At 43.6% G+C, this 122,889-nt stretch overlaps 1 protein-coding gene and 2 long non-coding RNA genes across 7 annotated transcripts; 2 read left to right on the top strand and 1 right to left on the bottom strand.

Annotated features, from left to right (window-relative positions):
* The first annotated feature begins 21,164 nt into the window (after positions 1-21,164).
* Positions 21,165-110,177, top strand: MGLL (monoglyceride lipase). Of its 5 annotated transcripts, XR_006282626.1 has the most exons (9): positions 21,498-22,208; positions 22,757-22,895; positions 50,616-50,722; positions 86,129-86,265; positions 88,329-88,439; positions 94,990-95,079; positions 103,707-103,922; positions 105,761-106,021; positions 106,220-110,177. XR_006282626.1 is itself a non-coding variant. In XM_038409024.2 (8 exons), exons 2-8 carry the CDS (start codon positions 22,771-22,773, stop codon positions 105,884-105,886), a joined length of 912 nt encoding a protein of 303 aa, XP_038264952.1. In that variant the 5' UTR covers positions 21,165-21,353; positions 22,757-22,770; the 3' UTR covers positions 105,887-110,177. The 5 variants fall into 5 exon arrangements, 4 of the variants coding, with proteins under 4 accessions (XP_038264952.1, XP_038264950.1, XP_043374413.1 ...); XM_038409024.2 differs by lacking the exon at positions 21,498-22,208 and adding an exon at positions 21,165-21,353 and having other exon boundaries at positions 105,761-110,177; XM_038409022.1 differs by having other exon boundaries at positions 21,407-22,208; positions 105,761-110,177.
* On the bottom strand, positions 49,576-52,491 carry LOC119858440. The gene is made up of 2 exons (XR_005293894.2): positions 51,645-52,491; positions 49,576-50,786 (listed from the first exon to the last, which is right to left on the bottom strand). It is a non-coding gene; the product is annotated as an uncharacterized LOC119858440 (long non-coding RNA).
* LOC122460963 lies at positions 54,458-55,203 on the top strand. Its single transcript, XR_006282627.1, has 2 exons — positions 54,458-54,848; positions 55,155-55,203. It is a non-coding gene; the product is annotated as an uncharacterized LOC122460963 (long non-coding RNA).
* Positions 110,178-122,889: the final 12,712 nt, after the last annotated feature.

The following is a 122,889-nucleotide window of genomic DNA, read 5'->3' as shown; positions in this document are numbered from 1 at the left end:
CTATTAAATGGAACAACTTATAGTATCTTGGTGGTTAACACAGACTGCTTATGTAATAAATTGTATTTATTTGAAATAATATTGCTGACATAATAATAATAATAATCATGTTTCACTTCTGGGTGCATTTCTTGGGCTAATTTGGATAATGAGCCTGTTTCATAAAAACACTAACTGAGGCTTTTAAAACAAATTTATTTTTGTCATTAATGTAATTCTGAATATTTCTGTTGCAATTAATTGAAATTAATCAAGGGGCCTGACTCATCACTAAATACTCTAGTTTTATGCCAGTGTAACTCCTCTGAAATCAGTAAAAAGAAAAAGAATACTTGTGGCACCTTAGAGACTAACAAATTTATTGAGCATAAGCTTTCGTGAGCTACAGCTCACTTCATCGGATGCATTTGGTGGAAAATACAGTGGGGAGATTTATATACACACACAGAGAACATGAAATAATGGGTTTTATCATACACACTGTAAGGAGAGTGATCACTTAAGATGAGCCATCAGCAGCAGCGGGGCGGGAAAGGAGGAAAACCTTTCATGGTGACAAGCAAGGTAGGCCATTTTCAGCAGTTAACAAGAACATCTGAGGAACAGTGGGGGTGGGGTGGGGGGGGAGAAATAACATGGGGAAATAGTTTTACTTTGTGTAATGACTCATCCATTCCCAGTCTCTATTCAAGCCTAAATTAATTGTATCCAGTTTGCAAATTAATTCTAATTCAGCAATCTCTCGTTGGAGTCTGTTTTTGAAGTTTTTTTGTTGAAGGATAGCCACCCTCAGGTCTGTAATCGAGTGACCGGAGAGACTGAAGTGTTCTCCGACTGGTTTTTGAATGTTATAATTCTTGACGTCTGATTTGTGTCCATTTATTCTTTTATGTAGAGACTGTCCAGTTTGACCAATGTACATGGCAGAGGGGCATTGCTGGCACATGATGGCATATATCACATTGGTAGATGCGCAGGTGAAAGAGCCTCTGATAGTGTGGCTGATGTGATTAGGCCCTATGATGGTGTCCCTTGAATAGATATGTGGACAGAGTTGGCAACGGGCTTTGTTGCAAGGATAGGTTCCTGGGTTAATGGTTCTGTTGTGTGGTGTGTGGTTGCTGGTGAGTATTTGCTTCAGGTTGGGGGGCTGTCTGTAAGCAAGGACTGTCCTGTCTCCCAAGATCTGTGAGGGTGATGGGTCGTCCTTCAGGATAGGTTGTAGATCCTTGATGATGCCTCACAGTATACCAACATTTTTATGGCTGACTTAGAACAACGCTTCCTCAGCTCTCGTCCCCTAATGCCCCTACTCTACTTGCGCTACATTGATGACATCTTTATCATCTGGACCCATGGAAAAGAAGCCCTTGAGGTATTCCACCATGATTTCAACAATTTCCATCCCACCATCAACCTCAGCCTGGACCAGTCCACACAAGAGATCCACTTCCTGGACACTACGGTGCTAATACACAATGGTCACATAAACACCACCCTATATCGGAAACCTACTGACCGCTATTCCTACCTACATGCCTCCAGCTTTCATCCAGATCATATCACACGATCTATTGTCTACAGCCAACCTCTACGATATAACCGCATTTGCTCCAACCCCTCAGACAGAGACAAACACGTACAAGATCTCTATCATGCATTCTTACAACTACAATATCCACCTGCTGAAGTGAAGAAACAGATTGACAGAGCCAGAAGAGTACCCAGAAGTCACCTACTACAGGACAGGCCTAACAAAGAAAATAACAGAACGCCACTAGCCATCACCTTCAGCCCCAACTAAACCTCTCCAACGCATCATCAAGGATCTACAACCTATCCTGAAGGACGACCCATCACTCTCACAGATCTTGGGAGGCAGGCCAGTCCTTGCTTACAGACAGCTCCCCAACCTGAAGCAAATACTCATCAGCAACCAAACACCACATAACAGAACCACTAACCCAGGAACCTATTCTTGCAACAAAGCCCGTTGCCAACTCTGTCCACATATCTATTCAGGGGACACCATCATAGGGCCTAATCACATCAGCCACACTATCAGAGGCTCGTTCACCTGCGCATCTACCAATGTGATATATGCCATAATGTGCCAGCAATGCCCCTCCGCCATGTACATTGGTCAAACTGGACAGTCTCTACGTAAAAGAATAAATGGACACAAATCAGACGTCAAGAATTATAACATTCAAAAACCAGTCGGAGAACACTTCAGTCTCTCCGGTCACTCGATTACAGACCTGAGGGTGGCTATCCTTCAACAAAAAAACTTCAAAAACAGACTCCAACGAGAGACTGCTGAATTGGAATTAATTTGCAAACTGGATACAATTAATTTAGGCTTGAATAGAGACTGGGAATGGATGAGTCATTACACAAAGTAAAAACTATTTCCCATGTTATTTCTCCCCCCCACCCCACCTCCCACTGTTCCTCAGATGTTCTTGTTAACTGCTGGAAATGGCCTACCTTGCTTGTCACCATGAAAGGTTTTCCTCCTTTCCCACCCTCAAACCGCTGCTGCTGATGGCTCATCTTAAGTGATCACTCTCCTTACAGTGTGTATGATAAAACCCATTCTTTCATGTTCTCTGTGTATGTATATAAATCTCCCCACTGTATTTTCCACCAAATGCATCCGATGAAGTGAGCTGTAGCTCACGAAAGCTTATGCTCAAATAAATTTGTTAGTCTCTAACGTGCCACAAGTACTCTTTTTCTTTTTGCCAATACAGACTAACACAGCTGCTACTCTGAAATCTGAAATCAGTAGTGTTTTACCTATGTAAAACTGGAGTAACACAGTGGTGAATCAGGCCCAAGATGTTTCTGCTGAAATTAAAGCTCTTCTTCAGTGTAAACCAACCCCATCTTCCTCTTCTTCATGCAATTGAGTCATAATCCTTCCTTTATGAGATCATTATCTGTTGCCATGGTGATTATAAGTATAATATGACTGACTAAGGAGTGGGAGAGGACTAACGTTTTTACTTAACTTCAGCAAATTAGTAATAGGAAAAGGAAAAAACACTTTTGATAATAGGACAAATAAGTGATTCTTTTAACATTTTTAAAATATAAAGGCCATTACTGGGAGGTGCAGAGGTTAGTGTATTGTTTGTGACAAAGACTGATATATACATAGAAAGGCAGATGTACAGATAAATATTATAAAGGAGTAGAAACCCCGGTGGGTTTGGGGTTATGGTGTGGAGTTTTCCATCGCACTGTCTATGCAGTACATACTAACTTCCATGTAACTGGCATGAACAGAGGATTTTCTTTCTGATCATTGCTCATTAGTTTATACCACGCTGTATGGATCAGATCCTGCCCTCCTTTTTTAAGAAAAACACACATTGACTTCCAGGGAGTACATTTTTCTGAGTAAAGAGAGTAGGACTGGATTCAATATAGTTACAGTTCATCCATGATTAAAAGCCTATTTTGAGTGTAGCTTATTTACTATATATGCAAGTTTTCCATAGATATTGCTTTTCTCTGTGTCATGGTTAGCGACAGATAGATACACAAGCAACTGTGAGTTTTAATTGGTTTTTGTAGCGGTTTTTCGGTCACTTTTTATACCTGCTTCAGAAAATACAGCATGGTTTAATTTCCTTTCCAATCCAGCGTCATGACCATCTGATCACTTTCTTTTACTGCCACCATTCAAACATTCAGACCTACATGCTACTTTAACCTTCTCTTCACTCATTACCAATCCTGTCATTGCTCAGTGGTTTTGTTCTGGCTTGTGCTGAGCTGACAAGTTCGTAATTTCATACAGGTGTTTCATTAAACTGGTTCACAAAGTTCTAGTCTAAAATTATAAGGCCCTAGGCTTCACTCCACCACTGTGAATGGCTCCCTAGCCTGTCCATTCCACTCTACAAATCCCACAGAAAACTACACAGTAGTTCCTTGGGACTCCAGATCTGTGGGTTGGGGTGGACTACATGTAGGTTCCATGTTAGTGAACATGAGTCTAGAACAGGAGTGGGCAAACTTTTTGGCCTGAGGGCCACATGTGGGTATGGAAATTGTATGGTGGGACATGAATGCTCACAAAATTGGGCGTTGGGGTGCAGGAGGGGGTGAGGGCTCCAGCTGGGGGTGCGGGCTCTGGGGTGGGGCCAGAAATGAGGAGTTCAGGGGGCAGGAGGGGACTCCGGGCTGGGGTAGTGGGTTGGGTGTGTGGGGAGGGTAGGGACTCCAGCTGGGCATGCGGGCTCTGGGGTGGGGCAGGGGATGAGGGGTTGGGGGTGTAGGAGGGCTGGGACTGAGGGGTTCAGAGGGTTGGAGAGGGATCAGGGCTGGGGGTTGGGGCATGGGAGAAGGTCAGGGATGCAGGCTCCATGCAGTGCTTACCTCAAGCAGCTCCTGGAAGCAGCAGCGTGTCCCCTCTCTGGCTCCTATGTGGAGGCATGGCCAGGTGGCTCTGCATGCAGCCCTGTCCACATGTGCTGCCCCTGCAGTTCCCACTGGCCATGGTTCCTGGCCAATGGGAGCTGCAGGTGCGGCACTTGGGGCGGGGGCAATGTGCAGAGCCCCCTGGTTGCCCCTACACATAGGAGCCGGAACGCGTAGGACCCTCTGCTTTCGGGAGCTGTGTGGAGCCACAGCACATGTGAGCGGGGCAAGCCCCAGAACCCACTCCCCAGCAGGAGCTCAAGGGCCAGATTAAAACGTCTGAAGGGCCGAATGTGGCCCCCGGACCGTATTTTGCCCACCCTTGGTCTAGAAGGCCTAAGGAGGTCTAGAGGGAGTCTAAATTGGTGCAGCATACACACTGAAGGGGCTGTCCAGACTCTCTCCACATGTGGCCCAGGGTGACTGAATATTTCCTCTCTTCTAGGTCTCAGTCCTTTTCTCTAAGACAAGGGGCACGCTACTGCTTCCCCTGGGGAATCATCTGCAGCACTATGGCCCCAATTCAGCAAGGTGCCTAACTTTAAGCAGGTGGGTAATCCAATTGAAGACAATGGACTGCCCACATGCTTATAGTGAATACGTGTTTAAGTACATTATTGAACCAGGGCCTGTGTGCACAAGCATAGTAGCTGATTGTTGTACCGAATGCCAGCTGAACAGAGAAGGAGCAAGTCAATGCTATACACTTACAATTTGAGAACACTAGAGGGTAGCAGGAGGAATGAGTCCGGAAGGGTATTATCTATTTTTATCACCAAGAGCCTAGTTGTAGACCAGGACCCCATTACGCTAGATGTTATACAACACAGATTATTAGTATTAAATATTTGTATTCCTGTAGAGACAAGACTATTTTGGTGAAGATATATTTTAGAGAGAAAGATTACTTAAACGGAGAAGTCCAGTTCAATCCTGTATCTGTTCTCCATTTCAGTCAAAATACAGTATGATAAACCCATTGTTTCATGTTCTCTGTGTGTGTATATAAATCTCTCCTCTGTTTTTCCACCAAATGCATCCGATGAAGTGAGCTGTAGCTCACGAAAGCTTATGCTCTAATAAATTTGTTAGTCTCTAAGGTGCCACAAGTACTCCTTTTCTTTTTGCGAATACAGACTAACACGGCTGCTACTCTGAAACCAGTCAAAATACAAATACTGTTTTTTTTCTAAGATAAGTGTTGACCTATACTGTAGACCAAGGGCAATTCTGAACCTGCCAGTGTCTACCAGTCCAGAGAGCGAGACCCCTAAATCCCTCTAAATTGAAATCTCTTTCTAGCTCTGTCAACTTGATTCCCGGGTTGCCTTGCAGCTAATGTGGCATGCCAGCCACCCGCTGCTTTTTCATTTAAATAAATGAGAAAGTTGTGGCTAAATTAGCACCCCAGTGGTAGTAATAAGGACAGACACAGCAGCTGCCCCTAAGTATGCAAATTGCAGTTTTGCACTTTAGGGCTTGATGTTGTTTCATTTGTAGGTTCTTTCTGTCTTTTACATGAAAAGGAGCCTCCATCACATTAAAGTGGCTTTAAAAAAACTAAAACAACCCATGTACCTGTCATGTTTAGTAGTTCTTCTGGGGTTTCCTTTCTGAGCATTGCGGATAAGTGGTTATTACTGAGTAATATGTGCTGGCTGAGGCTTATAGGCAAAACCTCCATTGACTTCCACAAATATATAGTTGAGTAAGTAGGGCAGGACTAAACCTTTTGTACATAAAGAAAAAAGAAAGGAGTACTTGTGGCACCTTAGAGACTAACAAATTTATTTGAGCATAAGCTTTCGTGAGCTAGAGCTCACTTCATCGGATGAAGTGAGCTGTAGCTCACGAAAGCTTATGCTCAAATAAATTTGTTAGGCTCTAAGGTGCCACAAGTACTCCTTTTCTTTTTGCGAATACAGACTAACACGGCTGCTACTCTGAAACCTGTACATAAAGAAAAGTTTCCCTCTTACTTGTCCCTCAGCCTGTTTCATGCAAGGATGCCACAATCCAGCATCTCAGCATCATGGTTCTTTCTCTGGAAATGACTTGGAATAGCTCAAAGAAGAACTGTGATGTCAGTGAACTAATCAGACAGCAGGAAGAGGCTGATTAGACAGGACAGAACATCTCTTTATATCAGCTGAGGTGGGAAAGGAAATGCAAAGAAGTTTACAGCGTGAGGTTAATGAGTTTTACAGAAATGCATTTCTGTACATCATGTTTAGTGCTTTTACTATATGAAAGATTAATATAGATGCAATTTAATTACACATATGGGGCCAAATTAAGGATACCACAAGCAGAACTATACTGAAAGTGGGGAGAGGAGGTACACAGTCTGAAGCAGCAGGAGCTGGAGGCATTATAACTCCAAGAGTGTATTGACTAACTAGCAGCCACTTAGACTGTGTCTACACAGCAAACAAAAACCCACCACTGGCCCATGCCAGCCAATTCAGGCTTCAGCTCCACAGGATCCTAGAGCCCAGGCTCAGGCCCAAACCCAGAAGTCTACACAGCAATAAACCAGCCCCACAGCCTGAGATCCACGAGCCTGAGTAAGCTGGCACAGACCAGTTGTGGGTTTTCCTTTGCTGTGGAGACACCTTAAATGGCCCCTGGTACACTCTTGGAAGAGGAGTACCAGGAGCTTCCTCCAGCCCCACCTTCAGTTGATTGCTCTGGAGTTGTGTTGTGATGAAACAGAGGATTATGACCACAAGTCATAAAGGAACAAAGAGTAGTTGTATAGATAAGGTACAGTTAGGAGACTTGACGCCAATTTGTCCTGGGTGTAATTCAGTTGATTCCAGTGGAAATATACTGGGGAAGAATTTGGCCCTGGGTTCTGATCCTGGCTCTGCCTCAGCTTCCTCTGTGACCTTGGGCAAGCCTCTCACATCTCTGGGCCTCTGTTCCTCATCTGTAAAATGGGGATAATTATACTTTCCTACATTGCAGGGATTAATTAGTATTCAAAGTGCTGTGAGATCCTTACGTGGAAGATGCTAAAAAGGGTCTCCTGTATTCTGAAGTTCTGCAGCTACAGCTCTGCCACAAAATCCACATCCTGCTGCAGATTTGAGCAACAGACTCTAAGCTTTCATTTTAAACAATACATTTCAAAATTTTGTTGTTTTGAAGGAAAACTACCAAACGTGTACCAAATTGCTGTCTCATCTTTCTCAGTCTGCAAACAGACTGGCTTGGAACAATAGCTCTATGATGTGTGAATTTCCTTAACTGTAGTGATGTGTTAACTCTGAAACTTAATGATGACTTAATTGTCAATATTATTTACTGTTTCACTGCTGATCATTTTGGCAGCAATATCTAGCTAATTCGGGCTTAACCGTAGTTGTTGATACGAGAACAGGGGGAACTGGGGAAATGTTTGTGTCATGATCTGCTGTGGTGGGGAATTAGGACAGCACATACCATCCCCAAAATTTCAAGTCCCTTCCACCATTGTCCACAAGGAGGAAGAGAAGAAATGCAGCCACTCTCCAGTGTGAAAGTCCCAACTGCATCCTGGGGTGCCATATGTTCTCAGGTGCCAAAAACTCCAAGTAGCTGCCAAAATCTCTGGCTTTGTTCCAACATACAACTGTGTATTGTCCATACAAAAATTTACAGCAGACTGAAAATCTGAGGCAATGTAAAATACATTTAAATATCATAAAAATGAACAGCACAAGGGATACTGCAATGCATTCATTATTAATACTCATATTTAAAATTAATAAAAGCTAACTTTACCTGAAAGTGCCACAGAATTTCCAGTTTTCTGCAGAATTTAGGCCCAGAGAACCTCAGAAACCAGGAGACCTTGCTCCAGAAACTGGGTCCAGCTTGCCACAATGTACACAGGACCTGTATAAAAGTGTATTATGATACTAATTATTCAAGTAAGACATAACCAACAGAAGCAAATGAATTACTGATTTCAAAAAAAACAAAAATCATGTTTTTATACATATGTTCCTAGTAATACTAAAGAACACCTCCAAATATATATATAGCACACAGAATAGTTTCTCAATAAAAAGCTTTTAAAATGTGTTGCACTGCATCCAGAATTGTAATGAGCACTTCATCTAGCCATCATGTCACTGCTGCCTTCAAAGATCAAAAAAGAAGGGGCTTGCCATACATAAATGGGTGATGTTCCAGTATTTCAGCAGAAGTTGGTTTTAAAAAAGGTTCTCTTTGGGAGATGCAGGATGGCCCTCAGGCATATTGAGATTTGGCATATGGTCACAGACTGTTCAGCTCAAACTCCTTGAGAGGAAAAAAAAAATCATTTTACAAGGAATTAAACAAACCAAACCAGGAAGATAGTGTTAAAACTTTGGGCTATCTGCACAAGTGTGCCTTCATATTATACTAAGGCATGCTGGGCATCCTCAGAGTATTTTCAAAAGTCTTAAATCCTGCAAACACTTACTGCTGGGCATAGTGCTTACTACTAGGAGTATAATAATAGTGTTTGCAGGATCTAGCTCTTCAATAAAAAGCCTGGGTTGTCTACAGATGTTCAACACACAGTGTCAGGATTTTTTTCGTAGAAAGTCTAGGCTGCAGGTAGCATTATTTCATAGGCAGGGCCTCATGTACACAGTGATCACAGAATGTTCCATGGAATTTGGCCTGTTACCAAATTGCTGTGGAATTCCCTGTTTTGGCCCTGGACTCTGCCATGTTGCTGCAACCAGCTGCCCAACATTTTGCTCTTTCTGCCTGCCAGGATCTGGCTGCAGCATGCAGTTTCTCTGCCATTTGCCTCAAGCAGCACATCCTCAGCATTGGCAACACCAAGCTGTCAAAAAATCATTATGAGTTAGGCCCCCTAAAATCATGAGGCTGGCTAAAAATTCATGAGATTTAAAAAAAAATGATCTGCCTTCTGGTTTCCAAGCTTTTACGGTGCACTGGGGTGACTCTTTTCAAGCTTTTCTCTGAAACTGTGAGGGCTGGAAACTTTACTTTTTAAAAAAAAAACAGAGATACTTTCCTACTTAAATAATTCCGGGAGTTGTGGTTTCAAGAAGAACACCAACTATCACAAGACTTGCAATGTCAAGAGTTGGGATTCTCTTTCATTGTACTCTCCTGCCCTGTTGCCTATAATTAGGGGAGACAGAAAGGGGGACAGCAGCTCTCCTGGCTCATCAGGGCCATCCTTCCCTACCTTTGAAGGTGTGTGCTGGCTGGGGGGAACGTGGCAGCCAGGGGCTGAGTACATGAGTCGCAGGCCCCAAGCAGAAATCTCTCCCGCCAGGATGCAAACTGTGTGGTGGACACGGAGTTCTGAGTGGGGCTCTGGCGGGGGGTGGGGATGTTGACTCAGACAGACATCACTGCATTGGTTATATTCGAGTCACATCTCAGACATGAGCCCCACAGCCAGAAAACTTAGGTTCTCATATAATTACATGACTCCAGGAGCTGGGGCCCTAGGCATGGGTTTATGATGCCTATAGCTTAATCTGGCCTGGAAAATATGTGTGTTGCGAAGGACCCTCCACACACTTTGCAGCCCAGGGAAGACTTAGCTCTGCCCAGTGCCTGCAGCTCATAGGCTCAGACCCTGGCTGCTGCCACCCTCCTTCTGGTGCCCTGCTCCATCCCCCCAACCCTGGCAGCCTGGAAAGGATGGAGCTTTATTCAGCTGCCACATACACCTGCTAGCAGCTGGGTGCTGTCTCTACAAGAACCCTAAACATCCAACTTATAGGAAATAACCTTCCCCCTTTCCCTAGATTTGCCTAAAAATGTTACTGCGCCTCTAGAGTGGATTCAGCAAATCAGCAAATGAACTAGAATGTCATTAGGATTCTGTGACTTTCTGCGACCTCCTCAACTTCTGGAGGGGCCAGTGTGGCTGATCCCAGAGCTGCCCAAGCAGCTGGCACCAGTGGCTCAGGTGGCCCCAGGAACAGCCACACCAGCCGCTGCTCTGGCAGCCCCAGGCAGCAGTCCTCGGTCGGCTGGCTGGCTGGAGCAGCTGCGTTCCGTGGATCCTGGCAACTGGTGCCACTGGCCCTGGGAGCCCCCACCCCTGCAACAGCACCCCTCCCCCCCCAACACACCCCGCAGCAACCCTCCCTGGCAAGATTTAATCAGAGGTATTATTAGTAGAAGTCATGAACAGATCAGGGGCCATGAATTTTTGTTTATTGTCCCATGACCTGTCCATGACTTTTATTAAAATTACCTATGAGTAAATGATAGCCTTAATTTCATTGCCATAGAATGGCGAGTTTCCTGCCCCAGAATTGATGGGTATCTATTGCAGAATTTAGGTTCATTGTGTCTTGGAGTACAAGGGGTCCTATCCATGGAACTCCAGGATGAATCCACATAGAGGCCAAGTCTATAACAGGGTTCAAAAAAGAACTAGATAAGTTAATGGAGGATAGGTCCATCAATGGCTATTAGCCTGGGATGGGCAGGGATGGTGTCTCTAGCCTCTGTTTGCTAGAAGCTGGGAATGGGCGACAGGGGATGGATCACTTGGTGATTACCTGTTCTGTTCATTTCCTCTGAGGCACCAGGCATTGGCCACTGTTGAAAGACAGGATATTGGGCTAGATGGACCATTGGTCTGACCCAGTATGGCTGCTCTTATGATGTGTGCCACCCCTGCAGCAACCACAGAGTCCAAATCACTTACAAAACTACCTATGCCTTTGCTAGAAGAGTAATCAGAGAATACATCCAAGATCTGATATTCATCACTGGCATTTTTTGACCTCACACATACTGTAACAGTAGCTGTTGTTACTGGCAAATAATTAACAAATCAGCTCATTAAAGGATGGCAATAGAGGCCTAGAGAGGTTTAATATCTGTCTTACTTGAAAGCCCATCTACAAGGCAGAATGATAAGATTTCTGGTAACACAACTGTATATTGTTTTACAACTGAGTAGAAGTCAGTCCCGATACTGGGAATGTATTGGGCTCTTGAGAGATGCTATAGCTTGTATTTGACTTCAACATTCCTTGGTTAAAATTCCCTTTCTCAAAGGAGATCTCCAGATTAATTATCACTTGTACTAAGGCACTGTTGAAAGAATGTCAATGAATACATTTCCCAGTACTACAAATCACCCAGTAAATTATAATGAATCCAGAACATTTTTGACACTGTATAAATAAGAATGAATAATTTGGGGCCAATACTGCAAATACTCACTACTGAGTTCAGTGCTTACTACCAAAAGTAGTTTCACTTAAATCCATGGGACAAGGGTACAGTCGGCCTCCAGACCCTACCACAATATAAAATTATTAAATAATAATAACCTCACTAGAAAGCAATGTATCTAGTAGGAAATGTTTGCTGGAGCAGGCCCTATACCATCAAAGCATCATATCTGAAGTTCCCTGGTTGTTCTCTACCATGAAGCTTACTTTTCCTTTCACACCCCAGTTTCACACTGGTGTAACTCCTTTGTCTTCAGCTGCATCACTCCTGATTTACATTGATGTAAATAGGAGTAGACTCACGCCCACAGTTAAATCACTAATGCAGCTGTTTTGCTGAACCAGTGTCCTGGCTGGGAATGTATCCAGTCAGCTGTGGATAACAAAACCCAGTAACAGAGATGTTAAAGATTTCATTCATTTATTTTTTAATGTTGCAGAGTTACTTTTCCTACAAAATCTGTTATGCAGATGTTAGGAAGTAATTATTGCACATAAATCAAAGAAAAGTCACATCTTTCACAGCCATATATTGGTATGTGTAAGTGGATTAAGCAAAGAAACCAAATATGAATGTGAGAAAACCTATAGAGACGTCTGATCATATTCCCATTGCTGGAATTTACACCCGTTTTTATATGTAAGAAATAACACATGGCAAGTTATCCAGCTATACTGGATACTAGTGATCCATAAATATGTGATAAGGACCAATGCCATAAACAAATTGTCTTTTTTACACAAACAAATATGGCTGGTACTTGGACTCACAATTCTTTGGCTAGATATAAGAAGAGCTAAATTTAACCCCGGCATAAATGAGTGCAACTTCCATCCACACCAAAGGGAGTTTCATCCAGTTAGACTAGGAATTAATGTGGTGGATAGTGACAAAAATTATTATTATTACAGCATGTATGTATGCCGTTCATGCTGAAGGATCTCAAAGCACATTAGAAACCAAATGGACTAGATCATTTACATATTTATGGATAAATGGAACTACTCACAGGAGTGGAGTTCTTCATGGTTCCCTGATTTGGCTCTGCTTATAGGAGTTATTTCACTATTACTATTATTATTACGACTGAAATGAATCGAGCCCTGGGATGGAAGGTAGCAGCTGTTTAACAGCATGCAGTAACAAACCCCAAAAGATCAGCACGGAAAGTGAAACTATAGGAAGAATTAGAGGCAGCTGTGGCAGGGTGCATTCTCCAGAGCACCCCCACATAGCGTGGAGTAGCACTGCAGGCACCTCATCCCCAGTTCATCCTAATCAGGTGTGAAAGCAAGGTGGTACAGGCCGGTATGGCATACCAGTAATGTCGTTGCGCTTTAATGTCGTTGCCCCTTCCCCCCCCCGGCCGCTGCTGCCAGAGCCCCAGGCCCTTTAAATCCCCGCTGGAGCCCCAGGTGGCACAGGCCAGGCAGTGTAGATGGGCTGGCCAGGGGACCCTGACCCATCCCTTCCGCCCGAGGCCCCGCCCCTTCTGGGGCGGGGACAGAGCTGGCCCCGTACCATTAAGAGCTTAATTTTACTTTCACCCCTGCTTCTAATATAGTGGTTCTCAATCTTTCCAGCCTACTATACCCCTTTCAGGAGTCTGATTCGTCTTGTGTACCCCAAATTTCACTTCACTTAAAAGCTTCAGCTTCAGCCCTGCGCAGCCGGGCTCAGGTTTTGACATTCTGCCCTAGGCCCCAGTGAGTGTAACACCTGCCCTGGTGACCCCACTAAAACGAGCTCGCCCACAGTTTGAGAACTGCTGATATAGTATATAGAGCAGGGTAAACAAGTCATTGTCTGTTGGAAATTTTAGTTTATACTGGCTTTGCTAGTGCTTTTTTACATGGCCTATTGTAAAACTGGGCAAATATCTAGATGAGTTGATGTACCCCCTAAAGACCTCTGCATACCCCAGGGGTACACATACCCCTGGTTGAGAACCACTCTCCTAATAAATCCCACAGTCAAGTACTTAAAACAACATTCCCCTTCTGCGGGGGACAGGACAGAGGATGACTAATTTACTGATTCTTTACAAACAGTTTTTGTTGGTCCTCTTGGGGTCCCACAGTCCTCTTTCATAGAGCTATATTTTGCCACTCCCTGGAAAAGGGATCAGTAAAAACCCCCTCTGTGGGTTTGTGACCTCCCCACATTCCTCGTCCATGGGGCTGTGCTCTGTTTCAGGCCAGCTTCTCCCAGCTGGCCCCTTTGAATCACACTCATCCAGTTCCACCTGAACTGTCAACAAAGTCTTTCGTACAAACAGAACACAAAACAAAACCTTCCTAACAAAGTCCTTTCCACCCAGGCATTTCTGGTGGGGTGCAGTCTTCCAGCCTTCCTACATGGCTTGGAGACTAGGTCTCACCCCCCAATCCTTTCTCCCTTGGGCTGGGATGGATCAGGAGACAAGCAGTCCTTTCCCTTCTACTGTCTTTTTGTTGTGAGCAAAGAGGGCAAGAGGCAGCATATATGGGAGAGGTAAGCCTTGCCCCATCTTTCACTACAAGGCTCCTGGTCCCAGATCTTTAAAGGAACAGTAATGTGGGTTTTCCCGCAAATACTCATTATTTCCCTAGGACCACTTCCTCTCTCCCAGTATCTGCCTCTGCCATTTCCTAGGCCCTCGTGTACATCAGAACTCCCAAACAGGGCCATGCCATGGAACAGGGATTGGCTGACCCCTAATCCCCATTACCTTTAAGGGGACAGACCACCCTGTTACATCATTCAGACTGTATTTTGGCCAGGACACTGTAGCTAACATCTCTACGCTTCCGAAGAGTGCCATGAGTGCGACGGGGTCACAACATTCATGGTATGTATGATCTGAAAGATGCAGTCTCGTTTTGTTGTGCCTAACACAGATAAAATGAGAATATGTTACTCTGTGGGTGAAATTTACTCCAGGACATGGAACACTGTGATACAGTGAACCAGTCACTGGACTGGTAGCCAGGAGACTTGATTCTGTTCCCAGCTTGCTTCTGACATTAGGAAGTCACTTGCTCTGTGCCTCAGTTTCCCCCTTTATAAAATAACAATGATGACATATCTTCTTTTTCAAAGCACTTTGACATCCACTGATAACAGCTATGTAAGAGCTAAATATTTTAATAAGGCCGTATACAATACTGAAGCCTACTTCACATGTATCGCAGAAGCACAAGGGAGGGAGGTCCAAGCCTCTCTTGTGATGACTTTCAGTCATTCATAAAATAAATTCTGTATCAATAATTATGATCCTATAAAATACCGTGTCAGTGTTTATAGACCTATAAAAGGCAATTCCACAGAATCCGCCTTTCAACACTTAAAAATTACAACCCAGCAAAGATGCATAACATTTCAAGTACAAATTACAGTATAAAACAACATGGGTGCCACTTCGAGAACTGCTATGAAAGCACCAGGCTTGGGTCCATTCGAGAAGCAATAGCATCATTTGTCCAAAAAAAAAAAAAAGAAGAAGCAGAAGCAGCTTTAACATTTGGGTTGCTAAGGCAGAAACAAACACCACAGACACATTTTTGCCCTTATGGGGATTCATCAAGGTTGTGCTGTACAGCTGTTGTCTTAGTAAAAGAAAGTATCGGCCCCTGACGAGAAGAAACTGAAACATAATTATGTTTATGATGAGCTGAGAAACATGCAAGGAAAAATTGGAATGCAAAACATGATGGATGATGCTTTGTCAATTGGCAAAGCAGCAAGAGAACCAAGCCGCACAATAGCACCTCTTCTTCAGTCAGTGCTTCCAGTTTGGCTACCAAAATAAAGCACCACTCCATCTGCCACAGAAGTACCATGTCTTTTTGTTGTATTATTTAGTCCTGACACAATTATGCCACGTTTGTAAAGTGGATTATGTAGCCATCATCAGTAAAATGAGAAAAAAATAGATAGGAACTTTTGAAATACAAGGCTGTACCAAGAGATACAAGAGAATTTATCATCATGAATTTATCATCATATGCTTATTTTTATGTATTTTAAAGTTCAAAGATTAGAACTTTTTCCTTTAAGGTATCTTTCGATAACATACGGTGCAGTGAAAAACTCCTCTTTGTACTGTTAGGACTGACATGTTATCAATGTACTAATATGGCTAAATGAAACCACACCACAGTAACACAGGAAATACTGTCCCAGAACAGATCTGTTAAGCTGGCTATACTAATAATGGCGGGGACAGGATTTCCCTTCAAGTGCTTCAGTAGTAACATGGCAATTCACTCTCACAATGTGAGTGAATCATGCTGGACAAACAGGCTAATTATATAACAGGAAGCTTCTGTTTAGAAACAAATATTGGTAACGACGACGAAAAGGGAAATACTGAAAAAGCATATGACAAAGAAAGGCTGTTAAAATATAGTCTTCAAAATACCCATATGTGCCATGGATAAAGAGAAGCTATTACTGTGCCTCTAGTGCCCAAGTACTGCAGTATTTACCTCCTGCAACCTCTGAGTGTAACAATCCCTGTTTGTCTACATGGAGCAATTGATCGGCTATAAGTATTCCACAATAGCTACTCTGGAATACCTCCCTGTGTGGCTACTATTCCAGAATAAAAGTGACTATTCCAAGATAATTACTCCTTCCACAAATCATTTTTATTCTGGAACAGAGTGTCCACATAGGACAGTGATTCTAGAATCACTAAATGATATGGGAATAGTTATTCTGGAATAGCTGGTCAATTTCTGTCAGGGAACCAGGGCTTTGGGGTGAGTTTTAGCCTTTAGCTTTGAATTGTCTATCTTTGAAGGGTGTGTGCTTCATGTTTTCTGTATGCGCAATCAATGCCTCTGAGTCTCAGTAGGAATATTCGTCTGTGGGTTTTAACATTGATTGCTTCTTTCATTAAAACAGCCAGTTCTCAAATTAGAACAATAAGTGGGGGGGAGGGTCACCTTTTAAACATGAATGAAAAAGACTGAAACATATTCAAACAGTGTATTTTTAAACACAAGATTTTGTTTAACTATGTGTATTTGGGGAGACTTAGGGCCAGATCCTGCTCTCCTTAGAATCATAGAATCATAGAATCATAGAATATCAGGGTTGGAAGGGACCCCAGAAGGTCATCTAGTCCAACCCCCTGCTCAAAGCAGGACCAAGTCCCAGTTAAATCATCCCAGCCAGGGCTTTGTCAAGCCTGACCTTAAAAACCTCTAAGGAAGGAGATTCTACCACCTCCCTAGGTAACGCATTCCAGTGTTTCACCACCCTCTTAGTGAAAAAGTTTTTCCTAATATCCAATCTAAACCTCCCCCATTGCAACTTGAGACCATTACTCCTCGTTCTGTCATCTGCTACCATTGAGAACAGTCTAGAGCCATCCTCTTTGAAACCCCCTTTCAGGTAGTTGAAAGCAGCTATCAAATCCCCCCTCATTCTTCTCTTCTGCAGACTCCTTATTCATATAAGTAGTCCTGTTTGAAGTTAGAGGCTATGTCTACATTACAAACACTATAGGAGCAGCACTGCAGCTATGCTGCTGTAGTGCTTGTAGTGTAGACATTGACAGAAGGGGTTTTGCTATCAATAAAGTTAAACAAACTCTCCAAGAGGCGGCAGCTAAATTGACGGAATTATTCTTCCTGCAACCTAGCTGCGTCACAACAGGGGTGAGGTCAACTTAACCAATGCTGAGAATGCAAATTTTTTCACAGCTCTCAGCAACATAGCTAGGTTGAGCTACTTTTTAAGTATAGACCAAGCCAGACTTTTGTTACTGGCTTCAATGAGAGCAGGATCGGACCATTGGCAAAAAGAATCCTTCTCTCCTGCAAATAAGTAGGGACTCTTACAAACATTAATCATTTTCTTTCACATAATGAGATTACTTTGCACTCATATCCAGGGTCTTAAAGTGCTTTAAAGATTAAGTATTATTATTCCCATTGGAACACAGACAGAGAAACAGAGAAAGTGACTTGCCTAAATTCAGGCAGCAAGTCAATGGAAGAGCCTGGAAATAGGTTTTCTCAGTCTCAGGTCTTTGCTCTAAACCCTCCTTCTAAAGTAAAATTAACTTTGAATTGGTGCATGGGCCCAAAGGACAGCAGGCCAATGCAGAGCTAGTCTTTCAGGCCATCATTAAGCATGAACTTGATCAACAGGGAGATAATAATTTATTTATTTTTTCTCAACCCAGTGTGTATGGCACCAACCCTATGTTTTTAATGAATATGTCAAGGAGTTAATATAAATATTTTAGGATCAAAGAAAAGCAGCTCATTCCAACCCCCTTGCCCCTCTCTGTACATGTCTTTCTTACCCTGTAATACCAAGAGGCAAGCTAAAGGAGAAAGCACAAAAGAAGTAAAGCCCGGTGACTAAACTCTGGATAGGGAGGAATAAAGAATTGGCCAGAGTGGCAAAACTAAAACAATTATTGCAAATTGATTGCAGTTGCTACTTTGTCTTCTTTGCTTTTCTCTTGCATTTTAATTTTTCTTCATCATCTTCTTGTTCCCCCTGTGCTCTCTTGACTTACATTTTCTGTTGCTCTTTCCATCTGCTCTCTGTGTATTGTAACCTATGGCATATCTCATCTTTATAGTTAATTCTTTCATACCCAGATATTTCTTAGTTATGTTCTAATTCTGCTTCCCAAGATCCAATTTTCATCAATCATCATCAGTGAAGCTGGATGTTTTATGATCCTATTCAGCAGAATTGCAAATGGTTTAGCAAAATCTCCAATTAAATCCACTTCTCAAATCAGACTACTCTTTTGCAATTAACGAGGCTGTACAGTCAACTGGAACAGAAGGATCTTATAAAATCTCTTTACCTGCGCATGTTAAAAGGAAATAATCCATTAAAGAGTCATTATGTGACTGGAAGCCTAATGGCAAAGAGAAACTTATGTCCATCTCTGCTCCAGTGTCACTTTCCCTGCCCTCCATGCGTCCCTTCCTCCATCATCCTTCTCTCCCTCCTGCTAATGTCTTTCAGACCTTCCATCCCCTCTCCTCCATTATCCATTCCTCATTTATATGTGATTTTTTTCTCTTTCCAGTGCTGGATTCTTTTTCTGTCATTTGCCCTATTTTAGGACAAATCTATCTCTGTGTTCTCACATATGTAAAACTGGAGTCAATGGGACTGCTTACTTCCTGATAGCAAGCAGGGTTTGGCTCTTCTTACACTAAACAACTTTTCTGGATGCACCTCGTAAATCAGAGCTGTTATCAAGTTAGTGTAAAGATATAAACGAGCCTAATTCTGTTTTTATTAGGAATTTAATTGCTCTTAAAATATATTTCCAAATTATGCCTTGCTCCCTAGACTAGAGAAAGCAAACGATGTTACCATCTGGTAATCACTGCACTCTCACAGCTCCCTTTGTTTTCTCGCTGGAGACTAGCCTGCAATAATTGCTGAGCTGGACCCTTACATGTTGTGCTGATCTCAAACAGGTGGATCCCTCACTCCAATCCATCCAATTTTCCCAGGAATAATTGTCTTATTTAGGACTCAGAAGTCATGAGGAATATCAGACAGACAGTCAGATGCTTCTTTTAATTTCTACAGTTACATCACAAGACAAAAGGTGTGTCTGCACATTCCTTGCATATCCAGAGTTCCCAGTGAAGTAGTGGGAATTTGGGAGCATGCAGGGAATGTAGAATTGGGCCCATAGTGCTGTTGAACTAAATGTCAACTGATCAGATGGTAGCTGTATATATAATAATAATTTACACTTAATGCAACTTGTAACCCAAAGGATCACAAAGTGTTTTATATACATAAGCTTGGTTCACCCACCAGTGAAGTGGAATGCAACAGCTGCTTAACAACACACAGCAACACTTGTAGAGTAGTTGAGCTAAGAAATCATACGCTATTTGAACATACTGTTCTCCAGGCTCTGAGAAGGCCCCCGCCTAACCTGGAATCCTGAATCCTGCTCATTATAAATGTCCCTGGATGGATTTCCATACATTAGCATTTCTGGAATTATATAATTTTGCCTTTGCTGTTTGTAATGAACAAACTCCTTGAAGGGGTTTAATATAAATGACAATAAGATAAAAATGTGCTTTTGATTTCCTCTTTAATATGTATATGTTTTGGCTGAGAAATTGCTGTACTAGTTGTACTGGTCATATTTTTCTTTCCTTTCCTCAGCCTTTGTTCCCAGTTTCGGATTTATTTGGGCATGTTGCCTAGTTTTGAAAACGTATTTTTTATAGCTGCTTTTTCTTAAAATGCCAGGAAGCTCTTGGACATCCTTAGGCATCTGGAAATTAAAGATTAAATGATGAAGCATAAAAGGCCTGAGTCTGCACTCTTGAGGTAGGCAATACACAAAGTACTGGATAAATGCTAAGTAGGGAGTTTTGCTAGCATTAGAACTGAAGGATCAAGCTCTTAAATTCAGTACCTGGACATTTGCCTTTAAACCCAGGAGATGATTTTCACTCACAAGAAATTAGTTTTGACAGTTTCCCTAAACATTTGTTATGTACCATAAAGCAGGTTATAATTACAGATAAGCCAACCAGGTGATGTTGGGATACTGATCTGAACTCTGGGCAATATTCAGGCTTTTGGGTTTGGACTGAGTGGCTCTGAAAGTGTTGGGAGCATTGGGCCCCAAATGGCAGAAATCTCACAAGAGCAGCTGCATAGCTGAACCAGCACAACAAACTGGGCTGCTTCTAGTTTGGGATCAGACTAGAACCAGAACCACGGGGGTGGGATCAAAGCGGGGGAAATTTAAAAGGGCATTAGATTCATTCTCTCATTTCTCTCCAGATTGTAGCTCTTTCAAGTTTCCAGTGCACCTGACGTCTGTCTGCCTGTCCAAGCCAAACCCAAAAAGAAAAGGAGGACTTGTGGCACCTTAGAGACTAACAAATTTATCTGAGCATGAGCTTTCGTGAGCTCCGGCTCACTTCATCGGATGCCTCGGATGCCAAACCCATAGCTCTGGTATTAGAGCCCCCATTTCTAGCTTCGGAGCCCGATTCCCGGCTAGCAGTAATGGAGGACCTGGCTCACTGCTCTGAAAAGCTTCCCACGGGATTTGCTCCTGGGCCAGTTGATGCTACGATGCGCTTATTCTGAAGAGGGAGACCTTAGAGATTCGCGCCACGGTGCCACCTGAGACGAGGGAGGCGAGCAGCCCACCGTGCGTGGGGATCGCCCCTTGCAGGGGGTTTCCCCTCAATGAGGTTCGTTATTATTCATTTATTATTGACTGAACGCCCCGCTGGAGGAGACACCGGCTGCCCTGGCGTCTGGATCAACGACACGGCTCAGAGCCCCGCTTGCTGGATCTCCTCGGGGAGATCCTGAGTTCAGTGGCTGGGTCGGGGTCTCCGTTAGGACCCTGTGGCCTGGCTGCTGCCGGTCCCTGCCTGGCCACACGTGCAGCGGGCAGAGCGACCTGCCCGGCGCCAGGAGCCTCGCCGTGCCCAGCCGGCTCCTGCTGCTGCTGCTCCACCCTCCTCCCGGAGCTGGCCCCCGTGCGCCTGCCCTCCTGGGCCGCTGCCAGCCGGGCTTTTCTCGGCACTGCCGCTCGGCTCCCCTCTCGCTCTCGGATTCACTCGCCCGCGGAACCGGCGCGGATGCAGCGGGGCGCCGGCGCGGAGCCCGCCCGCTGCGGCCGAGGCCACTGACTCCACGGGCTGCTGCGAGCACGCCGCGCCTCTCAGCCACGGGTAACGACCCTTCCCACCGCTCCCTCGCCCTCCACGTGGCGGGAGCCCGGGGCGGGGGGGAGTGCAACGCACCCTGGCGGCGTCGGAAGCCAGGGGTGTCTGTTGCATTTGAAACCAGGGCTCCTTGATGCGTGTGAAACCCAGGGGGATTTTGGGATGATTTTATTTTTCGCTTGGCTCTCGTTGGCATTTGGGCAGATTACATGTCTCTCGAGTTCTTCCTCTGCCCGGTCTCGCTACTAGAGAGAGGCAGCTGGGGAAGTTGTGTTGTTTTCACTGGAGATGACTTTGCAGCAGGGAGCTGAATGGAGAGCCCCACTTTCTTCTTCCCCACGCCCCATGCCCCTTCACAGCAAGTGACAGGAAGGAAGTAAAGTTTGCAAGCAACCTTCAGCAACAGTAACTTTCTGCACAAGTCTCCCAGTGCCACACAGCTGCCTGTGCTCAAGGTGCCTTTGATGTGTGTGCAGCAGCTTCTGGAAAGTGGACTGCAGCCTTCCCTTCCCCATCACCTCCCCTCCCACCACCACCTCAGCCCACACATGCGATTTGTTTAAGAAAAGTGATGAAATGAACAAGAAGTGATGAATTACAGGCGAATTTCCCTAAAAAGAGATTGGAACGAGGAGCTTGGGGGAGCGGATCGCAGCCAGCACAGAAGCTTGCAAGGGGAAGAGATCTCTGTTGCCCTTTTTTTGCAACAGAAAGGAACTGATCTGGGGCTGGGGGCGCTGAATGTTTGGCTGGGTGTTAATGTATCTTAGCGGCGTTATGCAAAAGGCTCTATATGCTTGTATTTGACTTGCAATGCCGGCGTCTCTCTGGGATGCAAACCCTTGCACAGGATGAAAACAGGTTTGCTGCGAATCCTCCTATATGTTTTCCTTTTCAGATGTCAGAAAAGAGCATAATAACCACACAGTGCCATCAGGCACCTCATTACTGCGCACCCTTCGCCGTTCCTTGGAGATGTTAAGAGAGATGAATCTTTTATGCAGCTGTCTCCTTGTATTCATAGTGGGGCTTTACAATTTGCACTTGATTGCCGCTCAATATGCTTTTTAAAAGCCGTTTCCAAAAACGATGTAAAATAAACACAGATGGGAGAAGGGGAAAAAAGCAGTAAGGAAGCAGTGTGGTTGGGTTGTTATCTCCCCTCTCTCTCCTAATGGGATCATTTGCTCTAAAAAAAAAAAAAAGTGGGTCTTCAGTCTCAGAGCAGTTGCAAGAAGCAGATGAGATTGAGGACCGTTTGGTGCATCTTTGGTGTGGTGGGAGAAACATTTCCATCAGTGTCAGTTGCCTTATTGACTTCTTTGAATGTGTGTACTTAGTAAACCCTTCTGCCAATATCTCTCCTGCTCCCCTTTAAAGTATGTCCTGTTTCTTCCAACACCTTATAGGTCAGTCTTCTAGAATGCCCGAGGAAAATTCCCCAAGACGGAGTCCTCAGAATATCCCTTATCAGGACCTTCCTCATATGGTCAATACAGATGGACAATATCTTTTCTGCAGATATTGGAAACCAGCCACAACTCCAAGGTGAGCACTTTCAAATGATGCATTTGTTCTCAATAAATAAGACTCCATTAATGTAACTTAATTATTATTTATAGATTATACAGCATCATAGGTGTTCATGGTGCTTTACAGAACCAATAAAAAGGCATATCCCTGCCCCAGAGCGCTTCCAATGTAAAGATTAAATCCTATAACTCCTTAGTAACCAAAGCAGGCTTTAACTACTTGCATAAATGAGGACTACTTACTTGAGTAATGTTTTGCAAGATTTGTACTTACTTTCATTTCATGCTCAGTTGAACAGGGTGACATTTCAGTCGCCTTGGAAATATCATCCATATGATGCATTACAGCAATAGTAGATATTTTTAAACAGATATCACCAATTTTCAGAGCTGTGTGAAATACACAAGCTTTCGTTGCCCAGCCTTTGTCATTATTTTTAGTGTTAATAAATCAAACATTAGAGGTCTGATTCAGCTGTAACAGTGGTGCTATAAATCCCAGTGCAATGACAGGTTTTTACACACTATATGTAATTTACTTCTCACTAAATTTATAGTTGGAAAATTACTTGGATGGATCTTCCACTTTAAATTGGCTATGGTTTCAAAGCTGAACTCAGTGATGGAACGTGGACAAATAATCAGATAAAAAAATTTAAGTAATCTCTCATAATCCTTTACTGTAATGGCTTCTGAGTTAGGTTATGTGCTTTTAAAAACATGAATATGGTAGTGTGGTAGAAAATTGCCTGTGTATTTCTCTACTTATTTATGATCTCACTTCTGCCTGCCAGTCACAGTTACAAGATGCTGGCTTCATGTGTATGAATGCTAGCACTAACTATACACATAACTACATATGAAAATGCATCTGTTCTCCTATTCTTTGTTTTTTCTGCAGTCAAACAGGATAAGCTCTGTTTATTTTTACCTTGCAGGGATAAACATTTGTGGGAAATGGCTGCCCAAGGAATAGTGGGAAGTTAAACTTTTCTGCCCCAGCTGTCCAACTCCTTTGTCACATTTCTGTTTCAGGATCAAACAGTGGGTCTTGCTGAGTAGTAGAAATGTGGCTGAGGTTACCTAGCCTTCTGCTTCAGCTCCCATAACCATTACCAAGCCAGACAGGAGTTATGTGGATGACACAAGTACTCCTGAAGTGCACATGTGGGAAAACCCAGTTTGCTGTCCTTGAAGCAACATCCACTGTTATCCTGTCACCGAACAGGTGAACTTTTGGGGCCTGACCCAAAGCCCATTAAAATCAGTCCCATTGATGTCAACAGTTTTAGGATCAGGCTATAACACAACTGTCTTAGCTTATAATCACAATCACCTGGTCCAGGCAGCAACTCAAGCAGTTATTTCTAACCCCAATGTGTCTTCCAAAAACCAGGAGGAAACTTTTTGGTATTGGTTTGTATATAGTTATGGCACCAGCCTCAAGATTTCCTCTATGGAACAAATTCAGTAGCAAAACAAGCTTCTTCTGTGAAACCAGCCTGTCACCTATTATAATGCTAATTAATCATTAACTGCCCACAGTGTTCATCACTCAGTTGTGGAACTGCATTCTCTTTTCATGTTTAATTTCTTAGAAAATTAGTGGGGAGCAGATGAGTCTTTGATCAAGAAATGAAAGGATGATGAAGTAGAAGTTAAAACTTGGTGTTTAATTCATCACACTAGCTCATCTTTTCAGGGCTCTGCACACCAAGCAGTTAATTGAGAGTGAGGTTGCCCTAGTTTTGTGACAACAAAGTAAACAGGATCAGTGCTGCTCATTTACAAGTGGCTCTTAAGTGTGTGTGTGGGGAGGGGGGTGTTTATTTTTAGCTTTGCTTTGTGTGTATGAGAGAGAGAGAGAGTGTGTAAGTAACTGAATAACAATTTAGTACCTAGATCCTACTGTCATGAATGCTCTTGAAATGTTTAGATCGAAAGAACAGAAAATACATTTATCTCTCTCTTCAGAAGTATCGAAGAGTTTTTCTTTTTTATATGCAGAAGCTCAGTCACTTTCATCCAACTTTAAACATTCAATGAAAATGAGATCAGGAGACCATAGGGAAGGTTTACAGGCCCGTTATGAATGCATTCTGTTTCAAATATTGATGAGGGCAACTATTGCAATTATTATTTTAGCTACAATAAATGCAGTGTTATTCAACTGCTGACTTGCTTTGGGAACCTTAATATTAACATGTGCTGCTGTAATGCTCAAACAGGTCCTTTCATTGATCAAATCCCAGCTTTAGATAGCTGCAGGTGTCCAAAGGTTAGCATTGTCTTGGGTTCCACTGGTAGAGAATGTATTACCCTTGGCCCCTTCCCAGGGGAAAGAAACAGGAAAATTTGCCAAAGGTAAAATAAAATAAAATCCATTGACCTGGGGCCATGCTCTAAATATGGCTACATACCCCTGAGAACAGGGCCAGGTGACAGCTATTACTCCTTCCAAAGTGCCCATCTTTTACTCCTAGGAAATAGGCATGTTAAGGTGGATAACAGCCGCACTGGACTAAAGGGCTACAGCTTTGTGTCAAATGATTTGTCAGGAAAATGGGGCATTTATAGGATCTCTTGCTTAGTGGATAGAAATATATAAGGTCTGGTCCTGTATGGTGCTGAGCATCCACAGATCCCCTTGGCCCATACTTGTGCATAGGGAATCTTTGGTACAAATGAACATAGGGAACCACAAAGGCCAAGGATATAGAGAGTGACCCCCATCTCCACTGAGAGCTCCTCAGCCAGGCTCTCTGGCTGTTGTTTTGTTGAGAAGAAAGATTTAGGGAGTTACCTCATATGAAGCAAAGGCACTCTGATGTCACAGTGATGGGTATGGGATAGATAGATTATATAAAAATAGGGCTAGGGAAGGGAGGTGGTGGTCTTTTCCTCTCACTCCTTTAGGGTGGGATGTTATTCCCAGTGTGGGAGCCTTGGAGTGGGTGTTTTGTTCTGCTCAGCTCTCTTTGCAGACAACAAGGCAGGTGCATTTGGGTAACACCTGTAAGTTGTTCAACTTGTTGAACCTGTTTTATTGTAAATGAAGCTTTGCATTGAAACTGTAATTCAGAGGCCAAATTAACACCTAAGGAAATGGGGGGGAAAGGGTAGGGACATGCTAGTGTGGAACCCAATGACTGACTCGTTCATCATAGTGATACAATAGGCATATCTTGTATAGCATGACAACGGTTAACTCTTTCGCATCAGGTGCTAACCAACGCATTGAAAGCTATAACTGCACTGTGGCAGAGCACGTTCAGGACAGTTCAGCAGTGTTTGGAGTATCAGCTAGTCATTAATACCAGGACAGATTCACTTCTGCCTACATGCAGGACATCATGCAACTAAGGGAATCCTACCTTAGGCCTTGTCTACACTATGGGCTAAGTTGGCTGCGATCGTTGCAGCGAGCATCGATTTAGCAGGTCTGGTGAAGACGCAATAAGTCAACAGGAGAGCACTCTCCCGTCGATTTAATTAATCCATCTCAACGAGAGACAGAAGCTGTGTCAATGGGAGAGCGTCTCCCGTAGACATAGCGCAGCATAGACACCGTAATTTACGTAGCTTAAGTAGCGTAACTCAGATTGACTTACATCACTAGTGTAGACAAGGCCTTAGTTAAAAAGTAGTGCTTACAGTAAAAAAAACCATAGCATTGTTAAGTCCCCGACTGGCTGTTTGACTAGAAATGAAGGCAAAGAGTTAAGAAACCCATGTTCTGTTCCCAGCATTCACGGATGTGTGGGCTTGAGCTAGTCCTATAAGCTGACACTTTCAAAAGCATCCACAGCAGAGGTGGGCAACCGCAGCCACTGGGAGCTGCGGGGGCTGTGCCTGCGGACAGTCAACGTCAGTAAAATGTCTTGCGGCCCACAACCAGATTACCCTGATGGGCCGCATGCGGTCCATGGGCTGCAGTTTGCCCACCACTGAGCCACAGATTTTGGACGCCATCATGTTTGTGTGTACAAACTTGAGACAATTTGGGCTTTCAGAGTGCCTGTAGTTCCCATTGACTTCAGATGGAGGAAAGGGTGCTCAGCACGTCTAAAAAAATCAACTCCTGTGCTTGTCAGGTCAGGCACCCCAAGCCTGAGACACCCTAAGTTAGAGGACACTTTTGAAAATGTGGATCTTGTACTTCTCAATGCCTCAGGCTGGGTCTACATTTAAACAGCTGTAGCTGCACCGCTGTTGTGTTTCAACATAAACTCTCATTACATGGGAGAGGTTCCTCTGTCACTGTAGGTAATCCAGCTCCCTGAGAGGCAGAAGCTAGGTCGATGGAAGAATTCTTCTGTCGACTTAGTGCTGCCTGCACCCGGGGTTAGGTCAGCTTAACTATCTAACTCAGAGTATGCATTTTTCACACCCCGCAGTGATGTAGCTAGATCCACTTAACTTTTTAGTGTAGACCTGGCCTCAGCTTCCACATCAGTAGAATGGAAATAATAATCTGTCTAGCTATCTAGTTGTTTATATGGCCCGCATGAAGCTTATCCATCTTTGTGAAGTGCCTTCCGATCTACAGCTGAAAAGAGTTAAATTACTATTAAAAATAACATTTTAAAAATACAACAAAACTATTTTTGCATTTACTGTTTCTAGAGCCTTTATCCTTTGTAAAATCCCTTTAATTCTTTCCAGTTTAACAGCACCAAAGGACCAATCCAATGTTAAAAATAAATCCCTCTCCCTCTTGGGCCTTGCCCCTGTGGTGTCGAAATCCAAGCAGGTTTTATTTTGAATGGAGCCTTAAATCATTACATATTGCTTGCTGATTTTGGCAGTTCATTACCAGAATTTCTATAGCATGTCCAGAGAAACAGCACAGCTCACAGCAAGGCCAAGTAATACAGTTTAATGAAACTTTCAGGCACTTACAAAATGAATAAATAAGCAACTAACCAGAGCAAAAAAAAAAAAAAAAGGAAGAATGTGACAGGATGCATAGACCCAAGGGTGGATAAAAATCAATTATTTTTTTTTAAATCAGATTTTTTTTTATTTAAATCAGATTTTTTTTTGATAAAATGCTTTTTGAGGCAAAAACCTATCTAAAGATAAAGATACATTATAGCTCAAAGATATCTCAACATGGAATAGGGATTATAAATTCTAATTCTATAGTATGAGACAATATATTCATGTACATTTAAGAAAAGTTTTGTAAATGAGTTCCAATAGTTCATGGATTAGGCACCCAATTTTATGGGGTTCCAGGGACTTCTGTATAGATTATTTAGGTTAATCTTTCTATCTACCCACTGGGACTCAGTGCTCAGTCTAGAAGATACCATCAGAGATGCTTAGTTTTGTAGTTCTCAAACTGGATTTGTGTCTCCAGAGATAACATGTTTGTTAACAGCAAAAATGGTTGTGGTTTTTTTTTTAAAGTTTGTTTTTAACTAAAATAGTTAAATGAAATATTTAAAAAAAAACAATTTTAACAAAAAGAAACCTGATTTTAAAAAACTTGAATGTTTAAATTCAAAAATTCATGTGCTTGTTTTGTTAAAATATTATATGTTTTCTGTTGAAGAAAAAAATCCAGAATACACAACGTTGTTGTTTTAGTTAAATAAAACCATTTAAATGTCTGTCTGGTGATGTTCTCCTCCTAATATAGCATGGCAAGAAAATCCTCCAAATATTAATGATTAACCTGTTGAACTGGAGATAGTTCACCTCCCAATGACTTCATAAATATCTGCTTCAATTACCTTTGGTCAATGAAATAACCAAACAATCATTCATTTTCTGATATAGCTGTAAAACTAAGTTTTCAAAATAAATCACTTTAAAAATGTATAGTGTGTACCTTCTAAAAATGAAACCTACATCTATCTCAGAGTTGCGAAGAATATGTATTAAGGTTATAACAACCAACAAAAATGCAGGAGCTGGGGGGGGAGAGGGGACTGTGTAGGGCCCCAGGCCTCCGTGGGGTACGGGGCTGGCCACTTCCTGTGGGAAGTTGAGTGACCTAGCACAGGCTGCTCCGCTCCCCTGGCTCCCAAGTTTCAGGGGGGAGGGGAACCGTCCCCCAGCACTCGCCGGTGGTGCAGCTGGGAGCCAGGGGAGTGGAGCAGGCTGGGGCCAGGTCGCTCCACTTCCCACAGGAAGTGGCCAGCCCCCCCAACCCCTCCACGGAGGCCTGGGGCCAGCCCCCCCGCTCCCACTCTTGGAGGCCTGGGGCCCCATACAGCCCCCCTGGGGGGCTGTATAGAGCACCAAAATAGCTAGGGACGGCCCTGGCGGTAAACTGCAGCTTATTTCGACGATGTAGTCATATATAGCCCAGACCTCCACCATGTTACTCCAGCACTGCAGTAGATTTCCTGATCACCAACCCGGTTAAGAGCAAATCTGGAAATAAAATAACCAGGTATCTGGGCTGTATGGTGGGAGGCGGACATATACACACACTTGTGGACAGGGTGCAGGCTTTGACCAACTACTCGATACCCAAGCCTAAAAAGCAAGTTAGACAATTTTCAGGGTTGACTGGATACTCCAGATGCTTTGTCCCTAATTTTGCCACCATTGCAGCCTCACATACATCCGTGACAAGCGACAAGAAACCACAGAAAGTGCAGTGGTCAGAAAATTGTGATGCAACCTTTAAAATGTTGAAAGAAAGGTGTCATGATGCCGCGCTCTTCAACCCAGACTTCTCGAAGGAAGAATCATGAGAATCATGCATTGGAACCTCTACAACCGTACCAGTTCCAGGTGCCTCATCGGCCAGGCAAAGCTATAGTAATGCCAGTTTCTTTTCTTGGAGCACGGACGCTACAATGAACAAGGAAGGCAAACCCACCCCAGAAGGCAACACACCTGTGTCGTTTTTGGGGGGAGGGTATGTGACAGGGTGCATCGCCATGCTAATGAGGCAGGCGCCAGAAAGGCTGGAGGGTTGCGGGGGCAGTAGTCCTGCCTCTCCAGCCCTGTCAATCATTTACTGTAGAGAGCAGACCTTTAAAAAGGAGGAGACTGCAGTCATCTAGGCTGGGGAGAGATCTCCTTGAGCAGGCAATGGGTGGAGCGACACCTGAAGCCACAGGGGGAGCTCCCATCCAGGAGATCGCCACCCAGAGCCCTTCAGGGAATGCCGCAAACTCCCAGAGTACAGTCTGTGACAGGGAGCCTAATTCACCGACTGGGCCAGAAGGGCTCCTAGAAAACCTCTACGCAGACAGTTCTGAAGTCAGAAGGTACTGCTGACCTTTTCCCCTTTGAGGAAGAAGTTATTCTCTGGTGTGTTAGAATATTTATTTTCCTTTTGATCCCCCACTGGAAGGGACATAAGAAGGCCCGCAAAGGCGGGGTCCCCCTTGCTAAGACTAAAAAGCAGGGCCTCAATGTAAGCCACTCAGTGTAACTAACTAGGCATGGCCAGGGTCTCCCACATCTGGGAGAAAAACCTAAGGGGCCTCGTGTACAAACAGATTCCTCATTTTTACAATGGCAGAGTTTGTTCTTAGAAGTCGGGTAACAACCAACTAGGCACCTTTGTTTTGTCCTTTGCTTCTTAAAGGAGGTGGTGGACCTGACTGCTAAAGATGTCCAAACAGGTCACTTTTCAAAGAAGCTAATTCCCGTCATTCACTTTGGGGAAGGGTTTTGTTTCTACAGATGGGGTGGGAGAAACTTTACTAAGCTAAATGACAGGTTTCAGAGTAGCAGCCGTGTTAGTCTGTATTCGCAAAAAGAAAAGGAGTACATGTGGCACCTTAGAGACTAACAAATTTATTTGAGCATAAGCTTTCATGAGCTACAGCTCACTTCATCGGATGCATTCATGAAGTGAATCCGATGAAGTGAGCTGTAGCTCACGAAAGCTTATGCTCAAATAAATTTGTTAGTCTCTAAGGTGCCACAAGTCCTCCTTTTCTTTTTACTAAGCTAAAGTATGTGAGGGCCAAATTCATCCCTGGTGTAAGCTGACGGATGTCAATACAGTTACACCTGAGATGAACTCAGCTCACTTTACTTTACATCCGTGGTTTTCAGCCTGTGGTCTGTGGACCTCTTGGGTTCTGCAGACTATAGCAAAGATTTCCAATGAGGTCCACACCTCCATTTGAAATTTGTATGGGCCCACAAATGAAAAACAGCTGAAAACCACTGTCATACATCATATGCAGCACGCAGAGGAAGTAACATATTTTTGCTTAAAGATTAACCACTGTCAAATCAATACTCAGCGCTTTATGTACTATAAAAAGAAAAGGTGAACTTGTGATACCTTAAAAACTAACAAATTTATTTAAGCATAAGCTTTCATGAGCTACAGCTCACTTCATTGGATGCATCCGATAAAGTGAGCTGTAGCTCACGAAGCTTATGCTTAAATAAATTTGTTAGTCTCTAAGGTGCCACAAGTACTCCTTTTCTTTTTGCGAATACAGACTAACACGGCTGCTACTCTGAAACCTGTCATTATGTACTATAGTGTGTTGTTGCCTGAATTTCTAAACACTTCCCTCTTCTATATCTCAATCATTTATGTTTCTCCTTAATGCTAATGCTTTCTTTGCACTGTGGTGAATTATCTTAACTGGAAATGGAACATCCTTTTATGGTTATTTTTTCTTTTTTCATTTCCAAGGGAAAAAAACAAACCAGCTTCAAATATGAAGGATCCTTTGACAGCCAGAAGGGCTGCTTCTGTTCTTGCTGTTTCCAACAGCCTTCATTAGTAGGATGATTTTTTTACCAGTTACCACAAGAATATTCCACATAAACAAATCTGTCTTTGTTTTGCAATGGGACCCAAGAAAAAAGGCAAACAAGCTGCTTCATGAATAGCAGCTATTATTATCCTGCCTGTGTCTTTGGGACACCTGCACCAGTAGGGTCAATTTCTGAGCCCAGGTGTGCAACACTCTTGAATGCAAAATGAAAGCAGTGTACCACTGTGGATACCTGTATGAGAGCAGGAGCTGATTTTAGGAGCGTCCCATGATGAATCCCATAGATATGGGATTCCAAGCTGGCCCTTAGGCAATTGAAATGAAAGCAGAATTATTTGAGCTATCCAGGTGCCTCCAGCCTGACACATTCTTGAACTCGTGCTCCCCAGCCATGTGAAGATTGATAGGGGAGGAAGGATGAGAAGGGAAGAAGGATGATTGTGTAGTTGATTTGCAGGACATGGAGTCAGGAGACTTGAGTTCTGTTCCTGGTTCTGTCACTGATTTAGGTTAAATCTTTCTCCCCACACTCATGCAAATAGTGCATTTCAAATTACAGGGATTACTAGTGTGGGAGTAGACTTTGACTCTGAGGGTATGTCTACACTGCAAAAAAAAAAAAAAAAGGTGTGTTCTTAACTTGGGCTGAACTAGTAGTGAAGACATGGTTACTCGGGTTATTAGCTTGAGTTCAAGCTTAAGCTTATAGCAGCCAGGGGTTGATCTCAAGCTGCATAGCCAAACTGCTGTGTCTTCACTGCTATTTTAGCATGGCATTAGCATTTTAGCCTAATTTAAGACTACATTTTTTTTGCCATGTAGAACATATCCGTAAGCCTTATCTACATGCTAAAGTTGCAGTGCTTTAACTATACCATATGCAAATGGCACAATCCCCCCCATCCCGCCCCCACTGTGGACACAGTTACACCAGTATGAATGTGTTTATACTATCATAGCTTATTCCTGTACAGGAAAGGTAATAAGGCACCTTTATACCAGGATAACTGCATCCACATTAGGGCTTGTAATGATATAACTATATCAGTTAAAAAAAAATCACATACTCCCAAGTGACACAGTTATAATGATACAAAAACTGCTCTAGAGCGGGCCTTGCTGTGCGACCACACAGTCCCTTAGCACCTGATCCTACATTCCCTTACTGGTGCAGGGCATCCCAATGAAATCAATAGAACTGTTATTATTATTGTTGTTAGAAGTTGCTGGTATTGCTCACAAAAATGACATTTATTTTATTATGACCCTTCTAGACCAAGTAGTCCCATACGTCACGAGTACTCCCACTGAAACCAAAGAGACGCCTTACTTAATGTAAGTCTGAGGAACCAGGCTTTTAGCTGTTCAGGCAGGGACTTGTCTTCATACATATTTGTACAACACCTAGCATAGTGATTGAGGTCTCTGGACACTACCATAAAAAAAAGATGATGAAGGAACAAAGCCTCAGAAGCTGAAAAGACAAAACAGTCAACATACAAATAACGCGGTCAAAACAGTGATTGGCTGTGTCTTAACACGGTGTTTGATATTGGGGCTAACTTCTGGGGCTAATTTTTTGCAAGGACCTTTCATGATCAATGGTTTGCAGGACTGGGCCCTTACTCTCTCCGCACCTTAGTTTCCTCATCTATAAAATAGATGTAATAAGCCTTAGTGGTGTTGTAAGATTAAATTAATTATTTGTAAAGTGAGCTGATGTCCTTAGATGGAAGGATTGCACCCTCAGCAAGTTTGCAGATGACACTAAACTGGGAGGCATGGTAGATACGCTGGAGGGTAGGGTTAGGATACAGAAGGACCTAGACAAATTAGAGGATTTGGCCAAAAGAAATCTGATGAGGTTCAACAAGGACAAGTGCAGAGTCCTGCACTTAGAATGGAAGAATCCCATGCACTGCTACAGACTAGGGACAGAGTGGCTAGGCAGCGGTTCTGCAGAAAAGGACCTAGGGGTTACAGTGGTCGAGAAGCTGGATATGAGTCAACAGTGTGTCCTTGTTGCCAAGAAGGCTAATGGCATTTTGGGCTGTATAAGTAGGAGCAGTGCCAGCAGATCAAGGGACGTGATCGTTCCCCTCTATTCGGCATTGGTGAGGCCTCATCTGGAGTACTGTGTCCAGTTTTGGGCCCCACACTACAAGAAGCATGTGGAAAAATTGGAAGGAGTCCAGCGGAGGGCAACAAAAATGATTAGGGGGCTGGAGCACATGATTTAGGAGGAGAGGCTGCGGGAACTGGGATTATTTAGTCTGCAGAAAAGAAGAAGGAGGGGGATTTGATAGCTGCTTTCAACTACCTGAAAGGGGGTTCCAAAGGGGATGGATCTAGACTGTTCTCAGTGGTACCAGACGACAGAACAAGGAGTAATGGTCTCAAGTTGTAGTGGGGAAGGTTTAGGGTTGGATATTAGGAAAAACTTTTTCACTAGGAGGGAAACTTTTCACTGGAATAGGTTACCTAGGGAGGTGGTGGAATCTCCTTCCTTAAAGGTTTTTAAGGTCAGGCTTGACAAAGCCCTGGCTGGGATGATTTAGTTGGGGATTGGTCCTGCTTTGAGCAGGAGGTTGGACTAGAGGACCTTCTGAGGTCCCATCCAACTCTGATATTCTATGATTCTATGAAGGTTCTGTAGAAGAAGGGAAAAATATTACTCAGCGTTCCCTGAAGGTGTCCTGTTCCTGATGTCCTGGGGAGATTCTTGAAGTCTGCCCAGTGATTCAAGGTGTGTACTCTACCTTTCAACTAGGGGCCTGTCTACATTTGCAGCAATGCAGCTGCACCGCTGTAGCGCTTAGTGAAGATGCTATCTATGTCAATGGGAGAGCTCCTGTCTGCAAAGTTAATCCACCTCCCCAGGAGGTGGTAGCTGTCAAAATGACAGGAGGAATCCTCCCATCGAGCTGTCTACACCAGAAGTTAGGTCAGTATAACTGCATTGCTCATGGGGTGTGGAAATTCCTAACCCTGAGCAACATAGTTATACCGACATAAGTTAGTACTGTAGACGAAGCCGAGGAATAAGTTGCCCAGGTAGTGATCAGATAAGGGAAGAAGAACAAGAAGGTCGACAGAATTTTAAGGACTTCAGACACTCATAAGGAATAAATCAATATAGTAATTGTGTACTCTATTATTGTGTATAGATTGTACCAGCCAGATAGATAAAGAGAAGGTACAGTAAACAAACAACACAGTTTACAAGGAAGAAAGAGTAGTATTCTCTTTTCAGGAAACTCACTGACCTGAGCTGAACAAGAGGCTATTGTGTATTATCTCCCTCTTTCCTATTCAGGCTTGAGGCTAAGTGGATGGAAAAGACTGTCCTATCTGAGAATAGAAAGAAGATTTAATTTGTGGTGTCTGTCAGCGTTCTGCAGCTATACAGATGGGTCTTTTTTTAACATTTTTACCTTTGTTATTCAATGCCACTACAGTGAGGTTTCAAACTCACCTGTCAAACTCCGCAGATCTGGGGTGGCTTAATTTGCTGGGCTGAAGGAGTGAGAAGTGATGAGGAAGCAGTAAGTAATTAAGCTCCTCTAGAGATAACATCTAGCTGATTTAGTGGTGAAGCTGTCCTTTTTTTTTTTTTAATCTGACACGAAAGCTATTTTAAAATATTTGGAATATTAAAACACTGTAGTATTATGAGCTTCATTTATAATCTCATTTCATTAAAGGGATATTCCGTAGGTCAACATTTAAACTATCCTTCAGGCTGACTATAAGGGATTTTAGCAAGGGACACCATAAACTTAAAAATACCTTCTATTGTAAACAAGTACATTTCCCTTTTTACATTACTAACACCACCGTAGGTTATCAAAACAGAAAGACGTATAAAAATACATTTTGCCATTCGCTGTGGCCCAGTGGACAAGGCATTGGACTGCAACTCAGATGACCTAGAGTGAAATCCTGCTGCCATTGAAGCCAATAGCAACACTCCCATTGACTTTAGTGGGGCCAGGATTTCATCTCTAGATTTTATTTCCAGCTCTGCCACTGCTCTGCTGTATGACCATGGGCAAGGCATTTCGCTTCTTGTACTTCAGTTTATCCAGCTTTGAAATAGGAATAACAGACTTGCCTCTTTTGAAAAGCACTCAGAGTTCTATGGATGAAAAGCACCATATGGGAGTTAGCTATTATTATTTATGTTAGTTGTTTACTGGTTGCATTCTTCCAGACAGGGCAACGGAAATCAATGAAGAGTTTCACTTTTGTTTATCTCCAGTTTCATCTTCAGGTTCTTGCTGCAGTGGTTAGGGAATGTTTGTTTGTTTAAAAACTGCAGTTTCTGCTTTTACTGCTTCCCACCTTTTGGAGTTTGCATCACCACTTTGGGATACAAACTCACTGTTACATCAGGAAGGAGAAAGAAAAGGAGTACTTGTGGCACTTTAGAGACTAACAAATTTATTTGAGCATAAGCTTTCGTGAGCTACAGCTCACTTCATCAGATGCATTTGGTGGAAAATACAGAGGGGAGATTGATATACACACACAGAGAACATGAAACAATGGATTTTATCATACACACTGTAAGGAGAGTGATCACTTAAGATAAGCCATCACCAGCAGCAGGGGGGGAAAGGAGGAAAACCTTTCATGGTGACAAGCAGGTAGGCTATTTCCAGCAGCTAACAAGAATATCTGAGGAACAGTGGGGGGGAGAAATACCATGGGGAAATAGTTTTACTTTGTGTAATGACTCATCCATTCCCAGTCTCTATTCAAGCCTAAGTTAATTGTAGCCAGTTTGCAAATTAATTCCAATTCAGCAGTCTCTCATTGGAGTCTGTTTTTGAAGTTTTTTTTAAGAAGGATAGCCACCCTCAGGTCTGTAATCGAGTGACCGGAGAGATTGAAGTGTTCTCCAACTGGTTTTTGAATGTTATAATTCTTGACGTCTGATTTGTGTCCATTTATTCTTTTACGTAGAGACTGTCCAGTTTGACCAATGTACATGGCAGAGGGGCATTGCTGGCCCATGATGGCATATATCACATTGGTATCACTCTCCTTACAGCGTGTATGATAAAACCCATTGTTTCATGTTCTCTGTGTGTGTATATCAATCTCCCCTCTGTATTTTCCACCAAATGCATCTGATGAAGTGAGCTGTAGCTCACGAAAGCTTATGCTCAAATAAATTTGTTAATCTCTAAGGTGCCACAAGTACTCCTTTTCTTTTTGCAAATACAGACTAACACGGCTGCTACTCTGAAACCTATCACGAAGGAGAGTCATGGCACACAGAGTAGTGATGTCATACAAAAACAGCATCACATTGTAATGCAACATTAAGACTTCATAACATTTTGCCAGCCCCAAATCATTTTCAGACAGAGAAAAGTGTGCTGCTTGCCAGGCATGGCTTGGACAGTTCGCCACCATTGTAGGCGGAAATGGCAATCCTTTGGCTCTTCCAAACCTGGAGTGAGGCACACTCTCCCGTGCTATCTCACATACTAACTATGACATCTTGACAGGTTTCAGAGTAGCAGCCGTGTTAGTCTGTATTCGCAAAAAGAAAAGGAGTACTTGTGGCACCTTAGAGACTAACAAATTTATTAGAGCATAAGCTTTCGTGAGCTACAGCTCACTTCATCGGATGCATCTCACGAAAGCTTATGCTCTAATAAATTTGTTAGTCTCTAAGGTTCCACAAGTACTCCTTTTCTTTTTATGACATCTTGGTTTGCTGGTAGTCCAAATGAATACTGCTTCCTTTCAGCACAGCACAGAAGCTGGAGCAGAGTCCAGCTGCCATTGAGTTAACAATCATAGTATTTTGATTGTTTGCTTCTGACATTGTTACAGTTTTTAAAATGTGCAAAGATGGGCAGTATTTCTCGGTTGCTAATGAAAGAATGCACAGAAGACACAGCATTCCCTCAGCAGAGTAACAGCTTTCCATTCCAATAAGTGTTGTTATTTCTGCTTTGCTGTAGCTGTGCATGTATGTTTTGGTTCAGTGATTGCCAGATACTGTAAATGAGTATTGATTTCCCTTTCTATTTAAAGCCATACTGCAGTAAATGCATCCAACGTGCCTTTAGCTTTGCTTGCATGTGTCCTAAGTAATTGCAACTCAGGAATTGTCTGCACTGGGCTGTTTCTCCATCATTGCTATCACTAGCTTTAGTTCTACCAGTGGAGCTCTAATGTGGACAGTGCATCATTCAGCTGCTGGTATTTTACGCACTGTAGCTAACCCAATCTACAAGACCAGTGCTTAAAATGTCAGTGGAAACTGGCTCCTTGTTTACTTAGTGTTTCGACCATTGTGACCACAAGTAAAGCTGAAGTGGTGTTAGCAATGGTGGAAATGTTTAAGGAAACATGTCTACTGTAGCTAGAGTCTTAGCTTGGTAGATAGCTGTGACCAAGTAATAATGCCGAGGTAGATGTACGTTGCAGTAGGCAAAAGTATGTAAACTTTTGTTAACTGTAAATCAGCTGTAGATGGACTACTGTAATGTCTAATGTGCCAGTAATACAAGCTTTTGTATACCCAAAGCATGGAAAATGACTCAGCCCGTAAAGCACATGTTCCTGTAATCACTGACTTAACAGGATTATAAAATGTCACATTTAACTGTTTACACTCAACATTCTCCTCCTACCTCTGGTTTGTGACAAACATGGAGTACTCAATTAATTGGAACATACTCAGACCTTTGGCACATGCTTTGCTGATGACATGACTAATTTCCCAATGGATCAGTTCCTAATATTGCTTTTGACACAGCTTGTAAAATACCCTTTCACTGCAAAGATTCTTTTCATAGATGACCAGGGCTGACATGCAGTTCTGGAATATGCCGAGAAAGAATTACCCATTTGAAATCACTGTGCTTAACCTCTAGGTATTTTAAAAATACATAACTGCCTTACACTTAAGAAATAAATCAGTCCTTCAAGTTCCATCTCCAAAGCATATGAGATTCCAAGACCTTTCCCTCCTGCCTCTTTGAAATCAGTCCAGGAGGAATTGGATACATGGGGATTTGTATTACCTTGGAAATCTATAGGTTATAAAAAGTAAATTATCCACCTTGCTTGAAGATAACAAATGAAGATTTCTGTAGCCAGCAAGGACTGCAGACTAAGTTGGATTGGAAGGATAAATGTGAGGATGGATAACTGAGCCTATGCAGAAAATAATCAAGAGTTCTTTTTGCACATTATGATAGAAGTTGCCTAGTTACAAACTGTACTGTTTGGTCCAAGTATTATAGTGAATTACATTTATATGTTCTACTTCAAACCGTTGCCACTGGGTGGGCATTGTGCAATCCTGCTTTATAAAAAAAATAGATACAGACACTTTTGAAGTTCACAGGGGACAAAAGCCTGAAATTCGTACTTGCTCAGAACTCAATGGGACAGCTTGCCTGAGAAGAACTGAATAAATGACCACAGCACGTCCGGGGCCAGATTTCCAATTAGGCACCGGCATTCTGGGGCTCCTTACCTCTCTAAAACTGTATGCAACACAAAGGTCAGTTGTAGGCAGGGGGCAATGAAGATGCTGTGCCTAGGGATGTGTAAGGTATAAATCCAGCCCTAAGCACATCCCCTGGACACACTCAACTACTGCGACAATGGGCTGCTTAATCCTCTTGCCTAGTCTTGCTGCACATGTGCATTTCAAGCTCTTGGGTGTGTTAGGCACATACCATTCCAGACAGCTCTCCTGTAATAGCTCTGTCAGTATTGCTTCACCAAAGGGTCAGTGGATGCCATTCACTAGCTGAGATAAATGACAAGCAACTGAGTTAGTGCACTTTGAACCCCAGCTGTGTGCAAAAAAAAAGTTTAAGAACCTGTTGATTTTGTAAAATGCTGGTTTTTTCAGAGCGCTATAGCTCAGGAATTCCTTGCTTGGATGTCCGAAGTTGGACTACATAGGTTCCCCGTGAGGCACAGAAAATTTCAAGACAATACAATTGCATTTTAGAGCACTTAGAAAAGTCAACCTTTAAACAGAAAGCACTGCTCAACCTTAACTGTAATGGACCGAGCAATAGCACTTCAGAATAATTAACCAAGCATTTACAAATTACCAGATGCTACCATTGGAATGCCTTAGTGAGGGATGTGGTGGATTCTCCATTGTTTGAAATCTTTAAATGAAGACTCCCTTTAAATGTAGACTCCCTCCTCAGGCCCTTCGTTACCAGCACTCCCAGCTATCTTCGAGACACCACCGATTTCCTGAGGAAACTACAGTCCATTGGTGATCTTCCTAAAAACACCATCCTAGCCACTATGGATGTAGAAGCCCTCTACACCAACATTCCACACAAAGATGGACTACAAGCCGTCAGGAACAGTATCCCCAATACTGTCACGGCTAACCTGGTGGCAGAACTTTGTGACTTTGTCCTGACCCATAACTATTTCACATTTGGTGACAATGTATACCTTCAAATCGGCGGCACTGCGATGGGTACCCGCATGGCCCCACAGTATGCCAACATTTTTATGGCTGACTTAGAACAATGCTTCCTCAGCTCTCGTCCCCTAATGCCCCTACTCTACTTGCGCTACATTGATGACATCTTCATCATCTGGACCCATGGAAAAGAAGCTCTTGAGGAATTCCACCATGATTTCAACAATTTCCATCCCACCATCAACCTCAGCCTGGACCAGTCCACACAAGAGATCCACTTCCTGGACACTACGGTGCTAATAAGCGATGGTCACATAAACACCACCCTATATCGGAAACCTACTGACCGCTATTCCTACCTACATGCCTCTAGCTTTCAACCAGATCATACCACTCGATCCATTGTCTACAGCCAAGCGCTACGATATAACCGCATTTGCTCCAACCCCTCAGACAGAGACAAACCCCTACAAGATCTCTATCATGCATTCCTACAACTACAATACCCACCTGCTGAAGTGAAGAAACAGATTGACAGAGCCAGAAGAGTACCCAGAAGTCACCTACCACAGGACAGGCCCAACAAAGAAAACAACAGAACGCCACTAGCCATCACCTTCAGCCCCCAACTAAAACCTCTCCAACGCATCATCAAGGATCTACAACCTATCCTGAAGGACGAGCCATCGCTCTCTCAGATCTTGGGAGACAGGCCAGTCCTTGCTTACAGACAGCCCCCCAATCTGAAGCAAATACTCACCAGCAACCACACACCACACAACAGAACCACTAACCCAGGAACCTATCCTTGCAACAAAGCCCGTTGCCAACTCTGTCCACATATCTATTCGGGGGATACCATCATAGGGCCTAATCACATCAGCCACACTATCAGAGGCTCGTTCACCTGCGCATCTCCAATGTGATATATGCCATCAGGTGCCAGCAATGCCCCTCTGCCATGTACATTGGCCAAACTGGACAGTCTCTACGTAAAAGAATGAATGGGCACAAATCAGACGTCAAGAATTATAACATTCAAAAACCAATTGGAGAACACTTCAATCTCTCTGGTCACTCGATCACAGACCTAAGAGTGGCTATACTTCAACAAAAAAGCTTCAAAAACAGACTCCAACGAGAGACTGCTGAATTGGAATTAATTTGCAAACTGGATACAATTAACTTAGGCTTGAATAGAGACTGGGAATGGATGAGTCATTACACAAAGTAAAACTATTTCCCCATGGTATTTCTCCCTTCCCCCCCCCCCACTGTTCCTCTGATATTCTTGTTAACTGCTGGAATTAGCCTACCTTGCTTGTCACCATGAAAGGTTTTCCTCCTTCCCCCCCCCTGCTGCTGGTGATGGCTTATCTTAAGTGATCACTCTCCTTACAGTGTGTATGATAAACCCATTGTTTCATGTTCTCTGTGTGTGTGTATATAAATCTCTCCTCTGCTTTTTCCACCAAATGCATCCGATGAAGTGAGCTGTAGCTCACGAAAGCTTATGCTCTAATAAATTTGTTAGTCTCTAAGGTGCCACAAGTACTCCTTTTCTTTTTGCGAATACAGACTAACACGGCTGCTACTCTGAAACCTCTCCTTACAGTGTGTATGATAAACCCATTGTTTCATGTTCTCTGTGTGTGTATATCAATCTCCCCACTGTATTTTCCACCAAATGCATCCGATGAAGTGAGCTGTAGCTCACGAAAGCTTATGCTCTAATAAATTTGTTAGTCTCTAAGGTGCCACAAGTACTCCTTTTCTTTTTGCGAATACAGACTAACACGGCTGCTACTCTGAAACCTGTAATTAAATGAAGACTGTATGTCTTTCTAAAACATATGCTTTAGCTCAACCAGAAGTTCTGGGCTTGATGCAGGAATCACTTGGTATAATTATATGACCTGTTTTATAGGGGAGGTCAGACTAGATGATCAAAATGGTCCCTTCTTGCCTTGAATATATAGTAGGACTGGACACAATCCTGCACTGAGTGGGATTGGGAGTGGGCAAGCGGAACCTCTCTCTTAATTAACCTTGCTTGGTTCCTGCCTGAGCAGCTCCCTCACTCATAGCTGTGTTGGCTTTGCAGAGCTATGGGCTAACAGGAGCAAAAAGTAGTAAAAACTTATTTAGTCAGAAGAGTCAGTAGAAATGGCTCTGAATACACCCTGGCAGCAGATTGGCTGAGTAAGAAAGGGTCATTTTTACAGTCACTTCTCAGAATAGAACCACACTTTTAAACAGCAAAGCTTTTTGTCTGGTTATTAAATCAACAGGTTTCAATATTGAATTTGATTGGCAAAAAAACAAAATGACTTAAATATTAGTTTCAGAATGCTCAAATAAATTTGTTAAATATTAGTGATTTCTTGGCATACAGCTTCTGGCCCTTTAAATGTAGCTTTCTCATGCCCTGAAAACTTAGCCTCTTTCACTGCACTATTCTTACTACTTCCTGGGCATCTACTCAGCTGGCACCCATTGCATTTTGATTTTAAGAATGAACCACTCATAAAGCTGACCCACTGAACTGCAAGTTCTGTCCTTTCAGAAACCCCTCAAGGCTGGGTACAGGCCTCTTAGAAGAAGAAGGAGAGATTGGGTCAGTAACCTTCTGGCAACTCTAGCTCTTACCCATTGCCTGTGACAGCTGTTAGCTAGCTCGCACATTAATTCTTTTCCATGGCATTGTGGCCATGGAGCTATCTTTCATCCATAACAACTTCATTTTAAGTGAAAATTAATGTGGCATACGCGTGATAGAAAGTTGCTTGTTATAACAACCAGTTCCTTATAAAAAGTTCTGATTTAGGGGATGTGCCCCAGTATGTATTTTTTGTACCAACAGGGTTACCATACGTCCGTATTTTCCCAGGAGGAATTTTTAAAATTTAAAAATTCCTCCTGGATGGTAATTTAAGAACCAAAAAGCCTGATCTGTCCGAGAAAATACGGATTATTACCTATTACCCCCCACCCCCTGTCCTGATTTTTCACACTTGCTGTCTGGTCACCCTAGGGTGTGCACATGTATGGGTCCCAGCTGCTCCCTGCCCCCCTCATTGAAGCAGATGTGCAGAGTTACTGCCCTGGGAACTGCAGGGCACCAGTGGACGTGGAGCCAGCTGCAGACAGGGGCGTGGGGCAGGACTAGCTGGAGGCAGGGGGTGCAGGGCTGGCTACGGGCAGGGCAGGGGGTGCGGAGACAGGAGGGTGCAAGCTTGGCTGGAGGCAAGGGGGTGCAGGGCCGGCTGGAGACAGGGCAGGGGCTGACTGGAGGTAGGGGCTGGCTGCGGGCAGGGCAGGGGGTACGGCAGAGGCTGGCTGTGAGCAGGGGATGCGGGGGTGGCTGGAGACAGGAGCTGGCGGAGGGCAGGGCAGGGCAGGGGGTGCAGCAGGGGCTGGTGTGGGCAGGGCAGGGGGTGCGGCAGAGGCTGGCTGTGGGCAGGGGGTGCGGGGGTGGCTGGAGACAGGAGCTGGCTGAGGGCAGGGCAGGGCAGGGGGTGCAGCAGGGGCTGGTGCGGGCAGGGTAGGGGGTGCATGCCACAGGGGCTGGCTGTGGGTAGGGGGTGCAGGAGTGACTGGAGACGGGCTGGTGCGGGCACAGGGTGCGGCAGGGGCTGGCTGCAGGCAGGGCAAGGGGTGCGGCAGGGGCTGGAGACGGGCTGGCTGGAGGCAGGGGGTGCAGGGGTGGCTGGAGACGGAGGCTGGCTGCAGGCAGGGTGGTGGGTGCTCACGGGGAGAGCAGCAGGACGCAGCCCAGGCCCAGCAGAGCAGCCGGGGACCCACCAGGCAGCAGCGGGAGCCCCACGGCCAGGGGAGCAGCAGAAGCACCAAGGCTCATGCCTAGGGCCAGGTGGCAGCCCACATGGCTCCTGCAGTGCAGCGCCCCCGGGGGCCAGAGGAGGAATTACATCACTTCCCGGCCGGAGCCCATCAAAGCCTCAGCACCCCCTGCAGGGAAGCGGGTTAACAACCGATTCTAAAATTGCTTCAAAATTTAACAACCGGTTAGTGCAAACCGGCTCCAGCTCACCACTGGTTATATTGCTTGTCAGTGGGACTTATGTACCTCAGTCCCTTAGGCACTTTTGAAAATTTCCCCCTACATGTTAGTACTAGTGACAGATCTCTGGGGAAGTTCAGATCCAGAGCTGGATTTTGCAGGTTGGGCCTATCTTTTAGGCTTTGTACATACGTAATGAGGTCAGCACCCACCTCTCATGAGCACCCCCTCTGGTTGGATGTGTCTGTATTCTTTCAATTCTGGTTCCCCCTTTTGGTTCTCAGGTGGTTTTTTTCAGCAACTGAGTCTTCTGGCTGAGTCACACACGCTATCTGCGTAAGAACCAGAACAGACCCCTTCTGGGGTATACTGTCCACCAGGGCCTATCTCAGTACCTCTCTGGTGATGTCTCTCTAGCTCTCCCTGGGCTTAGTCTTTAAGTAGTCCCAACCCTGGGATGGGGCCATATCCTCAGGGCTTCCTCCTTGGAGACACTATCATCCTGTGGCCCTCCCCGGGCTCAGTCCCTACTTAGTCCCAGCAGCCAGCTAGGAGCTCCTTTATTGCTCCCCCAGTCCCTGCTAGCAAACTGTCTTTGGCTCAGTCCTAGCAGCCAACCAGGAGCTCTCTCGCTCCCCCAGTTCCTGCCAGCAGACTGTCTTTGGTCCTGTTGTTCTTCCAGCCAGGCACACCATTCTTTCTCTTCCAGCTCCACACAACAACTAACTGCTGTTCTGTTCTGCAGCTCCTTTTATATAGCTCTCCTGGCCCCTGATTGGCCGTTCTAGTAGCTCCTGTGATTGGTTTCTTCCTCCCAACCACTTTAGGACACTCGGAGGACCTCTCCCACTCTTCCTTTTTGGTATGGCAGAACCCTGAGGCCTCCCGCAAGGGACCTTTAGGCCTAGTCCAGCTCATCACAATATATCTATAGCATCTTCCATCTGAGGCTCTCAGAGTGCTGTACAGATGTCAATGCATTAATCCTTATAGCACTCCTAGGAGATAGGCAAGTACGCAATACCCATTTTACACCCTGGGAGAGGGAGGCTGAGGCACAAAGCGGTGAATTGACCTGCCCAGGGTCATACAACAAGTCTGTAGCAGAGCAAAGTATAAAACCCAGTACAAAACTGAATCCAGTCTGGTTCATAAATAACCAGATCCTGATGGGGAGGGATGGGTTAGTAGTCCTGGTAAAGAGTTAATGTTAACACACTTCTTAATCGTGTGTGACCTGAGCCTGCATTTGTGTATTTAGATTTAGGATCCCTGATTCGTTATTCAATGAAGCTAAGGACTAACCCCATTGCAATCAGTGAAATTACAACAGCATAAAACTGGTGTGAGAGGCATGTCAATCACAAAGTCTTGTCTAGCCTGTCTACGTTTCCAAAGTGCCCATCAGTCTGCCAGGTTTGGGGCAGCAGGCCTTGCAGTCGGTTCTGTTGGGGCAGATCCTACCACCTTGGTGGGGAAATGGAGGAAGGGGGAGTTGGGGAAGACTTTGCGACAGGATCCTTGTGACCCCTTCTTCTGGGTTTACCCTGGAATGGGATGGGAAGGGAAGATTAGGCCTAGGAATTTTACTTTACAACGCCACGTAATTCACCTCAGACTTTAGGCCAGTGTCTCCTAAAAGATAATAGCCGTTAAACAAAATATCTGTTATTAAAATGTTACATTTCAGAGATCTGCATGGAATCACTCTACTCATTCAGTTGCAGTGTCCAGAAAATCATTCCACCGTTTGCTTCTGCTCTTTGCATTTTTTAGCAAATCAGTTGTGAGCTATTCACATTGATGTTTCACATTTTCAAAAGACCCGATAAATCATACATTCCAAGCTGTTTCTCTGCATTGTTTCATGCTGGCTCTAGATGGATTCCGGTGGAGCCTTTTGTATGGAAATCTATCTGTGCTGTGCAATTCTGTCTCAGCTCTATTCATTTATAACAACAACACTTTCGGGTATCGCTGAATTACCTACCAACGTTATTCTACTCTGGCGGTCATGTCTGCTGTAAAAATCTCATCCCAACACTATGTAGATGAAGGAATTGTTGCAATCTTGGGATCCAGTAAGATATTAGATCTGCAAACCCTTACTCGTGTGTAGTCCTATGAAAGTCAGAGAAACTGCTTATGTATGTAGAATGTTACAAGTGTAGTTTCAGGGGTTGGAGACATTTTCTGGTCCTAAAAGAATGCATACCGGTCCCACTAAAGTGCCTTTAGCCCTGTCTGGTCACAAGATAACAGATCTTACAATCACATCATTCTGCGTACAGTTTTGCTGTCCCCGGTGCTGCCCCCCCACCAATCTAGTTAATATTGTAATGGTCTCTATCTTGATAAATAAAATAATACAAGAAAGTATATCTCATGGCCCAACTGGACTTGAATCCCAATTTTCTAATGGTATGAAACATTTGTTTCTAACCTTGGTGGAGGGTAGGGATCACAAGACACCAGCCCTTAAAACAATGCCAGTCTCTCAGTATAGCAGCTTCCTTGGCACTGATCCAGGACTGAATATGTTCCCTGCAAACTGCTCTCCTCTGGCACAGGGATCATAGTGTCCTAAACTTGAGACCAACATAATTTAAATTGCTGGCTAAAAGTAAGAAATAACATATTACAGGATGTATAATTATAATGGTAAGTATACAAGTGTTTAAAGCGTTGAGAGCTGAGACCTTCTTTTGCTGTGATGAGTACAAAAATATGCCAAATAAACATTAATTTATACATTTTAAAAAATTCTTTACCAAACATGCACCAGCGTTCTCTGAGTAATGGTATAATCTTATCACTACCATGCATAACGTGCAATACCATGCCTTATTCATCAAGGCACTTAAGCACGTGTCATCTCATTGATTTCATTGGACTACATCCATGCTTACAGTTTGGCATCAGGTTGGGTATCTTGCTGAACTGAGTGCAAAATGATGTTTAGTCACAAAGTTTAGCACCTACAGATCCCACATCCAGAGTCATTTGAAGCATCCAAAGCACCACAAAGATTCCTCTGGCTAAGCTCATGGAGCCTATGAAATTAACATGATTCAGGCATAACTCAGTCTTCAGAAAAGCATTTCAAGCTGTGAGCACTGGCTTCTACCTGAGCCATGTCACTTCCAAATGATCTTGGCAGCAGAATTACAATTGGAGATGAAGGTACATGCTAAGACTAATTTCTTATGAGGCCAAACCTGCAGTTGTTGCTTGCCAGGTCCATAGACACTGCAGTCCTACAAAGTGCTAAAGCCTGCAGTGTATCTGTATTAACTTTAAATGACACCAAAAAAGGAACATTAAGATAAAAATTGAAAAGAGTTTCCTATTTGCTGTATTGTATTTCTTCCTTTTCACAAGCATTATGATTGGAGGGAGTCCACGGTGATTCCAGAGCCCGTGCTCCAGCCCACATCCAAACATCTACACCGCAGTTTTACAGCCTCACAGCCCGAGCCCTGTGAACCTGAGTCAGCTGACACAGGCTAGCCATGGGTGTTTATCTGCTGTGTAGACATACCCTCAGGTGCATTTGAGAATTTTATCCATGATGCTTTGCAGGCAAATAAAAGACAAGGTCCCTGCCACATGACATTTAAGGATTCAATTCTGGAACTCCTATATCCTAGTTTCATTGCAGTCATTTGGGACTAAGAATTACTTGTGAGTAAAGGCTGCAGGATCGGGCCCTATACCCTTAATTTTGTGAAACGTTGAGCTCCCTCAATTTCCACATATTTCAGTAAGGTGCTCAGCACTTTAGGTAATCTGGTTCTAAGTCAGTGAGGCGGCATGGGTATGAATGAGAGCAAAATTTAGCCTTGTAATTGCAAGATAAAGTAGCAATTAATGTCTCTCTACAAGGCTCTCACTTTACCGGCTTGCTCACTTCACCAGAAATTGCATACCATGAAGGTCACCTGGTATGTTATTGGTATTTTAAATGACTTGTCATCTGAGAAACTACTTGTTGTGCCTGGAGACTATAGTGAGGGACACCTTGGAAATGCCAGACATAGTCCGGCAAAAAATTCTCCTTTTTATTCCCTTACTTTGGTTTGGTATTCGACTTGTAGACAAGCAAAGCAAGCAGGAACTAAAGAATGTGCATTAGTCATCTTGAGTTTGCTTCAGAATTCTCCCCCACCCCACACCCCTTGTTATGAAGGCTTAAGATCTCTTAGCCTTTTCTAAGGGAAATGTTAACTCAAGGCATTACTACTGTATGACAGGTCATTTTGGAACCCTAATTGTTTAGCCTAACTAAAAGAAGGTTGAGGGGAGATATGATTGCTCTCTATAAATATATCAGAGGGATAAATACAGGAGAGGGAGAGGAATTATTTCAGCTCAGCACCAATGTGGACACAAGAACAAATGGGTATAAACTGGCCACCAGGAAGTTTAGACTTGAAATCAGACGAAGGTTTTTAACCATCAGAGGAGTGAAGTTTTGGAATAGCCTTCCAAGGGAAGCAGTGGGGGCAAAAGATCTGTCTGGTTTTAAGATTCTACTTGATAAGTTTATGGAGGAGATGGTATGATGGGATAATGGGATTTTGGTAAGTAATTGATCTTGAAATATTCAGGGTAAATAGGCCAAATCCCCTGAGATGGGATATTAGATGGATGGCTGTGTTACCCAGGAAAGAATTTTCTGTAGTATCTGGCTGGTGAATCTTGCCCATATGCTCAGGGTTTAGCTGATTGCCATATTTGGGGTCGGGAAGGAATTTTCCTCCAGGGCAGATTGGAGAAGCCCTGGAGGTTTTTCGCCTTCCTCTGTAGCATGGGGCATGGTTGACTTGAGGGAGGCTTCTCTGCTCCTTGAAGTCTTTAAACCATGATTTAAGGACTTCAATAGCTCAGACATGGGTGAGGTTTTTCATAGGAGTGGATGGGTGAGATTCTGTGGCCTGCGCTATGCAGGAGGTCAGACTAGATGATCAGAATGGTCCCTTCTGACCTTAGTATCTATGAATCTATGAATCTAAACCCCTAGTGTGGCTATCAAATGCTCTCTAACACCGAGGGCTAGGGATGCTACATTTCCTGGTCTTGCTGTTACTGATTAGCATTAAAGAAATGTCAGGGTAACCTTATATAGCTGTTAGAGAATCTACTCTTTGCTCCGTGAAGCCTGTCTAGTTCGAATGGATGGTCTGTCAAGTTGTCTAGCATTAGCAATTATTTTGCAAATCAGTGTTAATCAAAGAGATGGGGCAGTAATTACTACAGAATCTAGCATCGTCTCTAAGTTTAAATATAACTAAGATCAAAGCAGTTTCTTTGTGTGAATACATCTTTTACAGCTGTATCAAAAATCCTTGTGAAAATAGGGCTGAAGATTTCACTAAATGTAAATTGTTGTTACCATTTATTATTAGTTCATTTTAGGATTTTTTTAAATATACAGTACTGAAAAACTTGAAGTAGCGGTCTCTGGTCTCTAGTGTGGTTACAGGTGTTTTGACAACAGATTACACCTTTAAATGAACAACTCAGATTTGTGACACTAAAATTTAATAGGGGTGAAAAAAGATCTATCAATCAGAGCAAACTTCTGGAGTTTCACTCACCCATAATTATTTTTACAGCAAAATCAACATTCTTTATAAATATTGTCCAGTAAAGACACAGGAAAATTTCTCCAAACTCAAACCATTATTTTCATTATTTGATGATATTCCTCTGAACGTGTAAGAAATTTTGTAAAATGAGAGTCCTTAGCGATGAGCATTTGTATAGCGCCTTTCACACAGCAGGATCCTAGAGTGGTTTACACTCTGTGAGCCTAAGGTTGCTGTAACTGTTTAGGAATCACTTCACTCATCTCTGTAGTGCAGCTATTTCTGGGTTGAAATTGGAAAATGGGTAAAAAAATTGATGTTGGGATCAAGTCCAGCATTCCCCAAACTTCAACTCAGGTCCTGGTCTGGTTTGCGTCCATATTTTTGTTGAAATCCCGTAACCATTTAACATTGTGTGCAGCAATGTAAGTCAGAACAACAATTTAAGTCAGAAAGTGAATAAAAATATATCTGGGTGAAACTACAGAAGAGGTCCTAACCTTGATCCCACTGAAGTCAATCGCAACACTTCCATGGATTTCCATAGGAGCAAAGTCCAGTCCAGAATGTAATTAGCCTGATAAAGGAGAGTTACAGAAACCCACCTACAATATTGACCTGTAGCTTCCCATTGTGGCAGCCTCGTGCTGAGCCAAGTGGAAAAGTACAGTACATCCATCCAATGTGCAGCTGGTTCACATATAGCCAAAGGCCTGCCACCATCAAGCCATCTGTTCGAGGTTCATGTGATGTTATTTCTTCTCCTGTGCTCCTAGGTCTTTATGGACAATTTGCTCCCTTCCTCACCATGGTACCATCAGTTAAATGCCACTCGGGCCCTACGTTTACCTGGCTTGAATTTGTTGATGTCTGAGGTGCTTGTTGATAAAATGATGATGCTATTTTTACCCACAGCTCTGGTGCCTTTCTAGGCTGATTTTCAAGTAAATGCTTTATACCTTGATGTTCCATTTAGGGCCCTTGTGTTTATCGCTCATGGTGCTGGGGAACACTGCGGCCGCTATGATGACTTAGCCCAGATGCTGACAGGACTTAACTTGTTTGTATTTGCTCATGACCATGGTGAGTATGATAAAAGAAACAGCATGTGACGTATAGCAGATCAGGGCCATAAGCGAGGTTAAAACTGTTTACAGGAAGAAAAAAGAAAATAAATTTATTATAGACCAGCATAAAAGGGAATGGACTGATTAATGCATCATGTAGTACTGCCTGTCTAATCTAGCCTATCTATCAAATGGCCACGCAGGTTCCTTGGGTTTTCTCAGCCTTGTCCTTATGGAGCCACCATTTGCACTATTTTTATCCTCTCCTTATGGGATTATCACTGTTGCGTCTTGTCTCTGGTTGTGGTGGGAATTTTTGCCTCTCCCTCCTAGGGTCACCATAGCTGCTGTTCTGAATCACCCCAAGTTGATGCTGAAATGGCAGTGTGTCTTTCACACTCTCACTGAACCTGAAGGCCTTCCCTCAGGACACAAACAGACAAAGGGTCAGAGTGACCTCTCTTAGCAATCCCCATGAACTGGGACAGCCCAACAATATTTTAAATGATTTGCTTCCTTGTCCTGCAGCAATCCCCTCCTGCCTTTTCCTGCACTCACAGCTTGCCATTCTCCTGTCCCTTTAAGCCTTTGTTTTGTTTTTATCATTGCATAGAGCTGCCTCCGTGATAGATGCTATAGAAATTAGCAAAATAAATAAATGGGCTTGATCAAGGCAATGGATGAGCGATGAGGCCAAATTCAGAGGTGGGTGGTAGAAGTGGTATGAATCTATGCTGATGTAACTTGGGCCTGGTCTGCACCTAACGTTTAGGTTGTCCTAGCTACGTCACTCAGGGCTGTGAAGAATTCACAGTGTAGATACTGCTAGGTATCTTTGGCTTTTCTTGACTGATATCAAGACCATAATTTGGCCTGTAGTTCCCGGCCCCTCTGACACACACTTATTGACATGTAAATTACATCACCGTACACTTTACCTCTGAATTTAGCCTGAGGTGTCTCACCAATCGGAACATTTCAGCATTTAGGGAATTTGAGATCCAGCAGAGGCCCATCTGATCTTCAGGAACAATGGCAAAACCGCAGCGAGATCCAATATCCCCATTCTCCCTTTAGATATGCGCTTGAGATTCCCATTGAGTTTCAGCACTGGCGTCTCAGAGCAGAAATCGGCCCTAGGTTTCCTTAGGATAGAGATAGTCTGGTAGTCAATTTAATTGTCATATTTTTACAAAGCTGTGATTGTATGAAGAGTGAGTGAAACACCACATACAGGGTTGGCTTTAACAACAGGCAAATAGTCAGTTGGCCAGGACAGAAAAATCTTTGCAGACAGTATGGGCCTGTTTCTCCTTTCACTTATGGAATTTTAACAGCACTGTAACGCCATTCATTTCAATAGACTTTCTTTTGATTTACACCTGCATAAGTGAGGCTAGTCAGGCTTTATGTATGTAATTATCCAGATGAAAGTGTTTCTTTTTCTCATGTGGCATAAAGTTGATGAGAAAGATCATATAGTATGTTGAGCAGACATCCTATTGTATGCCAGGCTGCCTCAGTAGCTACCCAGATTTCTGTTATTATTCCACATAGGAGCTATACAGAATTTTAGCACACACCTAAGCGATTTGTTTGAATGCCAGAGCTGTGAAGATCTGGGCACTCTGGACTGTGGAGCTGTTGTTGCTTTTTTGCTTTAGTTCCTTATGCTCCTCACAAGAAAACTTTTAACGAGATTGAAGTAGCAGATTTAAAAAATAATATTTAATGGGTTGGAAATGGAAACAGCAACAAGACACAGCACTTTATAGTGTAAATTTAATTGGGAGAGAATGCCACATCTCAAGACAGAAAAGGAGCTTTGACAGCAAAGGTCAGGAGTTATTGCATTATATAAAGAGAAGCGTATTCACTCTGTGTCGCCCTGAATATCTTTTAGGTTAGAGAACTGCAAATATTCTTTTATTAACAGAGAGCAATTCCTTTCTTTTCTTTTTTTACCTTCTTTGAATAGCAGGATCCAAATTAGAGCATCATTATTGACTTTGCAACTGGTAAAGATACTCAGCTCACTAACGGTTCTGAGAAAGACCAAATTTTGTTGGTGAAAGAGACAAGCTTTTGAGCCACACTTTTTACTTTCAGAAAAGTAAACCCAGAGACTTTGCCATAACATTTTCCATCCATAACAAACAGGTTTGTCACATAAAGGACCACAAAAGTCAGATACTGGAGACAATTGTAGAAAACCTTTCTATATTACAAAGTAACTCTTTGTTTTTCCTTTTCCTTCAGAAGAGCTCTGTTTAGCTCAAAAGCTTGTCTCTTTCACCTACAGAAGTTAATATCACCAATAAACGATATTACCTCACCCACCCTGTCTCTTTAATATGGCTACAACAATACTACAAGAAACTGTTCTGAATCAGGTTATATTATTTGGGCATACTCTCCAATAGAAAGAAAAGCTTTCATGAACGAAAGCTTATGTTCTAATAAATTTGTTAGTCTCTAAGGTGCCACAAGTACTCCTTTTCTTTTTGCGGATACAGACTAATGCAGCTGGTACTCTGAAACATCTGCAATAGAAGTTTCCAAACACAGTAACAGACTGCCTTAAATGGTAAAAAATTTCCCTTATTGGAAAATTTCTCCAAACTGATGATAACTTAATGCCACAAAAATGCTTAATTCTCCATTGCATCTCTCAAAATAGTCAGTCAAACATTACTTTATTTGTGTTGAGCCCATGATAAACCATGAGAGCATCTGGCAGAGAAAAAAACGAAGAGTTCCTTCGTAATATAGAAAGATTTTCTCCATTGTCTCCAGTGTCTAGCTTTTGTCCTTTATGTGATAAACCTGTTTGTTATGGATGGAAAATATTATTTCAAAGTTCCTGGGTTTACTCAGGGCATCGCAACATGGGGCAGCATTAAGGTTGTTTGGAAGACCTTGCTATGCATTTCTAGATGTTCATAACATTTGGGTTTCTTTGAAATTTAACCTCAATTCTGAATGTCCTGAATTCATAGTGGCTGGGTTTGGGTTTTTTTTTTATAGTTGTTGTTTTTGTTTTTTAATAATTGCAACATTCTTGTAAGGTTTTTAACCCTTATATTACTGATTTGTACTCTCAACCTTCCCTCTCACTTCATGAAGTTATTTTCCAAGTACTGAATGTTTTCTGTGTTGCCGTCAGTTTAATTTAAAAAGAGGAAACCTATCTTTTTGTGAAGCTCTGATGATAGTAAAAAAAAAAAAAAAAGAGAGAGAATATGTCTACATTGGTTGCCCTGGAAGGTCTTTGATTTATTGGGGACACACTGAGGAATCACTCATCAGCAACATATTTATGTTGGAGATTCAGCCAAGTTCTGGTGATGTTATGTTCTCTGTGGATTGGGAAGATTGCTGCCTGTTTTGGAGACACCCTTTAGATAGGATGTGATAGCCTTAGGGATCTATGAAGCTAAGAGCCAAGGAAAATGAAAATGAAGGATAGAGAACCTGGCTTCATTTTCACGGGCAAAGCGCTTTAATTTATTAAAGTTTGAAGTGTTCCATCCACCCTCATTAAGAAAAGGAGTACTTGCGGCACCTTAGAGACTAGCAAATTTATTTGAGCATAAGCTTTCGTTAGCTACAGCATCTGATGAAGTGAGCTGTAGCTCACGAAAGCTTGTGCTCAAATAAATTTGTTAGTTTCTAAGGTGCCACAAGTACTCCTTTTCTTTTTGCGAATACAGACTAACACAGCTGCTACTCTGAAATCCACCCTCATTGTAGACCCTATCCTGTTTTGTCTGTTGTGGTGAGTTTTATATTTACTTTGATTGCGTTACATGATGAGAGCCTAAAAGGACCACTATTTCATTTTTATAGGTGGGTATCAACTAATAGCAGTTACTAAGGTATTTAGATTTTTGTAGATAGCAATCAGAATCTTGTATTTACCTCTCTCTTATCCCTTTGCAGTACATGTTGCAATATTTTTTTCCTTTTACTTGGACTTGCTAGTGCTCTTTATGAGTGTAACATAAGTGGCTGTCGTTGCAGGGGAAGGATGAAATAATCTGACCCCTTCCCCCATCTCCACTACGGGGAGGTTCCTAGCCACTTGGTTTGCTTAAGCACAATGCCAGTATCCAGTCCCTCAACGCATCTCATCTGTGCAGGTATGTTCAGAGCTCCCATAAAGTCTCCCCTTTCTGATGCACAGAATGTGTAGACACCTCCCAGTCTTTCACCCTGCTTTGAAACTTAGAGGACCACCAGGTGAATTTCATGCTCTAAATTATCTGTAAAGTCAGATCAAAATGAAGGGAAAGATGTTGCTCTTGTAGCTTATATAGATTCTTTAGGTGTTCCTAACTGAAGTACCCTGCTGATATTTTGTATGTGGTTTGCTTTTGTGGTGAGTTGGAAGTCCCCTCAGACAGAGATCCACTAATGCTTATGCTTTCCATTCATTTTCTCACCAGATTCCATACTTGATAAAACCCTTATTTTAAATAGAAGAAACCAGCTGGAGCTATAGATTTAAAAATGCATCAAATGTTTGGGATTTTTCAGCAGGGTCGCTATTTTGTTCTTGCAACTGTTAAAAGACTATTGTTGGTGAGAACAGAAGTCTTCTATTTATTCATAGCACTGGGAAGGATTGATCTATAAGGAAAGCTATAAGGAAAGGTTAAAAGGACTAAATATGTACAGGCTGGGGGTGGGGGTAAATGATTGAGTGTCAGCTGTATAAGGGCAAGGATTAGGTTGGTTCTGCATGTGAGAAGCACCAGCTCATGTAATAAAAGTAAAGGAAAATGTCTGGCTAGCAACATTCCCCAATAATAAGGTCAATCAGACTCCAGTATAGTCCCACAGGGGGATGGTGGAAGCCTTGGCAGGAGTTTAAATTGGTTTGGACAAAGCGCTCTGTAATGTTCTGCAAGGAACAATCTTGCTATGGTTGTGGGTGAGCTCAGTGAGCCCTAATGGTCTATTCTGTCTCTGATTTCTATGATTCAAAGACTGCTCAGTAGAATAAAAACAATATTGGCTTCTCTGCAGCAGGAACTTAAATTGCCATGAGGCACAGTCCCATATTCCCTCTGACAGTAACTACTATAAGATTTTTTATGGGAGGCTGTGTGAACTCCAGAATGTTACTTGGACATTGCTTAAGGGAAAATGTCTTTGTGATCCCAGCTGGGGACAGCTTGTACCCAGAACTGTTAGGATTCCTTGTGCCCAGTGATTTTATTCTCAACAGCACACCATGGAGGGCAACATTGGTGGTGGGCCAAGAGAGGGGGAACAAGGTCTCCAGTTATGCAAATCAAGTGGTCTTAACACCATGAACAAGTGGCATCAAAGGGCTACAGACCTTGTGTCCTGATCTCGGCTTGCATTTCCCCGCTATCTCCATGCATTCCATCTGTAAACAGTCTAGCTATATACTGATGAAGTTAATTTCACACCCTGGGGGTATCTTTCCTTTCATAACTTTACTAATGATTTGATTCTGGAAGGTCTCCAATTGTCCAGAGTCACAGAACTCATTCTCCTTTGTCAGATGGGTCTATGGCTGGGTCATATTCTTCTTACTCTCTTACTTTGAGTTGCTGTCTGCATAATCCAGTAAGGGAAAAGTCTTCAAAGCTTCAGGTTAGACTTTGCAGTACAGTCCCTGCAGGGAGAAATAATCTTTATTCTTCAAATTACCTAGGCTTGACCTGTCTCTAAATATTTTATGATCACTGGATCATTTGGGTTGAAAGGGGCTGCTAATGGGTTATTAGTCCAGCCCCCGGGATCAAGGCAGGATGGATTTATGAAGTCATAAAAGTAAATCGTAGTTCTTATAGCTATAAGAACTACAGCGTAGAGAGCCCGTGATCAGAGCAGTGGTAATCGGAATATTACCTCAGCTGCAAAAGCTCTTTGATAATATTTTAAATCTCTAGCCATGTTATTTATTATATGGGAGCCATGCAGCAATCCCTGGAATTCACCACTGCATCTTATCCATCCCCCTCCTTGTAAGTAAAGGAAAGACAGCCAGAAACATTGCTGCACTCTTGAGAGGGAGGCAATATTGTCTACTGGCTAGGGCATAGGATAGGTAGTCATCCCCGGTTTCATTCCAGTTCTGCCACTGATTCACAGTGCAAATGTAACTTCCTTAAGCCTCACTTTCTCCATCTCTAAGATTAAGATAACAATACTGACCTGTCTCACTGTGGGGGGGATTCTGGGTGATATTTAACATATGTAAAGCACTTAGAAATCATGGGACGAAAGGTAAACATGCAAAGCATTATTATCGCATGGCTCTAGACCAGATATTACAATAGCTCATGCCATTTCTGGTTTGGAGAGCTAGAGCTAGGCCCCTTGGTAATAACGTAGACCAAAATCCCCTGCCATTTGCCAACTCTCACTTATGTGAACTCAAGCTGGGAAAGTTTAGCAAAGCTCTGATACCCCTAGAGCTTGGCTGAAAAACTCTAAGGCACACATCTTGTCTAGCATGTGGCAAAACCAGCACCTCCACCCATGGTCCCTCCCCACCCCAGGCAATAAGGTTTCAAGTGCTATATAGAATCCCCAACAAGCAGTTCTTGAAACTGCAAGAGCAAGTGGACCCCTAAAGCAGCTCCGCTGATGCTGACTATTGGATTCCTCCCTCCCCGGCCTGTGTGGAAGCGCTAGGTCTAGCCAAGTGAATGAGGATGGTGGAAGGGTGAGGATTTGGTTCTAACTGATTTTGATTACAGTAGAACCTCAAAAAGAAAAGGAGTACTTGTAGCACCTTAGAGACTAACAAATTTATTAGAGCATAAGCTTTCGTGAGCTACATCACGAAAGCTTATGCTCTAATAAATTTGTTAGTCTCTAAGGTGCCACAAGTACTTCTTTTCTTTTTGCGAATACAGACTAACACGGCTGCTACTCTGAAACCTGTCAGTAGAACCTCAGAGTTACAAACACCAGAGTTACAAACTGACCAGTCTACCACACACCTTATTTGGAACCAGAAGTATGCAATCAGGCAGCAGCAGAGACCAAAAAAAAAAGGCAAATACAGTACAGTACTATGTTAAATGTAAACTACTAAAAAAATAAAGGGAAAGTTTAAAAAAAAAAGTTTTGATAAGGTAAGGAAACTGTTTTTGTGCTTGTTTTGTTTATATTAAGATGGTTAAAAGCAGCATTTTTCTTCTGCATAGTAAAGTTTCAAAGCTGAATTAAGTCAATGTTCAGCTGTAAACTTTCGAAAGAACCAAAATGTTATATTCAGCGCTACGAATATTTCTGAGTTACGAACAACCCCCATTCCCGAGGTGTTAGTAATGCTGAGGTTCTACTCTATTTAAATATTAATTTTAAAAGTCTAATTTTAAAGTAGAGAATTGACCACGTCGGAGGTATAAGGACATCCTTTTTTCAGGACATAGTAGCAGCAGCTGACAAAATTGATTAAAAAAAAAAAAGTTAAATTAACCAAAGATGATTTTGGAAGCCAGTTGCTTACAACTGATAAGCTCCAGTCAGAATGAAACCTGTCATGCCTATCTCCAGCAGCTCTGCTAAGTGGGGAACTGGGTCTGTAGTACTGTGTTGCTGAACAGAAGGGGCAACTTGATAAGAAAAATAGTTTAGTTGTAGCCGTGTTGGCTTGTCTCTCTCACCAACGGAAGTTGGTCCAATAAAAGATATTACCTCACCCACCTTGTCTTGCTAAGAAAGTACAGAACATTCAAACAGAGCTCTCTTACGTTATATGGAAAATACGATTTATTCTGCTAGATGACCCAAACTTACCATGAGCCTGACAAGCCTTTTTTCTTGAATCCAGACTTTTGATTGGACACTGTATTCTTTCTTGCTTCCTCCTTTAAATTGCTGAGTGGTATTGTGCACTGATAGTTACCATGGTTCACCCCTGAAGTGGTGATGAAGTGGACCCTCTACATCCCTTATAATGGAGTAGAATTTAATTTTATATTTAAAATGCCAACACCACTTAGCGAGTGCGTGGCAAAGGCATTTAATCTCTGTGCCTCAGTGAATTCATCTGTAAAAGGCTTGTGGGGGTTATTAAATATGTATAAAATTTGACGTCCTTACACATAGGCTTTCTTCTAAGTGCAAAGTATTCTTTTTATTGCTAATGGGGCAAAATGACCCCATGACTCCCAAGCACAATTTAGAATGGGCTTTTCTGTTACATTCAGCAACTCTGTACAAATATAATTATTTTTAAATAGCAGAGATGGTCCCAAACAGCCCTCGGATGCCATGAGAGCTCAGACTTTAGCATTATGTTTCACTTGGCCCAAACCAGGGCCACACTGGCAATTTATCAGGAGTCCAAGGACACCCCTAGTGCCCAATTTCCATTGACTTCAAGGCCTTTTATTTGAATGAAGTGGAGCATATGGCAGCCACCCTCCTCTTTAATTCAGTAGTTCAGCCCATAGAGCCCACAGGTCCCAGCATGCATTGGGTCCATCTTTTGTGGACATGGAGGTAGCCTCTCCATGTTGTACTTTTATTAATAAGAGGAGGTCATCTGCAGGTCACGTTCTAGACCTGCATAGCCATCTTCTTCTGGAGTACAGTTATCTCAATAGTGAATCTATCTTTTAGCATGAGCAGTGTATAAGATCTGAATATGACCTATCAGGATCATAAAATGCAAATTCCCTGCCTACATAGGATTGAGTCCCACAGTATATTTTACAGTGTTTCCATTTGAAGAAGGTTACTGTAAGACAGAAGGGAAATACTTGATGAGTCATGAAAGCAAATACCTACAGCATTTCTCATGCTGGAAGAGACCACATATTAATACAGAGAAATGCAACTGTAGTTTTTATTTTTGGCTAAACCCCTTGTGAAGTAATATGCAACAACATTGTCATACCAGGAAGCAGTTGGACCACACTGAACTAAAAACAGACAATGAGACAGCACACAGCTGACAGTGTGGCACAAGCTGCAGTGGAATGCTTACCTTAAAGCATCCAGATTTGAATCATAGGCATGGATTTACTCAGCATGTTTTGCCCCTCCATTACTTTAGGAAGTGAAGTGAGGATTCAACTTTCAGTCTCCTGTCCAGCTGTTAGACCCAGGGAGTCTGATTCTCCTCTCACACTGGTGCAACTCCATGGACTTCAGTGTAGTTACTCCAGAATTACACAGATGTAAATGAGAGGAGAATCAGTCCCAGGGACTGTTTTTCAGTCAGCAAAGATGGAAAATTGCACACCAAGTTTGCATGCAGAGTTACCACAAATACACATTCCACCAAGGGAGTGGAACATGGTCATTAGACATGTCAATTAAACATTAACATGTTCTTTTTTAAAAAAATCAGGAACAAATTTAGACATACTGCCAGATCTGGCTGGCCTGCCCCGGTTTTCATAGTTAATTTACTCTCAATAATGAACAGAGGAAGTGTCACTGGTTTGTCAGTGAGGTGATGTATTTTCTCAATGGCTGCTCCCTGGACATAATCACCTTGCTGTTGGCACTAACACAAGGATGGCCCAAGACCATAATACCAGATACTCTTTAAAAAGGGGAAACAACAAACAGAAGAAACAAAGTACTGGTTCTTTAAGGCACATACCTTTTATCAGAGAGCCCAGGACTGCTGGCTAACTTACAGACCACACTTCTCAACCTGCCATTGCCCCAGTAGGGAGCTCACTGCATGACAAAGATCCAGAATAAGGAACACCAAAACATTATTCATGCAGGACACTCAGAGGGATTCCATCTTTCCGTGTAAATAACTCCCTTTAACCCCAGCCCCATGATTCTTTTTATCTGAGGTGAATAACTATCAATCATAAGAGTAAGGGGATACCAGATTTGTATGGAATACAGGCAACTTTGGCCAAAGGTGAGAGAGCACTGTCAGACCCAGGCAGGCTCGCTCCGGCGAGGGGTAAGCAAAATAAAAGGGAAATAAACAGTTGTAACTTAAAGCCTCTAGTGAGGAGTACAGTCAAAGGCATGTTTCTGTGGTCTTCATGCCTTCTAGTGAAGGAGTCATCTAGGAGTCTCCTAATCCTGCTCCCTCCTTCCCCTAGGACACTTCCTTCTCATTTACGGAACTGCTTTGATGAACCAGATGGGAGTCCTCTCTTTCCTGCTGGAGCAAAGTCCCCGTTTCGTTCCCTTGGGAGGCAGTTGACTCTATCCCTGCCTGACACAGTGCATGGGTACATACATCCCAGCATAGCTCTCACAGGCTCAGACTCAGGCAGGTCATGATTCTCAGAGCCACAGGGCTAAGCCTTAAAAAGGGCAGACGCTCCATTCCCTGCTATTATACCACGTGTGCAGTCAGGAATTGCTCATTGAGCAGTGTGCCAGGAGGAACTGCCATGACACTACTCATCATGCTCCTAATCCTCAAGTGGAGATTTGCAGGTTACAAAACAGAACACTTGACAGCAACAAAGGATGCTCGATTTTCTTTTCCAGTGGTTGATTTAATGCAGCCTTCTCCCCTGCCCTGAACTGCAATACTGCCTTGAGAGTGATACAAATCAAAGGCCAGATTCTGATCCCAGTTACTCTGGTGTAAATCCAGAGTAACTCCAGTGAAGTCACTGAGTCTGATTCAACCTCTCTTACATAGGCTTTACACCAGTGTAACTCTATTGACTTCAGTAGACTTGAGATCAGATTCTGAGTCCAAATATGGGAACCCCATGTATATAAATACAGTAGAACCTCAGAGTTACAAAACATCAGAGTCACAGACTGATTAGTCAAGCACACACCACAACTGGAACCAGAAGTACACCATCAGGTAGTAACAAAGACCAATAAATAAAAAAGCAAATACAGTACAGCGCTGTGTTAAACAAACTATTAAAAAAATAAAGGGAAAGCAGCATTTTTCGTCTACATAGTAAAGTTTCAAAGCTATATTAAGTCAATGTTCAGTTGTAAACTTTTGAAAGAACACCCATAACATTTTGTTCAGAGTGAGTTATGAACAACCCCCATTCCTGAGATGATCGTCATAGGCGCCGACTTCCACTGTTCCCAGTAGATGCTCGATCCCCCACCGTTCCTGGCCCCGCCCCTGCACCGCCACCACCTCCATTCCACCCCTTCCCATCCCCATTCCACCCCTTTCCCCCAAGTCCCCGCCCCTGCCCCGCCTCTTCTCCGCCTCTTCCCCTGAGCGCACCATGTCCCAGCTCCTCCCACCTCCCTCCCGGAAAGTCCTAAGCACCGCTTGGTGGCAGGAAGCACTGGAAGGTAGGTGGAGGAGCAGGGACGCAGCGTGCTTGGGCAGGGGGGAGGGGCGATGGGGTGTGGGGAGCTTGGCTGCCGGTGCGTGCAGAGCACCCACTAATTTTTCCCTGTGGGTGCTCCACCCTGGAGCACCCACAGAGTTGGCGCCTATGGTGATCATAACTCTGAGGTTCTACTGTACACTGGCTATGACTCTCCTCTCATGTACAACAATATGAGTTAGGTGAACCTACCACTGAAGACATTGCAGATACACCCACACAAAACTCATGTAAATGAGAGGAGAAGCAGTTCCATTTAATTTTACAAGTTGTTGGTTCAGGGAACCTCAAGCATGTTGGCTCAAAGAGCTGTGAAAATGCCACAGTGTTGTGTTCTGGAGGTACCTCTTCAAGATGTAAATCAATTCCCATCGCAAATGCCAAATTATGCTTTCATGTGCACTGTTGCATATCCAGAATAACTCCACCAAAGCGTCCCAGAGGGTAGGTTTTGGCCCATAATTTGTAACTGTTCCATATTTTACCATTAGCAAAGTACAGTTGACAGCCTCTTGTCATTACATTTTCAACAGGTCCTGCGCCGCCCCAAAATAAAATTGCACTGCTAGCTTCAGTAATTCATCCACATGCTCCCATTAGAAGATGGAAAGATAAGAGCCAGATGTTTCGGTTACTGGAGCTGCAGATGAAGGAGCAGATGATTTAACATCACGAGTCATGTCTGCTTCCCTAGGTTACTGTGCAGATGTCAGGTTTTCCATAAATATCAGTCTAAGGGCTGGTGTGAATCGGTGTACCTGCATTGACTCCAGTGCAACTACACCCATTTGCAGCTGCTAAAGGTTTGTCTGTAAGAGTTTATTCAGAAGGACCTATAGCTTCAGACTAAAAATGAAAGAAAAAGTCATAGGGCAAATATGGCATGTGCCCTGTGTAGATTTGCAGATCATTCCAGTATCTGGCAATGGACATTTTATTTCCAAATTATATCTGAATATTTGGGGGGGAGGGTTGTAAGGAAATGAATCCCTTAAAATAGTCCTTGGTTGTACCCATGATCATGACAGATCCATTTTCAAGGAGCTGTTTTGAACTTGATTTCTTATCCTCTTGGAGTGTGGTACAGAAAGAAAAGTTTATGTGTTTTCATCTTCACCGGGACGATTTTTTTCCATAGCAACAACATTTCATTAACATGATCAACTGACTGGTTTTCCTATTGTTTACTTGTCAGCCATGTCTAATTTGAAAGGTTGTGTTTTATGAGGCAATTGCAGGTGACTCCTCCCATGTAAATGTATCTTTACACAGATGTTCAGTTTGTCATCTAAGCAGGGTAAAACTGGCTGCATTAATTCCTTCTCTGTGTGTTGCTGAGTATCTCTTGCAGGGCACCAAGTACTCTCAAATCCCTTGGTGGCTAGTGGGAGTTGGGGGAAATCTGAGTGCTTTTTGGATCAGGCCCCCACTTATCAGCAAACTGAGGAGTAGAATTATTAGGAGGTCCCATGCGTGCTCTGTTATTCGACACAAGCAATGGAAAGGGAAGGGCTACTCTATGAAGCAAAGCTAAATGCTTCCCTGTTGATTCTACGGGCTGTTTTGCTGTTTCATCTCAGTTATATTTTTATGGTTATTGTACCCTATGCTGGAAACCAACAGGTAAAACTGTAGGTTTTTCTACAGCTGAACTGAACAACCACCAAACTAAGAGTCGGGGGCAGAATCACATGTGAAAGAGAAAAATGGAAGATATTTTAGATTTCTTTAATTAAAAATAAAAATTCTGACCTACCTGCTCCTCAGAATCCTAAACAGGATAAATAACCAACAGCCATAGTTGGAGTCAGAACCTCACTAACCTTTAGCTTGCTAAGCTCCATGGTTTAGAATTTGTGTAAAAATGTAGCAATCTCACTCACGTCATAGCAAGGATTTAACAGGTGTGTGGTGTAATAAGACATAATCGTTTTTTGTTAAATGCATAACAGTACATTAGCCTTATGAGTGTTATCAGCTGATGAAAACGAAGGCCCCAGTCCTGTATTTGGATCCATGCAGAAGGAGTTTCAAACCCCCACAGAGCTATGCTGACTTCAAACAGGTTCTCTTCTCAGACATAATAGTCCTCTCACACAGATCCAATTGCAGGGTTGGGGCCTGAACTGCAATTGTCAAAATAAATGAACCCAAGCACCCTTTATTCTGCAGAAGCTTTGGGGTCTATTTTTATTGTTTATTGACTTGCTCATTCACAAAATATGACACATAGGTATAGGGCTCCCAGTCCTGAGTCAAATAAGTCAGTTTCTTCTGTAAATAGCAACCCAGAACTGATTTTCTATAAATAGTAACGTCTGTTAATTGTCATGAGAGCTTTTGAAGGGTCATGTATCATTTCACATTTGCCACAAAATTGTTTTTTTTTAAAACAAACATCTACAAACCCTAAAACCAATAGAAATATTTTCATATTTTAAAAAACTGTAGACAGTTATTTTAAAAGAAATAAATATTCCCCAGCAGCATCTGCAAGCCAAGCACTGCACTTTGACCTCAACCCCTCAAAATATGACTGACAATAAACAAAAGTGAAATTCTTCCATTTGATAATCAAAAGAAAATTCTTCTCTTTTTAATAATCCTGTTAGTAACACAGAGGACATTAATTTTGTTTGTTTGTCATTTTTAGGTTTACAGTGTCCCTGCCATTACTCAATTACTTTTGAATGTTAAGAAATAGAAATGCCATTTATTTGTTTTATTAAATGTATTCACTGTTCCTTGGATGAACTCGGGCTTCTGGTTTAGATTGTCATCACAGCTATGAAAGGTTAGAGGATGCATTCTAGGCACAACCCAGCTAGCAGCATGCCCTTTCTGAGCTCCCCATGCCAGCCACAAACCTGTTTATGGCATACAGCCTGTGCACTTGCACCTCTCCCTCCTGCCAGTGTATGAGGGTCAGCCATCCCAGATACTAATATGGCCCCCATGACCATAGTACCTGAGCACCTCACAGTCTTTGATGCATTTATCCTCACAACACCCTGTGAGACAGATGAGAAACTGAGGCACAGGGAGATTACATGATTTACCCAAGGTCACACAGGAACTCTGTGGCAGAGCTGTTACTTGAACCTGTGTCTCCTGAATCCCAGAATGCTACTCAGGTTCATGGCCCTGCCTTCTTTCTTCTCCCCTGGGGGAACCATGTGCCACCTAGGGAGTAGAGACAAAGCAGTCCCTGCACTCCACTGACCACAGGCACTGCAAATCTGCCTGACCCTTATGCAGACCATGGAAGTGGTAGGAAGGCTCTTTGCACCATCCCCAAGTACCGAGCATGATTCTGGCCCTAATTGCCACTCTCCAATTCTGAGTGTGGATTTTTGTACACACAGCTCTAAAAATCCAGGCCCAAATACTAATGATCTCACTAGTAAACAATGTACATACACTGTATACATTTTTAGAACCAAGTGCCTTGAGGCAATTTCTGCTCTCTTTTCTCAGATTGTAAAGTTCATGTCGCATGAAGTCACTAGAGCTATCCTGGTCTTATATGTTATGAACAAAAGCAGAGATTGGCCCATCTATTTGAATGTTTCACTTACAGTTGAGATGGACAATTCTTTCTTACCCTATCCCTCCATCTTATCTTGTCCCAAAACCTGAGACCAGATGACAGGATGTCACCTGTTAAAGTTAATGGCTTGTAAATTTAGACAAAATAAAAAGAAATACAGCCCCATGCAGCACACGTTCAGCTTATGGTACTCACTGCTGCATGCAGTTAGAAATTCAATTTCCAGTCTGTGGAGGACTGTTTCTGAACATTAGTAATGTTGGGAAGATGGAAGCTGATAGCCAGGTAGATCAGGAAAGAATTTTTCCTGCTCTGCCCACCTTTGCACAGTCAGCAGGTGCATTCTGTAGAAGGGTTTTTTGCTTTCCTCCAAATCATTGAGTTTGGAGGATACTGGACTCACTGGACCAATAGCCTAACCCAGGATAACAAAATTTATTTTTCCCGATGCTCTTAAAAAGAAATACATTATTCCCCTTCATTTTCAGAGGGCCTATTTCTGCCACCCAATTACATCAGGTTGGAGTGTCACCATACAATTCAGTTTGAGTAGGGGGCAGCCTTTAGTTGCACTGCTGAGGAGCAGGGCAGATCTGATCTGTGCTTGTACCTGTTGCTCCAGGAGGAAGGAATCTGCCCCAGCCCTTTTACTGATGCCGATTACTTCCCCCACTGTGACAGACGAGCTGGGCACAGAGGGGAAATGGAAGGAGTCAGGGTTATGCACTCTCCTTGTCTCTGCCTGCCCACATGTATCGGAGGGGGACAGCAACCTGGGGATGGCCATCTCCCCCCTACACAGGCTCTGTGGCACACAGGGGAGTAAAATGCCATCCCTATGCTCCTATAATCCCCAGATCAGGTATGCAGCCAGGCTCATGATCAAACCCACTGAGGAGCAATTTATACCATAAGTAGCCTTGCTGAAAGATGGACTGCTTGCAGTGTAACGTGCATGAGTGAGAGTAGCTGAATCAGGCTCTGTGGGTTTTAGTTACGAGATTCCTACTTGGGGGTATGCAGAGATTTTGTACTTTCAGGGCCAGAATGGATGAAGGGCACTGATGCACATAACCCTTTAGGAAGCCCCATAGGTCACCAGTAGATATTGAAGAAGCAGCGAGATCCATATTTGAGCTTAAATTTGATAATTTCTTTTGTAAATATTTGTTATAGCGTTTATACTCTAGGGTTTGGGGTGGTTTGTATTTGATTCACCTAAGTAGGATTCAGAGTAGCAGCCGTGTTAGTCTGTATTCGCAAAAAGAAAAGGAGTACTTGTGGTACCTTAGAGACTAACAAATTTATTAGAGCATAAGCTTTCATGAACTACAGCTCACCTCATCAGTTGCTTTCCTAGAAGGTGAAATCCTGACCCACAGAAGTCAAAGGGAGCTTTGCCATTGACTTCAATAGGACCAGGATTTCACCCACCAGGTTATAATGTCTATTCTGTTATATAAGAAAATAAACAAACATATATGGTACCACATTTTTAAAAATGCAGAAAAATTCCTTTATTCCAGTTGACGGAGGTGCACAGGCAGCTTTGCAAAACGAGGTTACGTTTATTTTAAAAAAGTCAGTTTGATGATTTGGGAGAGAGATTCCTGGAATTTTTTGTAAAGTCTAATCTTCATCTTTTAAAGCTTTTGACAGTGAGGGCATCTTCATTGGTGAGCCCATTAGTGACACTGAACAGAGTATCTGGTTAGCATCTGGCACACTTTCTAACCACCTGCAAGTTTCCAGCTTCACAGCCACATTCTTTCTAGCCTGATTGTACCTCCCTGTTCTATAGAACAAGAAAGTGGGATTGCGAAAGAAAAACATTTGATCTCACTCAGCCAGTGGCCAGATGTGTTAAATCTCATTTGATGGTTTATGCTGCCCCCTTTATGAAATCTCCCACCAGATCAGCTATGAGGCTGCCTATTCTGATGGCAGATTTTGTGAAGGGGAAACCTGTTCGTCAAGTACTGGAATGAGGAACCCCCCCAACGCATTTCACAAAGGCCACCACTCATCCATCCATCAGATGATAACACTTTTTGGTCAGTCCCAACCTAGGCCAGCCCCAGTCTAATGATTCTGAGGTGGAAAAGCTTCATAACTCATTAGTAGTCCTCTCAGTTGCACAAGTAGAACCTTATCCAAAGTCTATTGCAGTGAATGGAAAGATTCCCTTTGACGTCAGTGGGTTTTGGATCAGGCCCATGATGCTCTGTTCTTACATGTAGATATAATAGCAATGTCAGTGGCCATAGAAGCATGTTGCATGGAATACTTTCCTACAGTGATCTACAGCATATCATATATGATTCAAATTGGTGTGTGGTTAATTACTGTTGTTATAATTCATTACAGTAGATAGGGAACAAAGTGGGGAGTCCAGAGACCTGGTTTCTCTTTTCAGCCCTGCCTCACTCTGTGACTTGGGACAAAAGCACTTCATTCACCTTGCTGTGTCTAAGTTTCCCCAGCTGTAAAATGAGGAAAATGATACTGACCCACCTTTTTAAAGAGCTTTGAGATCCATAAATGAAAAGCCCTGAGTAAGTGCTGAGCATGTTGCCTATAGATATGAATGATGTTTCAAAAACCTTAAAACAAGATATGGTCCGTGCAATAAATAGTTTATTGCCTTGGATAAATGAAATACAAAATATTTCAAGGAGGCGAAAAATACAGTAAAATGTTTAAGAGCATTACAGTGCATCTCAGAACATCTAAACTGTAAGATTTTAAAATAATTTAAGCATGCAACTGGGTGGAAGACATGCAAGCAACTGCATGCCCAACCTGCATGTGTAATTATCCAGATTACAAGAATGCATCAGGTAATTGCATGTACAAATGGTTGGTGAGATGCGCAATTGATTGTTTACCTGCATGCTTACCCAGTTTGTGCATATAATTGCACCTCCATACCCAATTTTTTGCAAGCCAGGCACTAAAGTTATTCTGCGTTTTATTTAAAACGTGTGCTTTGGGCCTGGCTTTCTTGCTCCCATCTTCAGCTTTCTTTCCCCTGGGTTAAAATAACTAATATCAATCATTGGGCACCAGAGGGCAAGATTTCTCAGTGCATCAAACAGATGTCAAAGAGATGTGCCAACCCATGGCATGAATGCGGTTAATTTCTCGAAAGAGACTATCTACTGATTCAATTCATGGGGAAAAGCTGTTATGCCAACAGCATATCTAATGCTGTGATTTGTTCAGTGTTTGGCAGCAATCTGCAATTTGGAAATTCTTGTTCAGCCTGGAAAAAAAAATTGCTGAATTGTAGATGATACAAAGACTAATGTTACTAGCCGAGATCCCTTAAAACTGGCATTCTTTAAGCTGCATTTATTTTATGGAGCTGAATAAAAAGACAAAGTGCTTTGGGAAACCCTGGCATCTTGTATAATACTAAGGTACAGAGGGCCAAGAGCCTCAGGTGTGCCAAGTTTATGCTCAGTACAGCTATGGGGAGGGAGAGGGAAGGTGGCTCCATGCCACCTTTCCAGTCCCCAGATGTGGAATCATGAACGGTTTCTGGTGTAATTTAGAGCAGCCTGAGGGCTGTTCTAAATTGCACTGCTGAAGCAGTCCATTGGGACCACTGTGACCCCATTTCCCCCTACCCTCACATGCCTTTTCCCACACCCAGCATACAACCTACTCTGGTGCAGAGAGAGCAGCAAGATGAGGATCCCCCCTTTTATGGCTGCTTTAACGTCTTGTGGCATAGCTCTGGCAGCGCTGAAGAGCAACATACAGGTCCCTGATCTTTGACAGTTCAAAAACAGTAAATGTGGGTTTTCATGGTGCATTAAAGTAGCACAATTTTGTCAGGTGCTATTCATTGTCTACAGCAAATCAGCTGTGGTTTTAATTTGAGTTATAGGGCAGGGAGAGTTGATAATGTGTGTATTGGATCCCAACTCTTCCGGTAATTGTATTGCCTGAGCATATGATGAAGTATTCAGAATCACAGGGAAGAGGATTGAAGAGAAAGGGAACCAAATGCTCAAGACTAGAGGGAACAGTAGTAGTGAGATCAATCCGCAATAAGAAAGGAAGACAGTTTTGCTACATGCCAGGGTGAATTGAGCTATTTTCTGCCATCCTGGTTTCCCAGGTATTTACATGGTGAGAGGGGAATATTTCCAAACATCATTGTCTAACTTATCCAACTGCCTTGTGCCTTGTGTACTCAAGGAATTTGTGCAAAGTGGATATAAAACGTTACCAGCTCAGAATAATGGTGTTTTACTTATACCTAATTCCATACTTACTTTGCACAGGTGTAAGTGACAACACAAGAGACTCAGGCCCAAAATTCATGAATTTGAAAATGTTGCCCAGCGAACATACTTTGGTGGGCTAACTTATAAAATACTTTGCAATGCCCTGCAGCATTTTTTGTTTTAGAAAGCATAAAATTTATTTACTAGTCGTTAAAATACCAACAGTACTTAAGGCACACAATATACACTCCCAGCCCCAAGAATCTTACCGGCAAAACAGAATGTACTAGGAGCTCTAAGAGCATGTGTTTATTTTTTAAAAATAAATAGCGTGGGTGAGTGACAGCTTTTTTACTGATGTAGGTTCGTGTTGGGTGGTCTTCATGGAAGGAGAAATAGGGTTTGAAAGAAGGCCCCTGAGATATTTGCATAGGGAAGGAGTTCCAAGCAGAGAAGGCAGCATGGATGAAGTTATTAAATGTGACTCCATGTCCTGCTTTCTGCCTCCTCTCCTTTTGGTGCCTGTTCTGAAGCGTTAGTAGAGAAGAATCAGGACTGTCTTTCCTGAGATAAATTGATTTGAATGTTTTCTCAGTCATAAAAATATATGAGGCCCATGTATGCAGTCTGCAAAGTTAATAGAATGCAGAAAGCCTTGCAATGGACTGGGCAGGGCTCCCCACTCAGAGATCAAAAGGTGGATCATTAACTTGCAACTCTATTAGACGAGGAACAATCAAACAGGTTGTACAGAACTCTCAGGCAGGGTGAATGAAACTGTCTTTAAGCAAACAGAAAAGGGAGAAATGAATGGCTTTTGTTGAGGAAAAATGGAAACATTTTCTGGTTAAACAAGCTGTCATTTAGGACTTAATAGCATGTGCGTGTGGGAAAGCAGATCCACATACCAACAATGGCTGGGAAATAAAGGGGTAGTGGTGATCATGAAGTATAGTGCATAGCTCCATTACAGCTCTATTTTTCCCCCCAGAGGAAACCCTGGGGTTTTGAGCTAGTACCTCAACTGTTTTTAGAGGACTTTTATTTGCATCTTGACCGACAAATTAATGTAGGTAGATTTGTTTTCTTTTTATAAATAGAAAAAAAGACATGCACCCAATTATATTGCATGTAGTTCTAAAGCAACAAAATAACATGTCCTTTGTGCATTTTTTTCAGGTGCTTTTCTGGCAATCTTTCTAGATTAAAAATAGCAAGGAAATGTTGGCTGCTACAGACATTAATTTTCTCTCCCTGTGGGTGTGAAACTCTCACTCCATTAATGGAATCTTAACTCATGTGCAGGGAAAACAGAATATATAGGCCCCTCTCACTGTTCATAAAAGATCAGCATGGGGGCCAAATTCTGAACTGTTGTACCCAGTATGAAGCCAGAATAACTCCAATAAACTCAATAGAATTTTCCTGTGTAACAGAGTAGAAATTGGTCCTTGCCACATGGGACGACAGGGCTCCAATTAAGGTTGCCCTCTCTACTGCAGCAATGACATCTAATGGTCTGGGTTCTAAGAGCCGCCCTTACCTTCAGGGCAGCAAGGCCTAGTGGCAAGTGACCAAGGCAGTAAGACCTTACATCAACAATCCACAGCTGTAGCGCCCAAAAGCAATAGTTTCCAGCAGTAGCGCCTAGTGTCAGCAATCTCAGGCAGTAGTGCCTAGTTCCGATAATCCCCAGCTGTAGCACCTAGTACAGATCATCCCGGCTGTAGTGCCTACTGTCAGCAACCCCAGGCAATAGCAGCAGTATCAACAGTCCAAAGCAATAGCACCTAGCACTGACAGTCCCTGGCAGTAGCACCTCGGCATAGGTGCAGGGAGGGTAGGGGAATCCGGGCCCACCCTACTCCACTAGGTTCCCACCCAGGCCTCTGCAAAAGCAGTTCCCCTGATGCAGGGTTTAGGTCTCTGTATCACCCAACATGTTCCCTGGGTTGCTTCCTACCCTTAGGCATGCCTCAGGCATCTCCTCAGCTGAGAGTGGCTTGGCATCCCCTTCAGTCCCCACAGCCAACTGGTTCTCCGCAGTGCAGTCAGGGTCCCGTCTCAGCAATCTTGGCGGTTCTTCCACAGGAGCCTGCGGAAGGTCTAATCTCCTCCTCAGCCAACCCAGACTGAGCTGAGCTGCTTCCCTTTATATACTCCCTCTACCAGGAGCATGCCCAGCAAGGGCGAGGGGCTGTGGCCTCTTGGGCCCAAAGTAAATAGTGAACCCCTGCCTGCCCATTGCAGGGTTGGTTGGTTCACTCCATCACAGCCCTGTGTCATCTTAAAGTTCCCAGGGTGATAAGTCATTGGAGACAAACTCTGATTTTAGCCAGTGTCACCCTTCTGCCCTGGAGGTAATCAAACACTGTCCAGTTGCTGCTGAAGCAACAGTGAAAAATTGTTACAGGGCCTTTAGCACAACCACTTAATGCCTGGATATATAGTTCCTTAGAGACACCCTACTGATTGCATTGCTGATCTTAAATTTATATAGAGCTTTTCTTCCTGAGAAACAAAATATTTGATAGGAATCCCTTCATCCACTACTGAAATGCAGCTTCTTTTAGGATGGAACTCAATGGCTATTTAACCACATGCAGCAGCATTACATAACAGTTTAGGACGACGGATCACAGTTAATCAATAGACTAGGGCATCCATTCCTGTCACGCATATTAAGGCGTGAAGAGAGTGGGTTCAGTGCTGGCCTCAGAAACTGCATTTCAAAAGTAGCTGAATAAAGAACTGCATCTCCCATGAATGCGGAGGGATGTATTGGAAGGAGATAAAACATCTGCTGTGACCCCTTCACAAGCCATTCAAAACTGTGCAAAGATTTTGCTGTGAATGTCTCAAAAGCAGGCTGGTACAAGGACTAGCTAGCTAAATGATGCTTTTCACACCACCATTGCATCCCCCATATTACATTGCAGGAGTTAGTTTTAATATTTCCAATTCAGCTGTAGTTCTGTTTGCAAGTGAACTCTACAAAGAGCCTGTTACTTTGCAACATGCTCACTTTGAAGTTTCACAGTGGGATTATCAATATCACCTTCCAATAATGTCTTTTAAAGACAACAAAGCTCAGTGCTGAATCCATCCCTCCTTTAAGGAGGGGCCATTCTACTGAACTCAAAAAGAGGGTGCCTTAACATTGGAGCTGAATTGGATCCTTAACATTGACCGAAATTCTGAACTACACTTTACCTTGCTGGACTAGCTGTTGGAATTAACAGCTATTCTAATATACTAGGTAATTTTGTTTATCATCTGAGCACAGTAAAGACTATATATGGCTTCACAGGAGTTCTCAGATCCCCAGCAATAAGACACTAATAATTTTAGCCTAGAAAATTGCCGGTTTCAATTTTTTTTTTGCCAAGGCAACAAATAATAATGTATGTGTGTGCATGTGCTTGTCTAAAAATATCCTGGCTCTGCAAATGTGTGTCTGATGTGGTAGGAGAAGGCTCTCAGTGTACTGCAGTGTTTGTGTGAGGAAGGAGATGGAAAAAAAACCATCCTGTAAATGCTGAAAGAAAATAGATCATCCTGATCTTGTAGGGAAAAAAACCCCTGTATTAGAGGATGGATGGGACACATCTCCTATGCTCTATGCAGGTCACAGGCAGGATATCCTTAGTGTGTACTGTACAGAGGATGAGTGGGATATTCCTAGTGTATCTCTCCCTCTATGGTTTTATAACATGCCCATCATCATAGCATCTGAGAGCACTGTATATACTAGCTATGTGTGTGCAGGTGATAAAAGCTATACCTGGTGTGTTCTGTGCAGGTAAAAGATGACACAGTTCACTAAAAATGGGCTTTGAGAGACATTTCAGAACTAGACCGTTCAGTACACTAAGCGGGAGGGAAGGAAGGAAGTATGATCCAATGGTTAGGGTGATAGCCTGGAATTTTGGAGACCTGCATTCAGTCCCCTTCTTTGCCACCAACCTCCAGTGTCACCTTGAACGAATCACTTAGTTTCTCTGTGCCTGGGTCCCCTGCCTGTCCAGTGGGGAGAATAATACTGCCCTACCTCATATTGTGAGGATAAACATATTGACGATTGTAAGGTGCTTAAATACTAGGGTAATGGGGACCATTTAATTACCTAGGCAGACACTGGTGAATATCTTGTAAGGAACAGTCCTGCCTTGATTGTTGGCAGGTGGATGGAGAACAAGTTCACTTTGTGTTTGTTGCTAAGAGATGATTCCCAGCGTGAGGAAGCTTGTTTTGTAGCTCCCCATCTTTCTCGTGAAGTCTGAGCTGCTTCCTGTGTGTGTTTGTTCTGTGAGTGTAGCCTTTGCTTTGCATGATATGAAGGATATGGAACAGTCTCTTGACTTTTCCAGATGTTGGTTGTCCTGCTTTGATGTTTGTTCCTGCTGCTTTAGTTGTTTGTGTCTGAATGGCAGATGAGGTATGTGATTTGTTAAACAAATGATGAAAACAGCATCAGGAGCTTTGAAATCCAGTATGTTTAATTAATGAACTTTGCTCACTCAATAAAAAGTATAGGAGTACTTGTGGCACCTTAGAGACTAACAAATTTATTTGAGCATAAGCTTTCGTGAGCTACAGCTCACTTCATTAATGCATCCGATGAAGTGAGCTGCAGCTCACGAAAGCTTATGCTCTAATAAATTTGTTAGTCTCTAAGGTGCCACAAGTACTCCTTTTCTTTTTGCGAATACAGACTAACACGGCTGCTACTCTGAAATAAAAAGTATGTACTTGATTCATTTTTACAGAGTGTGTTCTGCTCAGTAGTGAACTGTTCTGATGTAATTTCAAATGTTTACTAGTACATTTGGTATTTTTCCACATAAACCTTAAAAAAACAGGTTTCAGAGTAGCAGCCGTGTTAGTCTGTATCTGCAAAAAGAACAGGAGGACTTGTGGCACCTTAGAGACGAACCAATTTATTTGAGCATAAGCTTTCGTGGGCTACAGCCCACTTCATCGGATGCATAGAATGGAACTTATATATATATATACACACACACACATACACACAGAACTAGGAAGTTGCCATACAAACTGTAAGAGGCTAATTAATTAAGATGAGCTATTATCAGCAGGAGAAAAAAACTTTCGTAGTGATAATCAAGATGGCCCATTTAGACAGTTGACAAGAAGGTGTGAGGATACTTAAAAAAACAGGAAATCACCAAGTCCTCACACAGCCCTTGCAATCCCAGTTTATGATTTTGTCTTTGCATTTTCTCACCCACATCCACTACCCGCGTGCCTCCGCCTGCCTCCGTACAAAATGTGCAGCCTTAACTCTGATCACGTCATGATTATTTATTATTTGTATTGTTGTGACACCTAAGGGCCCCAGTCAGAGTCCAGGTCTCCACCATATTAAGTGCTGCACATGCAAAAAAGACAGCCGATGTCCTTACAAGCTTAAAATCGAAGTACAGATCATCTAAATACAGACATCAGCTACTAAAAATACCCTACTCCTTCATAATTCCATCACCTAAATAATTCAACTCCTATGACTTCCAAAACTAACAAACTCTTATACAAACTATTTCCACTGCTATTAACAGTTGTCCAGCATGACTCACTTCAGCATAACCATCCGCTAAAAATCTACACACTATCCATCAACTTCAGTACAAAACCAGTTCAACACTGAAAAACCGGGACACCTCAATTTCTAACCACTCCACCTGGTTGAAGTTGAAAGTCACATGTTTGGTGTGGAGGTAGAGGGAGAAGCCATGTTTTGTGGGTGGTGGATGTGGTCAAGGTAAGGTAGAGAAGAGGAAAATAATGGGTGTGGGTTGCAAGAGATGGGTGAGGACTTTACCAGTGATTTCATGGGGTTTTGGTAGCTGTGTTGATGCTACGTGCACTTGAGCAACTGCGGACAAGGAAGAAGTTGTATTTTTTTTCATAATTATCAGTAATTCAGTTTCTGTTTGGCATTAGCCTGTCTGACTGGAATTAAGTTCAAGGGGGCTGTTATGGGGGAAGCAAACAGGAAATGAAACAATGGTAAAGATAAGGAAACAAATGGGTTGGAGGAAGCTATTAATTGGGGAACACCTTTGCCTGGCTCCCACCAGGCTAGCATAGTTTACTCCTCCCAAGGCTGAAGGCCAAGGATCAAAGGTTTCAGAGTAGCAGCTGTATTAGTCTGTATCCGCAAAAAGAAAAGGAATACTTGTGGCACCTTAGAGACTTTCAAATTTATTTGAGCATAAGCTTTCGTGAGTTACAGCTGTAACTCACGAAAGCTTATGCTCAAATAAATTTGTAAGTCTCTAAGGTGCCATAAGTACTCCTTTTCTTTTTAAGGATCAAAGGGGCTCCTAAACCTTAAAGATGCTGACCTAGGGAGGAAGGGGAACTGAGTGGTAGAGATGAGCCTCTGGCAGAGAGAACAAGACAGAAGCTGCAGAAGGGAAGTGTGTTTCACTCATCCCAAAAAGAACAGGAGTACTTGATGAAGTGAGCTGCAGCTCACAAAAGCTTATGCTCTAATACATTTGTTAGTCTCTAAGGTGCCACAAGTACTCCTGTTCTTTTTGCCGGTACAGACTAACACGACTGCTACTCCGAAAATCACTCATCCCATAAATGGAGGTATCTGGGCTGAGGAGAACTTTCAAAAGCTTGAAAGGTCAAGATTAAGGTGCAGAACTGTAGGTAATACCCATGCATCTAGACCTTCCTTGTTTTTACCCTTTGGTCTGTGTGCTATGTACCTTGGGTGAATAAATAATGCTTTGTTTTGAAGAGGCTGCTTTTTAGAGTCAATTTAATCAGCTGCTGCTCACATGTGCCCAGAGGAAACAGCTTACGGGTGCCTGGGCCTGTCAGATAAACGCAGTTGGTAAACACAGGGCTGCAGTGCAGAGATCCAGTCTAAGAGTGGACCACCTGGTACCACCTAGAGTGAGGTGCCGGAAGCCAGGCTTGTCCCCTGATGGGGGTGCTCAAGGGAGCCTCAAAGGGGCAGCACACCCGGTGACTGAGACATCAATTTGAACTGGGTTTTAATGATTTTTGTTTGGGGGGAATCTAATAAGGATAATGCCCTCCTACCCCCATAGGGTTTGGATATTCACCTTGTCGCCCTGCTGTTTCTTTGGGTTCCTGCATGGGCTTATTGATCAGAGAGGCAGTGGGGTAACTAATGAGTCCTACAGCTGGAACTTGGTTTGAGCTCCAGTGAAATGCCCTCCTTTCCACTACACTGCTCAGAGTGATGGCAGGATCCTCCATAATATACCTCCTGCTACAGCCCAGATACTTCTGAAGCAGTAAAACCACGCTGTCTAGCCTCCAAAAGGCTCTATTGGAATTGAAAAGGAGCTTCTCAGCCGCACTCCAGCTTATTAAATCAGCCGCACCACTGCTGCATTGAATCTAATTTCTGCCTTGCTGAAGGCCTCTTGTGGCATAATTACTAAGTGTCCCTTATGTGTGGATTCTGCTTTATGGGAGATGCTCTTGACTATGTGGGTGATGACAGAGTTTTCACCTTTAACTACCTTTACAAATCTCTGGATCCCAGCTTCTTTCTTAGTGCCATTTGGATTTAATATTTATTTACGCTCAGAGTGGGAGCTCAATTCTGGCTACAGGCAAAGCACTGCTTGGGCTGGTAGACTGTGATCTTCTCCCTCCCTCCTTCATCAGTTAATAGCTTCCCCTTTGAACTGTAGAAGCCTAGAAGTTAGAGAAAGCCTAGTGGGAAACTGTGACCTAGAACATGAGTAAAAGGAGAGATGTATCTTCTTATTCTTTCCCTTTATTTTACAACCTGTTGGATCAGGGGGATGTCTACACTGGCACTGGGGGTATACTTTCCAGCTCAAATAGATGTACCTGCACTTGCTCTATTTTTAGCGCACTAGCAGGATCAAAGTGTAGCGGCAGCAGCATGATCAGCCACCCCAAGTATGATCCTGTGTGAGACCTTAGGTACATAGTGGGGTGACTAGCCTATCGCATCACTTGCACTGCCATGACTACACTTGTATTTTTAGCAGACTGGCTCAGTCAGAGCTAGCATGGGTATGTCTCCTCAAACTGGAAATTACACCTTCCATCTCCAGTAGAGACATACCCTTAGGGACAGAGTTCCATCAGGGAGCCCTGTGATAATATCCTACTACCTGGTCACTAAGCAGCCTTTGTCTTAAGTAAAAATGGGTGTAACCCAGACTCCCAGACTGACCTCCACTGAACTTTGGATCCAGATTCAAGCACCGCATCTCAACTCCTCTCTAGGCTGAAGGTTTTTCACCTCATGCTTCCCAGTCTCATGGTTTTTCAGTGATAAATTGGGAGTGAAGGGATAAAGGGCAGAATATGCCCAGAACTTCTGATCTCACTAACACCATTTCAAATCTGGAGTGACTCCACTAAGTCAGTGGATTTACCCCAGCACAACTGAGATTAGTATCTGTCACTGCATTTTCCCTGACCACCTAATCCTCCTGCAATGAAATGTTCTAGATAAAGCTGTGAAAAACGATTCACTAAAAACCAGGGCTAGGCTGCTGTCTGTGTCTTAGAAGGCTTGATTTACAGGAAAGGATTAAAATAAATAAATATGTATGGCTTGTAAGTAATATGTAAAGTGATGATGAAAGTCTATAAATATTTGATGGGTTTAAGCACCAACAAGGGAGGGTACCACATAGGAATGCCTTAAGGGAGATAACAGAGGAATAGGATGAAATTATGATCGTGGGATCTTTTGGGCTGTGGAATAATCTCCCAAGGGAAGTAGTGGAAGCATCATCATGTGAAACATTTAAAACTAAAGAGAAAACTAACCAACAGTCATTTGATAAAGAACAACCCTGTATTGGGGTGAAAGTGGGCTGGTACTGGCCAGTACGGCGTACCAGTAAGAACTGGTAGCAGCCCGTACCCAGCGGGCAGCGCCCCTTTTGCACCTCCCCCCCCCCCCCGCACACCCCCCAGGCCACTGACAGAGGGGGCAAAAGGGGTAGTTGCCCCAGGGCCAGCAATTTAAAAGGGCCTGGGGCTCCTGACCGCTGCTACTGCGGCAGCTCCCAGAGCCCCGGGCCCTTTTAAATCACTGCCGGAGCCCCAGACAGTGCAGGCCAGACAGTGCAGATGGGCTGGTTGGGGAGGCTGACCCCCAGCCCTGCCCCTTCTGTCCGAGGCCCCGCCCCTTCCAGGTACGAATTTAATATTACTTTCACCCCTGTCCTGCAAAAAAGCCTTTCAAAAGGACCTGGTCTCTCCACCAAACTCTCCACATATTGACCTTGATGAGGTTTAAACAGTCTTCACCAACCCTTTAATATATCTGTGAAATAACGTGACAGAGGCCCTAGGACCTGGGAGAGGCGAAGAGCAGACTCTACTATGATATCCAGTGTGGCTAATGCCCTGCTGATCTAATTTACCATATTTAAAGGCCTGATTTTTCAGCCATGCTGAGAACTGCAGCTCTCATTGACTTCAAGGAGAAGGCATCATGCTATATGTTAATCATCCCCAGGCTGTCACCAGCAGGAGAAGCACATACAGGGTGCCCAGAGATAAAGTGGGAAAATCGTGACGGGGGTGGGGGATAATTGGCACCTATATGAGACAAAGCCCCAAATATCAGGACTGTCCCTATAAAATCGGGACATCTGGTCACCCTAAGCACATAGCATGGTTATCATTGTGGATGATGGGTTAGTTCCTTCAGTGGTGGCAGTGCAGGGCTGTGCAAGTTCCTTGAGCTCACTCATCAGGAAGTGTCAGAACATAAGAACAGCCATACTGGGTCAGACCAAAGGTCCATCTAGTCCAGTATCCTGTCTTCTGACAGTGGCCAATGCCAGGTGCCCCAGAGGGAATGAACAGAACAGGTAATCACCGAGTGATACGCCCCCTGTCACTCATTCCCAGCTTCTGGCAAACAGAGGTTAGGGACACCATCCCTGTCCATCCTGGCTAATAGCCATTGATGCACCATTCACCCTGTATTAAAGTGTGTAAAGTTGCACTGTGCATTTTTGCTGAGCACCTCTGCAAACTTGCCCATGTGTCAAGTCTCCTAAAGAGCGTGAACTAATAGCAGTTTGAAAGGCCTTAGTGACTTCACTTTGCAGTCTTTTTTCAAGAGCAAGACTCCATCACACCAGGGGGCTGGGGTCAAAGCAGGCAAGGCAATTCTAGGATGTAGGAGCAAGCAGAACTGCGCAAATAATGCAGGCAGGATGAATATTTCAGCAAATCCTTGCTTACATGTGGTAGCTCTCTCTCTCTCTCCATACTCCCAAATGCTCCCTCTTCCATCCCTCCACCCCCACCTTCCAGCAAGGCTAGTCAGTAGTTCCCCTTCTGGAAAGATGTGTAACAATGCAGGATGTACACTCCACATAATAGTTTAGGCTCCTGAGGGCTGTAATACTTTGGTCTAATTTTGGTTGTTGGCAGGGCTGTAACCAGGATGGGGCGAGCAGGGCGCAAACCTGAGGGGGCAGAAAAAAATGGTAGGGGATGCAAATATGCTTGTTCACCCCAGGCGCTAAAATGCCTAGTTACGGCTCCGGTTGTTGGGTTTAGTGTGTGGGTGCTGGTAGCCTGTGATATTCAGTATGTCGAAGTAGATGACCTGGTGGTTCCTTCTGGCCTTAAACTCCATGACTATGATTCTTGGCTGAAACTCATGTGCTCAAGGCCCCATTCAGACATGGTTGAGTTTGTCATCCGCTCCTCTTGGTGTTCTGAGTTTGGACTCTAAATTATCATTATATTCTAAACAGACTACGTTAGGGAACAGTCCTGCTCTGGCCATGGGGAGGATAAAATGGCCTACTGCTTATTTTCCTTTTCTAATGTCAGTGGGCCAAATCCTTGCAATCCTCCTTCAGTCCTTACTCAGGCAAAACACACAACATTTTGCAATGGTGCTTTTGCTGGCGTAAAGAAGTCAGGATTAGACCCTCTCATTTTAGGAATAACAATTTAAAAAAGAATAGTGGCCTGATTTATTTAAAAAAAAAACAAAAAACAACAACAAGACTGCGGCTGTACACCGAGTTTGTGCATTTAGTTACAGCCATTGCATTGTCGTCTCTCTGGCTATTTGCATTTGCAATAGTAGTGGTTGAGTGGGCAAATTAGACACACAATTGCATAATTTGGAAAATCAAGCCTGTGTTATAGAATTTGTGTGGTGATGATGTCTCTTCCATTTTCAGCCCCTTCAGCTGAGCATCTTGAAAGGCTTGTCATTAAAATGGCTGTCTCTGTACGTTAGATAAAAGTTCTGAGCAAGGTGGCTTACTGGATCGTGTATTTTGGGATTTCTCGCCTCAAAGACAAGTTGTCCAAATCACAGGGCTTTAGAGCTTGTCGCATTTCTGTGACCCACTATTGTGCTCCTCGCTTTTAAGGCATCACTTGCTTAGTTTCATCCTCCAGACATTTCACAGATGTAGCTTTTTTCTGCACCAACTTTCATGAAACTGGCTTTTTAGAACCATTAGGCCAGATTCATCCCTTGTGTAACCCCATTGCAGATATTGGGGTTTTATTAGGGATGCATTTGGCCCTTTTACTCTCTCACAAACTCTTCCAAAGTCTGTAAAATTTGAAGGAAAAATATAAGCAGTCTTTACTATATTGATGTTCGGTTGTGCCACCTACTTTCATTTAACTCAGAAGGTCTCAGCGCCCTGCCCTGAGCAGTTGTCAGCTGGGAGACTCTTAACTTTTAATGGACTCATTATCGTTCAGAGCAGGTTTGGTTTCTTAGGGAGGAAAAAGATAAAAGTGCAGTGAGTGCTCTGTTAAAATAGAATGAAGGGGAAAAAAGTATGTCTTGGTGTGATCTACACAGACTCTCTCATTAACACTGTTGTATCAGCAAGAATAGTATCAATGCCAAAAATAAAAATGTATTAACGGGGGTAGGGGGCGCAGGAGTCTGTTCTCTCTTTATTACACATGCATCACTCCTGTCACATGCAGGGGGAAATCCCCCTAACCCGTTGTTTTATGAGATCTGAGAGGGGAATGCTCATCTAATGGGTGCAAACAGGGGGAAGGGAATCAGGACTCCTGGGTTCTATTCTTAACTCTGCCATTAAATCACTGTGCCAGCTTGCAGAATTCACTGAATCTTCCCAGGCCTTTCCCTATCTGTAAAACTGGAAATACTGACATGGCTCTTCCCCTCAGAGGTGTTAGGAGAGTTCATTCCTTAACGTTTGTGAAGTGCTGAGACTTCTTTGGATTGAAAGGTACCATTTCAGTGCAAACTGTTGTTATGACTTTATATGCAACATTAAACAAAATGCCTTGCATACCACTAGATGTGCATGTACCGTTTGTAGAGGCAAAGATTCTCAGAGGCACAAATGGCAGTGGGGTTTCTAACTTCCTCTGAAAGTCAATGAGCCCTAGACATCTCACTGCTGTTTACGTAGGGCACGTGTCTACACTACAGCGCATAGTGTAGACGCTTCCTACATCAATGGAAGGGGTTTGTCTATTGATGTGGTTAATCCGACTCTCCGAGAGGCAGTAGCTAGGTTGATTAAATCATTCTTCTGTCAACTGCAGCTACACCAGGGGATAGGTCGACTTAAGGATGGCACTCAACGCACTCCTGAGCGACATAGCTAGATCAATCTCATTTTTAAAGTATAGACCAGGCCTATGCCAGAAAAGGTTTGCCAGGATAGCTATACCAATGAATCTAGACTGGTGACCCTCTGAGCATAGACACATCTTATATCAAAAATAGTGCTTTTCTTAGTATAGCTTATACCAGTTCCCTCAGCGAAATAAACTATACCAATGTAAGAATGAGGAATGACTCACTGGCTAGCACACACTCCTTGTGGCTGGGCGTGGCATTGCAGGCTCTTCTACTATAGAGCCCCCTGCAGACAATCTATCTGGCTTTGTCTTGTGACTCAGCCAGCCTGACAGCCAGTTGACTTTTAGTCCCAGCCCTTCCAGGGTAACAGAGTCCTATAAAAAAATAGTCCAGTGATCTTATGCCAGCTGGTCCTTACATCCCTTATATCAGGGCTTTCATGCCATCTTCCTCACAGCTGGTAGGGAAACCCAGGTCCTCCTTATCCTCTGGGTTCCTCTCCAAGGACCCTGTAGCAAACAGCTAACATCTGCTCCTTCAGAGTCCTTGCTGCCTTCCTCAGCCTGTCTCTAGGTCCTTTTCCCCAGCCCCTACCTGGGCTTATTCATTCACAGATCTTCACCCCTCCCCAGATGCTGCAGAATCTTTGCAACTCCTGTACAAAACAGTGTCTTCCAGGGCTTTTGCCCTGGAGAACTGGCTCCTGTCTGCTTCTCCCAAGGCCCTCTGTACACCTCTCTCTTTCCTCCTGAAATTCAACCTCTGGAGTCTTGCTTCTCGGGGGGAGGGTGTCTTGTTCTTTTGTCAAGGCTCACCACTAGAGCTCACTTCACCCCTGTGGCTTCCCGGTATCTCTTTCAACCCTTTGCCAAAGCTCTCTTCTTGAGACAGAATCTCAAGGCCTACTCTGTCCCTCAGCCTCCTGATTCCATTTTATTACCCTGAAGGCCTTCCTTTATTAGTGACTATGGCTCCTCTCAGATAGGACTAATTCAAGCTCCCCAACTCTGCCACAGCTCAGCCTAATCTTTAATTGGACCTCACCCATCCTCCAGGTGTAACTGAGTGCAGTAACTGCTCTGTGGCTCCACTGAATTCTTTTTGTATCACTGGGGTATGTACGTCCTATTAGAATCAACAAAAGCACTTTCATGCTGGCATAACAGCATCTACACTAGGACTTTTGCCAGTGTAGAAATCTCATTAAAAAAAATAAGTCACACTCCAAACCAACATTACTATAATGGCAAATATGTCTAGTGTACACCTGGCCTAAGTGTGGTAGCATGCACCATGTGCAAGGGAACTTTCCAAACACAGAATAAAAGATTGTACGCTGTTCATGGCAGGATCTATCATAAGAGAAAAAAAATTAACTACACATAATAAAGAGGGCACTCTCTGAGGGTCTGAGCCTGCAAAAGCAACCAAGCACAATGCTTTCTACTCTTAGTAGTCCCAATGAAGTCAGTGGGGCTAAAGTACCCACTTAAGAGCTTTCCTAACTCTGAGACCAGGGCAAGAAGCACTACAATCAATAGTGTGTTTGCAGGATCAGCCCACGTGTTGGCAACATGCTAGTATATTACAAATGACATGTTACAGTACATCACTGTACCATTTGCAAGCATTTAGCATATTTCTCCCAAAGTATCTTCCATACATCAGTGGACTGAAAATAGCTTTACATGACCAATAAATATTAAAATGCAGAAGAGATGTAGAATTTAATCTTTTGTGGAAATGAAGCCGTGTGTAGCGTTAGTGATGAGATTTATTTTAAACCAATGTTTTTAAGAAAGAATATGGAATGTGAGCAAGTGCCTTTCCCAACCTGCTGTACAAACACAGTCCACACACTGTGAGGAAGCCAAACTCACCCTCTGCCTGGTATTTGATTTCAAACATAGAAATTAATAAGATCATATAAAGTGTTGCTCACACCTTTTCCCTAGACTTGGCTACTCCCAGGATTCCTCCTTCTGGCTTGCTCAGCCTACACCTTAGATCCTCTCTTTCTAGAGAACCTCCTCTCCACCTCCCTAACATCCAAGGGAGGTAAGAGACATCCGCAATACTGAGTCAGAAGGGCCCACTTCGCAGGTGTTGATCCTGCTGGGAAATGCTAAGAGGGTGGGTGTTAGAGGCAGACATGGCCAGCCCGTAAAATAGAACCAGTAATTTTTGTTTCCCCCAAATCTCCTTAAATGACAAATTACATTGAATAGAAACAGCAAGACTCTTTTTTGGGAAAAAATAATTATATTCATTATATACATCACACAATGTGTGTGGTTATGATAACCATCATATATACACTGTTGTTTCCACAATGTGTGATGTATGTTTCTAACCTTGGCATGCTAATAAATGGACTTTGTACGGTGCTTATGGATGTCACTAATCCTTCCCCTACTAAAGATACCATTGTTTCCATAGTAACTAGTGTACTTCAAAGAGGAAAAAAGGCAGAGGAGACTAAAAATTGATCAAAAACAAGACAAGTGCTGTGTGTAGCACAAATAGACTGTCAGGGTGGGAGGCTGGGGGTTTGCGTTACCACTTGTTTAGGAGGAGAGCCTTATTTACACTCCCCACGCTTGTGGCCCTACAGTAAGCTGACATTTGAACTCAGCTCTCCATCGGTGAAGGCTAGCGCACTAACCCATTGCCTCAAAACAGCAGAAGGAGAGGACAAGGCAGGTCTCTCCAAATATAAAAACTGTTTCTGGAACAGACGTGGCAAAAATCAAAGACCAGAGTCCCAAGAGCCCCAGAATTTGGGAAAGTTTGTACACAAGTCTGAATTTTGCAGGAGACCTGCTAGCCTATAATAGTCTAATCCAGCAGTCCTCAAACTGTGGGTCGCGACCCCAAAGTGGGTCACAAGTTGGTTTTAATGGGGCCTCCAGGGCCAGCATTAGACTCCGTACCACCCGGGGCTGATGCCGAAGTCTAATCAACTTAACTTTGTGGGGCCCCTTATTGTATGCGGCCCCAGGCAATTGACCTGCTTACTTCCCCCTAATGCCAGCCCTGATTCTAGACTCTAGAATAACACAGGGCACTGGGGTCGTGTAGTAATTTTTGTTGTTAGAAGTGCGCTGCAGTGCAATGAAGTTTGAGAACCACTGGTCTAATCCAATATCTAAAATTATCTGTCTCTCTATGTATATATACTGCACCCCTCAACACGGCATCCGAGTGCCTGCATCTTAGCATCCACAAATTCTGGGCAACTTTGGATCAGGATCAAACTCTGAACTTGGCATCTGCCTTCTGTCTCTATAGTAGGCCAATCCAAACCCTCAGAACGGAACAGTCCCTGAACTTGAGAGTAGTCAGAGACTAGATCTGAACTCTGTTAGTCAGGCCTGTCTCTAATGATGGGAATCCAATGCATATGTGAAGAATTAACAATCATCTTAGATAAGACCTCGGCAGCCATAAGCTTGCTTTGCTGTCCTGTGTGTTGTACTGCGTATTTCTACAGGACATTGAAGCTATCCATTATGAGGTATTGGGGAAGAAAGCTGGGTAGGACCCGATTTATGCAATAAGCAGTGTGTGTGGGAACTAGAACATTGCTGACCTACTTACCAGTCTATCGCATTTCTGATGCGCCCATATCTGGAGTATCTAGGTGCCAAGTAAAAGGTTAATATTGTTCCGTGTGATGTAGAAGCAATGTTTTCCTTTCCCCCCCATACAGTTGGCCATGGGCAGAGCGAAGGTGACCGCATGGTCGTGTCAGATTTCCATGTTTTCATCAGAGACAGCTTGCAGCACATTGAACTCATGAAGAAGGATCACCCAGACCTCCCCATTTTCATTCTGGGGCATTCTATGGTAAGCATGCTACACCATACACCTTAATAGTCATCATTACATCTGCCACAGCATTATGGATCCCATTCTGGGGGGATGGGAATCACACAACCTACTATAAGAAAAGCAAAGTAACAAACAGTAGAACCTCAGTTATGAACACCAGAGTTACGAAATGACCGGTCATCGACACACCTCATTTGGAACCGGAAATACGCAATCAGGTTGGAGCAGAGACAAAAAAAGCCAAAGTACAGTACTGTGTTAAATGTAAATGATTTTTAAAAAAGGGAAAGTTTGTTTCTGTGCTTGTTTCATTTAAATTAAGATGGTTAAAAGTCGCATTTTTCTTCCGCAGAGTAAAGTTTCAAAGCTGTATTAAGTCAATGTTTAGTTGTAAACCTTTGAAAAAACAACCCAAACATTTTGTTCAGCGTTACGAATATTTCAGAGTTACGAACCACCTTTGTTCCCGAGGTGTTCGTAACACTGAGGTTCTACTGTACAAGCTTCCCCACACTGCCTCACCCCTAGAGGGGACTTCAGTCTCTGTGACCCATTCAGTCCTTGGCCTTTCTGCTGAGATCAGGATGCTAATTTGCAACAATGGGCTAATTAGTGATGCGCATCCCTACCAACCCACTAGGAATCAGACTGAGTTGGGGCACTGAACAACTGGCAGATGGTAACTTCTTTCATTCACCAACAACCAGGCTGGTATTTGAACCGATAACCAGGAGGTTATACACTCTGGCCTTGTGAGTGGATTGGGAATAAAATATGGCGACACACTGTAGTCTCATTCAGTTACACAACTGTACTGGGGAGTGTTTCAAGGATTAGGGATGAAAAACTAAAGGAGGATTGGTTTTGTGAGCAGATTTTAAGTGTGATTCTGACAGCATAGGCCAAATCCCATGGATTCAGTTAGGCAATATTCCTACTGGTGTCACGGTGATTGTCCCTGCGTACAAAGTATGAATAAGCACTTCACAATTTAACCCCATGTTCCGATAAACAAGAATTCTGATCTAAAGCGCATGGCATGCTTTCAAGAGTTCACTGTGCTCTAAGCCTGTGTAACAAGAAGCTAATTTCCAAGTACCAAGCCAAATAAGGTCATTGAGATTCTTTTTGCTGCTGCTCCATTTAAACAAGCCAGTGGTTCTTCAGCAGCATGTAAATTCACCAAGCATTTTCTTTAACTAATCCTCTGTGACCTTTACTGAGCAAGCGAGTCAAGCACCCCAATTCCTACAATTCTCACACAGTTTCTGCAATCCTGCCAGCACTTGACTTGAAACTGCATGGGAATGTGCCTCTGTTTAACTTGCCGCCCATGAGTAGGTTGCTGATTGTAGAGTTCTGTGAACTGTTTGCTCTGGGCTGGGGGGGGGGGGGGGAAATGAAGAAAGAGACATTTGCTAGAGGATAATTTTAGGCCTACAGTAATTATCCAAACTTTTATGGTTTCCATTCCCAGGTGACAATATTTTGTTACCCAGGGATATCAGTATAACTCAGAAATATTGGGTACAAACTACTGCCTGCTTTTCCGCTACCGTTGTATCCCATTCCCGCTCATCTCCACACCTTCTGTCATGCAGCCACCTCTCTGATCCAGTCCACCAGCCCACCTTCTCTTCCTTCAAGTCTCATGGGAAATTTATATTACTTCCAAGAGACCTTTAATTTTTAGTCCTTCCCACAGAGGCTTGTTCAAGCCCTGAACCTGCAAACACTTTATGCACGTGAATAATCCAGTTAAATTCATGGGACTGCTCATGTCCTTATAGTTAAGCACGTGCAGAAGGGTTTGCAGTACTGAAGCCTAGATCACAAAATCCTACTCCACCCTGCAAAAGCCAGCCACTCCACCCCAAAAAAACCCTGCAACAAATCCACCTCTTTGCTTCTAGTTACTCCATCTTTTGCTTGCACAAAGTGTCTAGCCAGCTCCCTGGAGCAGAGAACTTTGTTTTGTACCTGGCAGTAAAGTGCCCAGCACATGACCATGCTGTACAAAAAGTAAAGAATGATCATCTGTATTTGTGCTCAGGCTGCCTTTCACTTTTGTATTGCAGGGAGGAGCCATCTCCATCCTAACTGCCTGCGAGAGACCAAATGAATTTTCAGGCCTGGTGTTAATTTCTCCTTTAGTTGTAGCAAGCCCAGAGGTAGCGACGCCTATCAAGGTAATAGCAATGGATGTAAAAAACCACACACACACACACAAAACAGGAAAGAGAGGGACCACATTGTTCTTCTTGTGATCAGATCATTTTAAAGAAGCAACTATGAAAGAAATCCTGTCTCTAACTGCAGGTGTCCTACCTAGATCCCCATTCTCTGCATCATGTGGGATCCAGCCATCACTTTCTTCTTCCTTCAGCCCCTGTTTCTAAGCAAATGCTATTTATTTTAAAAAGGAGAATTTACTGTGGCCTCTGGTTCAGGAAGTTTGTTTTTTTTTATTAGTCAAATCAGAAAAGGGAAGAGGGATTTAAAAATCTAGATGATTAAATTCTTCCTGCGCTGGAGCGGGAGGAGAGTCTGTGATGAGAACAGAGCATGCAGAGGCAAATGACTGGAGGCCCAAACCTGCAAGGCACTGTGTACCCTCAGCACCCAATGAAGTCAGTGAGAAAGGAGGGCTCTGGGCTCCCCATAGGTCACACAGCACCTTGCACAATAAGGCTCTAATGCTCTAGATGGAAACAAAGAAAAACAATCAGGTAATTTGTCTGCTCTTCTTCTCAGGAAGGGCTGAAAGTCAATAGCTTTAACAGTGGGGCATATAGCCCCCTTGAGCTGTTGTTTTACTTGTCATGCCTGAACCTGCTCCCTGGTGACGGAGCAAGGGCCATCACGCTCATCCTCTTGTGGCGAGAAGAGTTTGGCGTGGCCTAGGTAAATGATGATCAGATGGAACATAGGAGAGGCCCAGATCCCCCAGTCGTTGCTGCCATAGAACAGAGCTTAACTAGTCACTGGCATGTTAGAAGAGGGGTACAGAACAGTACTGCACCTGGGGCAGCACCTGGAGGCATTCTGGCTGTGGAGGACAGAGTCAGGCAGAACAGCTCAAGGGGTGCTGGGGTAGCATATGCAGGAGTGGCAGCCACCATGCATTTTAAAAATGCAGGCTGTGTTCTCCCCGTGCCCTATGCCTCCCTCCCACAGAGAATGAAAGCACCTGGCTACTCATTGCACAAATGCACTTTCCTCCCTTCTTGCTCACCTAGGTAAGAGCAGCCTGAATTTGGCGCTGAGTTTTCAGTTATGTGCAGGATGTAAACAGCACGAAGGCAAGGGATTATTTCTGGTGGCACGAGGAGATGAAACCAGGGGGAATCATATAGAAGTATGAAAAGAAAAATGTAAGATGAATAATAGAAAGCATGTCCCTAATAAGCCCTGGAATCTGGTTTGTGTCTGCAAGGAACTGGTAAAGGTTGCGTTGCTTGAAACATTTACAACTAGATGGAATAAATCCCTAAAAAATGTTCTGTAAGAAACAATCCTGCACTGGCCTCCCAGGAGAGGATTAGATGGGACCCAATGAGATTTTTCCATCTCTAATTTGTCTGACCGTTGTTACAATTCTCCATTCCACTTGGCCTTTACTGACCAGGTCCATTTACTTTTCTTTGTGGCTGGATGTCAGCTGGTCCCAATAAACTTCTTGTTACAACTTCTCTCATCACTCAAGTCTTATTTTCACACACACTAAAATTGCACTGGTTTGCTTAACTTTAGCTAAATCTGTTTTTAAAATGATTTAGTTGAACTGGGGTAAAATCCTGTGTAGACACTCTTATTTTGGTTTAAAGAGTGGTTTATTTCAGTTTAGCTTAAACCTGTTCCTAATCAATCAATATAAGACCAGTATATATTGGTTTAGGCATTCCCACAAAGCCTTTTGCACCAGGTTAACAAAATCAGTTTTAAATCACACTTCTAGTTAAAAACCCATACAGATTGGTGTGTAGCAAGCCCTCAGATGTTTTTCCATCTCAATCTGGGATCTCTCTCTTACAGACTGGGGTGGACAAGGGTAAGATTGAATGGTTTGCCAAACCTGAATGGATGTACTGTTCCCTTCTCTTTTGTCCCAGACCAAAACTGCCTGATTACAGTCTTCTCCGTTTTATTGAGTCTGGCCTGCCAACCACTCCCTGAATAATCCATATTGCATTAGCTGCTGCTTCAAACCCGTTAGGAGATAAAATCTTCAGCTATCAAATGTAGCTAGGGTGTTTAACAACACAGTATTTTTAATTAAAAGCCCATTGTGTTATAGACCATCACCATGGCCCTCACAAAATCAATGATGCCACATTGGAACCTTTTGACCCTGGAAGCTCAGGTTTATAACATGAAAGATTATTTTTCCCGTGGCAATGACCTTGGCTCTTAGAATTGTTGAGCTATAAGCGGTATTGACTGATGCCCCCGCACTAAATTTACAAGGATAATGTGGCTTTTCACATATCTCTGAAATTCCTTATGAGTATGGTGTCCAAATACCTCCTTATCACTGGCAGGCAGGCAGTCATTTTGACCATAAGATTAGTTATATCTGTGCATAAGTAATATTTGTATACATGCACACAGAGAGGATGTGTGTGTGTGTGCATGCACAAACATACATACACACACAGCCTGATTCTTCTCTCATGCAGTTATAAATGAGGAGTAACTCCACTGAAGTCAGTGAACTACACCTGTGTAAAACTGGAGGTACGGGAGATCAGAGCCAGGCCCTCTATTTCGGTACTGGTTTGTTGCTATTGACTCAACTTTGTGAGAAATGAGTGAAAGCTTTGAGAACATGTCCAAAACATGTGTCAACCTCAAGATGGGATGCAGAGATAAAGTTTCTTGACACCTTAAATGACTGCCTCTTGGAGCATCTAGTCCTGGAACCCACAAGAGGAGAGGCGATTCTTGTTTTAGTCCTAAGTGGAGCACAGGATCAGGTCCAAGAGGTGAATATAGCTGGACCTCTTGGTAATAGTGACCCTAATATAATAAAATTTAACATCCCTGTGGTGAGGAAAACACAACAGCAGCCCAACACTGTAGCATTTAATTTCAGAAAGGGGAACTACACAAAAATGAGGAAGTTAGTTAAACAGTAATTAAAAGGTCATAGCACCAAAAGTAAAATCCCTGCAAGCTTCATGGAAACTTTTTAAAGACACCATAATAGAGGCTCAACTTAAATGTATACCTCAAATTAAAAAACATAGCAAGAGAACCAAAAAAGAGCCACCATGGTAAAAGAAGCAGTGAGAGGCAAAAAAGCATTCTTTAAAACGTGGAAGTTAAATCCTAGTGAGGAAAATAGAACGGAGCATAAACTCTGGCAAATGACGTGTAAAAATATAATTAGGAAGGCCAAAAAATAATTTGAAGAACAGCTAACCAAAGACTCAAAAAGTAATAGCAAAAACATTTTAAAGTAAATCAGAAGCAGGAACTGCTAAACAACCAGTGGGGCCACTGGACGATCGAGATGCTAAAGGAGCACTCAAGGATGATAAGGCCATTGCAGAGAAACTAAATGAATTCTTTGCATCAGTCTTCACGGTTGAGGATGTGAGGGAGATTATTAAACCTAAGCCATTCTTTTTAGGTGACAAATCTGAGGAACTGTCCCAGATTGAGGTGTCATTAGAGGAGGTTTTGGAACAAATTGATACACTACACAGTAATAAGTCACCAGGGCCAGATGGTATTCACCCAAGAGTTCTGAAGGAACTCAAATGTGAAATTGCAGGACTACTAACTGTGGTCTGTAACCTATCACGTAAATTATCTTCGGTACCAAATGACTAGAGGATAGTTAATGTGACACCAATTTTTAAAAAGGGCTCCAGAGGTGACCCCGGCAATTACAGGCCAGTATGCCTGACTTCAGCACCAGGCAAACTGGTTGAAACTATAGTAAAGAACAAAATTGTGAGACACATAGATGAACATAATTTGTTGGGGAATAGTCAACATGGTTTTTGTAAAGGGAAATCATGCCTCACCAATCTACTAGAATTCTTTGAGTGGGTCAACAAGCATGTGGACAAGGGGGATCCAGTGGATATAGTGTATTTAGATTTTCAGAAAGCCTTTGACAAGGTCCCTCACCAAAGGCTCTAAAGCAAAGTAAGCAGTCATGGGACAAGAGGGAAGGTTCTCTCATAGATTGGTAACTGGTTAAAAGATAGGAAACAAAGGGTAGGAATAAATGGTCAGTTTTCAGAATGGAGAGAGGTATTCCACACACATGGTGGTGTGCCCCAGGAGTCTGTACTGGGCCCAGTCTTATTTAACCTATTCATAAATGATCTGGAAAAAGGGGATTTGCAGGTGATACAAAACTACTCAAGATAGTGAAGTCCCAGGCAGACTGCGAAGAGCTACAAAAGAATCTATCAAAACTGGGTGACTGGGCATCGAAATGGCAGATGAAATTCAATGTTGATAAATGCAAAGTAATGCACAATGGAAAACCATCCCAACTATACATATAAAATGATGGGGTCTAAATTAGCTGTTACCACTCAAGAAAGAGATCTTGGAGTCATTTTGGATAGTTCTCTGAAAACATCCAATCAATGTGCAGCAGCAATCAAAAAAGCAAACAGAACGTTGGGAATAATTAAGAAAGGAATAGATAATAAGACAAAAAATAGCACATTGCCTCTATATAAATCCATGGTATGCCCACATCTTGCATACTACGGGCAGATGTGGTTGCCCCATCTCAAAAAAGATATATTGGAATTGGAAAAAGTTCAGAAAAGGACAACAAAAATGAGTAGGGGTATGGAACAACTGCCGTATGAGGAGAGATTAATAAGACTGGGACTTTTCAGCTTGGAAAGGAGACGACTAAAGGGGGATATGACAGAGGTCTATAAAATCATGACTGATGTGGAAAAAGTAAATAAGGAAGTGCTATTTACTCCTTCTCATAACACAAGAACTAGGGGTCACCAAATGAAATTAATAGGCAGCAGGTTTAAAACAAACAAAAGGAAGTATTTTTTTCCACACAACGCACAGTCAACCTGTGGAACTCCTTGCCAGAGGATGTTGTGAAGGCCAAGACTATAACAGGGTTCAAAAAAGAACTAGATAAATTCATGAAGGATAGGTCCATCAATGGCTGTTAGCCAGGATGGACAAGTATGATGTCCCTAGACTCTGTTTGCCAGAAGCTGGGAATGGGCGACATGGGATGGATCACTTGGTGATTACCTGTTCTGTTCATTCCCTCTGGGGCACCTGGCATTGGCCACTTTCGAAAGACAGGATACTGAGCTAGATGGACCTTTGGTCTGACCCAGTATGGCCGTTCTTATGTTCTAAAAGTTAGGTAACCACAAGTGTGTGGAGCCATGACAACAAAAAGTGAGCCTCATTAGAGTAGCATGTGCTCGCATGTGGGAAAATTCAGATTTACTGTCTCTTTGCAAGACTCCCATCATGGAGGAGTATAAATAAGTACACACACACACACACACACACACACACACACACACACACACAGAGAGAGAGAGCAGATAATAACACTGTGTCTTAAATTAAAGGTCAGAGAAAATTTGCTCCATCCCTAGATAGGAATCTTACCTGAAGTTATGAGCTTGTATTTATACCCATGGTGACAAATTCATTCCTGGTGCAACTTCATTGACCTCAGTGGAAATTAATTTGGCTCATGGGGTTGGAGTACCAATGGGGTATCAGTGTACAAGGTGAAAGTTACATGATTTACATATCCCCCTTGGAATGGGGTTTCCTTGATATTTACAATGAGCCTTCACTCCTTGCTACTCTCAGAGAACCCTAATTTCATCCTGGTAATTTTCCTTTGGATAGTATCTTTGATACAAGAGTAGATGATAAGCCTATGTAATGGTTTACAGTCTGTTCTTCCAAACACAAGCAGAGTACGCAGATTACAAATTAATCTTGCAGGTAGTATCTGTGGATGCAGAAGGACAGAACAAAGGCCAATTACACATTGTCATCTTTTCTAAACGGTGACCACTGAGTTAGAAGACGGTTATCAGAGATCAGAGAAGAATCTTGCATTGGAGGGATTGGGGAATGTTACTGAAATAAAGGATGTTGTTTCTCATGCTAGTGCTTTCAAGTTCAGGCTGCTGAATGCTTTTGTGTTTGATTCCCAGGAGACAAGCGAGCAATAGATTTCCTTAGTCAATGCAGACACATTTTACTGTTGTTTATTTGCAGACTCCCTGGAGAATGTGCTTAGCAAAGAGAGTCCAGCCTAGGCAAGTACTGTAAATTGCACAAAATATATCACTTAAATGCTGCAGCCTGAAATCAGAACTGAGTGATGGTAGGAAGGGGCAGCAGCAACAGCGATACTGCCAGTTCCATAAAACAATGGCCCTTAGCAGGCTGTTTAAGCCAGGCTTTTCCCACATTGACTTGATCTCTCATCTGCAAGGGAAAGAAATGCAGAGTGTAATGTCAGGGCGGTTGTGAATATTTCATAGTATTGTGTCCATTCTTGTAATTGATGCTGGTGGATATCCAAATTCTTTGGTTTCGTGACAGTTTGGTAATATAGGGCCAGATCCCTAGCTGGTGTCAAATCGGGACACTCTGTTGACTTCAGTGGTGCTATGCCAGTTTATGCCAGCAGAGGCTTTGGCTTACGTATTTCTTCTCCTTGCTGCCCAGTTAATTTAATTAATTCATATCCCACAGGTTTTTGCAGCTAAAGTGCTCAACTTTGTTCTACCAAACCTGACGCTGGGAGCTATAGACCCAAATGCGGTTTCCCGGAACAAAAAGGAGGTGAGGATGTTAATATCATTTTTTAAGTCATTGGAACGGTGATACATAGCCCCACTGCTGGCGCTCTGTAATGGGGCTAAACACCTTGAGCCAAATTCTCTGCTAGTGGAAATGGGTGAAATGCCCTTACAGCCAATATCTGTGCCCATTTACATCAACAGAAAATTTGGCTCATAAACTGACTAGTCCAATCTGGAACCATTCAGTCACTATTTCAGTGCACTCTGCATCCATGTCCAGTTATGGGCAGGAGATCTAAGATCTGGGCTGTGTGATGGTCACATTGGCAATAACAACAACAACAAAATGGGACCCATAATTCACCACCAAGTGCAGCTCCAATGGGGCAGCAGTGATAGAAGCTGCAGTTTAGACAGGGCTCAGATACTTTGAAGACCATGTTGTCTTAATCTGCTTTTCACATAAATATAGTAGCAAAGATGCTTGAGTCTCATCTACACTTACTATTATATGTATTATACTGAGATAGGGGCTAGGAACTCCTGTCATAGAGCAGGACCCCAAAGTGCTAGGTGCTGTAAAAAGATGGTCCCTGCCCCATCATTTAACCACTGTAACTAACTAATTAGAGCTTCTACCATTGTGAATTGTAGGCCCTCATTTTTGCCAGTCTAGACAAGGTTTGTGGGACCAGGCTGCTGTGTGGAACAGCAACACCCCTCCTCCTGCTTACAGACAGCCTGGTTCGGCAGTACTAGTAAAAACAGATGTCTTGTAAGCTGCTGCAGCAGCAGCACCACTAAAAAGGCTCCCACTCCTTTCAGTAGAAAACAGCCACATGTAGGCTTAGGTTTGTATTTGCAGTGCTGGGAAGGAAAAAAAAAAAGTGAATGAAACAGCTGTGTCTGGGAAGGGATCACAAATCAGGATTTTAGTTCATTTCTAAGATCAACTGGAATGACAGAAGATAGCACCCAAGCGTCTCTAAAAAGCAGGAGTGCTTTGTCAGTGTAGTGAATGCTTACTTCTGTGGCAGCCCACGTGCCCCTGAGGCGTGCTGTAATTTTTCAGCTTCTCTGACTGGCTAGATAAACTGGATTTTCTTATTTTAAATAGATGCTAATGAATTCCCCAGCTGTGGGCGTTTAGGTGGGTCCCGGTCCATCCTAACATCAGAATGCAGGCTGACTAGATAAGGAGCAAGCAGGCTGTTGATACATATAGAAGTACAATACACTTAACTTTTGTTTGCCCATTCAATTTGCCAAATTGCCCTGTAGGTAAATTAGAAGGAAGACTGGTCTTGTGGATAAACCACATGGATGCATGGGTTCTGTACCTGGCTCTGACACAGATTTTCTGGGCAAGTGACTTATTCTTTCTGTGCCTCCATTTCCTTGTCTGAAAAAGGGGCTTATATTTCACTGGGTTAAAAACATCAAAATTGAAAAGCCCTTTGAGATTTTTCAGCTAGAGAAGAGAGAATTAGATAGGGCAGATACTGCAATTCCATGATACTGGACTCAGTGTAAGAACCAACATAGAAAGCATTTGTATACATCCACTTTGTAATGTATATGTCCTCAGATATTTTGGTAAACCTTATCATAACAAAGGCGTACAAAATATACACATATAAATAAATATGGTCAGTTTCCATTGTTATAGGTTTCATAGTAGCAGACATGTTAGTCTGTATTCGCAAAAAGAAAAGGAGTACTTGTGGCACCTTAGAGATTAACAAATTTATTAGAGCATAAGCTTTCGTGAGCTACAGCTCACTTCATCGGATGCATTTGGTGGAAAAAACAGAGGGGAGATTTATATATTTTATTGTTATAGGAACACCATACTACTCGCTAGTGTTCCATCATATGGAAGGTGTTACCAATAATTCTTTGTGTAAGCAACAACAGAGTAGAGAAAAGGTACAATAAAATCGTTTGAAGGAAGAATTATATTCCTGGGTTCTAAAGGATAAGGGATACCAGGTTTATAAAGTAAAAGGTCTATCAAAGCCACAGCCTATATATTAGGAGACCGCGCTGTAGTTGTTACAGCAGGGACTCCTGGGTTTCCCTGCCTGGTTCTGCCACTGACTTGTTATGTGACCACTTAAACTCACTGTGCCAAAGTTTATCCATCTGTTAAATGGTTGTAAAAATACCTACCTTGAAGGGGTATGTCCTCAGATGGAAGATGCTAAGAACACGCTAAATATTGTTACAGGGTGTGAACTCTGATCTAAGGACAGACCAGCTTCAGAAATGTATTTACTGTCTCCCACACTTTTACCTAGGTATTTCAGTGGGGGCTGCAAGGGTGACATTCAGAAGTGTCCATGGTAACCTGAGGGTACAGTCCACCATAAGAATAATTGTGTTTTCTTTCTTCCTGCTACTTACTCATGCTGGCCTTCACTGTGAGGCTCACTGCTGGGGTTGGCAAAGGCATCTCTAGCTTCATGCTCTTCCTCTTAGTTTTAGCTTCTCCTGTTGCCACTTCCTTTTCTGTGCTGTGTCCGTCATCGGGAGGTAAGAGCTGTCGTATGGGATTGGTCCATCTAATTACTGGATTAGATCATTGGTCCATTTTGTCCAATATCCTGCCTCTTGCAGCACTGTATCAGATTATCGGTCTGCCCGATTAGGACTTGTCTACAAAACAGTTGCTTTCACAACAAGGCGAACACCCTATTTCCCAGCATATTAGAGGGCACTGCTATGTACATTCCTGAAGTCCAAACTGCACGGCAGTGTAGATGAAGCCTTAGACTCAAGCCTTGCAGCTTCTGAGCACACACTGTGCTGGAAACATCCATTATTTACATGTTGAATTTAATCATCCGTCAGACCAACTTTCTGTTTTCTATAAATATCTTTGGGCAGTCCTCCAAGAATTCCCTCACTTGTTTGTCTTCACAGGAGGCTTGTCCTTCTGATGTAGGGACTGAAATGTACATGGTGGAGTAGAGACATTTGGTAGATCTAGTTCCTTATCAAGTGCAAGTGGGGTGAAAGGTAACCCAGAATCTAACGTCCTCATCAGTATTTGTTAAAGGCCTGATCGAGCTCCCATTGAAATCAGTGGAAAGATCCCCACTTCAGTGCGTGTCGGAACAGGCCATGACTGCCTGGCAGCATGCTTAGTGCTGTGCAAGACGGAAAGGAAAGATGCAGCCCCTGCCCAGAAGCAGAGCTGACAGTCTAAACAGGTGGGCGACACCAAATGTGCCAGGAGACCTGGTGGATGGTTCTGTCTTAAAGAGAATCTTTTTTAAAAAAAATAGTTGGCAACTGTGATGGATCCCACAGACCCCACCCCGAGCCAGGGCTGGAAAGGAGCAATGGACTGAACTGGATCCAAGTATTTAGACCAGACCCACCATGCAGACACTGTCCAAGGTATCGATCCTGGAAAGCGGGGCCCCACTAGCTGTAACTAAGAATGAAGGACGAACAGGAAACAGAAGAAGGAAGCAGAGGTGACCCAGGTTTCCAGAGAGCGCAGACATGAGAGTAGGAGAAGGCACAAAGGAAGAGATGAGTCAGGATTCACTGGCAGAGCGAAGGTGGGCAAGCGGGGAGTGTTAAGAAACAAGAACAGAGATTGAGGTGGACAGCGTGATGCAGAGCCTGGAAGGTGACCCCAGTTTCTCTTATCCCTCCCTACAACTAATCCTCAGCATCCCCAGCGTTCTGGAGAACATTTCTTTAAACCTCATCCCCTGCCCAATTACAAGCTGCCCTGCTGCACAATGGAAGGGTTTCCCCTTTTCTCTACCTTCTTTTGAGGGCTCAAGAGAAAGCCTTCTCCCTTTTTCCTCCTGCTTTCACCAAGACACGCCTTGTGCCATGCGTTTGCCCCATGCACAGATCATTAACTTTCTGAGAAGGATTGTTTTTCCATTAGCTGTTTTTATCCCTCTCACAATGTCGATCATTCTCAAAGATTCCCCCCATCTACACAAAAGATTTGTCTGCTGTTCAGTAGCTAAAAATTCCTTGTTGTTTGGGGGGGGAGAAAAAGAAGAAAGAAACCCATTAGGCCATCTCTTGGCATTTATGGCACTACACGGGGGCGGGGAAGGGGGCAGCTCATATGAATTAATCTACATTATTTTACTCTATGGGAAGGCAATGTCTGTCAATCCAGCCACCCACCCCTCTTGATTCTTTTCCCGGAGTCCTTCATCTGTTGCTTTCAGTAAAAAAACAAAAAACACTCAAAGCTGCATTGCCTTAGTGCAGTGCTGTGACACAGCTCCCAGCAAATAACTCCCAGATTAGGCTGAAGCCAGTTGCTAAGTAGCCAGAGGAACCCTGTGCTTTTGTTTAAATTGCAGAGGAAAAGTCAATGGGTTTGGGTGAAAATGTCAGGTTACCAGCTGCTAAAGTGAGAGTTGACAAAATTAGATGTACTGGGTGTTCCAGAAGCCAAAGTGTAACTTTTTCCATGAGCCGGTTCACAGGAAGGGCGGTTCATTCTCATGAAAGGCAGCCTCTCGGGATTGAGACAGTTAACGGAACAGGACAGATATTTAAAACGAGCAGGATTGTATCTCACGAGAGTAGGGTCCACTGAAAAAGGCTGCCTGCCTGTAGGGGATGCAGAGGAGGTTGGAGGTACCTACAGCAGCCATGGTGCAACCTCAGAGCTGTTCTAGAGAATACTTCCAGGCACTGAAGAGTCTATGTGGATACTGACTGAGGGCCAGGTGTTGGGAGGTGCTCAGCATGCTCAGCTCCTATTGACTTCTCTGGGAGTCGAGGATGCTTACTGCCTCCCCAGATCAGGCCTCGACAGCTCAGTCTCAGCCAGCATTTCACCTCCGCAGTGGGCTCTTCCAAGCATTTCCCAGGGGCTAGGTCTCAGACCCTCAGGGTGGGTGTGTCATCAGGATGACGGGAGCTATACTGCATTTGTCTCCCCTCTAGTAAATGCCCCTCACTTTGGGGTCCACTCCAACACATCCATAACTTGAGTTTCCAGTAATGGGGATTATGGACCTGCGCAGGACAAGTGTAGAGCCCTGCAGCAGGACTGGAATCCTATGAGTCTTGCAGGACCCCTGGCCATAATAGCAGGAGCTGAATTAAAAGATTAGTCCTGTGCGGGGCTCTAAAAGAGACCCTTTGCTGTCTCCAGCAGAGTATGCTGTTTGAAAGAAGTTTAAGTGATTCCAGAGGAGAAGCCAAACTGCACCAGCACGGTCAGGGAGAGGATCCCATACTACCAGTAAAGTCACATGGACGCTGGTGCTATTAATTAGTCTAATCAGAGGCTCACCTCTGGGACAACATTCACAAGTAAATGGGCAGGGACCTAGCAGTCTGACAGATTTGCTCTCTTTTCCTATAATCCATCAGGACAGTTGTAATGTGGGACACTCTTGTCAGTTCCTGGGGCTGAGCTCTCCAAGCCCTGCAGCATGGATGTCTCAGTGGCAGGACCATTCCTGTGAAGCCTGCTCCCTGCAGTGGTCAACCAGAGCCCAAGTTTGGTGAGCTTCAGGGCTCCGGGTAACACTTCTCTCTCTGGGCAAGTCTGTAATCATTCTCCAGACCATCAGCACAGCAGAGGATGAGGGTTCTTCTTAGGCTAGGTCTACACTGTGTACCTTACTGTGCTCTTGCAGCTGTGCCGCTGTAAGGTCTCCCGTGTAGCCGCTCTCCTGCCAGCAAAATAAAACCACCCCCCAATGAGTGGCAGTAAATTTGTCAGCGGGAGAAGGTCTCCCGCCGACAAAGCACTGCTCACACCAGTGCTTTTCATCAGTAAAATTTGAGGGGTATTTTTTCACACCCCTACTTGACAAAAGTTTTACTGACAAAATTTGTTGTAGACATAGCCTTAGACTGTTCATTTTGTGAGAACTCAGCTAGGGGAAGGAAAGGAAAAGCAATCACCCTGCTAAAATAATCTGTGGAATTAGGCTCAGTCAGCGAATGAGTAGAGAAGATGCTCCTGAGTTGGATACTGATGGCAGATTCTCTCCTGCACTTGGGCCAGCTAAGCAGAGGGCATCAGATAGCTAAATTATAGCTCCCGGATTCTCTGGCCCAGCCCTGGCAAAAAACAGAGCAGCCTAGGGGCCACTCTAACTTGTGCCTGCTGGCTATGCTCCTCTAGGGACCATCCACCAACTAGGGATTGCTGTAGTGTGTGTCCTAGCCATTCCATCCCTGCCCCAATGCATCTCTTGTGCTAAAGGTGGTGGGGAGGGAGGCTGGCTCTACATCCACTGGGGCCTCTCCCTCCCTCCCCCACATGGATGGTATCCAGAACAGGGGTGATGGTTTCCAGTCCGTTTGTGCCACCTGAGCTGTCAAAAAGACCAGATTGGGGCAGAGAATCGATCTCTGAGCTTTCTAATGCTCAGATGTGGTGTCTGTGTAAGCACAGTAAGGAGGGAGTTTAGACTAACCTGTGTGCTTGTTGGAATTCGTACAGGGTGCAATGGGCACATTTTAAAACACTTCATCGGTTAGAATAACTATCTTTGTAATTTACTGACTTTACGAGGGGCGTGTCAGCTGCCAAAGAATTAATTGTGCTTCGGTGTCTAATGAACTGTTACCATAGGAGGCTGCTGTGCGGGGGCGGGAGGGAGGGTTATTTTTGAATGGTCTCAGACTAAGGCAATCCACCAACTGCTTTTCGTAGGACCCATCATTACACGTAGGCACCCTTCACCCTAGCATTACCCCCCTAATCATGGCCTGGTGCAGAGAGGAGAGGTGGCCACGGGTGTACAAAAGCAAGCCTGCCCCTTCACAGAGCCCACAGCGACGGTTCCTGCCCCACAGTGCTGGGTGCAGCTCCCTGCTGAGAGTGTGGCAACTGGGCACACACAATTGCAGCATCATCCAGTTTGGCCTGGCTGCCCTTTCGTCATGGAGGGGCAGCCGTGCGAAACCTGAGTGGCGCAGCAACCTCATGCACTAGGTGTCAACGACCAGAGTGGGGATCCATGCCCAGCCCCGCAGGGCAGGAGCTATCGGTGTGGGGTGAAAGCAGGGCAGGCTTGCCTTTGAACACCATCGCCCCCCATTGGGGTTTCCCCTCCGCACTGAGCTAGGAGAATGTTTGCTTTGGGCCAGGGCCAGGGCCCGGTGATTGGTTAATCCAGCCCTGGATGTGGCGACCCATCTAGAACCTTCCTGCAACCCACTGGGGGGGTCAGGACCCACCATGGGAAACGCTGCCGTAGAGAAGAAAAATTAGGCTTCCTTCAGCCAACCTACAAATAAAAGATGATTTTTTTTTTAACTGCATCAGACTTTAGAGGAATCGGCAGGTGTGCCAGGGATCCACCTATAATCAAAATGCTCTGAAAAGATTGAGCTGGTAAAGCCTGTGTAGGCTGCCAAAGCTCGTTTCTCTGTATACAGCATACAAATATTTACTGTAGATATGCCTGATGCAGTAACTACCCATTCCTAGCTATCAGATCCTGTGCTGATTAGTCCAGTGCCTTGTTTTCAGCGCTCTCCTCACTCCAGATTTTTCATGCTGACTCTCTGCTCTTAGCCAGCCTGAAAGAGAAGGATAAAAATTTGCATGTGGTTTTTTGGGTTTGGGGTTTTTTTTGTTGGTTTTTTGGCCTACTGGCACTTTATGTCATAGTTTAAACTAAGAAAAACTTTGCCCAATCAGGAGCTCAAGGCCCATACATAGTGAGCACATAAAGTGTGCAGATTGAAGTTATCTTCGTCTTGAATGCAGAGAGGTGACCCATGGATACTACAGGCCACAACAGGCAATGCTCCAGCTTGAGCAGAGCAGCCTCCATTGGGCTCAAGGCAGCATGCCTTGTCGAGACCCATCATCTTTGCAAGCACTATCTCCACATACACACTTAACACCAACACAGTACTCCTCATCTTAGTAGTGCTTTACAAGCAGGAGCTAATCAGTACCTTCAACCTTCCTGCGAGACAGGTAAACATCTTTATCCCCATTTTGCAGATGGGGAAACTGAGGGTAAGAGAGGTAAAGTGACTCATGGCAGGGCCACTCAGCACCAGAGATATTACTGGTACTCAGGAATTGCTTGTATCAATATCAGCTTTGTAATAAAGCAGAATGAAAAACTGCCTATGGGTAGCCTAAAGGCTGCCACCTTTGAGTGGTAGAAGACCAGGGCAGAGCATGAGTAAGCACAGAAAGGAGCTCCCCTGGGCAAAGTCCGTTGACTGATGCTGCTTGTTTGCCTGCCCCCAGCATTTTTGGGTCTTGAACATTTTTCAGTGGTGTAAGAGAGGAGTTTGGAGTAGCCCAGTTTCCAGTTGCACAAGAGGTAATGGGCCCTGGCTGCTAACTGAGGTTATCATTCTAGGGCAGGGGTAGTCAATAGGCAGACTGCTGGCCAAATCTGGACCACCAGGCACTTTTGAATGGACCTCAAAATTTATTTATTTATTATTATATTATTATTTTTATTATTTTCTCTGGAGTCTGGACCTTGACCAAGAAATTTGGACCTTGACAAAAAATAAATTGACTACCCTGATCTAGGGTGAAATGGCACAGGAGCCCACTGAGGATGGGAAATGGTTAGCCTAAGCAATAGACGGAAACAGACTCTCACACATGAAGGGCTCTGCCTTGTATTTTCGGGAACAGACTGTTGCTGACAATGATTTTTTCCCCCCTTCCAATAGGTTGAATCTTACACCTCAGACCCCCTGGTCTACCATGGGGGCATGAAGATCTCCTTTGTCATCCAGCTGATGAATGCCATTGCCAAAATAGAGCGATCGCTGCCTAAATTGACTCTGCCAGTCTTGGTGCTACATGGTTTGCCCGACAAGCTCTGCGACATCAAAGGTTCCTACTTACTGATGGACACCGTGCAGAGTCAGGACAAAACACTTAAGGTCACCTTGCTTCTTGTATTTGAAGGGTATAATGTTGTGCATATCAGCCTCTGCTTTGCTCAGTAGGCTTAAGGATTTGACTGAGTCACTGTCAGAGCAGGTGTCAGGTGCTGTTGACAAGAGTGCAGAGCATGGGAAAGTGTCCTATTCTGGGAGGTGCTGAACACCCAAAAGGAGTTGGAAGAACTTGGCACATTCCAGGATTGGGCTCCCAACCAGGTAACCCAGTGCCCCCAAACTCTGCGACAGGGCAGGCTGCTTTCACGACAAGTCCACCTCACTGCATAAAGGTATAGCGAGAACGTTCCAAAAAAGCAGCTGAACAAAAGCCATTCCACATCTGCTCATTTGGAGAGAGCACACAGCTGATTAACCAATTGTTTGCACATGAATGAACTTGAAAGGGAGACGGGGAGACCAAGCAAAAGCTTTTGTTGTCAGAAAAATAACTATCTATACCAGGCATCAAAAGAGTGAAATTACACCCACGGTTGTGGGAACGCCTCCCGTTGCATTTATATGCCAAGGGTGTGATTAATATTTCCTGCCTCTCATTGGCTTGAAAGCTTGATGTGCTGCAGTTGGTTCACTGGATACATGGACTGGGAAGGCAGGTGTGAGACCCTGAGGGAACGGTTGTATCCACTGCGTAAGTGCATGAAAGCAGCACTCGCAAGAGACTTGTGCTTCTCAGCATACACACTGTATAGGGATTAAAGTAAGAGTGACAATGGGTCTGCATGGCTTTGATTCCCTTACTAGAGGGCAGTAGGCAAATGAATGTTCTGCCTGGGTACGGCGGGTCTAGGTTTGATAACATCAATACCATCTCCAGAGTTTGCACTATTAAACTCCACTTGCAGCAGAGGGTATGGAGCAGCATGGGGCACTTAAAGAGAGTGACTGGAGCAGGGGGACTGGAGCCTGGCTCTCCCCTCTCTCAGATGCGTGCCCTAACACTGGACAATAGAGTTATTCTCACTGTCTCTCTCTGGCCCAATGACTGTTTAAGTATTTATCCACAATGGAAAAATCATTGGGTCAGAGAAAGAGAGGGAAGTGAGGGGAATGACTCTGAGGTCCAGTAGTTAGGTCGCCTCCTAGGAGGTGGGAGACTCAGGATCCAGTGCTCAGAGGCTGCCTACAGGGTCAGGTCCTGCATGCAACTTAGATGGCCAAACATCTATCTTCCCCACAGTTCATGAATTGCTCCAGGGCTCAGGCAGGAACTAGGTGTCCGGATGAGAGTGAGACAGCAGTGCAAATACCCAGAGGCCAAAACCAAAGCACAAAGGGAACTTGTACCTAGAAACTTAAGCACCAAATGAGTTTAGGTGTCTAAATACTTTAGTGGCTCTGGGCCCTGGAGCAGAGTTTTTCAAAGGTGATGAGCTCTCCCAACTCCAGCTGAAGTCAGTCAGTGCTTCACGTGCTCAGCATTGCTGAAGAAAGGTGTCTCAAATCAGGAACCCAAAATCAGAGGCCATTTTTGAACATGTGATCATATGGCACATTCTCCTGTTGGTGAGTCTCCCCCACATGGAGAGGGGAGTAGAAAGAACTGCAGGAGAAGGAATTGAGATTGCAACACCGCAAACCTGTGCAGAAATGACAGGTGTGAAACCTGAGAACTCCTGTTAACTCCCTTGCTGAAACTGACTAGATCTCAAGTTGGTGGCATCCCTTAATTTTCATAATTCACCATATCTAAGAAATACAGGAAGACCGACGAGACGTGTGCAGGGCATGTCAGGATTGTGGGCACTGGCGAATGGGACCTAAGGGCTGCTTTGTTCTTTAGGGTTTTGTCTGAACCTGTGTTCTTTCTCTGATTGCAGGTGTATGACGAGGCCTATCATGCTCTCCATAAAGAGCTGCCTGAGGTCAGCACTGCTGTGTTTAAGGAAATACTAACATGGATTGGTCAGAAGGTCTCAGCAGCTGGAGGACCCAGCCACACTTAAGCCGCCTTGTTACCGTCTCAATGGTCTTCTGGGGATGGAAGTTTGTTTGTTTGGTTGGTTTTTTTTAAAAAGTCTCTCTGGAAAAGATTTAACTTAGAGGGACTCCTAGGATACTTTGCTATGACAGGTTTCAGAGTAGCAGCCGTGTTAGTCTGTATTCGCAAAAAGAAAAGGAGTACTTGTGGCACCTTAGAGACTAACAAATTTATTAGAGCATAAGCTTTCGTGAGCTACAGCTCACTTTGAAGTGAGCTGTAGCTCACGAAAGCTTATGCTCTAATAAATTTGTTAGTCTCTAAGGTGCCACAGTACTCCTTTTCACTTTGCTATGAGTAGACATTCCTGTCACATAGGAGGGAGACACTGCTCAGTCATTTAAAGAGGCCATTGCCCTAAAGCAGGAAAGGGGGTTAGGGCAGCGGAAGAAGTCACTGAAAAAAAACTTTCCAGGTTGGTTATTGTACTACAAGGCTCCTGTTTGCAAAAGCCCTCCCTCCCCCCATGTTCTTTGTTTTCTCTGGAATTCCTGATGTGCCAAGGCTGTTTTTATTCTGCAATAATCTTTGGAATGTTCAGTAGTTCTGCATTTTTCATTTCATTCCATTTCTACTCCTGCGGAGTACGGTCCCCTTCCCTGCTCCCGCAGTTGCAGAACATACTGTATAAGAAGTCTTTACCCTTGAGAAGGGAACACTAGAGAGAGTTAGCAAAGAGAGCTTGGGGATGGGGAGAGAGGAATAATTCCATACTTGAAGGTGAAAAGCTAATTTTCTAGGTCAAACCAATCTGAAGCAACCTCTTTTAGCACGAGGCCTGAAGGGTAGGGACCTACCCTACCAGTTTGCACTCTAGAAAGACATGTTGTTTAACCGCGGTTTAATTCCCAGCACCAGAGCAGAGTTCACAGAGGAGAAGGACTAATGTAGAAGAAGATACTTAAAACCTACTAAGCACACACAAACTGTGTGACTTTCAGATACCAAACCCTCTCCCCTCTGCAAGATGAGCTACTCTGTAAATATTCCTAGGGGCTGCTTTTTAAAAAAAAAAAAAAAATTACTTATGCTACTGATACTTAAGATGTAAAGTCAAAATTTTATTTAAGAGGAAATATTAATATACTATATGGTGTGTATCTCAGCAGCTCAGAGAGCTGTCATTGAGGAAGGGAGCAGCATCTGAAGAAGGAGCTAACTGTCCTCACCCCTGCATTGTCATAGCCATGGCAAGGTTGTTCCACTATGGTCCATTCCTCTCATAACTACTCTACAGCAATCATTTGGCCTTTTCCCCTCATCAGCTGGAGATGACCAGAAATGCTAGTCAAGCTCAGAACATATAGTTAAAGGAAGGGCATTGAGATAGCTGACATGTACCCTCACAGTCCACTTATTTACTAAGAGCCTCATAATGTTATTAAGTTTCCCTGCAAGCACTTCCGATTCTGTGAAATGCACTCTAGAAGGCATTTCTTGGGTGATTCTCCCAGACTTAGCAGCTGTGTCTTAGCTGGGTGGCAATGAAGGGTTACGCTTGCTCCTGAGAGTTAGGTGGGCAGTTAAAAGCATATCATAGAGCACACTAGGTAGCCAAACATCTGTATCTGAATATTGGGGCTAGAACAAGCAGTACAGAAGGATATTGATGAATTGCCACAAAGACAGCTGCCACCAGAAAGTTTGTAAATCCAGCAGATTCTGATACTGGTTGGAAGCTACAGATCCAAATGCCAGAGCTGACTGGTCTTTCATACCAGCAAGGCTAGAGGAAGACTTCTAGGAGAACTTTCAACATGAAAACTCACTCACATAGCAAGTGAGCTTGCATCAGCCGGTTAGCCTTTCCTCTTGTAGTTGTGTTACAGCTCGTCTACACAGGGAAATCAACTGCCAGAACTGTATTGTTATACCACTGTGGTTATGCCAGTATAAACTCCCTTTGTGGACATACAAGTATCCACACAGTTAAAGCAGTGGACATTCTTAGATCAGTTATACTGGTATAAATATATCAGGATAGTTTTGCCAGGCAATATCCCATGCAGACATGCCCTTAGTAATAGGCCTCTGCCCACATGCAAGAGAGAGTTTAGCTTTTTCCTCCCACTCTCTTAGGCGTTCCAACAATAAGTCAATCAAAGTTCTGCAGAGAGTGCAGGAAGCATTTCATCACAGGGAAAAGCAAGTATCCTCCATGGTTTCCATTGTAGAGGAGGCCTGTGTCTTCTACAGGCATTGTACAGTAGCTGGAGCTATCACAGGTCCTTGCTGCTCCCTTTCCAACTCTGCCCTGGAGGAGAGTAGGGCAGTATTCCCATCATGACAGTTTGCTGCTGTTTCAGTGGCTTGTAAGGCAATGTACCACTATTTCACTTCCCCTTGAAATCCATTCTGGCAGGACACAGGAAAGGTAACCTTGTGCAATAACAATAAGCATCAGAGTCTGACTTTCATGAGCTCAGACCTGTTCTCTAATAATGGTTTGAGAAGTTAATGGAAGTCATCCTTGTGCTTGCAACTGTTTAGTGCATCTAATCAAAAATGCTGTTCTTTACAGATTGGCTCTGGCATTTTTACAGCTCTGGCTTCCTGGCTGCAATCTGTGAAATCATTATAAATCTCAGCAGTTCAGCTCAACTTGAATTTAAAACCCTGTTCCAGCCAATCAACTGCTACCACCAAGACCTGTAAACCCCCTACAATGGCTTTTGGGTATCAACACAAGGTGAAGCTCAGGCGTTGCATGCTCAAGAGCATCCAGTGAGCTGGCTTGTGGCAACATTTTTCTCCTACGGGTCAGTCGTTCCCCCCACATACACACGCTAACCATGTGCTGGGGAGAGACGGTGAGCATGGAAACATTACGGTGGTGGAAGACTGCCTACCTCTTAGGCCTTGAGCATGCATTAGGTAGGTGTAATCATACAGTAATGTGTGCTAGGGTGACACAGGGAATACTAGAAATACTTTATAAATAAAAAGGAGGTGATTAGAAGATATGATTTTCAAAAGCACCTAATGTTGTCCTGAATCTGCTACCATTGACTTAAATTGGAGCAGAATTAGTTGAGTGCTGAGCTCTTCTGGGGGGAGAGGGGAGAATCCTAAATGAACAAGCACTTGAAAGAAAGAACTAACTCTACAGTGTGATGGTCGCAGCCCTGCTGCTTCCTAGAACCTGTATGTGGCCATAGGAAGTCCTGGGGTCAGTGCCTTTGATCAGCTCTGTTGTTTAGCCTGAGAGAGAGCTGCTTTCTTCCTGAGCTTGGAAGCAATATGTAAGAAGAAAATGAGGATGATAAAAAGAAAACCTGTCCTTCTGTCCAGCTAAGCTCAGCAACGTCATACAGGCAGGGGAAGCTGTGTTTGAAAACAAAGTGTTCAGATGACATTTGGCAAAGCTGACATTTGCTGCTGCTCTCAGACAATTTTCTGAAGCACTATCTTTTGGGAAACTGGGCCTCGGGAAGACCTAGCTGAGAAATTGAGGGCCAGTTTCTAACAGACTTGAATAGAGCTCAGATCTCACTGTTTAACATAGAAACAGAGCTAGACCCTCAGGTAGTGTAAATCAATGTTTTTTCAGTATAGACTTCAAGATGCAGGTATAAATTAACATAGCTCTAATGAGGTCACTTGTGCTACACTGATTGACAGCAGTTGGGGATCCGCCCCACATTTAAACTCTTGCTGCTATAGTTGATCCATTGCCACAGGTCCAAACTGGCTTAAACTGGCACATTTAGTCTCCACCATGTCCTAGTGGAAATCCCTTCTTGAGCAATTTCATTAGCAGCAGGAAGATCTGCCACCAGCAGAAATGTAATTAAGACCTTTATTTTCAAATATCATGGACACTTTAGGGGGAGCACTGCTGGCCTTATGAACTTCCAGATTGCTCTGCTGAGACAAATGGGGATAGTTTCCCTCCGAGTATAGAATGCATTTATGATGGAGCAATAGTAGTCTGTAACTACTGTATATGCAGTATCACTACAAAGTACCAAGCATAGCATCAAAAGATCATACTCATAATGTGTAATCCACACAATTTTCTATTTCACCTGCTCTTTTTATATTGGTCACCCTAGCACACGGTCAACATAAACCTGTAGAGATCACTTATTTTTCCAAGTAATTTCTGAGCCCGTCATATCATTGTGCTCCAGTTGAATACAATATATACACATGTGCATACATGTATTTTCAGTGGGAAAAGTGTGTACAAGTTTAGGATTCTTTAAAGGAATACAATGTATATTGCAACTAATAATAAAGTTATGTTTTCTGAATGTGGTGTCTTTGGGAGCATTATTTGCTGCTGTCAGATTATAGTGAAAGAACAGTATAAAGAAGGGGGGTTATTAAAACACTTCAGGTTTTTGGGAGGGGGGGGGGAAACATCTGAGCCACAGATATTGCTGAACTGCAATCTCCAGTGTAGCAATATAGCAGGTGCAACCTTACCACGTGTCATCTTGTCCTAAACCTGCAATGTAAAGGCTAGCTGGGGTGGGAAGGTCTGCACCAGCGTAGCTATACCACAGTGTATCTAAACCCAGTCTATACCTAAAACTTAGACTGACCTAGCTACATCACTCAGGAGTATGAAAAATTCACACCCTCGAGAGAAATAGTTACGTCAACCTAAACCCCAGTATAGACACCACTAGGTTGACCATCAACCTAGCGATTGCCTCTCAAGAGGGCAGATTTGCTATTGTGACAGAAAAACCCCTTCCATCACTGTAGTAAGTGTCTATACTACATGGACATAACCTCACATTTGAATCAGAGAAGCTTCACTGATGCAAGGAATCCATGCGTAAACAAGCCCTGAGCATTCGGAGGCAGGGCCTGTCCTTTCATTACATGTTTGCACAACCCCTAGCAGCATGGGGACTGGATCCTGATTGGTGCCCCTACCATTACTGTAATCCAATAAACTGCCCTGGTGCCTTCACTACACAGCAGTGGCGGGGGGGTACTGTAACCCACACTGGAAGGGACTGCTCCCCTTTCCCTACAGGCCAGTTTTCAAGGGTTTATAAAAAGCTTTGAAAAATATGACTTGGACTGAAATTTACCAAACTAGTTTTTAATCCCATGATAGCGGTTATTCTACAAAATGCTGAAAGCAACCCAGAAGAGTTTGTAATATTACAGTCGTAGAAATATTTTAAAACACGACCTTTGGCCACAGCTGCAACTCAGAACCAGGCTTTGGGGAATGGGGGATTCTCCTTTGAAACAAAGTTTAGGGGGCTGGTAGTTCCCAAGTTGAGGTTCACTTGGCCCCTTGTATTTATTTACATTCCAGGGGCACCCTCAGAGCATTAAGGGCTGCTCTCACACATGAAGATCCAAGCCCTTCCCCAAAGACCCTACCCATCTACTTGAGCACCTCCTTTTGATCACAAAACCCTTTATAAACTAGGGCCCCAATCCTGGAACTGGCTCTGCACATACAAACCTGCTATGCTAGGCAGAGCCTGCTGAAGTCACTGGGGCTCTATAAAGGCCAAGAGATCCAGCCACATGAAGAGAGCTATAGGATCAGGGCCTACATACATAGTTGCACAACACTGGGCAGAGAGGTGGGTTATGGCCAAGAACACAAGAAATATTTTCCTCTCATACTCCAGCCCTGTTTACAAACAGCACTAGAGGATCTTTGTCCAAGGGGAGCAGGGAGTCGCCCAGTTTGAAGAGGATTCCATGCTAGGCCGGCCACACACAGAACTACATGGGACTCACTTTACATACGTGCTTGCTACACATTATTACTAGAGTGGCCAGGTGTCCCGTTTTCAACCAGAAAGTCTTGCTGGACACCCAAAATCCAGTTACTGCAGGCAGAGGAGGTGGGGAGGCCCAGAGTCATCACCCATGCCATACCCTACTCATCCAGGATCACCTCCTAACTGCATTGGCTCTCAGCCCCGGCTCCGCAGGCAAGTCCCTCCCGCCCCACACAGGGAGCGGGTGGAGAGGGGGAAAAAGCGGTGAGCAGCAGAGGGAGGGGGAAAGAGGAGTGGATGGGGGGGGTTCCTCAGGGGGAAAGGGCAGGGGAGGTTCTGGCGCTCCTGCTGGAGTGTCTGGTTCTTAAATATTACAAAGTTGGAAACTCTAGTTATTATAGCTGCTACTGTAGAAGGGGAAGTGCTGACTCAGCATTCCTAAGACTTCAAGGCTCTGGTTTGAGCAGTCAAAATATTTCAAACCTGATTTGTGACCAGGAACAAGTAATTGAATAGTTCTGGGCCTCAGTCCCCAATCTGTTAATACTTCTCTTCCCTTTCCCCAGCCCCATGGTCAGTCTTGGTATTTGTCACAGCTTGGGCCTAAATGCAAAAGTAATTAGCTGACAAATGTGCACAGTGCAGTGGGAGTGGGGAAAAGCTGCTTTTCAACTGCAGTGACAAGAAGGGCACTGGTTGTAGTGATCTCAGCTGCAGGGGGTTACAGTTTTGCATGCTAGAGTAGGGCAGCAAAGACAGACATTAAAATCCAAGGTTGCTGGCACCACCAGAGTATCCCCCCACTCAGTAACCTATGTGTGCTAAATGCATTGACCAACATAAGAGGAAGCACCTCATTCATTGCAGGTGAGAGGCTGGGGAACACCTTGAAAATGAAACCAAGTTCAGGGCCTCACGTGGAACAACAGTGTCCAGGCATCGAAGCTGGGCTAAGAACACACATCACAAAGGTATGTTGAGGTCCTTTTGATTTTGGATTATGTCCAGCAAAACCCTTTGTTTGGCTAGAAAAAAACATCTACCTGTAAAATGCTGTCAGGAATCCGGCTGGTGTGGTCTCTTGTGTAGGGGAAGGCTGGAGAGAGACTGTCAGATGGGCAGAGAGTTTTGGGGGGGAAGGGTCAACCCAGTAAAATGTCTGGGATCTGCAAGGCATTCAGAGCCATTTTCTATCTCACCTTTGCTAGTCAGGCAGCCCCCTGCATTCCAGTAAAAGCCCTTTCAGACCTGACTGAAAAGCCATGATACTGAGTTTCACTGAACTCACCAGGTTCAAAGAGAAGAGGGGCTGGGAGGGAGGGAGGGAACTAGCCCACACTGTGGGGGGGGAACACTGCTGCGAAGAAAACATGTTGTGTCTCAAGGCAAATGGTGCACATGGTGGGATAGCTGTTGTGTGATCCCCACTGAGGCAAAGCCAGAGGAATCCTGACAGGTTCCATTGGAACCATGGAGCACTAGAAGGTCAATCAACCCAACTCAGACACCTCAATGGGAGATGAAGAGATCAAAACTGAGAGCAAGTAGAGTGGGTGATTTCCATGATTTCTGGATACTCGTTACTTAAAAGGGGAACATGTGAGCTGCATCACACCTCAGGGTATTGTGAGTCTGACTCACTCCTCTCTCACTTCCTCCTTATTCTAAGGAGGAACTATTTGCAGCTGGTTTATATCACATTACAGCCCAACCCACCCATGATGACTCAGTTACGCTGGCCAGAAGTAGCAAGGGTCCGGTCAAAGCTTCTCCATTCCCTGAGCACGTTTTAGGGAGCAAGCAGGCAGGTTCTGAAGCACCTCTTACTTCTGTACCCAGACCCAAGGTCCTTGCAGCACACGTAGGGGTATAATGTGCACGGGGGCAGTTCTGATTCTGCTGCACAAGTGTCTAGTCCAAGTAAGAGGCCTGCTCTCCATAAGAAGTAAATGGACAGATACTGAAATCTGGTAAATCCAACCCCCATATCATCAGCCTGTCTAAAAAAAGCCACAGAAAGTCCCCAAGGCCTGAGTCCAGGAGAGAATCCCTGAGATTCCAATTTATTACGCTCATGTAAACCTGTGAAAACTGGAATCAAGGCAGGATCCAGATCAGACCGTGGCAGAATCCACACCACCATTTGAAGCATTTGAAGTAGACGCTCTCTGAGTAAGGTCAACTGCAGTTTGGTCCTCTGCTATAATAATCTCTACTGGTGCAGTATCAATTAGGCAGTGGCAGAAACAGCCCTTCTGTCCCACTGCACAGCGGGCACCGCTTAGGTACTGGTCTGCTTTCTCCACTGTATGCTGCACATGCTATTGAGCTCAGTTGTGTGCTATTTTCTCAGCATCCAGTTCTACCACAGGACTGCCCTGCAATGAACTCCTTCAGTAGCCAGTGTGAGCATCATTTTCCCCCCTGCTCTCCTGCTGGTAATAGCTCACCTTAAGTGATCACTCTCGTTACAGTGTGTATGGCAACAGCCATTGTTTCATGTTCTCTATGAATATAAATCTCCCCACTGTATTTTCTACTGAATGCATCCGATGAAGTGAGCTGTAGCTCACAAAAGCTTATGCTCAAATAAATTTGTTAGTCTCTAAGGTGCCACAAGTACTCCTTTTCTTTTTGCTGGAGTAGGGTGTCACTTGGTTCAATAAGCATTACGGGGGAGGGGGAGAGAGAAATCAAGGGCAGTGCGAGGACACTGTGTGAGTTCTGAGCTCACTGCAACCAAACAGAACTGGAGGGGCTGCTCCCTCTTCTGTAATCTTAGAAATCTGCACAAGAAACAAGTGGCTCTCAGCTGATAGCCTTCTCTATAAACACATGCGTTTGCACACCTGCCCCCCACAAGTAGGCATATGTAGAAGCTGCACTTTCAGAGAGGAAAAATAAGTTCCTGATAATTGTCCAAGAATTAGAAAGGACAGGAGCAGCATACACATGGAAAAGCCTTTTGAGCTTTGTGGTTTTTCCAGCAGGCAGGCATGACACCATCACCACCTGGGGCTGTGCAATCTGTCACCTAATTAACCTTGGGTTTTTTTCCCCAGCCTTTCTAATCTAATCACTGAGCCTTTATGCTTTTAAAAAAAAATCTATTTTCTCTTGTTACTTTGATACATATTTTCTCTTTAGGTTCCTACAGTTAAAACAGCAGAGGCAATACAGAGGAGTTAAGTGTTGTGATACTTGATATTAGACTATAAACCTTTGCACCAGGGGTTCTCAAACTGGGGGTTGGGACCCCTCAGGGGGTCGTGAGGTTATTACATGGGGGGTCGCAAGCTGTCAGCCTCCACCCCAAACCCTGCTTTGCATTCAGCATTTATAATGGTATTCAATATATTTAAAAAGTGTTTTTAATTTATAAGGGGGCGTCACACTCAGAGGCTTGCTATGTGAAAGGGGTCCCCAGTACAAAAGTTTGAGAACTACTGCTTTGCACTACTGTAGCACCAATCCTTGAGCTGCCTTATACAAATACATTAAACCTTTCTATGCGGTGGGGAATAGGCTTTTCCCCATCTTACTTATAGGACAATTGAATCAGACCCCTAGTCTGTGTCTTGAAGGTGGAATGATCAGCACAAGATCAGATCAGGTCATAAGCATCTTGCTCAAAGTCACACACCACAGACTCTGCCAGAGCACTGCTCTGATCACTAGACACACACTTTTTTCCTGTCACATGTGGCTTTTGTTTACCACACCCTTCTGAAGCACAATAAGCTCTCCAGCCTATGGCTAACGGAAGCTTTAGGTTCCCATTTCCAAATGGATGCAGAGCATTTGACCATCTACCACATCTAAGATTGCTTTGAAAAGAAGGATTGCCTCAAGTGTTGTGTGGGGTAAGGCTCTGCTTCTGGGCACAGGTGGAAGAGAAGAGAGCTGAGAGACTCCTATTAACCCTTCCTACTCCAGTATGCAATGGGTTCTTTTGTCAGAGGAAATGCAAACTACACAAGCAGCTGCCTAATTATTTTGAAATTAGCTTCAGATTCCAATTACAGGCACAGTTCTATGATGGAAAACAAATTAGCAGGTTCTCCAGGGTCACTGGCTCCCACTTCCCAAATGAGGTTTTTAAATACACAGTGGCAGGCTAGTTCCACATGTAAGTTCACTGATGCAGCTCAAGGCTGCCCATAGGAGCCCCCAAAGCAGAAAAAAGGCAATGCACTAGTATCACTGGTATGCCTGGCTCTTCTGTTCCACTTTCATCACCCAGACAGCAGGCGCTGCTGCACACAGGGCCTGGCTCTACTTCCACAGGTATCAGAAGCAGGAGACTGGCAATTGAACAGAGCTTGTCAAATTTTCCCAGGGCAGCAGTGACAGAGTCATTGCCTAGGGACAGCTGTCAGGGGGCCTACATGAAGTGTTCTCAGTGCGGTTCTTTGCGGGATATCTGTCCACATCACAGAAAGTTTCCCCCACAAGCGATACCTTTATTGGCAGCCAAAGCAGCTGGGCAAATGAATGAATGAATGGGCCAGAGAGTGTAAACAGCTATCTGGTGCCTACCAGTGATGAGCGTGTATCTGCTGTGAGGGCTTGTACTCATACCATCTATGCTACTCTGTACTTATCTGTGGATAATGACATCTGGAATGCTCCAGGAGGACCCTGCACAGAGAAAATGAGGTTTCTGCAACTGGGGGGGGGTCTTTTTTCTGGGCCCTTGTCCATTCACACACCTGTGCAGAGTTCCACTGGATGGCATCTACTGACTCCTTCGACACCTTGCAGCAGTGGGCATTGTCTGAGGTTTTCTGCTCCATGACCCCTCCTGGTTCCCTCATTTTGACCCCAAGACTTGCACCCACTCATTGTTTATGCTTTTTTTTTTTTTGGTCTGCCATGATCTGTTGATATCTGGGTTCTGTGGCCCCTCACTCAGCCAAGGGGAATGTCATTGCTTTGGTGGGCTCCACTGACCAGTCCCAGTCAAAGAGACTGGCACTTTGGAGGAGCATTACAAGTGTGACATTAGAGGGGGGAGGGAAACTCCCCTATAGAAAGTCCAATTCTATTCCATTTCTCCTGCAATGTCCAGTTATAAATGGTTTCAGAGTAGCAGCTGTGTTAGTCTGTATTCGCAAAAAGAAAAGGAGTACTTGTGGCACCTTAGAGACTAACAAATTTATTTGAGCATAAGCTTTCGTGAGCTACAGCTCACTTCATTGGAATGAAGGAATGCATCCGATGAAGAGAGCTGTAGCTCACAAAAGCATATGCTCAAATAAATTTGTTAGTCTAAGGTGCCACAAGTACTCCTTTTCTTTCAGCTATAAACGGTATCACATGCACCTTATTGCCTTTTTTAAGTCCCACCAGCTTCTAACCCGTCACTAAAAAGCATTTTAGTTTTCATGGTGTTCTATCTCCCCTCCCCCCCCATTAATTAAAGTCTAAACTCTGCCCACAGCTCCCAAGAGGAGTCCTGGGATGGAAGAGGTCTAAACTTGCTCTAATAGGCACTTTATTAGAAAGCTAAGGCAGCCTGGGAAGTCAGTCAGGACTTCCTATAACAGCTGAGGGTTTCTGAAAGCCACATCCCACAGCTCTAGGGGTTGTGACAGCATATGCAGATCTCACAGGCTGTTCACTTTGGAACCCAGAGAACACAGCATACCCCGATGAAAACTAGGGCTGTCAAGAAAGTAACTGCAATTAAACAATAATAGAATACCATTTATTTAAATATTTTTGGATGTTTTCTATATTTTCAAATATATTGATTTCAGTTACAACACAGAATACAAAGTGTACAATGCTCACTTTGTATTATTTCTGATTACAAATATTTGCACTGTAAAAATGATAGAAGAAATAGTATTTTTCAATTCACCTTATACAAGTACTAGAGTGCAATCTCCTTTTATCATGAAAGTGAAACTTATAAATGTAAAAAGAAAAGGAGTACTGGTGGCACCTTAGAGACTAACAAATTTATTAGAGCATAAGCTTTCGTGAGCTACAGCTCACTTCATCGGAACAGGCATTTGCATGGCACTGTTGTAACCGGCAAGATATTTATGTGTCAGATGCACTAAAGATTCATATGTCCCTTCATTCTTCAACCGCCATTCCAGAGGACAGATGGCTGATGATGGGTTCTGCTCGATAACGATCGAAAGCAGAGCAGACCGAAGCATGTCCATTTTCATCATCTGAGTCAGATGCCACCAGCAGAAGATTGATTTTCTTTGTTGATGGTTCAGGTTCTGTAGTTTCCGCATCTGAGTGTTGCTCTTTTAAGACTTCTGAAAGCATGCTCCACACCTCTTCCCTCTCAGATTTTGGAGGGCACTTCAGATTCTTAAACCTTGGGTCAAGTGCTGTAGCTATTTTTAGAAATCTCACGTCGGTACTTCCTTTACATTTTGTCAAATCTGCTGTGAAAGTGTTCTTAAAACAAACATGTGCTGGGTCACTATCTGAAACTGCCATAACATGAAATATATGGCAGAATGTAGATAAAATAGAACAGGAGACATACAATTCTCCCCCAAGAAGTTCAGTCACAAATTAATTAATGCGGTTTGTTTTTTTAAATAAGTATCATCAGCATGGAAGCATATCTTCTGGAATGGTGCCTGAAGCATGAAGGGGCATATATATGTTTAGCATATCTGGCACATAAATACCTTGCAACGCCGGCTACAAAAAAGTGCCATGCAAACGCCTGTTCTCACTTTCTGGTGATGTTGTAAATAAGAAGCAAGCAGCAGTATCTCCCATAAATGTAAACAAACTTGTTGTCTCAGTAATTGGCTGAACAAGAAGTAGGACTGAGTGATCTTGTAGGCTCTAAAGTTTCACATTGTTTTTGAGTGCAGTTATGTAATAAAAAGAATCTACAATTGTGAGTTACACTTTCACAATAAAGAGATTTCACTACAGTATCTGTATGACATGAATTGAATACTATTTATCGTTTTTACAGTGCAAATATTTGTAATAAAAATAAAGTGAGCACTGTACACTTTGTATTCTGTGTTGTAATAGAAATCAATACATTTGAAAATGTAGAAAAACATTCAAAATTTAATAAATTTCAGTTGATATTCTATTGTTTAACAGTGTGATTAATCGAGATTAATTTTTTTTAATCGCAATAACTTTTTTTGAGTTAATCGCATGAGTTAACTGTGACTAATCAACAGCCCTAAATATTACTGTTTTTCTTTTGCTTATGTTTTTCCATTCTAAGGACCCAAAGGGTAATGGCATTTTTAAAATTTACCTGGAATTCCCAGGGTGTTTCTTTCGTGTTTATCCTCACATAGGAAAGGAAAATAGGAAGGAAAGAGAGAGAGAAAAAAAATAGGGTTGCATCCCTTCCCCCATTTATTTACAATGTAAGCCCCTTAGGGCAGGGCCTGGTCTCACCTGTCAAAGTACCATGTGCAACTGTGGTGCTGTAATAAACAAGTAAGCAAATCTCTTTGATGCTGAAAAGCACAGTGGAAATGTTAGCTAGGACCACCACACTGCTGTGGGGACTCAGTGCTTAGCTCAGTTGCTCTTTGAAGATCCTCTTTGTAAATTCTATCATCTAGTTTCCTTACTAACCACATCTAAAATGAGAGCAAATGGCATCTTTGGTCCATAAGCAAGAGTTTGCTTGACAGGTTGTCAAGCATGCGACATGGGGAGAGGGGTGGCAAGAGACTTACAAAGTAAAGGACAAGAGGAAGGATGATCCATTGATTAAAGCACTAGCCTAGTACTTAGGAGACCTCAGGGCTGGCCTTACCATGAGGCAAACTGAGGCGGCCGCCTCAAGGTGCCAGACTGGGCCCTAGTGCCCCCCCCACAGAGTGTAGAAAATTGTGTCTGCTGCTGATGCATCTGTATTCTCTCTGCTCTAGATGCACAGAGATGGTGGAGTGCTGCGCTGGAGGAAGGAGGGCACAAGAGACATAACAGGCAAGCAGGAGAAAAAGGGAGACAGAATAACAGAAAGCAGCAGAAGCTGCAGGGAGAGAGACAGGAAGAGCCTCTTATGTACCTCTCTAGCACCCCAGGAGCCTGGACTGATTAACACCAGCTTCTCAGAGAGCTTCCTGTTTCCTGCTGCTTCCCTGAATCCACTTGAGGAGAGACCAGGCAGTCAACTGAAGTAGTAGGAGCCAGTTAGGCCCTTAAGACACTAAAATCTTCCCTCACTCAAGCCCTGCTACCAGCCTGCTTATTTGTCCCCTTTAATTGAGTGTTGAGAGCCTCTATAGCTGGCACAGAACAGCAGTTATGAGTGAAAGAAGAAAACGCCCCTCTGGGGTAGCATTCAGAAAGCAAAGGAAGCTTTTCTATCTAAGCAGGAAGGAGATCTCCTGAGAGAGAGAGAGAGAGAGAGAGAGATATAGATATAGATATATAGACACAAATAATCACAGTGAGCCTTCTGGTCCCAGTGAGGATGTGAGTGATGAGGAGATGCCTGATCTTCCAGTTAGTCAGAGTGCAGGTGACCTGGCAGTTACTGCAGCATCCATATCTCCTCTCAAATGGACGTAACCATGCACATTCCTGAAGAAAAGTGTAGATCAGAGAGAGTGTGGTGGAGGCACAAGAAACATGCTGCTGCTGAGTTTAGTTCCTTAAGTCTAGGATGATCCAGGACTGTGGACCCACTTGAGCAGTAGCCTGAGGGACTTCCTTGTACTGCATGGGCCACAGCAAGTGAATAACTTCATGTTCCCCAAAGACAATGAAAATAGAAGTTTCCATCCAACACGTTACTGGCGTGAAATTCCCAATGGTGACAAAGTGGAGAGGCCATGACTTATATACTCAAAAACTGAGAATGCTGCATACTGTTTTTGTTGCAAACTCTTCCAGTCTAATGTTCCAGCCACATTGGGTTCTACAGGAACAAAGGACTGGAAAAATCTGGCTAGAAATCTGGCATGCCATGAGAAGGCAGCAAATCACCAGAGAGCATTCCATAGGCGGAAAGAGCTTGAGATGAGACTAAGGTTAAAGGCTACCATAGATGATCAGCATCAAGAGAAGATTGCATCAGAGTCTCTTTACTGGCAAAATGTTCTGAAAAGGCTCATTGCCATTGTGAGAATGCTCGCTACCCAAAACCTAGCACTGCGTGGCACTTCAGGTCAGCTGTATGTGCCAAACAATGGAAACTTCCTTAAAACTGTGGAGAGGATGGCTGAGTTTGATGCTGTACTCCAGGAGCATCTAAGAGTCGCCACCCAAGAAATGTACACACACCACTACCTTGGAAAAACAATTCAAAATGAGATCATACAGTTACTGGCAACAAAAGTCAAACAGAAGATTGTGGCAGATCCAAAGTCAACAAGATATTACTCTGTTATTCTGGACTGCACACCTGACGTTAGCCATACAGAACAAATGACTTTAATGGTGCGTTTTGTAACAACCAATAGAACCTAGTGAAAATGTCCCTGCAATGTTGACTGTCAGAGAGCATTTTCTAGAATTTATTGACATTGATGATACTACAGGAGCTGGTATGACAAATGTGCTTCTTAAAAAGCTGGAAGATATGGGAATTGTGATAGCTGACATGAGAGGTCAGGGCTATGATAATGGTGCCAACATGAGAGGAAAGAACAGAGGAGTGCAGACACGGATCCGAGAGTTAAACGCTCAAGCTTTTTTTGTCCCATGCAGTTCTCATTCATTGAACTTGGTGGTCAGTGATGCAACATCAGCTTCTAGTGAGGCTGCTGAATTTTTTAATGTAATTCAAAGCATCTATGTATTTTTCTCTGCATCAACTCATCTATGGCAAATTTTGAAGCAACATCTGGGAACATCCTCTCTGACACTGAAACCACTGAGTGCCACACGATGGTAAAGTTGAGTGGAGGCGATGAAGCCTATCAAACATCAAATTGGGAAGATAGATGATATAGTTGCCATTATGGAGGATAATGCTATGACAGGAACTGTTTGTGGGAGAACAATGGCAGAGGGAAATGGAATCACCAGAAACATACATAACTTTACATTTCTGTGTGGCTTAGTGCTGTGGCATGACATACTGTTTGAAATAAATGCTGTAAGCAAGAGACTCCAAGGTGTTGACCTTGATATATCTGGAGCAATGGAACAACTGGACAAAGCAAACTCATACCTACAGTCTTACCGGTCAGATGAGGGATTTTAAAACGTTCTGAGGAGTGCACAGAAGTTGGCAGAGGAACTTCACACTGAAGCTATTTTCCCATCCATTCAAGAATACAAGAGTCACCAAAGAAGACGACATTTTGATTATGAGGCACAAGATAATCCCGTAAGTGACCCCAAACAACAATTCAAAGTTGAATTCTTTAAACAGGTGCTAGATTGTGCAATACAGTCAGTTGAAGAATGTTTCATGTAGCTCAAGGAATGCAGCAGTATATTTGGGACGTTGTATGATATTCCAAAACTCCTCACTATACCTGAAGAAGACCTACACCAGCAATGCAGGGCCCTAGAGACAGCGTTGACACATGATGTGTGATATTGAAGCGAGCGATTTAGGTGATGAACTGAAAGCCCTTTCAAGATACATTTCAGCAGGATCAACTCCAAATGCTGTTCTGGAATATATGTGCACATCCGATGAAGTGAGCTGTAGCTCACAAAAGCTTATGCTCAAATAAATTTGTTAGTCTCCAAGGTGCCACAAGTACTCCTTTTCTTTTTGCGAATACAGACTAACACGGCTGCTACTCTGAAACCTGACAAATAAGATGACCACCCTCTTTCCAAATGCCTTTGTTGCTCTGTGCATACTTGTAACGCTTCCTGTAACAGTTGCCAGTGAAGAACGCAGCTTCTCCAAGCTGAAGTTAATAACACATTTACACTCCACAAATGACATAGGAGAGGCTGGTCAGCCTTGCAACCATCTCAATAGAGCATGAGCTGGCCCAGACTGTGGACCTTCAGGAAGCAGTTCAAATCTTTGCAACCAAGAAGGCATGGAAAGCACCACTTTAATTATTCAAACAGATAAAAATGCCAGTGTTTACTATGCAGACAAGAAAAGTTACATTTGCTGTTCAGGCGCTTGAAAGTTAAGTGTTACCTAAAATTGTTGAATAAAGCAGTTAATTGTTAGTTCTCCATTAGTGGGATAGGTAGCGGAGCAGTACCATGAGAGGAGAACAGGAGGAAGGCAGAATTGAGACCTTTCAAAGTTTTGGCCCAAGCAAGGGGGCATGGGGACATCATTTGAGCTCCCCGCCTCAGGTGCCAAAATGTT

The sequence above is a fragment of the Dermochelys coriacea genome, chromosome 7 (assembly GCF_009764565.3).
Source record: "Dermochelys coriacea isolate rDerCor1 chromosome 7, rDerCor1.pri.v4, whole genome shotgun sequence".
In the NCBI taxonomy this organism is placed as follows: domain Eukaryota; kingdom Metazoa; phylum Chordata; order Testudines; family Dermochelyidae; genus Dermochelys; species Dermochelys coriacea.
Note: the sequence above shows the minus strand (reverse complement) of the source record. Positions and strands in the feature narration are given on the sequence as shown.

What these genes read in the sequence shown, in the direction of transcription:
- MGLL (XM_038409022.1), top strand. An exon ending in AAACCAGCCACAACTCCAAG is followed by an intron (nt 22,896 to 50,615) that starts GTGAGCACTTTC and finishes TGTTCCATTTAG; the next exon opens with GGCCCTTGTGTTTATCGCTC. An exon ending in TGTATTTGCTCATGACCATG is followed by an intron (nt 50,723 to 86,128) that starts GTGAGTATGATA and finishes CCCCCCATACAG; the next exon opens with TTGGCCATGGGCAGAGCGAA.